General features: G+C 36.5%; 2 protein-coding genes, 1 long non-coding RNA gene and 1 other non-coding gene across 8 annotated transcripts; 3 read left to right on the top strand and 1 right to left on the bottom strand.

Moving 5' to 3' along the window:
* Window positions 1-4,499: 4,499 nt before the first annotated feature.
* LOC132664150 (uncharacterized) lies at window positions 4,500-32,573 on the bottom strand. Its single transcript, XR_009603483.3, has 3 exons — window positions 32,426-32,573; window positions 19,738-22,487; window positions 4,500-5,143 (listed from the first exon to the last, which is right to left on the bottom strand). It is a non-coding gene; the product is annotated as an uncharacterized LOC132664150 (long non-coding RNA).
* LOC132664926 (U6 spliceosomal RNA) lies at window positions 5,114-5,219 on the top strand. The gene has a single exon (XR_009603915.2). It is a non-coding gene; the product is annotated as a U6 spliceosomal RNA (small nuclear RNA).
* A 235-nt stretch (window positions 32,574-32,808) lies between the features above and the next one.
* Window positions 32,809-63,226, top strand: VCPIP1 (valosin containing protein interacting protein 1). The gene is made up of 3 exons (XM_060610649.3): window positions 32,809-35,890; window positions 44,024-44,110; window positions 56,457-63,226. The coding sequence occupies exons 1-3, from the start codon at window positions 33,178-33,180 to the stop codon at window positions 57,326-57,328; spliced, it is 3,672 nt and encodes a 1,223-aa protein (XP_060466632.1). The 5' UTR covers window positions 32,809-33,177; the 3' UTR covers window positions 57,329-63,226.
* Window positions 63,227-73,901: 10,675 nt separating this feature from the next.
* Window positions 73,902-117,444, top strand: MYBL1 (MYB proto-oncogene like 1). Of its 5 annotated transcripts, XM_060610650.3 has the most exons (17): window positions 73,910-74,491; window positions 84,364-84,469; window positions 84,802-84,873; window positions 87,038-87,130; window positions 89,009-89,229; window positions 96,153-96,327; window positions 98,511-98,585; window positions 101,112-101,216; window positions 104,776-105,009; window positions 106,056-106,424; window positions 108,328-108,470; window positions 109,034-109,148; window positions 112,377-112,493; window positions 112,587-112,691; window positions 113,105-113,284; window positions 114,806-114,930; window positions 116,358-117,444. In XM_060610650.3, the coding sequence occupies exons 1-17, from the start codon at window positions 74,472-74,474 to the stop codon at window positions 116,368-116,370; spliced, it is 2,268 nt and encodes a 755-aa protein (XP_060466633.1). In that variant the 5' UTR covers window positions 73,910-74,471; the 3' UTR covers window positions 116,371-117,444. The 5 variants fall into 5 exon arrangements, with proteins under 5 accessions (XP_060466635.1, XP_060466637.1, XP_060466638.1 ...); XM_060610652.3 differs by lacking the exon at window positions 113,105-113,284 and having other exon boundaries at window positions 73,902-74,491; XM_060610655.3 differs by lacking the exon at window positions 104,776-105,009 and having other exon boundaries at window positions 73,909-74,491.
* The last annotated feature ends 4,452 nt before the right edge of the window (window positions 117,445-121,896 follow it).

Here is a 121,896-nt window from a genome sequence, read left to right as displayed (position 1 = left end):
GGCTCGATTCCATGAACTGTGAGATCAGGACCTGAGCAGAAAGCAAGAGTCGGATGCTTAACCGACTGAGCTACCCAGATGCCCCTCATGTAGTTTAAATAAACCACTTCTGACTTCTTTTCTCTTTTAGATATCTGCAAGGTGCTTTTCTGAAATATAAATACCACTGATTCAACAAACATTTCCTCTCAAAGCACTGTGTTAATACAGCGGTTCAAGGTACAACATGCATTGTGCTTTCAAGGGGATTTTATATCCTTGATAGAAAATGAGAAAAGCACATTAATTTTTCCTTATGCTGTTCACTATTGAATATTCCTCAGTACCTTGCCTTTTTAACTATCTCACCACTTCTGCCTGGTGTATTTCTTCAAGCCTGATACCATACTGTTTGAAAGTTTTACAAGCGTGCTATTTGGCTTTAAAAGTTTATCTCGTTACTTATAATTTCCACTTGTGACTGGGATAAATTGCTTTTAATTGCTAGTTATCTCCATTGGAGAACAATCATGAAAAAATGAAAAACAGGTAGAAGAAAAAACTGCTAGAATCTAAGAGCATAGAAATTAAACTCCTACAATGGAATCTCATAACATTTCCCCAAAAAGCAAAATAATAAAAATAAAATAAAAATAACCCAAACCAAACCAAAAAACAGCGCTGTGAGGTACTGAAGGCAAGAAACTGGATCATAGGGGCGCCTGGGTGGCGCAGTCGGTTAAGCGTCCGACTTCAGCCAGGTCACGATCTCGCGGTCCGTGAGTTCGAGCCCCGCGTCAGGCTCTGGGCTGACAGCTCGGAGCCTGGAGCCTCTTTCCGATTCTGTGTCTCCTTCTCTCTCTGCCCCTCCCCCGTTCATGCTCTGTCTCTCTCTGTCCCAAAAATAAATTAAAAAACGTTGAAAAAAAAAAATTAAAAAAAAAAAAAAAGAAACTGGATCATATACCTACTGGGGTCTTATTTACTTTCAAACTCTGCAAAGTCAAAGTTCACAGCCTTGGAGGAACCTGTATCTGTTTGACTTTTTTTTTTTTTTTTAACGTTTATTTATTTTTGAGACAGAGAGAGACAGAGCATGAACGGGGGAGGGGCAGAGAGAGAGGGAGACACAGAACCAGAAGCAGGCTCCAGGCTCTGGGCCATCAGCGCAGAGCCCGACGCGGGGCTCGAACTCACGGACCGCGAGATCGTGACCTGAGCTGAAGTCGGGCGCTTAACTGACTGAGCCACCCAGGCGCCCCTGTTTGACTTTTTAAAAGCAAGTGGAATTAACAATCTGGGGCATAGTGTGGAAAGTCAGACTTAGTTGCAGAAGTCTGTGATAACATAAAATTCAATTTAGAAAAGTATAAGCACATTAAGGTAATAAAGAGACAATCTGTATTTGAATTTTAACTGATACATATGTACTCCTTGGGCTATCCCACTAACCTTCCAAAAATCCAATTTTCACTATAATAATCATTCTCATAGAAAATAGAAAGAAAAACATCATTTGAACAAATTTCAGAATAGTGTAGTGATTAGGCACATGGCTTCAGAGGAAAACAGCTCTGGATTTGAATCTTTTGCTTACTAGCTCTGGAACCAGGCACATTTCCTAACTCCTCAGCCTCAGTTTTCTTACTCGCAAATGTAGTTCCTACTTCACAAGGTGGTTGTGAAGATTAAGTGAGATAAACTTATAGTAATGTACCTACTCATTATGGTAGGCAGAACGATGGCATCCCAAAGACATCACACCCTAGTCCCTGGAACCTGTAAATATGTTACGTGACATGGCAAAGAATTAAGTTTGCATGGACAATATGCATGGACTTTGAGGCAATTATTGCAAGTGAATTAAGTCAGACAGGAAAAGACAAATACTATATGATCTTACTTATATATGGAATCTAAAACAAACAAAAATGAACTCAGATACAGAGAACAGGTTCGTGGTTGACAGCATCAGGGATTGGGGAGAGGGTAGATGAAATGAGTGAAGGTGGTCACAAGCTACGAGCTTCCATTTATAAAATAAGTCATAAGATGTAATGTACAGCATGGTGACTACAACTAATAATGCTGTATTGTATATTTGAAAGTTGCTAAGAGAGTAGATCTTAAAATTTATCATAACAAGAAAAACGTAACTATGTGTGGTGATGGATGTCAACTAGACTTGGAGTGATTATTTAGCAGTCTATCAAATCATGATGCTGTACACTTGAAACTAATGTCATATGTTAATTATATCTCAATTTAAAAAATTAATTTTAAAAAAGGTTATATGAAATAAAGATTGCTAATCAGCTGACCTTAAGATAGGAAGAATATCCTGGATTTTCTGAGTGGGTCCAAGGTGATCACAAGGGTCCTCAAAAGTGGAAGAAGAAGAAGGCAAAAGAAGAGTTAGAGAAAAAGATGTGACTATGGAAGGATGGTTGGAGAGAGACAACATTGCTGGCTTTGAAGGTGGAAAAGGGGGCCTCAAGCCATGGAATCTGGGTGGCCTCTAGAAGCTGGAAAAGGCAAGAAAATGGATTCACTCATAGAGCCTGCAAAAGGGTGCAGCCCTGCTGACACATTAATTTTAGCTCAGTGACACTGATGTCAGACTTCAAACCTAGAGGGCTAAAAATGTGGTTTTAAGTCTCTAAATTTGTGGTAATTTGTTACAGCAGCAGATTAAAAAACAAGTTAGATATATAGATACATCAGCAACTCTACAAAAGTTGCAGTGTGAGGGCAAGTGTGGCATATAGAGAATTGTCTCCCTCCCTCACTCCACGTGGTTTTAGAAAACATGCCAACTCACAGACTTTTCCATTTTTATTTTCTTTATATAACTAATTGCAAGAGTTCAATTTACCATGCCACAGGATTATTCTCCAAGCAATCTAAGTGCTGTTGGCTAACAACTTACTTAACCCATTATGGGTCCTTGATGATGGCAGATGACAGTTACAGAATATAAATTTTACCTAAGTACTATCTGGTTTCATATATTTTATTTATTTATTTTTATTTATTATTTTAAAAATTTATCTTATTTTTTAAACTAAATTCTACCGCAGCATGGGGCTCAAACTCACAACCCCAAGATCAAGAGTCCCATGCTCTACCTACTGAGCCAGCCAGGTACCCCTGATTTCTTATATTTTTGTGTCTAGACACCTGAGAGTATCATACAAATTAGTTGTGAATTAACTATCCCAGAGACTTACAGGAGTAGCCCTGTCATCTCCTGAGAGGTGAGCACAGCAGTTGTCAAAGGAGGCAGGCCACACTCACTGAGTCCTTCCTGCCTCTTCTTGGCTTTATCAGAAACACATTATATACATTATTGCCTTTAATCCACATAACCATGCCATCATCATCCCCTTTTTACAGATAAAGGAATAAATTCAAAGAGGTGAAATAACCTTACCCAGGTCACATGGCAGGAAAGTGGCAGAGCTGAGTCCACTTGATTTGAAGCCCTGGTGTTTCTAGAGCCTTCAATGTCAATAGGTGGTTCTGGGTGAAAGGCAGCAAGGACCAGGTGTAGAAGTTTACAAACTCAAATGCCTAAAGCACCTGGGAAGCACCTCTAATGGTGAGTGTCAGAAGAGGTGAAAGTGAGGTGATAAATGGCAACTGACCATCAGTCTTCATGAGTGGCAAGAGGTGCATGCCCTCTCTAAATGGAATGGCTGATGGCTGCTACCAGCTGATTGTTGCTATGTGAGCACAAAGCCCCAATTGGCCAGATCCACTAATCTTCCAATAAAAACTAGCAATACACATTTTTAATGTGAAATGGCATAATTCCAAAATGCTAGGAACGAATTGAGATTTTCTTAAAATGTTGTGCAGGCCAAATGAGCCACATCTATCAAGCAAATTTTCCCCATCGGCTACCATTTGAGACCAGTAGTATTAATCCCTAGGACACAGGGAGTGGTCCCTAGTCTTGCTAAAAGAGAAGCTATGGAAAGGATTGAATTAGATTCTGATTGAGCTCACTGAGTGAAGAAATACCCTAATCTAAAGAACAAGGGAGGCTTATTCCAAGGCATTGAGGCACATTAAAGAAGGGAATATGACTCAACTTTTTCACAGAATCTTCTTAAGGAGACCAATAATTGGGCGCCTGGGTGGCTCAGTTGGTTGAGCGTCCGGCTCTTGATTTCGGCTCGGGTCATGATCCCAGGGTCCTGAGTATGGAACCTGCTTAAGATTTTCCCTCTCCTTCTGTTCCTCTTCCACTTGCACTCACTCTCTCTCTCAAATAAAAATAAATAAAAGTCATCTTTTCTTAAAAAAAAAAAAAAAAAGGAGACCAATAATTAAAGCAACTCTAAACACATCAACCCATCTGGGTTTGCTGATACATAAGCACTTTTCAGTGAATCATCATTGATAGATATGCTTATCTGCCATATATCTGTACCTGATCATTAGAAGCCAGATTATTTTAATTTTTAAATAGAAAACAGCTTAATAACATGAATCTAATTACATATATATAGGCAAAAAGCCTGACATATATCTGTCGAGTAAGAAGAAATGGCATGACTTTGAAAATATTTATTCAAAATAGTACAATATCAAAAATAAAAACTACACTTAAAATTTGCTGATACATATATTAAGCAGAAAGCTCTGGTTTCAGAAACACAGAAATAGTTGCAGGACACACTGAGGGATGAACTGATGTAGGAGAAATGCAAGTTGTACAATAGATATCATCTTCGCAGAGCTCTGCAGCCATGGTATAGGTATGGAGGAGACAGCCGCATTAAACCTGGGTTAGGAAGGTTGAAGAGAAGGACAATGGAGGAGGGGAAGAGAGCCCAAGTGGGGGCCAAGCCATTTACACTTATTAAGGAAAGGAGGAGGCAACAGACAGAAGGATGAGACCAAGAGCAAGGGGGACTTGAACAGGTATAGAGTGAGATTAACAAAAACTTACTACACGCTTACACTATTAATAATAGTTTACATTTGAGGTGCCTGGATGACTCAGTCAGTTAAGCATCCAACTTCAGCTCAGGTCATGATCTCGTGGTCCATGGGTTCTAGCTCGAAGTTAGGCTCTATGCTGACAGCTCGGAGCCTGGAGCCTGCTTCGGATTCTGCGACTCCTGTGCTCGCTTCGGTAGCACGTGTACTAAAACTGAAACAATACAGAGAAGATTAGCCCGCCCCTGTGCAAGGGTGACGTGCAAATTCGGATCCTGTGACTCCCTCTCTCTCTCTTCCCCTCCCCAGCTCCTGGCCTCTCTCTCTCTCTCTCTCAAAAATAAATAAACATTAAAAAATTTTAAAAAATAAATTTTAAAGTACACTATAATTTTTTGGGGTGCCTGGGTGGCTCAGTCGGTTAAGCATCCGACTTCAGCTCAGGTCATGATCACATGGTTCGTGGGTTCGAGCCCCGCATTGGGCTCTGTGCTGAAAGCTCAGAGCCTGGACCCTGCTTCGGGTTCTGTGTCTCCCTTTCTCTCTGCTCCTCCCCTGCTGGTGTGCCCTCTCTCTCTCTCTCTCAAAAATAAATTTAAAAAAAATTTTTTTTAATTTCAGTACACTGTAATTTTAAAGCATTTTTTAAAAGACTATTTTTTAAAGCAGTTTTAGGTTCATAACAACATTGGGCGGAAAGTGTAGAGGTCTTATATAACCCGTCTCCACACATGCACAACCTGCCCCATCAGAGTGGTACATTCATTATCATGGATGAACCTACATTGACATGTCATTATCATCAAAGTCTATGGTTTACATTAGGGTTCACTCTTGTTGCATATTCTGTGGACTTGGACAAATGTATAATAACATGTTTTCACCATTACAGTATCCTACAAAACAGTTTCATTGCCCTGAAATCCTTTGAGCGCTGCCTATTCATCCCTCCCTTCCTCCCAACCCCTGATCTTTTTACTATCTCCATAGTTTTGCCTTTTCAGATTGTCATATGGCTGGAATCATATGGCTTCTTTTACTTAGTGACATGCATTAAAGTCCCCTCCCCCCAATCTTTTCATGGTTTAATAGGTCATTTGTTTTTAGAATTAAATAATTTTCTATTGAGGGGTGCCTGGGTGGCTCAGTTGGTTGAGCGCCCAACTCTTGATTTTGGCTTAGGTCATGATCCCAGAGTCATTGGATCAAGTCCCACATCGGGCTCTGTGCTGAGCATGGAGCCTGCTTAAGTTTCTCTCTCTCTCTCTCTCTCTCTCTCTCTCTCCCCCGCCCTCTCCCCCTCTGCCCCTCTCCCCTGCTCACACACTCTCTTTATCTAAAATAAAAATTAATTAATTTTTATTGTCTGTATGTACTACAGTTTGTCCATTCACCAACTGAAAAACATCCTGGCTGCTTTCAAGTTTTGGCAGTTATGAACAAAGCTGTTATAAATTCCATGTTCAGATTTGTGTGTGTGAACAATACATTTTAACCTTCATAGTCTGAATATAGAACAAGTGTTCTAAGTCAAATCCTAACCAGTCAAATATAACTGGTAGAGTTTATCCTTTGAATATCCTTTGAAACAACAGACAATATGTTACTATGTTAGGAATGAAAAATTCTAAATTGATTTCAACTCATGTTTTGAGGAATGAACTCTCTGTTTTGTCATTTCCCCCTATCTTGTCTCTGCTTCACCCCTTCCCAACCTGGAACACAGTTAGCATGATACAGTGGATCAATGGATGGTGTAGCCATGACTTTTGTGTTGGTTTCTGTTTGACTATTTGAGGCTCTGACGCTTATGAGCAATGCGACTTGCAGCAAGTTACTCAACATCTTTGGGCCTCTTCTGCCTCATCTGTAAAGCAGGGGTTTTTAATAGTGCCTACCTTATGGATGAAATGAGTTTATGTCTATAAACTCTTAGAATAATTACCTGGCACATAAGTGTTTGTCAAATAAAATGAAATATATGTACGTGGATCTCTTGTATGAATGATGGTCTCCCAGGCTTGTATACAATTCTGAATTGTGCTGTTGAGTCAAACTGTCAGGTCTGCAATTTGTTTTTATCCTACTTACAAGCCAACAAGTTAACCTTTACTGTTTTACAGCTGCTGAAAGAAGACATGGAATATCTGAGGAAGAGGGGGAAAAAAACTTTTATAAAAGTTTATTTATTTTGAGAGAGAAAGGAGAGAGAGAAAGAGAGAGAGAGAGTAGGGTCAGGCAGAGAGAGAGAAAGAGAGAGAGAATCCCCAGGCAGGGCTTGAACTCATGAACTGTAAGATCATGACCTGAGCTGAAACCAAGAGTTGTCGCTCAACAGACTGAGCCACCTAGGCAAAAAAAATTTTTTACCCACAGCACAGCATAAACAGCATGAATTGTTTACATTAACTCCTTTTGCCCCAAGTCCCATGGGTGTGATACTAAGAGCCCCAGATAGATGCCACATGTGCAGTGGGTTTGTGTTCATTGGGGGTAACAGTGAGCTTGGGGAGCCCATTGCTTTTCTAGCAAGCAACAAGCTAAGCCAGCTTCTCTTTCCCAGAGGGAGAGGTTACTTCATTCCTCAAGACTGCTTGATGTAGGCGGTCCTGGCTGGCTCAGTCAGTAGGGCCTGCTACTCTTGATCTCAGGGTTTTAAGTTCAAGCCCCAAGTTGGGAGTAGACATAAGTTTTTTAAAAAGGGCAAGAAACCTGGGTAGCTCAGTTGGTTAAATGTCCAACTCTTGGTTTCAGCTCCGGTCATGATCTCACAGTTGTGAGATCAAGCCCCACATCAGGCACCGGGCTGGGTGTGGAGACTTCTTGGGGTTCTTTTTCTCCCTCTCTCTCTCTCTCTCTGCCCTTCCCCTGTTCTCTTTCTCAAAATAAATAAATAAACTTTAAAAAAAAAGGACTGGAGTGCCGATTTCATCTCAGGTCATGATCTCCTGGTTCATGAGTTCGAGCCCAAATTGGGCTCTGTGCTGACAGCTCGGAGCCTGGAGCCTGCTTTGGAGTCTGTGTCTCCCTCTCTCCTCCCCTCCCCTCTCTGAAAAATAAGTAAACATTTAAAAAAATTAAAAAGAAAAAAAGATTGCTTGCTGTAAACACCACCATGAGAAATGGCTTGCGTAAAGTGATATGGTAGAAGGCCTCTACAATGGCCCATAATGATTCTTACCTTCTGGTATTCACTCCTTGGTGTAATCACCTCCAGTTGACTGTGGGCTAGAGTTACTGACTCACTTCTAACTAATTTAATACAGCACAAATGACAGGATATTGCTTCTGACATGAGGTTATAAAAAGACTGTAGCTTCTGTCTTGGGCACCCTCTCATGTTCTCTCTCACTCACTGCGAGGGTAGACAGCATGTTGTGAGCTGCCTTATGGAGACACCTACATGGCAAGGAAAGGATGTCTTTGGCCACAGTAAGAACCTGAGGCCTACCAACAACTCTGTTGAATGAGCTTGGAAGAAGAATCTCCCTTATTCAAGACTGGGGATGACTGCACCCTGGCCAACACCTTGATCTGGAACCAGGGGCACCTAGCTAAGCTATGCCCAGATTCCTAATCAAAAGAAACTGTCAAAAAAAAAAAAAAAAAAAGTTTGTTTTTTAAGCCTCTACATTTTGGAGTAATCGGTTATGTAGTAATAGATATATAATATAAGCTGTATAAGCTGTTAGGGCCTTACATTCTTGGCATACTGTCTAAGACATGAAGGAGTATGAGACACCCACAGATAACCATTCCCAAACAACAGGGTAAAGCTACGAACCAGAAGCAGACAATGCCATCTTTCTAGAAGAGGGCTGACATGTTAAGTGTCCAGTGTGTAGGGAGAGGCAGGCACTGAAACTGGAAAGTAGAATTTGGAAGGAAGCCCTTAGCTGGAACTAGCCTTACCAATCTCAGAGCCAGTTTTTGAAGAATTTTGTTTGCTTGAGGACATAGTGCAGGATAGAAAAAAAGTTTTCTGCTTTGTGCATGCAGTGGGAAGCAAGGTATTCAGTGTCAAATACTGAAATGCCTACTCTGCATTCAGTGAACCAAATTATCTAGTTGTATATTACTCTCTGTACTCATTTGCCTTCTGTTCATCTGAGCCCCTTGTAAACTTTGTTTAAATATTTTCCTGGTCTTATCTGTGCTTAAGGGAATTAGCAAAGGCTTGAGCCACAGTATTAAAGGGGTAACAGTGCCCCCTGGAGGCCAGAGTGGCAATGCCCAGAGGCCACCAGAGGTAGAAGCTAGGATAGGCAAGGGTAATGACAAAGTTCTTTATAAATGTTAAGAAAATATTTGATTAAATTAAAAATCTCTTTGATTCAAAGCTTGTAAGAAGTTAGTATGAAACATTTATAACTAGATGTGGTGATGGATGTTAACTAGATTAGCGTGGTGATCATTTCACAGTATGTACAAATATTGAATCATTATGTTGTAAACGTGAAACTAATATAATGTTATAAAAACCCATTCATTCAAAATTTTAAAAAGAAATAAATTGGTATGGAAGATTTCTTTACGTTTATAAAGAGATTTTGTTTTCAAAGAGAGTTAACTTTATACTCTACATAATGGGGGGCCAGCAGTACTGTTATTAAGAACATGGACTTCGGCACAGACAGGACTTCCTTTTGTTAACTGTGTGTCCTTGACCAAGCTGATAAATCTGAGCCTATTTCTTTTTTCTTTTTTAAGTTTATTTATTTATTTTGAGAGAGAGAGAGTAGGGAGGGGCAGAGAAAGAGAGAGACAGAATCCCAAGCAGGCTTCATGCTGTCAACACAGAGCCTGATACAGGATTCAAACCCATGAACCTTGAGATCATGACCTGAGCTGAGATCAAGAGTTGGATGCTTACTCACTTAACCCACTGAGCCACCCAGGATCTCCTGGGCCTATTTATTCATCTGTAAAACAAAGATAATATCTCATTGGATTATAGTGATAATTAAATGAGTTCATGTATGTAATATCCTTAGCACTTGGTAAGCACTTAGTTTTTGAAAGCTGCTATCACTACCATTACTACTAATACTTCTACTAAGACTACCATTGTATGAATAAGATAAGAGTGTTAAGTACTACTTAATATACTATTCCCCATGCTGGTAATGGAATTTTCAGATAAGGAGAATTTACAGAAGGGGTGCCTGGGTGAACCCTGCATTGGGCTCTGTGCTGACAGCACAGCACAGAGCCTGCTTGGGATTCTCGCTCTCCCTCTCTGCTGCTCCCCATGCTCATGCTCACTCTCAAAATAAGTAAATAAATTTTTAAAAAAATTACTAAAAAAAAGGAATTTACAGAAGACATAAATTAGAATAGAGGAAAGGAAGAATCAATGGGCACTAAAACCTAAGAATATATGTAAACATATGCGAAAAAAAATACAATCTTTTTTTATAATCTCTATCCAATTTCTATCCAATTTAGAGGGCGTTGTTACAAATATCTAATTAACATCACCAGTCTATTGGATAAGTGGTCAAAGGAGATGAAAAAGAGGTTTAACAAGTATGTTATCTAACAACCTACTTCTTGGTTAAGAAATGCAAAGTAAAACAACTTCAGCTCTTATATACCTTTTAAAGTCTCAAATATAAATGAAATATAAAAAGTATGGGTATTAGATGGGGCGCCTGGGTGGCTCAGTTGGTAAGCATCTGACTCTTGGTTTTGGCTCAGGTCATGATCTCATGGTTTGTGAGTTTGAGCCTTGAGTCGGGCTCAGAGCTACTGGTGTGGAGCCGGTTTGGGATTCTCTCTGCCCCTCCCCTGCTCTCCCTCTCTCTCTCTCTCTCAAAATAAATAAATAAACTTAAAAAATGCTTTTAAAAAAAGTATGGGTATTTGAGAAGGCATTGACCATGGAACACAACACATCTGACTTCGCCTCCTACCAGGTGTGAGTGCAGATGTTAATCTCTCTGTACCTCAGTTTCCTTATCTGTCCATATAAGACAGCAATAGCATATTATAGATTCATTGTATTAGATGAAAAGACATGGGAAGCCCAGAGCATAATATGGCTCTTACCAACAGTCTCATCATCCTCGTCATCATTATCTTCATCATTATTACTTCATTTGCTGATATTATTATAGGCAGAATTGGAAAGGAGTCTAGCCCTTCAGGAGATTACTCAGAGCAATGTGTAATAAGAGCCATAAAGTTCCATATACTCTTTAAATCTGTTTTTCCATTTGTGGGAAGAAATTTAAAGAGAAAAAATTACCTGTTTAGAGATGTTTATAGCAAGGCTAATTATGATCCTCAAAGCTTGGGAACAACCTAATGCCCAGAAATGGGGAAGAGTTAAGTAAACAAAGTACAATAATACAAGATACTAAGTACAAAAGGAATATACAAAAATCATAATTTTACTATGTATTAAGAACCATTTCAAAAATATAATGGAAAAATGACACATAATAATCACAACTCTAAAATACCTACAAATTGGGGCGCCTGGGTGGTTCAGTCAGTTAAGCGTCCGACTTCAACTCAGGTCATGATCTCACAGTTCGTGAGCTCCAGTTCCGTGTCGGGCTCTATGCTGACAGCTCAGAGCCTGGAGCCTGCTTTGGATTCTGTGTCTCCCTCTCAAGATCTCTACCCCTTCCCCACTCATGCTCTTTCTCTCATTCTCTCTCTCAAAAATGAATAACATTGAAAAAAAAATACCTAGAAATAAAATTAATAAAAAATATTCAAAACCCATTAAAATTATGTTTTACTGAAGGACATATCGTTTTTTGCAAATGGAGACTCATATATGGATAAGAAACCTCAGTATTTCTTAAGAGTCAATTCTCTCCATATTGATCTATAAATTAAATGTAATTTTTATCAAAATCCCAATGGAGTTTTTTTAATTTAAAAATTGATTCTCTAGTTTCTCTGGAAGAGTAAATGTTTAAAAATAGCTAAGAAGGTTTTGAAAAACAACTGTAACAAAATAAAAATTGGCTTATAAGACACTAAAAGAACTATAAAACTATATAGTAAATAGGGTAGTATGGTACTGATCAGAAAAAAGACAACTAGATCAATGGAATGGAACAGAGTCCAGAAAGTAATCCAGGTTCATACTTACAGGATTTCACATGTGCTCAAGGTGGCATTTCTTTACTTCTCTTTCCTTTTTTTTTTTTCTTTCTTTCTTTCTTTCTTTCTTTTTCTTTTTGATATCTTATTTTTAAGTAATCTCTACATGCAACATGGGGTTTGAACTCACAACCCCCAAGATCCAGAGTTGCATGCTCAACTGCCTGAGCCAGCCAGGTATTCCTCAGGGTGGCATTTCAAATCAGTGGGGGAAGACTAGATAATTCAACATAAACAGCAGAAGGATAATTGGCTTAATTACCCATAAACCATGGGTGATTTAAAAATCTAAATGTAAAAAAACAAAACAATAAAACTATTTGTAAAAAATATATATAGAAAAATGTCTTTACAAACTTTGGGTAGGAAAGAACTTCCTTAGTCTGACACAAAAACCTGGAAGCCATGATGGATTGATGAGATTGTATGATGATTAAACACTTGTAAAGAGTGATGCCTTTCCTTATGGTCATCCTTCTCTCCTTGGAATCCCCAGGGGAGCAATAGCATGGGGTGAGAGATGGGAGTTGGGAGGCAAGTGGAGGGAGTCCAGGAAGGCCACTCAGGAGTCTTTTACTATGCTTTGCTTTGATCCTGAGCATTGCTCCTTGCTCAGATAAGCACAGTATTTCTTTTTTTTTTTTTTTTTTTTTTTATTTTTTTTTTTCATCGTTTTTTTTTTAATTTATTTTTGGGACAGAGAGACAGAGCATGAACGGGGGAGGGGCAGAGAGAGAGGGAGACACAGAATCGGAAACAGGCTCCAGGCTCCGAGCCATCAGCCCAGAGCCCGACGCGGGGCTCGAACTCACGGACCGCGAGATCGTGACCTGGCTGAAGTCGGACGCTTAACCGACTGCGCCACCCAGGCGCCCAAGCACAGTATTTCTAATTTGAAATGGATTTAAATGAAATGAAAACTCTCTTGTATCTTCTGCCAAACACCAACATAACTTTCAAATAGCAAAATAGCAAAAGAGACTATAAAGTTATGAGTGACGCACAGAAAACATTCACAACCTGGGCAACAAGGGGTTATTATTCATCAAATATCAAGTGTTCTTTTAAAATAAGAAAAAGAAAATAAAAAATAAAACTGACCAAGAAAGTGAATAGGTAATTCAGTGAGAAAGGAATACAAGCTGTCAATAAACAAATAAGCATGTGTTCAACCTCACTGCTAATTAGAGAAATGCAAATAAAGCAAGATGGTTTTTTTACCTAGCAGCAGCAGCATATGGAGGGATGGATAGGTGGTGTGAGCAGTCAGCAGAAAGGAGGGTTCAAAATAATTATGAAACATATCATCATGCTAATTCTAAAATATGTCACTGGCAAAATATTCTTCCCTATGGAGACAGGCCACTCACACTGCCTGTGTGTCAGCAGGCCCGTATCAGAACAGCAAAAATGTATAAGAGTGATAGCATCCCATGTTAGTATATGCCCACACACTGTTGGTAGAAGCATACAGCTGTTTTGGATGGCAAATTGGAAGGACTTAATCAATATTTTATTTTATTTTATTTTATTTTATTTTATTTTATTTTAAATATATGAAATTTATTGTCAAATTGGTTTCCATACAACACCCAGTGCTCATCCCAAAAGATGCCCTCTTCAATACCCATCAACCACCCTCCCCTTTCTCCCACCCCCCATCAGCCCTCAGTTTGTTCTCAGTTTTTAAGAGTCTCTTATGCTTTGGCTCTCTCCCACTCTAACCTCTCTTTTTTTTTTTCCTTCCCCTCCCCCATGGGTTCCTGTTAAGTTTCTCAGGATCAATATTTTAAATGTGTATTTCCTTTGACCCAATAATTCCACTTTTTGAATCTAGAGTACTGAAATATCCCTAATATGTCTAAAGATATAAGTACAAAAATTCACATAAACTTTGTAAAGGGGACAATTTGGGACACAACCTAAGTACTAATCACTAGGGGGGTGGTAAATAAATTATGGTACATAGCAGAATTCTCCAGAATGGTTGGCAGACTGGACTAGATAACTCCTCAGATCTCTTACAATTTTCCAATTTTATGACCTTTAGGTTTTTGAGGACAGTTCCAAAAGAGGGGCTTCAAAAATAATTAAACCAATGACATCATTAACAGAATAATCATGCACTCCCTTAAGATAATCATTTAGAAGAGGAAATTAGTATTTTAAAATGTCTGACTGTGATATAATTGTATAGTTAGAGGAGTTGTAAAGATAGTACAGAGTTCCCACATACCCTTTATCCAGTTTTTCCTAATGTCAACATTTTACATAACAATGGTATTGTTGTCAATAACGTTCATGCACTCACAACCTGTTGAATCAACAAAGCCAAAAGAACTAGTGATCTAATTCTATTTACTGCAAGTAATAAGACTCTGCTCCATTGGCAACAGAGGCTAATTATAGCAAAGAAACCAAAGTCATCCTTCTCAGAGAGACTGACATTGAGGTGAAGAAAACATGTAGTTTGGTCACTGCTGCTTCTGTGCATCCTCAGAGTGGAACCAAACTTGGCTTTTATTAATGCTACCTCCAGTTCAACTATTTTTAATTTTCTAATTTCTGAAGTGAAAAAGGCTGAGGTTAGCAAACTGAAGCATTATCTTAATTGCTTTTAAAAACATCTGAGAAACTGCTATTTTCAGATTCTGTTAATTTAATAACATTAGGCAAATCACAGTGAGTAAGCAGGTCAAGAACCTGAGAAGACTGAATGATAAAATTAAAACCTTAAGCACAAGCACTCTTATTTAACAGCTTGGATTATGCGTGCCAAGTGTGGTGAGTGTTGATGGTTCACCAACTGTTTTGTATGCCAGACACTTCAAAGAACATTCCAGAGAGATGGTCTGACTTACTGGAAGTTTGAAGGCTCAAACCCCATATTTTATCCTGCTTTATAAAAATGGTTTTTATTATGAAATATTAGGCATTTTACAGGATTAACTAATCCAGTTTCTACAACAGGTCAATAATAGAAATTTTAAAAAAGGAAAAAAAGAAAAAGAAAAAAAAGAACAAAGCAGTGCCGTGGATGAAGAGACTTAAAAGATTTAACAACCAAATGCATTGTGCAGATCTTATTTAGATTCTGATTTGAACAAACCAACTATAAACAGACATTTTTTGAGACATCAGAGAAATTTTCTAATGGAATTGGCATTAGATGTTAGCAATAAATTGTTAATTTTGTGAATATGGCTTTGTGGTATGTAAGAAAATGTTCATATTTTGGAGGTGGTTCCTTAATATATGAAGGGACAAAATTATATATTTAGAATCTGCTTTTAAATAGTTCAGCAAAGGGGGGCACCTGGGTGTCTCAGTTGGTTAAGTGTCCGACTCTTGATTTCAGCTCAGGTCATGATCTCACGGTTCATGAGTTTGAGCCCCACGTGCGGCTCTGTGCTGACAGCACAGAGCCTGCCTGGGATTCTCTCTCTCCCTTTCTCTCTGCCCCTCCACCCCTACTCGCACACACTCATTTTTCTCTCAAAATAAACAAACAAACAAATAAACTTAAAAAAAAAAGTTCAGCAAAGGAAGAAAAAAAGTAACAGATGAAGTGAATGTCAGCAAACTTAACAATCATTAAGTAATTCCCAAGGTAATGGGATGGGAATTAATTGTATTTATTTATTTATTTATTTATTTATTTATTTATTTATTTTGAGAGAGAAAGAGAGAGAGAGAGCGTATGCACAAGTGGGGTAGGGGCAGAGAGAAAGGGAGAGAGAGAAAATTCCAAGCAGACTCCACACTGTCAGTGCAGAGTCCAGTGCGGGACTCGAACTCACAAATTGTGAGATCATGACCTGAGCAGAAATCAAGAGCCAGATGCTTAATAGACGGAGCCACCCAGGCACCCCTGTACTTTTTTAAATGAAAGTTTAAAATTTTCAAATCAAAAGTTCTCACAAGATACCCACAAAATTTAAATTGGGGGTGGAGTTACAGTTATAACTCTAGACCTTCCAGACCTGTGCAAAGTCTATGATGGTCATCACAAACTGCACAAATGATCTTTTACAAATGAAGTTAAAGTCTGTTTCATTTGCCATTGTGGTTTTAGCAAACTCTCTGACAAGAATGAAACACCCTTTGAGCTCCCCAAAAACCCCCATTTGCTAAAGTTGCTGTGAATGGGATCCCTCCTTCCTCTCTTGATCTCCTGTAGTCATTTCTACCTTCTGGCTAGAGTTACATTTAAAATCATAAATCTAGTCACCTCATTCTCTGCTTAAAACCCTTCAATGGATCCCAGTTTCTGGAATAAAATCAAAAGCTCTAACGTGGCTCATACAGCCTTATGTGAGCTAGCCTGTGTCTCTCCTAAGACCTCTGGGCTACTCACTGATCCCTCCTCACTGGCTTCTTTCAGCTCTTCACTACCAAGTTCTGTTCTGCCCCACGACCTTCCCAGACCCAGTCACCCCTCTTGGAACATCCTCCCCCAACACATCTTCACAGGACACGCCCCCACCATTTTCTCTCTTCTAGAAACAGTTCTTTTCTCCTTTAGCATTTTTCACAATTTATTTGGTTTTATTTATTTCATGTCTGTTTTCCCACTCTTCATGTGTATTCTGTTTATCATAATACAGCCAACAATATTCAATTTTTAGTGAATCAGTTAACAAACATTTCTTCCCAAGCTTCTAGTCCCAGAACTACAGGAATATGGAAATTTAGTTTTGAAATATTAGCGAGAGGGAATTTGGTGAATATTATCCAAAAAAATTGGCTTAAACTTCAGAGGAATTATGGTTGAGGGACTGGGGGAGGGGGTGGGGTAAGGTGAGAATGGTGGTGGGCATTAGAAAGGAGAAATATCAGAGTGTAGCAAGTATCAGAGTGTAGCAAATGATGATCAGGCTGCAGAGCAGCCTTACAAAAGGGAAATGTCAAGGTCACTGTGATTTTTGATGGGTTTGGATTCATAAACTTCCATTTCCCTGTGATGCTTTTTCTGTTCAGTCAGGGCCCTGATTTCCATCCCAGTTCTCTGCGATGAAACACTAACAAGGGTGGGATTAGAGGTGGGATGAAGACAACTGACCAGGGTCTCACTCCTATGCCAGGGAGCGAAAGTTGGTGGAATACACACAAACATGTACAGATCCACAATCACAAGATTTTAGCAAATTTCTTTAAAAATTGAGAGCTCAAGGGGGTACCTGGGTGGCTCAGTTAAACATCTTGATTTTGATTTTGACTCTTGATTTCGGCTGAGGTCATGACCTCATGATTTGTGAGTTCCAGCCCCATATCAGGCTCCGTGCTGACATTGAGGAGCCTGCTTGGGATTCTCTCTCTCTCCCTCTCTCTGTGCCCCTCCCCCACTCATGCTCACTCTCTCTCTCAAAATAAGTAAGTAAAAACAAAATTTTTAAACAAAAATTGAGAGTTCAAGCATACAAAATTTGAATAAGACAGTTAACAAATTTGAGCCAGTGGACTTCTATGTGACTGTACAGCATATGATTATTTAAAAAATGTTAACACTATTTAGTGCTGATAATGTGTCAGGCACGATTGCAAGGGGTTTACAGCTATTGGCTCATTTAAAAAGTACATATTCTTTCTCAGGTTCTATGGAAAAGTTGTAAAAGTGATCATGTACTGATCACAAAGCAAGCCTCAACAAATAATGAAAATTCAAGATCTTTACATCTAATCATATGTAGTAAAAGCACAGAAACATGTAAGACAGCAGGTTCCCTGACAAGGGTAAGGAGAGGCAGAGAGGGAGAGAAGGGGATGGGTGAAGCAGGGAAATATTAGCTCTAATGTTTTATTTGAGACGAAGAAAGGAAAGAAGGAAGGAGGGAAAGAAGAAATGATTGAAGGAAGAAGAAGGGAAATTTCTCTTAAGTGGTCCAAAAATAATCTGCATATGTAATACAGAGAGACAAGGATATGCAAGTGTGGCAAAATATTGACATCTGATAAACGGTGAAAGGTGTGTGGGAACACTTTGTAGTATTTTTTCTATTTTTCTAAAAGTCTGAAATTAAGTTATAATTTCAAAGATTTTATAACAATTATAGTAATGTCAATTTATGGGTAAAGGAGTATCACATTATCTTTTTTTAAGTTTATTTATTCATTTTGAGAGTGAGAGAGAGCGAGAGAGCAAGTGGGGAGGGGCAGAGAGAGAAAGAGAATCCTAAGCAGGCTCCGCACTGTCAGCACAGAGCCCTACATGGGGCTCAAGCCCACGAAACCACGAGATCATGACCTGAGCCAAAACCAAGAGTTGGACATTTAACCAACTGAGCCACCCAGGCATCCCCATGGAAAGACATTTTGATTAAATGTGATAGATGTTAGAAAATATTAGGCAGAGGGATGAAGTGGTAAATTGTACTTTTATAGAATCACTCCACTTTGGTTATTCTATGGAGAATAGAAACTAGTGGGGTGCCTGGGTGGCTCAGTTGCTTGGGCGTCTGACTTCGGCTCAGGTCATGATCTCATGGTTCATAGGTTCAGGCCCCACATCAGGCTCTCTGCTACCAGCACAGAGCCTGCTTGGGATCCTGTCACCCTCTCTCTCTCTCTCTCTCAAAATAAATAAATAAACTTGAAAAAAAATAGAAAATAGAGAACTAAATAAAAGCAGGAAAACCAATTAGGAGGCTATTGCAGTATTCCAGATAACAAATAATAATAATGGTAATGTGGTGAGAGCATTTGGGATTTTTTTGTTTTTGTTTTTGTTTTTTTTAGAGAGAGAGTGAGTGGGGAGGGACAGAGAGAGGGAGAGACAGAATCCCAAGAAGACTGTGCACTGTCAGCGCAGAGCCTGACTCAGGGCTTGAACTCACGAACCGTGAGTGACCTGAGCTGAAATCAAGAGTTGGAGGCGTAACCGACTGAGCCACCCAGGTGCTCTACATTATCTTTTTTACCTTTTAAGTATTTAATAATTAAAAGAGAAAAAGAAAACAATTAAAATCAAGCATAGCAAATTGTCTGTAAGAGGAACCCCTGATGTCAGAAGAGACAAGTCTGTTGTTCCCCCACAGAACACTGCCTTTGAGTGACCTGAAATAAGGAGTTGTCAGGGGGCTCTGCGAGCAGAAGGGGCTGAGGGCTTGGTCCCCACTCTCCTCTGCAGCTGCTGGCCCTATGCAGGGAACGACCTGCCTGACTCTTCAGCCCTGGCTCCACATCCTGTTTATCTACATCTGGCAGTTTTTTTCTATGACAGGATAAATAGATTAATAAACATTAAGACACACCTAAACTTGTTGACCCATCATTCAATTTCTGTGCATGTATGCCAATGATGTTGTTACTATTTATAGGATGCTCACTGTAAACAAAGCACGGCCCTGGATATAGTAGAAAAGTATAAAAATAAATACAAGATGTAGCCAAATGCTCACTCCAAACCCACAACGTGACAGAGAAAGGAAAGGCATGGGTGCCTACATGTGCCAGAGGTTATACCTTCATTTTTGCTGCCTCATTTAATTTCCATACCAATTCCGTGAAATAGATTTTATTATTCCTATTTTATGCATAAGAAAGTTGAGAGAAGTCATTAAATAGCCCAAATTACACAAGCACTAAGTAACAAAGTTTAGGCCTGTCCGATTCCAAAGTCCATGCTCTTTCCACATCACCATGTTTATAAAAGTCACAGAAACATACATACTGTAAAATTTCACTTACTCAACAGTCTTGGGGATGAGTCATGCTGGACGGATGAGTAAGTAAAAGGCCATTCTCTAGGCAACACTGTTCAAAGCCTTCTAAGGTTAGAGCAGAGAACACTGTAGAAGCCTCTGGGGAAGAGGATTTTCTTCCTTGCATTTCTTTTCTGTCTTGGGCTTCTGGCATTTGAAGCCCAGGACACCTGGTGTCTGACATGTAGCTCCTGCAGAAGATGCCCGAAAATTCTTTTTTCCTTTTTGCTCTCTCAAAGTACAAATGAGACAGACTGGCAATTCAGAAATAATTTTAGTACGTACAACAGGAGAACAAAACAAGAAATATTTACAGAAAATACAACTAGTGTAAAAACAGTTGAATTTCCAAAGCACAGTTTTCTGATACAGATTGGGTTGGGCACCCACCCAGTCCTGAAAATTACAACACTGTCCCTTGGTCCCGAAGGGTGGTGTGGCTCTACAGGTCTGTTTCTCATCTCCTTTCTCAGCGTTTTGCTATCTCCTGGTCAGGCACCTTTCAGTATTTATCTTGTCCTTAGTCCTAGAAATGGGTCTAATAATTCATTCTATTCCTTCCATATATAACCACCCTGAATTTTAAGTTCCTCACCTTTATAATAAAAGGGAATACAAATAAATATCTGAGATCAAATAGAGAGATCATGTAGGTATGTGGTACATAATGAACACTCCTAAGTTATTTTTCTTCTCTTCCCCATCTCTGCACATGTGCATCATCATCATCATCCTGACAATAATAGCTGATGGTTGAGCATTTACTATGTCACAGGCACTGTTCTAAGCATTTTTCATGTCAATTAGTTTAATCCTCACCACAATCTTATGAGGTAGCTACAATGACCACTTCATTTTAATGAAAACACTTTCATTGAAAAGCTGGGACTCAGTCTAACCAGTTGAGTTCCAGAACTAGTGCTTCTAACTACTGCACTACACCACACACACAAGGGACTCCTGTGTTGAAAGTTAGCCATATGGACCTTCAGATCCCTCCCCTCACTTTGCCTACAAGTTGACGCCAGAGCAAGAAGAAATAGAATACAGGGAACATAAAAAAGAGCCTACAAGTGTATCCACTCATATATAGTGATATAATTTACGATTAAAGGTGCAGCAACTTTATAATAAATATATAAATATAATGTTTGAATTCTTAGACCAGGCATTTAGGACTTCCAAAATCAACTTAAAAAACATGTGTAAAGGTAGATTCATTTGGGGAGAAACATTACCAAGCATAAGTAACTTTGGAAAGGAAGGAATTTCATGTTGGAGGAAGTTGTGGTTTTTTTTTTACGTTTTTATTTATTTATTTTGAGAGAGACAGAGAAAGAGTGAGTGGAGGAGGGGCAGAGAGAAAAGGAGAGAGAATCCCAAGCAGGCTCTGCCCTGTTCCTGTTTGGCCCAGAGCCCAACACAGGGTTTGAATTCACAAACCATGAGATCATGACCCTACCCGAAATCAAGAGTCAGGCGTCCAACCGACTGAGTCATCCAGGCACGCCAGGCGGAAGTTTTCTGCTTGTTGTTTATTTTAATGTCAGTTAAACTACATTAAAACAATTGCTTATCAGTAAATAGTGAATATTTTCCCGTATCATTAGGATAGTGATTAAGAATAAGGGTTAAGAGCAGACATGGGTTGAATTCCAACAATACTTCACTAGCTGTTTGAGCTGTTTTCTCTTCTATGAATGGGAGTGATACCTATCACCTAGGGATATTGTGAGACTTAAGACAATACAATTAAGGTGACTGGTACAGTGCCAGATTTGTAACAAGTACTCAATAAGGTAGTTTTCTTTTTATAACATCACTATAATGGCTAATGAGTATTCCATCTGATGGCTGTGCCAGGGTCCATTTAACCAGTCCCACACTGTTAAAAATCTGGAACATCTTCAATACTATTAATAAACAACAGCAAAACTTTCCCATACATTTCTGGTTATTTCTTTAGGGTTAAATCTTACAAGTGATTTAGTCAATCAAAGAATATCCACATTGTAAACTTGTGACACACATTATCATATTATCAACCAGTATATAGTTTTACTAAGTTATTCAGAAATAATTTTAGTTCAGGGGCGCCTGGGTGGCTCAGTCGGTTGAGCGACCGACTTCAGCTCAGGTCACGATCTCGCGGTCCGTGAGTTCGAGCCCCGCGTCGGGCTCTGGGCTGATGGCTCAGAGCCTGGAGCCTGCTTCCGATTCTGTGTCTCCCTCTCTCTCTGCCCCTCCCTCGTTCATGCTCTGTCTCTCTCTCTCTCAAAAATAAATAAACGTTAAAAAAAAATTTTAAAGAAATAATTTTAGTTCAAATATATATTGAAGGGACTTAATCAACTCTTGCCAACAACAGACATTTAAAAGAAATATCCTAATTTTATGGGTCTCCCCAAATCTCATGTTGTTATTTATTAGATGTTTCAATTTCTTTTGTTAAATTATAAAGGTCCTAGGCTCCATAAATTAAAGTATGAGACTGGCAGAAAAATAACTGAGATAGGCAAACGTTTTAATGTAGCATGTTACAGATGGGGTATTTCAAGCCATTCATGAGGGGGTGAGTTTTTCCAATGGTTTTCAAAGTACACCCTTTGGGGAGGGTGGAAAAGGGGGTAAGTACTGCTGGCAAGTTGGAATAATTCTCATTCATTCCCATTTCAATCACATTGGTCTGTTTTACATATTGAACTTATTGGTAAATTGATCTGGAGGATTCTGGACCTGAAAACAAAACCAAAAACATATTTAATGCAAGGTTTTGGGACAACCGGTATTTTGCAATATAAAATAAGTAAATAAAATCATTTGAATCTTTCCCTCACATCCTATGCAAAAATACATGTCAGCTGGATTAAAACACTAAATGGAAAACACCTCCATAATTACCAGAGAATATGGGAGAGCATTAACTCCTTTTTAAGCATACCGATGAAAGTGGAGGCCATAATGAGAGGCACTATTTCTCTGTGTTGGTTTTTCCTAAAAATATGTGCCTCTGACAGATTCAAATGTTTTTGTGGCTAACAAAGTGCAGAAATGCTACATATCGATAATACTGCCAGGGTGGCTTAGGGTATTAACATCCCTGTTATCTCTATCAGCACACCCAGATTACCCCAAAATGTACACTGTAAACAAAATAATGTTCAAAATGAAAAATGTAATACATTCTAGTATCTTAAGCTGCTAGCAGACTCTTGCCATTAAACCCTTCCTCTCCCTAGACATTTTGGAGGCATCACTGCTTTTTCTCTGGAGTCACAGTGTCATTAGCATAGAAAGGCTCTGAAAGTCCTCAGTAGAAAAACTAACTTTATTTACTCATTGTTTACTAAACTTACTTCACTGTAGAACCCTCCCCTCAACATGATACCCATTAATATCCATAGAATTTGTGGACACACTTAGCAAATGCCAGGCTGAAAATTAATATATGAATGGGAAAATGCTAGGCAAGAGGGGTCATGAAAGACACTCTGTCCATTTATTGCTATTTTACCAATGTCCAAATTGAGGCACTCTCCAATGTTGTGATCTGCTGACACCTAGTGCTGATGCTTTAATTTAGTACATGCATACATAATTTTCAATACTTTCCTGTCCACCTAAATAAAAACCCCTGCTTGCAGACTGCCTTGGATTTATATTCTTGTACATCATAACTTATAACACACTTATATATTGGAATATTATGCAAGGATTTATGTAAATAATCTAAAGGACTAAGAAAGTATGTCACCTTGTATTTTTGCTCTTCTCTTACCCATTCACATGTCTTATGAGACTATACATATAAAAAAATGTAATGCTTATTCTGACTCTTTATGTCATACCCACGAAAGGAACTGAATTAGACTGTGTTTAGGAGATAGAGCCAGAAGGTTCAGACAGAGAGATCAGGCCATTCTACAAAAACTCAAGATTGTTACCGGGATGAGGATAAAGTGTTTCTTTCAGTAAACCCTTGAACTTCACTTTCTTTTACCCCCAAAGTACCCTTTGAGTTCTAAGTAAAGGGAAAATAAAAGGAAGAAGGAAAAGTAATAAAACTGCAGTGATAAGTATTCTCCTGCTCCACAGACATTGGTTATTTGGTCCAGCCATTTAAAATTAATGTTAGTTTGAATTGCAAGCTGTTAGGCTTACGAAGATTAAGATGCAACTTCTGATCTATATTAAATGCGTCTCTATATGTTTACTTTAATAATGTCAATGCAAATGACACTTGTTTGTACAAATACACTGTATTAATATCTTCCAGGTTTCCTGATGCTAGTTTGAGAAGATTAGATCACATATTTCAATAAAAATTCTAGTGCTACAAAATCCTGGAATGCCAATTTTGAGGCTCACCTGATAACTGTAAAGTGGTCATTCATAAGATAGGGTTAGTATTTTTGAGTATTTGACATTCTTTTTTTTAAGTAAGCTCTATACCCAACACGGGGTGTGAACTCAGGACCTCAAGATCAAGAGTCACATGCTCTACCAGCTGAGCCAATCAGGCATCCCCCCTTTAAGTATGACATCTTAGTTAAGTAGTATCAAATCTGAGTATTGCTGGAAACCATAAAGCAATTCCTTACTGTGAGAGGGGCGCCTGGGTGGCTCAATTGGTTGGGTGTCCAACTTTGGCTTAGGTCAAGATCTCGCAGTCCATGGGGTTGAGCTCCATGTCATGGAGCTGTTAGCTCAGAGCCTGGAGAGCTGTTAGTCTGAGCTGTTAGCTCAGAGCCTGGAGCCTGCTTCAGATTGTCTCCCTCTCTCTCTGCCCCTCCCCCACTCTCACTCTGTCTCTCTCTCAAAAATAAAATAAAAACATAAAAAAAATTCCTTACAGTGTATTTACTAGTTCACTTATAACTACTAAGTTCAGAATATATGAGAGTGTGTGTGTTTGTGTGTGCACACATGCATGCATGCTTTGTGCAATTTCTGTTTCTAACTGAATGTAGCACTGGCAGTTAAAGGCCTAGTTCTTTTGAGTTTGGCAAGTCTAGGCTACTGTGTGACATGTGATGACCTAACTCTATCAAAATTACCGTGAAGTCTTTATCTATACATTTTGTCATGATGTTCTTTGGTTTTTACCTGATACAAACAAAATCCTAAACTCTACGTGAATTCAGGCATTCAAAACTTCATGTTTTAAGGTGCTCATTTAGGAAATCATAAATATTGTTTTAGATTAGTATCAAAATTACAACACAAAAATTTTAAAAAGTTTTTAGAGAATTTGTGGATTTTCAATGAATGCATGCTTCGATCTCAGGCTGAGAAACACTACCATAGATGACAGCCATTCATTCATTCAACAATATTTATTGAGGCTACTGTGTGCCTGGCACAGGGAATCTAACAATCAACAAACTGCCTGCCCTTATGAACAGCCTTACAGTCTAATGGGGAAGAAGGACAATAGACAAGTATTTATATAATTTCAGATAGTGATTAGTGCTATAAAGTGAGCAGGATAAGGAAATGGAGAGTGAAAAGGACAGAGGTTGGCAGGAATGGCATCTTGCTGGAGCTGACATTTGAGCAGACACCTAAAATGATTACCTGGGAAAAATTTTCCAATCAGAAGAAGAGCAAGTGCAAAGGCCCTGAGACAGGAATGTATTGGAGTGTTTGAGGACTAACAAGGTGGTCAGTGCGCCAAAGCATCCAGCCAAGGAAATGTCTGAAGTAGCCAGGCGCCAGATCACAAAGGGTCCTATGATGTTGTAGTAATGACTTTGGTGGTTCCTAAGGAAAAAATGGGATTGCAGAAGGCATGCTTTAGATAGACTAGAGGTGGAACTTCTGTCCCTGGAACTCAGCCCTTTTTTTTTCTTTTACTTTTTAAAATCAACTTTATTGAGGTATAATTTACACACACAAATGCACCCTTTTTAAGAATTCAGTTGGATGAGTTTTGGCAAATGTATATATCCATATCCTCATCACCATAATCAAAATAAAGAATATTTCCATCATCCTAAAAAAGCTCCCTTGTTCCCTTTTTCAGTCTGCATCCCTTGACCCAGCACCAGAACCAGGAACTCCCTGGAATCTGGGGAATCATTATTTTTAATGAAGACTTAGAGCTTTAAGGACCTAGATCTGTGCTGACAATTGAGAGCCACTAGCCACATGTGGCTACTTAAATTTAATTAAAATTAAATAAAGTTAACAATTCAGTTTCTGGGCGCCTGGGTGGCTCAGTCATTAAGCATCTGACTTCAGCTCAGGTCATGATCTCATGGTTCGTGAGCACAAGCCCCACATCTGGTGAGCATGTGCCCACGCTGCAGGTGAGCTTGAGCCCTACTTTGGGTGAGCCCAAGTTTTCTCTCTCTCTCTCTCTCTCTCTCTCTCTCTCTCTCTCTCTCTCCCTCTCCCTCTCCCTCTCCCTCTCTCCCCCCTCTCCTGGGATTTTCTCTTTCTCTGCCCCTTGCTCACTTGTGCATGCTCTCTCAAAAACAAAACAAAACAACAACAACAAAAACCCAATTCAGTTCCCAAGTTGTACTAGCCACATTTCAAGGGCTACGCTAGTGGCTGCCATATTGGACAGGACAGGCATAGGACTTTTCCATCACTGCAGATAGTTCTATTAGGCAACGCACAGTTGTTACCCAGATGGAATTTGACCTTTGCCACATGAAAGTAGGCTAAGCAGCCTGAAAACTGAGTAAACCATACAAGTCACATTACCTAGTTTTATGTTACTATCTGTGTTTAATACCTTTATCACCAAATAATTTTAAAAGCCCATGTATGGGCCAGAGTGTTGAAGGAGGAGGAGTGTTCACTGGGATGGCATGATAACAACAGTAATTACGGGGTTGTTTACTACATAGAAATTCTTCCTCCTTTATAAGTTTAAAGGATGTCCTATTTTTTTTTTTTTTACATTTATTTATTTATTTTGAGAGAGAGAGCAAGCGAGGTAGGGCAGAGAGAGGGGAGAGAAAGAATCTAAACCAGGCTCTGAGCCATCAGCACAGATCCATGGGCTCAGATCATGGCCCGAGCTGAAACCAAGCGTCAGACACTTAACCGACTGAGCTACCCAGGCACCCCAGGATCCTATTTTTATTAAGGGAAAGGGTGATTTCTTTTATAACTCATAAGGCACCATTTTAAGTAAAATTAAATCTTAAAATCATGGTCTTACTAAATTACATATTTTTTTTTTCTTTTTTGAAAGGGGGGGTTCAAAGCAAATATGCTGAAATATTAACATATGTTCAACCTGGTAGTCGGTGCATGAGTATTTTTATATAATGTTTCTGTACACTTAAAATGTTTGAAATATTTTAAAAGAAAAAAATGTAGGCTTTCATTTTAAATGTTGGACAAGAATATTTAATGTTATCAAAATTGTTCATGATTTGATTAAACAATTCAGGTTAAAAGTAGTTTAGCACACTAGTACAACATAATGGTCAGTATGACAGAAGACTCATTATAGTAAACATAATGATTAAGCATACAGGCTCTGGAGCCAGACTGCTTGGGTTTTAATCCTAAGTATGCCACTTACTAGCAATTAAACACTGAACAAATTAAATAACCTCTCTGTGCCTCAGTCCTCATCTGTAAAATAAAAATAATAATAATAGTACCTGGCTCAAAAAATATTATAAGGATTAAATAAATATATGTAAAGACCATGGCACATAATAGATTCCTAATTAGTGTTAATTTAATAGCTACTATTATGGTGATGATAATGATGATACAATTTTGGTTTCCTAATACTTTTAGAAAAAAGGAAATTGAACAGTCCATTAAAAATGGTAATTGTAACCTTCTAATTGATAAGACTAATTTTAATTTTTTTTCTTATTTTCTAAACATTCTATGTAAATTCCTGTTGTACTTAAAACAACAGAAACCAAAGTCTGGGTTTTAAGTCCTTCCCCAGATATGACCCACAGTCTGATAAACACTAATTTCCCATGTGTGATCCTTGGACCAGCAGTATCAGCAATACCAAAGAACTTGGTAGAAATGCAAATTCTCAGGCTCCATCCCAAATGCACACATTCTGGGGTGGAGCCCAGCAACCCACTGTTACATTCGATTCTGATGATCACTAAAGTTTGAAAACTATGGTGCTAAGGCATAACCTATAACTCTACTTGACCTCTTTCACCTTTATATAATAAGAAATACTGCCAATCATTCTTCTTCAAATACTCTCTGCAACTCTTGTTCACAAAGTCCTTCTTCCACCCTTTGAAATACCTTTCATGAGCCTTTTGAGAATATCTCCTCTCTGTCGCCAGTTACTGCCTGACACAGAAAACGCAAATGCTTTCTGGAGCCAAGCAGGTAATATGTCTCAAGGGACCTGGTATATGACCTTAGAGAGAGAACTGCTGGCCACTGCACAAAGATGTTCACATTAAAAAAAAAAAAAAAAAAAAAAAAAAAAAAAAGTTAAACTGCTGCTGGCCAAACAAAAACACATGTAAGCCAAGTTTGGCCACTGGCCACCAGTTTGCACTCACTTCTTGGCTAATTCTCTCTCAAATCACTAAGCAGCTGTGATGTAGTGGAAAGAGTGAGTACTAAACATGGAAGAAAACCTTGATTTGAAGCCCAGCTCTGCTACTTGCTAGCTGGGTGGTAATAATGATGATGATAATGTTAACCTTCCAGAGTTAAACCTATCTCACAGGACTGTTTTAAAGACTAAGATAATATTCTGAAAAACACTCCTCCTACAACAAGCCCTCAATTTTTCATAGCATTTGTGATATTTATTTTCTTTTTTTTTCAACGTTTTTTATTTATTTTTGGGACAGAGAGAGACAGAGCATGAACGGGGGAGGGGCAGAGAGAGAGAGACACACAGAATCGGAAGCAGGCTCCAGGCTCCGAGCCATCAGCCCAGAGCCCGACGCGGGGCTCGAACTCACGGACCGCGAGATCGTGACCTGGCTGAAGTCGGACGCTTAACCGACTGCGCCACCCAGGCGCCCCGTGTGATATTTATTTTCTTATACTGTTTTGATTGATTACATGCTTTATTCTACCTATATTTATGAACAATTTAGTTTAGCCTATTTCTACTATTAGACTTGGAGTTCCTCGGCATCAGGGATGGCATTCTGCATCCTTTCAAGTTCTCACGATACCTACTTCAGTAATTAAGTCCCTCACATATCCACCCTCAGCTTCAACAAAAGCTGATGACTCAAAGTCTGATTATCTGGTGTAGAGATCTGGAGGAACACAGTCAACTCTTAGTACAGGTGTATATTTTTCATATAAGAAAGCATGTGGCTGACTTATAACAATCCCCAAAGATATGATTCCCTTCCTTTTCCGATATAAAAGAAAAACAATAATGGTTATGCTCTTGTTAAGTGGATGCCTCTTGCTTTTACATTTACTAGGTTTATTAAAAGCAATATAGGAATTTTAGGGGCGCCTGGGTGGCTCAGTTGGTTAAGTGTCCAACGTTGGCTCAGGTCACGATCTCACGGTTTGTGAGTTCAAGCCCCGCATCAGGCTCTCTGTTGTCAGTGCAGGGCCCACTTTGAATCCTGTCTTCCTCTCTCTCCACCTCTCCTTCTCAAAAATAAATACACATTGAAAAAAAAAAAAAAGCAATACAGGAATTTTAGAAGTGCCATACTAGAAATTTATGGGGAAAAAGAGGGTTTCAGTTTTAACTGCATTTTGTCAATTCAGATAGAGGTGATGCTGGGGTAATGGTGATAGAAGAGGTATATATCAGAGCAGCTAACATTAGGGGCTCAGCTCATTTTCCCATAGGGAATACTGAGATGAGAATAAGAACTGTTAGTGGGGCTCCTGGGTGGCTCAGTCGGTTAAGCATCTGACTTTGGCTCAGGTCATGATCTCACGGTGTATGAATTTGAGCCCTGCATCAGGCTCTCTGCTGTCTGCTTCAGATTTTGTCTCCCTCTCCCTCTGCCCCTCCCCTGCCACATTCTCTCTCTCTCTATCAAAAATAAATAAACTTTAAAAAAAGAAAAACTATTAGAAATCTCATCAAGATCTTTTAAAAGTTATTAGGCAATTAAGATCATGGATTTGGGGAAGAAGAGGAAGGAAGCATGTATATCTCACATAAGCAAGTTAGAAGCTTTCTGCACTCCTATGGCCTTATAAGAAACAGCATGTCATATTTTGTCCTAACAAAACGTTCTTACTTTACAGGTACCCATGCCTTCTAAATGCCTGTAAAAAAATAATTCACATATTGAACGTGGCATGGTTAATGCCCCTTTGTTAGCCTTCTTACTTTCTGAACTTTGCATCTACAGACTCATTAAGTGACTTGAAGGTTAAATGACCCAATTTAATTCTAGAATTGATCGAAAACTTAACTCCTTTCCCTCCTCCTATGAACTGTGCTTTATATCAGGGTATTTTATTTTTTTTCCTTTCAAAAGTATCATTCTTAAAATTAGAACTATAGTAACAAATGGGTTTAAATGTCAGATTTAGTTTTGGAAGAGTATTTCTAACTAATCAAACTTCCACATGGGGAAATGAACATTGGATGAGTCAAATGGATTGTGCTTGACAAACCAGCAAAAGGCTACCCATTTTTTCAGTTAAGGTGGGAAGTGGTTATTTTGTCAAGTGTGATTTAGAATGACATATTCAAATGAGATTTAAAAAATCTATTTCACTATTCATATGTATTATCAGTAAAGAAAATTTAGCTTGGTGATGTCAAAACATAAAAGTGCATGCCCATGTGCACACTGCTGTCATTTTTCATGTGTTTTGAGGCTTTCATAATTCAATTCTTTGGATTCTGTATGATGAAAATAAAATTTCACTGAAGGTGTAACTTCTCAGTAACAGTAGACAACAATTTCCATCTACTAGGCATATTCAATTTCTCAACTTAAAAACACTCAATTAAAAACCAGTTCCAAGACCATGTATGTAGTTACCACCAAATTATTGTCAGAATAGAAATAAACAACTTTTCCTGCATGAATTAAGAAAAACTTTATTTAAAAAAATTATTTTTTCAATGTTTATTTAATTTTGAGAGACAGAGAGTGACAGAGTGTGAGTAGGGAAAGGGCAGAGAGAGAGGGAGACACAGAATTCAAAGCAGGCTCCAGGCTCTGAGCTGTCAGCACAGAGTCAGACGCAGGGCTTGAACCCAAGAACCATGAGATCATTACCAGAGACAAGGTCGGACACCCAACCGATTGAGCCACCCAGGCGCCCCAAAAAACTTTATTGAAAATTATCCCTTTCAAGATAAGTAACATTACCTATCTTGTATTACGGTAACATCATTTGTGCCGTGGGCCAGGAGAATTGGATAAGAGAATAACGTTTAAATAATTTCTCTTTCAAACATGTCACTTCTTTTGAAGAAAACTGTAGACAATAATTAAGGTGGAAGTCAGTACTAATACCTTTTAGGAGTGTCTCACAGATGGTTCATTTCAAAGCATCAAATTCTATTTACCCAAAAAACCTAGTAAGGTAAACAATTCCCTTGGCAGCTACAGAAGACTCAAATGGCCTCATGGACTGCACTGATGTATCTATTTTGTCCCAAACGTTTCAGAAATTTTGAGATAGTTCACTTATCTAAGGTTTCAGAAAGCAAGAATTTCCAGAATAAGTGAAAGGGGCTCACTGTACAATAATAATTAAAACAATACTAGCTTTCAATTAACATATCAATGTGTTGTGCATGAAGAGGCAATTTCCAAGCACACAATAAAATAAAGCTCTGTTGCCTCCTTAAGGGTAAACATCCTTATCACTCCTCCCCCTAAGAGATCCAGAGACCTAACAAAAGGTGTGAACTTAACAGCTCTTTTCTTTTGTAGAAAATAGTATTAAAAAACACTCTCTGGGTCTGAGATACACTGGTGGTTTGACCTTGGACAAGTCACTTAATTCCTAGTCTGTTTCCATAACTGTAAATGGAGTCGACAATACCTGGTATCGTATTACAGGATTGGTGCCAGAATGAAATGATGTATGTGAACGTATTATGTAAACTATAAAGCAACAGTAACCGGAAGTTAGTTATTATTTTATATAATACTGGCCTAAACTTTCCTGCTATGTCCCGTCTGCAATATGGGTACATATCTAGATCTGAATGCCTAACCATCGCTTGCTGGCTGTGTGAACCTAAGGAAGTCACTTCCTTTTGGGCATGTTTTCTAACAAGGTTTTTATGAAGAGCAAATGATAATGTGTACGTAAAGATTGAGGCAGAAATATATTAAGAACTTAATAAATAATAGCTATTATTAGTTTTGAAGAGAGGACCGTAAGTAAATTATATCTAGTTAAAAGCCTTTGCATGTATATACAACTCTACACGCATCCAAAGTACTGTTATTTGTACTGCAAACTGCAAAGACGTACAGGGAACTAGGAAACAAATGGCGCCTCAGTGACCCTCAATACAGAAGGGGAATAAGGCAGAGAAGGGGACTTAGGCGCCTCAGTAGCTTGGAATAGCGGCAGGAATGAGAGGAGAAGTATGGCAGAAAAAAAGACCTTAAGAAATACTCCGAGAATCAATTCATTGTTTACCCCCCGCCCCCCTCCCTTCTCTCTTACGACCTCCGGCCTAGATTAGGCCATTTCATTCAACTTCCCAGCCCGCTATGCCGCTGGACATTTATTTACTGTACCTTCTTCACTGAGAGCCTTTCAATTCCCCTCCCCTTCTATGAGTCGTGAACTTCAGACCCTCGGCTTCCGACACCCATTCCCTTTAATTCTGTTTTTTACCAAGCTTCCCTGTATCCTTCTCTCCGCCTAAGGGGGAAGTGAGGCTGAACGCACCGCAGGGCATCCTAGGAAATGTGGTCTCTCATTCTCTTTTGCTTGAGCCCCAGAGTGAGGAAGACGACAAAGAAGATCCAGTTAAAACTACAACTCCCGGCAAGCAACACGAATGACGATCTCCTTTCTGCCCCCCCTTCCTATTGCCTTCCTCTTCCTCCTCTCCGCGGGTGCTGAACCGCATGGCCTCACGGTATTGTAGTTCTTTGCGGATCCAAAATCCTAGCATTCAATGGCCCGGAGAGGGGCTGCAAGACTCTAATTCCCAGAGGGCAGAGCGGTAGCTGCGCCTGCGCACTCCCAGTGAGGGCGTGTATGTCTGTGTGTCTGAGGGAGAGAGAGAGCGAGAGCGAGTGAGTGTGAGTGTTGGGTAGGGTGGTGGCCGTTACGTTCCGGGCAACGGCTACGGCAGTGGAGAAGTAAGAAGAGAAACAACGTCCGGCGCTTCCGCCTTCGCTTAGGAGGAGGAGGAGCTGGTAGGGAAAGGAAAGTGATTCGTCCTGGGCCTGGACTAGACAGAGTCGGGCCGGTGGGTGTCTGGGCTATGAGCCTTTGAGGGTCGCTTGGGACGCGGAGCGAGACACGAGAGCCGAGAGGTATGTCTCAGCCGCCGCCGCCGCCTCCGCTGCCGCCGCCACCTCCTCCCCCTGAGGCTCCGCAGACTCCGCCGTCCCTGGCGGCGGCGGCGGCGGCGGCTCCTCCGGGGGGGCTCTCGAAACGGAGAGACCGGAGAATCCTCTCTGGGAGCTGCCCGGATCCGAAGTGCCAGGCGCGTCTGTTCTTCCCGGCCTCCGGTTCTGTCAGCATCGAGTGTACCGAGTGCGGACAGCGGCACGAGCAGCAACAGCTGCTGGGGGTGGAGGAGGTGACCGACCCGGACGTAGTGCTACACAACCTGCTGCGGAACGCGCTGCTCGGGGTGACAGGGGCACCCAAGAAGAACACGGAACTGGTAAAGGTGATGGGCCTTTCTAACTACCACTGCAAATTGTTGTCGCCCATATTAGCTCGCTATGGAATGGATAAACAGACAGGCAGGGCTAAGCTTCTCCGGGACATGAACCAGGGCGAACTGTTCGATTGCGCTTTGCTAGGTGACCGCGCCTTCCTCATCGAACCAGAGCATGTTAACACAGTGGGCTATGGCAAGGACCGCTCCGGAAGCCTCCTGTATTTGCATGACACACTTGAGGACATCAAGCGGGCCAATAAAAGCCAGGAATGCCTCATTCCCGTTCATGTGGACGGGGATGGACACTGCTTGGTGCATGCTGTGTCCCGTGCCCTAGTAGGCCGGGAGCTCTTCTGGCATGCCTTGAGAGAGAATCTTAAACAGCACTTTCAGCAGCACCTGGCCCAGTATCAAGCCCTGTTCCATGACTTCATTGATGCCGCTGAATGGGAGGATATTATCAATGAGTGTGACCCTCTGTTTGTACCACCTGAGGGTGTTCCCTTGGGCCTGAGGAACATCCACATATTTGGCCTTGCCAACGTATTACATCGCCCTATTATTCTGCTAGATTCTCTCAGTGGCATGAGAAGCTCTGGTGATTATTCAGCCACCTTTCTGCCTGGGCTCATCCCTGCAGAGAAGTGCACAGGGAGAGATGGTCATTTGAACAAACCAATCTGTATTGCATGGAGTAGCTCTGGTAGAAACCATTATATCCCCTTGGTAGGCATAAAAGGGGCTGCTTTGCCCAAATTGCCTATGAATTTGTTGCCTAAAGCATGGGGTGTGCCTCAGGACCTTATTAAAAAGTACATTAAACTTGAGGAGGATGGTGGTTGTGTTATTGGAGGAGACAGAAGTTTGCAGGATAAATACTTACTGAGGCTTGTGGCTGCTATGGAAGAAGTCTTTATGGACAAACACGGTATCCATCCAAGTTTGGTTGCTGATGTCCATCAGTATTTCTACAGGAGGACTGGGGTGATAGGAGTTCAGCCTGAAGAAGTTACAGCAGCTGCTAAAAAAGCAGTAATGGATAATCGCCTTCACAAATGTTTGCTCTGTGGTGCCCTTTCTGAACTTCATGTTCCTCCAGAGTGGTTGGCTCCAGGAGGGAAACTGTATAACCTGGCAAAAAGTACTCATGGACAGCTGAGGCCTGACAAAAATTATAGCTTTCCCTTGAACAATTTAGTTTGCTCATATGATTCAGTGAAAGATGTTCTGGTACCAGACTATGGATTGAGTAACCTGACAGCCTGTAATTGGTGCCATGGCACATCTGTGCGAAGGGTCAGAGGAGATGGGTCTATTGTGTATTTGGATGGGGACAGAACTAATTCTAGGTCCACTGGTGGCAAATGTGGTTGTGGATTCAAACATTTTTGGGATGGTAAAGAGTATGACAATCTACCAGAAGCTTTTCCTATTACTTTGGAATGGGGTGGAAGAGTGGTCAGAGAAACAGTATATTGGTTCCAGTATGAAAGTGATTCATCTTTGAATAGTAATGTTTATGATGTTGCAATGAAACTTGTTACCAAGCACTTTCCAGGTGAATTTGGGAGTGAAATCCTAGTTCAGAAAGTTGTCCATACTATACTGCATCAGACTGCCAAAAAGAATCCCGATGATTATACTCCTGTAAATATAGATGGTGCTCATGCCCAAAGAGTTGGAGATGTACAAGGACAAGAGTCAGAGTCTCAGCTCCCAACTAAAATTATTCTTACTGGACAGAAAACAAAAACTTTGCACAAGGAGGAGTTAAACATGAGTAAAACTGAAAGAACTATTCAACAGAATATTACGGAACAGGCTGCTGTAATGCAGAAACGGAAAACAGAGAAGTTAAAACAAGAACAAAAAGGGCAACCCAGGACTGTTTCTCCTAGTACCATTCGTGATGGTCCGTCCTCTGCACCTGCTACCCCTACCAAGGCTCCATATTCACCAACAACTTCAAAGGAAAAGAAGATCCGAATAACAACTAATGATGGACGACAGTCCATGGTTACACTTAAATCTTCAACAACCTTTTTTGAACTTCAGGAAAGCATAGCCAGAGAATTTAACATTCCTCCATATTTACAGTGTATTCGATATGGCTTTCCTCCTAAAGAGTTAATGCCACCCCAGGCAGGAATGGAAAAGGAGCCGGTTCCTTTACAGCATGGTGACAGAATTACAATAGAGATTCTAAAAAGTAAAGCGGAAGGTGGTCAGTCTGCTGCAGCACACTCTGCCCACACTGTGAAACAAGAAGAGATTGCTGTTACTGGTAAACTATCCAAGGAACTTCAGGAGCAAGCTGACAAAGAAATGTACTCCTTGTGTCTTTTAGCAACATTAATGGGTAAGATCATTTTAACTCAGATGGTATTTCTTAATTGTGAATATTTTTCTGTTGTCTTCATGAAAAACAATCTGTGATCATTATAAAAACGATTTGATTATATAAATATTTTAGGAAGAGATTATTTTCTTCCTCCTAAATAGATGGATGTTAGCATGATTCTCCATTGAGTAAACATTAGGACAACTAAGAAAGTGAAAGTAGTCCATTAACTGTAACCAGATTATTTAAATATAATTTATTCTCATATTTTTTTAATAGCTTATAATGTATCTATTTAAAGTCTTTTAAAATATTTTCCCCCTAGGGCTGTATTGAGCCTGGTCACTTTGTCCCTTTTCATTTATTTTAAAATTTTCTTTTCCTGCATGTCATGTGATTTCAGGACTTCCTGTTTGATGAATTGCAGTTTCTGGTGTTTATATTCTCACTGCACTCCCACCTAATAGTCTCTGTCCTCCATTTCCTGTTCTTCCTTTCCTAGTTCATCACATTTTTATTTGTACATTAGGATTTGTGTTTAAGTAATTTCCTTGCTCAGTGACTCTTTGCTTTCAAACATATTGTACTATTATCACTCATGAGAAATACAAGAAACAGAGGTGGATGTTAATGTGTTTCTTAAGAAGCATTTCTTTTTAATAATTCAGCATAAATTAAAAATATCAACCAAATATGTAAACTAAAGCTTTAGATGATTTGGGATATGATCCAATGGTGCACTTTTTACATTATTTTTATTTGCTTACTCTTTGTTTTTAAATCACTGTTAATATGCTTTACTAAGGCTGAAAGTAGAGTTAAAATTTATATTACATATTAGAAGAGCCTTATTTTTGCTGAGATTAGAGTTTTTAACTAGAAAAGTGATCTGGGTTTTGATTCTGTTTTCTAAGAGTACTAAGTATCAGTGAGTTGGGCCTTGACCTACCAAAATAAAGATTATTCCTGGCTTGTTAAATTTGGGGGCCTAGAAGTTAATAGGAGATCTAAAAGCCCTGTACACATTAATAACTTGATATTGATATTGTAGATTTTATTTTGGCAGACATAGCCATCAAATCGGGGATATGTCAAGAAATGTACTAGGCACTTTGTGTATTTCTATCTCTTAGAGTTTTTAGTTTCTTAGAGACTGCATGAAATATAGGAAAGATTGTGTGATCTTTGGAGTCAGAAAGACCTAGAATTTGAATCTTGGCTCCACTACTTATTAGTGATTCAGGCAAGCTGCTTAACTCCCCGATACTTCAGTTGCCTCTTTACAAAATGCCTTTTGTGGTTGATACACAGGGCAACAGTAAAATCCTCCTAGAACTGTGAAAATCAAGTAACATCAGCAAAGAATGGATAAAATTAGATACATGCAGAAGGTAGTTTAAAAACTGGCAATCTCCCAGGTCAAAAACAGGAAAAGAAAAGGTCTTCCTCAGTAGAAGATGAACTCTTGAGGATGTGGCTCATTTCTTATCTAACCTTGGATGCTCAGTACCTAGTATAGTGCCCAGCAGGTTGTAGGCACTCTGAATGTTTTTGATTGGATTAAATAGATGACATTAACATGTCTAAAGAAAGGCTATGTCAGCAGAAATGGAATGGATGGTCAGCATTGAACATTGAAAAAGAGTTGAAAAGCAGAATTTGGCACTGTTTATACACTACTGTACAAAGGGAAAAGATACATCATCTGGGGTTCATGAAAATTCTGGTAACTAGAAAGATAATCTCTAGGGGCTGGAATATTTGATCAGTCCTCACCATGACCTGGCTGAAAGAACTGTATCCGTTTAGGGATTCTGTATTCATCAAGTATTCTGATCATTCATTTAACTTCCTAAGTAGTGATGTACAGGTGAGAGCATACCTGTAGTCTTCACTTAGAAGACTGTGTTCTCCATTGTAGATAAATAAATTGGCAAGGGTGAGATTATGATCAGTACTGTAAAAGTCTGATTAGCATAATAATATATTTTATAATGCAAATTAGTAAAATGTAGTTCTGGTTTATAATTGGTCACTTTTTGAGTTTAGTTTGAGGTTTCTCAACCTGAATATCTGAGTACTACTAGACTGTTGACTGCAATGAGTTCAGTAAGGTAGTGTCTTCTTGTTATGATCCCTTTCCTCTTTACCTCCAACATTTATGTTGCTTCCCTTCTCAATACACAAATCTCTTTAAATCTTCTATTCCCAACACAAAATTTGAGCATAAAAAGAGTGTTTTGCTAATTTCATAGTGTAGCACTTGAGAGACTTTCTGCTGTAGTGTACTAAGACACTGCGTGGCCTGTATTAGTCCCTGTATTAAACATTAGTTTTTTTACCTCTAATTTTCTTATAATTGTATTTGAATTATGCAGAAGACATTCTTAATAAAAACTGATGTGTTGGTAAAAATGTCAGTTTGGGGATAGTTATATATACACACAACCTTATGTAAAGAGTGCTGGAGAACTATTGATGTTTAGTTTGGAGAGGACTGGAAAATGGAAAATGACAGGGCTTATTTATAAAATTGCAAATTTCAAAATGCAGAAATTACTTTGTGAATTACCAGATGTGAACTGAGCTGTTATGAAAATAGTTCATCAAGCATTATGCTGTTTGAATTGTTGGCTCCTTCTCATTTAGGTGTAGGCTTAAATACCACCTTAGAGAGGCTTTCTCCTGACTACCTTTTCTAAGGGTTTGAGAGACCTTTGCTAACCACTCTAAGTAGGCCCCCTCTCTCATGGTACCCAGTTCATTTCTCTTATAGCACCTATTACAGGTTTCCATTATCTTATTTGTTGGTTTACTTATTCATTTGCTTACCCCACCGTATTTATTATAAACTACTCAAAGGCAGAGATAGTAGTCTATACATGAATTTATACTGTCATACTTTGAAGATTAAGTTAAACATTGATTCTGTTCCTTTCTGTGCTTAGCTACTTTGATATTTTTTATTTTCCTTCATATTTTTCAGTTATAAGATAATATTTTTAAAAATTCAAAGAATTTAAGTGTGTATAAAGTAAAATATGATAGTTGCCTGTAACATTTTTACTCCCCAGAGACTGTGTGTGTGTGTGATAAATACATTATTTAATGCTAATGATGCTGCTAAAAGTTGTATGGGCAGGATATACTTTAGGGATTCAGTATAAGGAGAAAAACAGGCATGCCTTTCTTAGAAATGGTTTTGACTACTGATAAAGTAGATACATTTTTAGATGGGAGGATCTGCAAGAAGGGTGGAGTGATGGCAATGGTTCTTTCAGCTAATGAATACCTGTAGGAGTATTTCTAGTAGAAACAGTCCCATGTTCCTAGTTTAAATTTACATTTTGGCCAGTTTATTTTATGGTCATAGATACTGGAGTTCAGAGTTAATGTTTAGTACCTTTGGGCATCTTTAAAAATATAAAGGGGGGGGGCATTTAAAAATATATTTCATTTCATTACTCAGCCATAAAAAAAGAATGAGATCTTGCCATTTGCAACAATATGGATGGACCTAGAGGGTATTATGCTAAGTAAAATAAGACAGAGTAAGACAAATACCATATGATTTTACATGTATGCGGAATCTAAAAAACAAAACAAAAAAGCAAAAACAGACCCATAAATACAGAAAACAAACTGATGGTCGTGGGGATGGGAGGTGGGCCAAATGGGTGAAGGGGCATGGGAGGTACAGTCTTCTAGTTGCAGAATGAAAAAGTCATGGGGATGAAAGTTAAAGCCTAGGGACTATAGTCAGCGGTATTGTAATAGTGTATGGTGGTAGCTACACTTATGGTGAGTGTAGCATAACCTATAGAGTTGTCAAATCACCGTGTTATACACCTGAAACTAATGTAACATTGTGCGTCAATTATGCCTCAATAAAAACACATAAATAAATTTAATATAGGTGTTAGATTTTAAAATTTGCTCACTTTATAAATTGCAAAGTAGAAACTTCAAATTGCCTTTTTAAAAATCTAGTTAGAAAATTAGAATGACGAGGGTGCCTGTGTGGCTCAGTCTGTTGAGCGTCTGATTCTTTATTTCAACTCAGGTCATGATCCTGGGGTTGTAGGATTGAACCCCACATTGTTTAGTGTGGAGCCTGCTTGGGGTTCTCTCTGTCTGTCCCTCTGCCCCTCCTCCCCAAATAAAAAAAAGATTGGAATGATGAGCTTAAAGCCCACTTTTAACCCCATGATTTTATTAGTAGTAAAAGTTAGAAAAATGAAAATTTTAAAAATGTTTCATTTTAACATGCTTTTTAAAATTTAAATATTGCTTCTTAAAGAGGAAAAAAATCAGATAAACCAAAAGAAAAACCATCTGTAATATCACTGCCATATATAACTTAGATAGGAGAACTGAAGATTTTTAGGAGGAAGGATTTGAGGAAGACAAAGTTTGGACAGAGATTATTGATGGTGATACAGACTTTTTTCTACATTTATACATACACACAATATGTTGAATATAAATATTTTACTGTTCACTCTGGAGAAACAAATGAATTATAAAGTAAAATTGGGACACCTGGGTGGCTCAGTTGGTTAAGCATCCGGCTCTTCGGACTTCAGCTAAGGTCATGATCTCACGGTTTGTGAGTTCGAGCCCCACATTGGGCTCTGCACTGACAGCATGGAGCCTGCTTGGGATTCTCTCTCTGTCCCTCTTTCTCTGCCCCTCCCTTGCTTGTGTGCTCTGCTTCTCTTTCTCTCAAAATAAATACATTTAAAAAATTTTTTTAATAAAATAAAAGTAAAATTAATTGAGGACTAACAAGAATATGAATTAATACAATATTTGTTCAATGTTTTACCAAGCTTTTCCTATTCTCCAAAAGTTTGCTTTCTAATGAAATGGTAGAAAAATAATTCTTTCCCTTTTTTGTAAGATAACTCTTAGTAACTTTCAAATAGACAATACAGTATTAACTATAGTCACCATGCTGTACTTTAAATTCCCATGACTTATTTATTTGATAACTGGAAGTTTGTACCTAAAAGTCTTTTCCTTTGTTTTTGCTGTGATTTTTTTTTTATTAGATTCATGAAGAGGTATAGATGGTTCCATTAGTTATATTTTATCAGTATTGACACTGAAGAACAGTTATCATGGTGCTGCTTCAGTTAAGTTTTTCTGAACTTATTTGAGGCACTGTTAAAAGGAAAAACGTCATTTATACTATTCATTCATGTACATTCATTCAATGAATGTTAAGAATGATACTGTCTACCTACCACTGTGCCAGGCCCTGGAAATAGAAAGTCAGATAGACCAGTGACCTTTTCCTGACTTTGAAAGGCTAGTTTAGAAGGGGAAACAGAAAAATACACTAAATTACCATGTAGTGTGATGAGGGCTGTGGTACTCATATGCATAGGAGTAGCAAGGAAGGTACCTACCTATCCACCACTCTGAAGAATGCTAGAGAAAGTGACACCTAAATTGAGTTTTAAAGAATATATAGCAATTATTGGCCATTGGGAACCAGAGAGCATTTTGGTGGTGTTGCTTTGTAAAACTCAAGTTAGGGTATGATGTGAGATGTGGGATAGGAGAGAATGCAAGGATTAGTCTATCTGCCATGAAAAAGGAGCTTGGACTTCACCTTATGTTTTTTGGGGAACCATTAAAGGTGCAACTCTGAAGGTATTATGGAGGAGGGATTTGAGAACAAGATTGGAGGGAAAACCAGTTAAGGAGATGGTGGCAGTAATTCGAATAGGAGACAGGCCTGAACCAGGGCAACTGTAGAATTGATGGAGACAAATGCAGTGGAGAGCCATATGATGCTAATGGGGCTCTTGTGCAGAATGTCACAATCCATTTTTCCTGACCTCTAATTTTTTTTTTTGGTTCTATTGCCAACAAATGGAAGTATCTGTATACCAAAGGAAATAATTTGCCTACTTTTTCCTCCTAACCAGTTGTTGATGCCATGGATTTCTGTAAGAAAAGACTGCGGATAGTTCTGTCAAATTTGTAGTAACGCAATTTGACCTCTGGTAGAGGTTTAATATCAATGGAAAGGGTAGGTCTAAGCTTTGGAATGATACACAGGATTCAAATCCTGGGTCTGCCACTTACTAGCTGTTTGATCTTGGGAGAATTGCTTAAACTCTGAGCTTGTTTCTTTTTCTGTAAAATAGGACTTAGTTGTGATGAGAAAATGAAACTAAAGTTCCAGCTCAAAGCTGGGTAGATAATAGAGGTTTTGATTTATTTATCCTTCCCTTAAGCAACAGAGCATGCATACTCAGTGGGACCACATATTGCTCTCAAAGGGGGTGAATTTGGTTCTTGGGAGATGGAGAGAGTAAAAAAAAACTTTAATGAATAAAATTCTGATGTAGTACATAGACAAACAGTATATCTGTATATCTGTAGTATTCAAATGTAATGAAGGAGGCAGCATAGGAATATAGTGTCTTAAAAGGGTCCTTAGGAACAATTAAAAAAAAGAAAGATCCTTAGAGGGACAGAATGAAAACAAGATTAATAACCACGACAACAGAGTTCTAATTGGTTAGAGTTCTGGAATAGTTAAGGAATAGGAATAGTTAAGTTATGTAAAGCACTAAGAAATGTCATTTTTTTTTTTTTACTAGTATTTAATGGTGGTCAATTCTGAAGATTTCCCTAATTTGAGACCTGTTCAGACTTTTACCAAAAAAACTTAAGTGCTACCATTATAATTTTTTATGTTTTCCAAATAAATTGTATTCTGATATTTTATAAAATAGTACAAAGTAATATTGATAAGTAAATGAAAGGTTATCATAGAAATAATTCATCCAAATGAAGTCTAATGATAAATTCAGCAACCAGAACTTCTACTAGAAGTTATTAACATTCTGTATTTGGGGATTTTATTAATATTAAAATTTTAAATTTGTATGCCCACCCTTAAATTTAGCCATTTTCTGGTAATACTGTATCATTAATGAATGAAGTGTTTGTGTGTAAGTAAATGTTCTATTCAACTGAAACTTTAAGTGCCTGGCCTTTTAAAATTTGCATACTTTAAACTGATGTACTGAATAACTTTTGCCAACTGCCATGCAAATTCCTATTCTTGTTTATAAATGTGGGAAGGGGTTAGAGCTCTGAGAGATTACATGTACATAGTGATTAAGCCTCATCATCAGTAACCTCCATTCAAAACTCAGACACAGTATAATCTTCTAGTAGGAAAAATAAAAACCTTTCTTTGTTAAGATTAACTTAAAAAATTCTGATCGTACATGTACATTATCAGATGAGAAAATAGTGAAAGTATAAGGAAACAAAAACAACCATTCCTGTAGTTACCAGAAGTAACTATTACGTTCTTTCCATTCTTTATTACCTTTTTGAACAGTGATTATCATTCTTAACTTTTTATTTGAAACTTCTTATTGAATAGTCACTGTCAAAGGATGTTCTTGAAAAAATATTTTTGTGAAATGGTGATTTGCTTGGGGACATTTTGTGGACTTCTAAAGGTTATTCTAAATCTCTTCAACAAGTCATTTCCCCTCTAAATTTCTATTTAAAAAAGTCAACTTTGGAACAACACAATACAACATCAATTACTTATCTTCAGTCTACCTATAGACTTTTCTCCCTAGCCTCTTCCATCTATTTTTGTTTAGTTTTAACATAAATATAGAATGTTCTGTATTCTACTTGTTAAAAATAAATATCTTCCTATCACTCTCTCTGTTGGTTTAGTTCAGTGTTGAGAAATACTTTCCTTTGAGTTGGATTGAGTCTTCAGGTATATTTTGTTTCATATGCCCAGTATTGACTCATGCAATTTTAAAGACATTTTTGAATTAGTTTCTACATTTAAAAATAGGGAGAATTCACATGAAAAACCTAGCTTTCTGGCTTCTAAAAAGCCAGATGGTCTTAAAACATTGGGCTTACACTCTGCTATGATAGCACTTGGCAGTCAGTGGCTGCCACCTTTAGATAGGTCATGGGTTTTCTAGTTTACCGCAGTCCCATCACTCCATATCATCTCCTTATGTTATACCAAGCTGCATCACTTATTTAGGAGATCTACCTTGCAATCTCTGTTCAAGGTTAATCATTAAGCAACCCTGGGTGGAATTCTTTTGTTTGTTGCTAATACTGTTTGTTTTTATTTTACAGGAGAAGATGTATGGTCTTATGCAAAGGGGCTTCCTCACATGTTCCAGCAGGGTGGAGTGTTCTACAATATTATGAAGAAAACCATGGGTATAGTTAATATATGATTTTATTCTTAGATAATATCTCCATTTAAGCTATTATAAGATTAAGAAAGATCAGATAGTATTCTTCTAAAAGCTATTTCCAGGGCACCTGGGTGGCTCAGTTGGTTGAGCATCCGACTCTTGATTTTGGCTCAGGTCATGATCCCAGGGTCATGGGATCAAGCCTTTTGTTGAGCTATGTGACAGATGCTGAGCCTACTTAAGATTCTCTCTCTTTCTCTCTTCTCTGCCCCTCTCCCCTGCTCATGCTTGCTTTCTCTCTGAAACAAAAAAATTAAATAAAAATAAGGCTATTTCCAACATTTATTTTAGGTATATATTCTTCAGCAGTCTGCCTAATTAAAGTGGATTATTCTCTTGATATGGTCAGCTGTATTTTCTGCTATAATATTACAAAAAGTCTCCTATCACTTTCTTGCTCCTATTTTCTCATTAAATTATGTATATGATTCTAAGGACAAATTGTGAAATTAGAAGCAGAATTGATTGTAATGCTAGTGACTTCGAGAACCAGATAATAATACAGTATTTTTGTTGTTGTTGTTGTTGTTGTTGTTGTTGTTGTTGTTGTGTTTTGGCTATTCTTATATACCTCAGTGTTTTCTGGATTTTAAGAAATAGTTCATTTTATATATTTAACTTCTCATATTGTGTATGCATTGTTTGTAAAGATATATGCAAGTATGCAACTTCAGAGTTTTAAGGTCTTAAGAGAAATGTTGGCAATGTGTGTGTGTGTGTGTTTGGATCTCACATGTTTTTTCAAAGATTTGATGTGAATAATTTTGGCCCCAGACTTTATCACTCTGGCTTTTCTCATTTTTTCACCTACCGGACCTCTGTAGACATTAAGTGCACAGTCACTATTTATGGATTTTATCTCTTACATACTTTTTTTCCTTCTTACAAAAACATCCCAACTTGGCTGTTGTAGAAATGTTCAAACATATGTAAAAGTAGCAAGAATAATACAATGAACCCCTGTTAACCCACCACTTGTCTTCAGCAATTCTCAGTACATTTCTATTTACATCAACTGGACTATTTTAAAATAAATCCAGACATAATATAATTTCATCTGTAAGAACTTTAGTATGTATCTCTAAAAGTAAGAACTTTCCTTAAAAAAATACAATACCATTATCACATATTAAAAATATGAAAAATAATTTTTAAAACATCACCAAATATCCAGTGAGTGTTTAAATTTCCTTGATTTTTGATTGTCTCCATTTTTTTTTTTCTTTTATTTTATTTGAATCAGGGACCAAAGAATGGCTGGCTTCCTTCCTTTCTCCCTTGATCTTACTTCTTTCATTCCTTTCTTTCTAAGACAGGATTGTTGAAGCATATTTGCATATAGTAAAATTCACCCTTTGTAGGTATTCAGTGTAATATGAATTTTGACAAACATATACAGTCCAGTAGCCACCACCACAGTCAAGATACAGAACATTTCCATCATTCCAAAAAGTTGCCTTGTGCTCCGTTCTAATGAATCCCTTACCCCTACCCCTAGGCCCTGACAACCACTGATTTTATTTCTGTCTCTTTATGTTTGCTTTTTTCATTATTGCCATATAAATGGATTAATATAATACAACCCTTTGTGTCTGGCTTCTTTGATTTAGCACAGGGGTTGGCAAACTACTGCTTGTGGGCCATATCAGGCCTGCTGCCCGTTGTGTATAAAGTTTTATCAGAACACAGCCAAAAAGAACACAGCCATACTCACATTGTCTAAGGCTGCTTTCACACTACAATGGCAGAGTTGAATAGTTGTAACAGAGACTATATAGTCTGAAAACATAAAGTATTTACTGTGTTGTTCCATTACAGGAAAAATTTGCCAATTTCTGTTTTAGCTTAATGCTTTTGAGATTCATCTATCTGGTTGCATATATTAGTAGTTCATTGTTTTTTATGCTGAGTAATACTCCATTGGACATGGATATGTCACATTTTTAAAAATCCATAACCAATTGAAGGACATTTGGATTATTTTCAGTTTTGGTCTACTATGGATAAGGCCACCATAAACATTTGTGAACAGGTCTTTGTGTGTGGACATATGTTTCACTTCCCTTTTGTAAATACCTATGAATGGGATTGCTGAGTCATATGGTAAGTGTATGTTTATCTTCATAAGAAGCTTCCAAACCATTTTCCAAAGTAGCGGGATCATTTTTTATTCTTACTAGCACTGCATTGGAGTTCCAGTTGCTCTGTATCTTTCTTTACCAACACTTGGTAGTATCAGTTTTTGTTTTTAAAACGATTTTAATAGGTTTATAGTACTATCTCATAGTGGTTTTATTTTTTTAATTTTTTTTTTTTAACGTTTATTTATTTTTGAGACAGAGAGACACAGAGCATGAACAGGGGGAGGGGCAGAGAGAGAGGGAGACACAGAATCTGAAACGGGCTCCAGGCTCTGAGCGGTCAGCACAGAGCCCCAAGCGGGGCTCGAACTCACGGACCGCGAGATCATGACCTGAGCCTAAGTCGGACGCTCAACCGACTGAGCCACCCAGGCGCCCCTCTCATAGCGGTTTTAATTTGCATTTCCCTAATACCCAATGATGTTGACCATCTTCTCATATGCTTATTTGCTTCCTACTTCTTCCTTTGCTCATTTGTTTAAAATGTTTTATTTATTTTTGAGAGATTGTGATTAGGGTAGGGGCAGAGAGAGTGGGACAGAGGATCGGAAGTGAGCTCTGCGCTGACACCAGTGGGCCCTATGTGGGGCTCAAACTCATGAAATGTGAGATCATGACCTGAACCAAAGCCGGACGCTCAACTGACAGCCATCCAGGCACCCCATCCTTTGCTCATCTTTAAATTGGCTTGAATCTTTTTTTTAAGTTGAGTTTTGAGAGTTCTTTATATATTCTGGGCACACATCATTTATCAGGTAAGTGTTCTGCAAATATTTTCTCCCAGTTTGTAATTGGTGTTTTCATTCTGTTAACAGTATCTTTTGAAGATCAGAGATTTCAATTTTGATAACCAATTTAACAATTTTTTTTCTTTCATGATTTATACTTTTTGTGCCCTATCCAAACAATCCTTACCTAATCAAAGGTCACAAAATTTTTCTTCTATGTTTTCTTCTAGGGGTTTTTATAGTTTTAGGTTTTATATTTAGGTTTATGATCTATTTCAAGTTGATTTTTTTATATGTCACAAGGTATGAGTTGAGGTTCATTTTTTTATGTATGGACATCCAATTGTGCCAGCACTTGTTTGTTGAAAACAGTATGCCTTGTCCATTGAATTACTTTGGTAGCTTCATCAAAAATCAACTGACCATGGGTTATACACTTGAAAAGTGTATATGCAAAATATAGCATCAGTAAAATTATTTTTAAAAATCAATTGACCATGTATATGTGGGTCTGTTTTTAGATACTATTTTCTGATTTGTTGATCTATATGTCTCTCCTTTAACAAATACTGTAGTCTTGATTACAGTATCATTATAGTAATTCTTGAAATCAGTTGGTATGAGTCTTCCATTTTTATTCTTTTTTTTTCTATTTTCTAAAAGTTTTAATTTAAATTCCAGTTGACATACAGTGTAATAATTAGTTTCAGGTATACAATATAGTGATTCAACACTTCCATACAACACTTAGTGCTCATCACAACAAGTGCACTCCTTAATGCCCAAACCTATTTAACTCATCCCCCACCCACCTCCCCTCTGGTAACCATTAGTTTGTTCTCTGTAGTTAAGAGTCTGTTTCTTGATTTGCCTCTCCCTCACCCCCCTTTTTTTCCCTTTGCTCATTTGTTTCTTAAATTCCACATGAGTGAAATCACATGGTATTTGTCTTTCTCTGACTTATTTTACTTAGCATAATACTTTTTAGCTCTGTGTATGTCATTGCAAACATCTTTATTCTTTACCAAAAAAATTTTTTGGATATTTTAGGTGCTTTGCTTATCCATATAAATTTTAGAATCAACCTCTCAGTTTCTATAAAAAAAATCTGGGATTTTTACTGTGATTTGTTGACTATATAGATCAAATTGAAGATAATTGATATTTTTACATCGATTCTTCTGATTTCATGAAAACTTTGTATTTCTCCATTTATTTAAGCGTTCTTTAATTTCTGTCATCAAAATTTTGTAATTTTCAGTATACAATTCTTGGAAATCCTAAATATTTCGTGTTTTGGGAATGCTTGTAAAAGATGCTTTTTAAAAATTCCAATTTCCTTTTGTTCTTTGCTAGTGCATAGAAAATTGATTTTTATGCATTGACCTTGTATCCTGTGACTTGCTAAATTCACATATTCTGGTAGCTTTTGATCAGATTCTATGGGATTGTCTATGTAGGTTATCATATCTTTTGCAAGTAAAAAAGTTATTTTTTTCCTTTTCAGTTAGTATGCCTTGTATTTCTTTCTCTTGCCTTATTGCACTGGCTATAAGTTCATTGTGGAATAGGAGTGGTGACAGCAGACATCCTTGCCTTGTTCCTGATCTTTGGGGGCAGGCATTAGCATTCAGCCTCTAGGTTTTTCAGCTTGAAGACATTCCTTTCAATTGGTAGTTTACTGAGAATTTATATTTTGAATGGATGTTGAATTTTATTAGGTGCTCTCTTCCTGCATCTATTGAGATGATCTTATGGTTTTTCTCTTTAGTTTATCGATAGGGTGAATTATATTGATTTTTGGATGTTGAGTCAACTTTGCGGCTGGATTCAAATCACTTATTTTGTTGAGTGTTTTGTGACTTATGTGGGTATGATGGCATGTAATTTTTTTTTAATGTTTATTTATTTTGAGAGAGAGAGAGAAAGAGACAGAGAGAGCATAAGTTGGGGAGAGGCAGAGAGAATGGGAGAGAGATTCCCAAGCAGGCTCCACACTATCAGAGCAGAGCCCAACACAGGGCTCGATCCCATAAACCGAGAGATCGTGACCTGAGCCAAAATCAAGAGAGACATTTGACCAACTGAGCCACCCAGATACCCCAGAATGTAGTTGTCTTGTAATGACTGTTTAATAAGGGTAATATTGGCTTCATAAAGTAGAGTTGAGAAGTGTTTGTTTCTCTTTTGTTTTCAGGTAGATTTTGTAATAACTGATATTATTTCTTTTTTTTTCCCCTTCAAATTTTTATTTAAATTCTAGTCAGTTTACGTACAGTGCAGTATTGCTTTCAGGAGTAGAATTCAGTGACTTATCACTTATGTACAACACCCAGTGCTTATCATAACAAGTGCCCTCCTTAATACCCATCACCCATCTCTTTCATTCCTCCCCCACCTTCCTCCATCAGCCCTCAGTTCTTTATCATTAGGAGTCTCTTACAGTTTGTTTCCCTCTCTCTTTTTTTCTCTCCCTCCCATCCTTTCATCTCTTTTGTTCCTTAAATTCCATGTATGAGTTAAATCATAATGGTATTTGTCTTTCTCTCCCTGACTTACTTCACACTCTGGCTCCATCCATGTCATTGCAAATGGCAAGATTTCATTCTTTTTTATGACGGATAATATTCCAGTGTGTGTGTGTGTGTGTGTGTGTGTGTGTGTGTGTGTGTGTGTTCACCACATTTTCTTCATCCATTCATCAGTTGATGGACATTTGGGCTCTTTCCATAGTTTGGCTGTTGTTGATAATGCTGGTATAAACATTGGGGTGCCTGTACCCCTTTGAGTCTGTTTTTTTGTATCCTATAGATAAATACCTAGTAGTGCAATTACTGGATTGTAGGGTAGTTCTGTTTTTAACTTTTTGAGGAATCTCCATACTATTTTCTAGAGGATATTATTTCTTTCTTAACTATTTGGTAGAATCCATCCAATGAAGCCATCTGTGCTTGGAGTTTTCTTTGCTGGACATTTTAAACTATGAATTTAATTTCTTTAATAGAGTCCTCTTAAGGTTATGTCTTTTTTCTTGAGTAAGCTTTGTTAGTTTTATTTTTCAATAAATCTATCCATTTTATCCAAGTTATCAATTTTATTGGCATAAAATTATTTATAATCTTCCCTTACTATCTATTTAATATCTGTAAAGTCTCTAGCTCTTTCATTTTGATAAAGGTAAATCTGTGCCTCTCTTGTTTTGCTGGCCAATCCAGCTAATGGTTTATCGGTTTTATTGATCTTTTCAAAGAAACAGGTTTTGGTTTCACAGGTTTTCTCTATTTTTATTTTCTAATAAAGGTAGAATTATTTAAATTTAAAGCTATAAATTTCTCTCTTAACATCCTCCCCTCTTTTTTTAATCCTTTTCTTTTTAACTTTCCATTTTCACTTTATTCTACATCCTGAACTATATTGATACCAGCTAATAGTTTTTTTTAAAGTTAGTATTTAATTAGGATTGATTATGATGTTTTCAGTAATTAGGGTAAGTATGCAGTGTCTTTCATGCAACTGAAAGTAACTTCCCTCAGTTTTTTGTGTGTGGGAGGGAGGAGGTGGGTGATTGTGGGGATGACTCTTGATTATTTTCTGAATACTTATATGTTTCTGGTTTGAAATTATTTTTAAACTGTTAGCTGTAATGCTAAGACAATTTAATAAAGAAAGAATAATTTTTTCAACAAATGGTGCTGGGATAACTGGATAGTTACACACAAAAGAATGAAATTTGACCTCTACCTCACACCAAATGTATCCACCACCAGAGTATAGGAAGTAAAACTAGAAAACTCTTAGAAAAAAACATAGGCCTAAAACTTTCTGACTTTGGATTTGGCAAAACCTTAGATATGACACCAAAAGTACAAGCAACGAAAGAAAAAAGTAGGAAAATAAAAAGCAAACTTTTGTGCTACAAAGGACACCATCAAGAAAGTGAAAAGACAGCCCACAGAATGGGAGAAAATTTTTGCAAATTATGTACCTGATAATAGATTTGCATCTAGAATATACAGAACTCATCAGTAAAAAAGCAAATAACTCAATTAAAAGATGGGCAAAATCTGAATAGATGTTTCTCCAAAGAAAATATATAAACAGCCAGTAAGTACATGAACTGATGTTCGGGTGCTCAGCATCATTAACCAGAGAAATGCAAATCAAAACCACAACGAGGTAGTACTTCACACTCACTAGTATGGCTATAATTAAAGAGGCAGATAATAAGAACTATTGGCAAGGAGATGTAGAGAAACTGGAACCCTCGTACTGCTGGTAGGAATGTAAAATGGTACAGTGAGTTGGGAAAACAGTCTGACAGTTCCTCAAAAGATTTAACATGGTTACAACCCAGCAATCCTACTCTTAGGTGTATAACCAAGAGAAATGAAACTTGTCCACACAAAACTTGTACACAGATGGTCATAATAGCACTATTCATAACTGTCAAAAGTGGAAACAACCCAGTATTTCCATCAACTGATGAATGGATAAGTGAGATTTAGTATATTCATACAATGGAATATTATTTAGAAAGAAAAAGGAATGAAGTACTGGTATGTACTATCTCATGGATGAACCTTGAGAATATTATGTTACATGAAACAAGCCAGTCACAGTAGACCACACATTCTGTTATTCCATTTATATGAAATGTCAAGAATAGGCACACCTAGAGAGACAGAAATCAGTGTTGCCTAGGGCTGGGAGTTAGGGAAAGGGGAGAAAATGAGAATGATTGCTAATGGGTTTGGGTTTCTTTTTAGTGTGATGAAAATGTTCTAAAAGTGATTGTGGTAACAGTTGCACAACTCTGTGAATATACAAAAAACCAATTGTACACTTAAAACGGGTGAATTGTATGTGAATTATTTCTCAATAGAGCCATTATAGTTTTTTAAATGTTACCGGTGTTACTTATCCTTATTAGGAAGTAGTTGAGAGCTCTGAAGTAAGAACATCTGATATCAAATTTTGGTTCTACCATTTACTCCCATTACTACTATTTTAAAAACGTTTTTTTAAACTTTTTTTCTTAACTTTATTTATTAAGAGAGACAGGGAGGGAGGGAGGGAGGGAGGGAGAGAGAGAGAGAGAGAGAGAGAGAGAGAGAGAGAGAAAGAGAGAAAGAGAGAGAGAGAGAGAAAGAGAAAGAAAATCAATCCCAAGCAGGCTTCGCGCTGTCAGTGCATAGGGCTGGAACTCACAAACCGTGAGATCATGATCGGAGCTGAAATCAAGAGTCTGAAACTTAATCTGCCGAGCCACCCAGGTTCCCCTACCTGTGTGACTTCTAAGTCTCAGTTTCTTCATTTGTAAGTGGATATTATAATCTAGAGATTGTTAGGATCAAATGAGATCCTGCACATGAAACAGTTAACAAAGGGCCTGGCACCTAATAAATAATTAGCTAATGTTTGTTATTGTTATTAGAATTTCAGCTGGCATTTGCAGAATAATTAAAATTCTTTTGACTACAACAGCCATTTGAAATGGGTCATTGTCAGAAAATTATTTTACTGTTCAAAATACAATTCTAATATTTGTGGCAAAGTTTTACCTCTTTTTTTTTTAAATTAATTTATTTAAGTTATCTCTACACCCCACATGGGGTTTGAACTCACGATCCTGAGATCAAGAGTCGCATGCTCCTCCAACCAAGCCAGCTAGGTGCCCCTGATCTCTCCTTTTTTTAGGACAGATTTATGTGGCAAATCATTGTTATTATCTGGTGGTCAAAGAATCAAAGTATATCAAGCCCTCCTCACCCCAAAATTTACAACCATATCCTCCAAAAATTGGAACATACTTCTCTTACTTTTTTCAAATTCACTCTAACAAATAGATGGTTATATCTACATTTGAACAGGAATATTTCCCAATTTAATTAACCAGACTGTTAATGTTCCTAGTCTTTATATTTGGATAGATATTTTAAAATTCATTTGTTTAAGGGGTGCCTGGATGGCTCAGTCGGTTGAACATCTGACTCTTGGTTTAAGTTCAGGTCATGATCTCACGGTTCGTGGGTTTGAACTCTCCATTGGGCTCCATGCTGACAGTGAGGAGACTACTTGGGATTCTTCTCTGCCTCTCTCAGCCCCTCCCTCTCTTTCTTTCTCCCTCTCTCAAAATAAATGAATTAAAAACAAATTAAAGTTAATTTGCTTAAAGTATAGTAATTTTCCATGCAGGTCTTTATATAGAGATAAATGCAGACATGAACGAAAAATTTAGTTTTAAAACTTGTACAGGTATCTTTATAATGTGTTTGAACTTTGTGAAAATGGACATTGAAAATTGTGCTGTATACATTCTCTGTGATTTGCTTCTTTTATGCAACACTTTTTCAGATTCATTCATGTTGATGGGTTCAACTACATTCATTTTCACTGCCACATAGTATTCTATTGTATCATTTTAATATTATTCATCTACTGTTCTGATGCATTTTGGGTTTTTTGATATAAGGTTTATGTAGCTATAAACATTAGTATACACATTTTTTGGTGTATCCAGTGTGATGGAATTGTTGATATGTGATATAGGAACTTTAATACACTTTGATTCTTAAAATTCAAAGGACTATATAAGTTATATAAAATGTAAATGATTATGCTTAAAGGAGTCACAACCCTTAACATATTTGCAGTGATTTTTTAATACACTTTAAATTTTTTTAATAATATAAAGGTTTAGAAAATATAGAAATGGGAAACATCACCTATAATTTTTAAATATTTATCTTATACATATATGTTTTGGCCAGATTGTAATTATAGTACTTAGATGTGTTTCCTGCTATTCATGCACATTTAACTATATATATGAAACGTCATAGGTTTCTTATTTATGTCAGTTATTAATAGCTGGATATTACTTCCATTAGGGAGATAGACCATAATTTTCTTAGCCATTCTCTTCTTGTTGAAAGCTTATTTAGATTGTTTCTGGTATTTTGTTATAAAAATACTGTGATGAACATGTGTGGGACTATGATTCTTTCCAGGGAGGGTCAAGGAAAAGCATCACAATAGCAGCCTGGAAACAATTACAAAACCTTTTTCGATCTAACAGAGGAATTAAAACTATTGACTGACTGATTATTAGGCAGTCTGTGGTATATGCTTTACATGTTTTTTCATTTAATCCTCAAATCAGTGAAATGAGTAGTATGCCCATCATATATTTACCTGATTGTATTATAATGATCTGTTTGTATCTGTCTCCTAAGAATTACATTTTATTTGTTTTTTTTTTTTTTTTAATTTTTTTTTTCAACGTTTATTTATTTTTGGGACAGAGAGAGACAGAGCATGAACGGGGGAGGGACAGAGAGAGAGGGAGACACAGAATCGGAAACAGGCTCCAGGCTCTGAGCCATCAGCCCAGAGCCCGACGCGGGGCTCGAACTCACGGACCGTGAGATGGTGACCTGGCTGAAGTCGGACGCTTAACCGACTGCGCCACCCAGGCGCCCCCATTTTATTTGAATCTTCAGGGTCTGTTTTAGTTCCTGGCACATAGTGAGACTCAATAGATATCATCTACTGAAATGAATGTTTGAAAAGTTTTGCCTAGGGTCATCCCTGGACTTAACCATTCAAAATTCTCTTCTCTGCTACCTTTGTTTCTTGTGCCAAGTTTTACAGATCTTTGAGGGAGGGGATTGGTAATAAACTGACTCCAGGATTGTGGCCTGAAAGGCACTTTTTAGACCACATCTCTGATTTTAAACTTTGTCTCTTTTTGTCAGTTATCTCTGCCAAAAATGTTCTGTCAAGAGGAAATTCTTGTTGGATTTGTATTAATGGATACTTTACTTCTGCTGAAATGAGTGTTTAAAATTACTATATGTTATTTATTCATTTGCAGTTTCGTTCTTTTCTCTGGTTATTTGGAATATTCAGTGAGATACATTAGAACCACTCTGTAGCTTTTTTTCAGTGGAGGGAGGAAGAACTATATATTTTTTTTAAACAACTTTTTTTTTTTTTTTTTTAATGTTTATTGATTTTTGACAGAGAGAGAGAGAGAGAGAGCATGAGCTGGGGAGGGGCAGAGAGAGAGGGAGACACAGAATCCGAAGCAGCTCTAGGCTCCGAGCTGTCAGCACACAGAGCCTGACGCTGGGCTCAAACTCACGGACTGTGAGATCATGACCTGAGCCGAAGTCGGATGCTCAACCGACTGAGCCACCCAGGCGCCCCAGGAAGAACTATTCTTAACAACCTACAAAACTGGAGACTACCTAAATGCCCACTAAGCATTCTTGAATTCATTTACCCTACACCTCTGTGTTTCTACAGCACTTACTAATAGTTTCATTCATTTTAAACTAGTTTGCTTTTGCCTTTATATTTTGCCATAAACATACCATTTTCATCACATGTTGTTGAGAGTTCTGTACTTCATCTTTCTTTTGTTGTTGCTAACATGGAAAATCTTTGGTTTTATACCCCTATTTTTGTATATTTGGAGTATACTCTGAGTAACAAATTTAAAATGTAGGAATATTGGATAGTTTAAAACACACACATATTTCTTACACGTACGCTGGAAAGAATATACAGTTTTGGAATGCCATATAGTGAGGTCAAGATCCTCAACTAGAAAAGAAAGAGAAGCTGCTTTCAAGTTCTTCTGTTGCTGTATTAGTTGACGATCAGAAGTAAATTGCAGGAGCATCTATCTATAAGTCAGGCTTATTTTGGTGATTGTGACTTACCAGAGAAGAATAAGAGAAGTAACATGAAATTTAATTCCTTTTTTAAAGGAATTGAATTAAGATCTTTTAGCTCTTTTTTAGCTTTCCTGAATGTGCTCTCATAATTAGTACTTTAACTAGGGGATATCTTATTTTGAAAGTACATATTTTTTTATATTTGTGAAAAGTATGTACCTTAGGTACCATACTCTCTTAGCTGAGAAAACCACTTTTATTCTGGTATTCTGTAATTCAGTAGAATTACTTACGATTTTTTAATTGTAATTCACAATGTGCAGCTTATTTGTGCAACACTTTGCCCTTGTAAGTATTTTTGCTAAGTTTTAAATTTGAGTTTTAGTAAATAAAAATATATTTTCTAACTGCTTTACTGTAAGCAGTTGTTTTACTAATTTTGCTAGTATTTTCCCATAACTCAGTTGTTTGTTGAAGCCCTTTTCCTAACTTTGTAATAGGTTAATGATGGTCTTTAAAAAAAAGAAAAAAAAAAGTCCCCTGGGGAACTACAGTAAGGTCTGTTATATTTCTTTTTGTTTAGTAGTATTAAATTCTATTAATAAATATAATGAGTTATTTTTAAATTAGTTTTGTTTTTCAAAACTGATCTGGCTATTATTGTTGCAGATTCACTATTTCAACTATAATGGTCTTTACTACACTTTTTAAGTAAGATTTTAATACGTTAAACACTTTTTCCCCCCCTTCTTTAGGTATGGCTGATGGCAAGCATTGTACTTTTCCACATCTGCCTGGCAAAACCTTTGTCTATAATGCTTCTGAAGATAGACTGGAGTTGTGTGTGGATGCTGCAGGACATTTCCCCATCGGTCCTGATGTTGAAGATTTAGTTAAAGAGGCTGTAAGTCAGGTTCGAGCAGAGGCTACTACAAGAAGTAGAGAATCCAGTCCCTCACATGGGCTATTAAAACTAGGTAGTGGTGGAGTAGTGAAAAAGAAATCTGAGCAGCTTCATAACGTAACTGCCTTTCAGGGAAAAGGGCATTCTCTAGGAACTGCACCCAGTAACCCACACCTTGATTCAAGAGCTAGGGAAGCCCCAGTTGTACGGAAGCATAACACAGGGACAGACTTTAGTACTAGTTCCATTAAAATAGAGCCTTCTGTATTCACAGCTGCTCCTAGTAATAGTGAGCTTATTCGAATAGCTCCTGGAGTAGTTACAATGAGAGACAGCAGGCAGCTTGATCCTGATTTGGTTGAGGCCCAGCGAAAAAAATTGCAGGAAATGGTTTCTTCTATCCAGGCTTCAATGGACAAGCACTTGCGGGATCAAAGTACAGAGCAGCCACCATCTGATCTTCCTCAAAGGAAAGCAGAAGTTGTGAGTTCTTCTGTGAAGTCTGGGAGTCTTCAGACTGGCTTACCTGAATCTTTTTCCTTAACTGGTGGCACTGAAAATTTGAATATAGAAACAACTGATAGCTGTGTGGCAGAGGCACTGGGAGCAGCATTTGCCACAAGGTCAAAAGCACAAAAGGGAAATTCAGTGGAGGAGCCTGAAGAGATGGATAGCCAAGATGCTGAAATGACAAACACAACTGAGCCAATGGATCACTCTTGATTTATTTAGAGGCTAATAATAAAGGCAGAATGTTTATTGTGAATATGTAACATTTGTTGGCTGGGCCACATAACTCAATTAGTCATAAAAAATCTTGTACGTATATAATTCAAAGATTATATCTTGTTATTCAGTGCATGACAGCAAGTGTGTGATTGGCAATAGCTTTTAATATACTGCTGCCCAGGCTGGCTCTGAATTCCTATAAATTAGTTATTAGATCTGCTGAGATGAGTTTCTTCCATACATGTGGTTCATTGGAAGTTTTTGTAACTTTAATTCCATGAAAGTCTTAATGTTTCAAACATGAAAATTCTCTTGCTAATGTTTGATTTCTGAAAAGGATAGAACTAGGGGAAAATGAGATTTTGCTAATGTTGATGTCATCAAGGTAACCATTCCACATATTTATTAGAGTGTCAAAAGATTTATGTAAACTTGAAGGTTATCTGAACTAAATTGTATCTTAAAATTCATAGAAGGATTTATTAGATACTGGGATCCTGACATTTCCGTGAACGTAAACACATTCATAGAGATATGTATTCTTGGTGAAAAATATCTTGAGAATAGAGTGTAATGATAAAACATTTTGCTGATTTAAGCAAGGCTAGGGGGAAAATATCTATTCTAGAATGATAAAGTCTATGTGATTCAGTAATGTTGCTGTCTGAGCCAACACAGCCAATTGTGTGCTCTGTTGTTGATAATATGTTACCATTATTTTTTTAATCCTGGCCTGGTCAAGTACCACTGAATTTTTTTCTTTAATCTTGCAGAAAAGTTGATTGCAAAGTGTGGTAGAAAATATGAAAATAATGGTAGCAGTAGTTAATCTCTAATTTTCAGAGTTTGTCAGATTCACAGAGAATTTATATATAAGAATTTATCTTTATGAATGAGTTACATTGTTCTACAATTTTGATCAATGGTATTTAAGCTTGTATATGCTAAATGTCTTTGAGCCCCTTTGAACCAAAAATGTTTCCTTTTTTCCCTTAGCATCCATAAAATTTTCTTTATTTGTTGGCTTCACTTGGATTTGGATGCAAATTTTACTGCATCATACCCTGATCAACTGGGCATTTGCTTAAATAGTGTATTCATCAAATCTTTAGTGCCAGTTTCCTCAAGAAGCAGCTTTCATGCTTATTATACCTTAAAGACAAAGAATGTTTATCCTGAGATTGGTATTGCACTATTTTATCCTATTCTGCAAAGCTGTATTCTGAAATGTACATTTCAATCCATCTTTTTCCTTTGTTCACTGAAATTAAGTTGAATTTGAATGGATGAAAGACAAAATGTATGTTAATACAATCTCTTATCTAGAGCATTCAAAGCCTGGCTGTCTCTGTTTGCACATGTAACAGATACAGAACTGTGTTTTCAGTCTAAGAAAATGTTCATCAGAAAGTATATTATCAGGTGTTTCAAAATTTCAACCTGTTGATTCATTAAGGAATATATATACAGTACTTTGACTTGTGTTTCCAAAGAAGGGAGGTTTTAGATTTCTTTCTATGAAAGTACTTCTGACTTAATCCACTTACTAAATGAACTACTCCATTTTGAATCAGGAAAGAATGGAGAATCTAGACATTTTGCAAGTGATATCTGAGCAAGATATATATTTGGGTTTTATCACATCACATTTTAAACCATATTTTACCTCTTTTCTTCTAAATTTAGTTTCAATTATCTTAATACCTAAAGAGCAGGAAAATTTAGGACTTTTATATTGTGCACTCGTTTTGCATAAAGAACTGCAGCTACCAAATAATTATTTAGTTAGTATAGGTGGCTTCTGGGTATAAAACTAAAAATTAGAACTACCACTAACCACTATAATTTTTTTGGGCTCTTTCACCCACTGAAACTGGCTTTTTCTTATTAGTTTAAATACAGGAAAACTGTTTAGCAAGCAGATGCACTGCTTCCAGGTAAATGATATAATCACCTTTTCTTTAACAAATATTTTCTTCACCTGTGGCTTGGCATGTTTATTAATAACTGAGAAGTACACTCTCATAGCATAAAGTAAAAGTGTCAGGAATAAATTTTATCTTCCTATTATATTAAGTATTTGCATTTAGTCAAATTAGAATGTACCTGTGAACATTAGAAGAAGGGCTTTAAACTCTGATAACACTATTAATTTCTCTTGCCACAGCAATGCTATTTAGAAGCCAGTTAAGTATGAATATTATAATAGTTTGGGTTCTCCCTTGATAAAGAATAAAAGGCTTGATTTTGAGAGTGGTCAGATTTTCTGAAATTATTTTAAATTTGCTGAAATTTGGGTGGAGTAACTAGTAGGTTTTGAGAAGTGGGCCAGGTATCATCTTCACAAGTTTTAGAAAGAATTTAAGTGCTGAATTTTCATCCTTTGTCCTTCCATATGGTTATCATAATCAAATACATGACCACAGACTTCTTATTTTTTAGTACTGCCATTTGTGGTCACCACAACTTTGAGTTCAAGCTAGAGATCATAAATCGTTAAAATATTTTTTTTAGCCCTAGATGTAACATAACCATAACTCAATCTTAAATTCTATTTGCGATGTTTCACTGAAACTTAAAGTAAAATTGTAAATTTTTCTCTTCAGTAATACATTTTATAAGTAGTCATACCAAGTTTGAATTGATGACCAAAAGTCCAAGTAGAGTTGAAGATGGTGTATGTTTAGAATAGTGGTAATGACAAACTGGTTGAAATTGAAGAAAACAAGACACTGCCATATATTATAAGCTAGAATATAATGAACTCCAAGAGAATGTTTACTCAGGAACTGGTTAAAAAGTAAGCCTAAGTTTCCCCTTTCACTATGTTTCAAGTATTTTATTGGAAAATGTTAGAATGAAGACCTGAGAGAAATTTAGCAAATGCTATTGACTGTGAAATTTGCTTTATATCTTCTGATGATTTTTAGTTTGGTTTTCACAATCAAGCCTACTGCTTGCAATTAAGACATCAATCTGAAATGCATCTGTGAATCCCAGCCACAGGTCCCTATTGCCATTCTTTTTAAGTATCTAACTTGATTTGAAATGAACAGACTTTTGTGTATGGTCTCTTACCTCAGGGAAGATCACTTGCTAGCAATTCATATATTACTAAAGACAGGTTTTTGAGAATTGTACTGACATCACATGTTAGCTACTAAATGCACAATTTATAACTATTACTTTATGGAGCTGCCTACTAATACTGACTGCTAGTGAACATTTTCTTAAAAATTTAGAACTCGCTAATTACTAATCTTTAGCTATGAAGTAAACTCGTAACTTCTGTCATTAATTATGCTTTGATCAATATAGTGACAATATCTAATACTGTGTTTATTTCAGAATATCAGTACAATTTTGTCTTCATTTTTCAATAGGAATTTCAGTTGGCCCACACTTAAAATACTGCAGAGTAGATATTGAGAGTTTCATGGTTCCCAAAACAAGATCTCCATATTAAGATTTTCCTAGAAGCCTTTGCAAAATTGAATTAAGCTGCATTTGATACGAATTTAAAATGACCTTTATCATAGCAGTAGTGAGATACATACTCTACATAAGTTGGGTAGATATATCCTACAGTTCAAGATTATATAATTTAACAAAATTGTACATTCTCAAGGCTCTTCACAATATAAGAAATTAATTTGCAAAAGAGAACTATTCACTTGAAAACATACCACAGTAGAATGTTTACTTAAGAAATAAAATAACAAAGAGGAGCTATTGTAAGATTTATAGTTAACTGTAAGTTCTGCCATTCTTAATAATTCTTTGAGATACTGTGTTTCAATTCATATTTAATGATAATTAAATTGTGGGAATTTTAACGTTTGTTCCAAAAGAGCAGAAATTGTAAAAAATTGTGAATTATTGGAGAAAATGCCATTACTTGTATATCTGACATTTAATTTTTTAAATTATGGAGTCTACATGCTTTTGTAGTATAATATTAATACAATGATTATTCTCTTGTAAAAGAAAAGGAAAATTAGTAAAAAAAAAAAGTTTTAGTTGATATTATCTGCTTGTGAGTATCAATTACTTAGTATTTAAAATTTGAAGGTATTGCATATTTTTCTTTAGAATGCACAAGTCCCTGAGCCTTTTATGCCTATGATAGGGCAATAAAAGAGTGAAAAGGTTATCAATATTTCAGGTTTATTTGACTTTAAGAATTAGTGCCAAGAGCTGGAGAGTCTACTTTTTGGAGAGAAATACTGTTTAGAATATGTAAAAATAAGTGGTAATGTAAATATTTAGAAAAATCACATAGCTAGTGCTTTAATTGCTCAATTAAATAGTATAAATGTTCTATCATCCCTAAGGCACTGGCTGTTACCCATTATTTTCTGATTTTGTGGTTGCTGTATATATTACATTTGAGTAATAAATAATGGTAATAGTGTATTATAACTATATAGTGTTCTACAGCACACCTCACACTGTACAGTATTTGAAGTTTTCTTTTATATTAATAAAACTATAAGTTAATACATACTGATTTTCCCCTCGACTTCTCCACAGTAGCTTTTTAAAATAATTTTTTATTCTTTAGTTTCCTGGAATTATACTTTAATAATATAATGCATGAAAATATAGTTCAGTTTTATAAAGGAATTCTTACTATAATAAAGTCTTTTCTAAACTTTTAGTGGGACATCATATAGGGACAGAAGTTTCCCCCTTAATGTGATCTCAATGGAAATGAAGTGGACTCAATTAGAAAAGAATGAGCAAAATTTCTTTAGGCATTTTACATAATTGGGTTATGGAACGCTTACTGAATATTTAAAGACAAAACAGACATGTTCCAATAAAGACAGAACTTAGTTTTGTGCTGTTTTTTTAAAAAATACTTGTTAGACATAATGAAATGAAGGGAAATAAAGAAAATAGTAACATTTGTATAGCTTAGCAATCAACATGACATATTTACTTTGAAGTTTTAATATGTATGTTTAATATCCAATTTGTTAGACCTGTTTAACTTAGAGCAGAGTCTCAGACACTAGACTTCTAGAACTGAGTCTGGGCACGCTGCTTATGGTATGATCGCTCTATGCTTCATTTTCCTCTCTAGGAGGATGATGAGGATATCTACTCCTGGGGTGGTTGTGAGGATTAAAAGAGTTAATACTTATCAGATGATTGGAATAGTGCCTGACATAAAGTAAACACTCAAATGTTTACTATTACTGTTATTTACATATCACAGTAATTCAGTAGAGTTCAGTTGCCATTTAAAAGGGATAAATCCTCATATACAGGACACATTATTTAAATAGTTCGTTTTGTTAGGTTAAAACCTGCTTTATTTGTGATATATGGTTAATGGGCTAAAAACTGAATGGTTTGTATGTTCAAATATTTATGCAAGAGCTTTATGACCACATGCAATACTGAAAATCTGGAGAACTGACAGTCTTGTGCTTCTCACTAACTTGTTCTGTGACCTAAGGCAAGTCATGGAGCCTCTCAAGGCCTCCATTTCTACTATAATCTTTTGGTTCTACAGTTGTTACCTTCTTGTTCTGCTGACCATGTCATCATGGGCTCACTTGCTGATGATCTAGTGCTTATGGGACAAGTGACATTGGTGTGGGCTCCAAGTAAACTAAACAATTAGCTTTGCTTTATGCTTTGGCTGGCTACACTTGTCCCAAACTTGGACTTGAGGTCTTATACATGCATCCCACTGGTCACATACTGTATAGTTTGAAGCTCTCAAAAACTTCAGTGAATAAAATGAGATAAACATCCTACTCATGACAGTTCAATATGGATTTTATTTTTATTGACTGGCTTTTTCAGACCCCAGTAACTGCAATTATGACTGCATAGTTGATTGTTTCTAATCATTAAAAATGTATACAGAAAAATGAAGTAAGTCTTTAATTGATTTCCTAAACTGTATATGGTATATTGAGATGAAAAACTTACAGGTTCTTTAAACCTGTACTGTTTCCTGGGGCACATGGGTGGCTGAGTCGGTTAAGCATCTGACTTCAGCTAAGGTCATGATCTCGTGTTCTGGGAGTTTGAGCCCTGCATCCAGCTCTGTGCTGACAGCTCAGAGCCTGGAGCCTGCTTCAGATTGTGTCTTCTCTCTGTCCCTCCCCTGTTCGTTCTCTCTCTCTCTCTCTCTCTCTCTCAAAATAATAAACATTAAATTTTTTTTTAAACCTGTACTCTTCCCTTGTTGGAACTAAACCTGTCTTTGGTCCATTTGTCAGACCACATAAATCTTCCATCTAAAAACAAACTGTGTGGGAATCTGGGGGGATTATTCCTGTTTGTCAGTTCCATGTATAGAAAGAAACACGTATAGTATGAGGTCTCCCTGTAAAATAATGACTTATTTTTATATTTGATTTATGGAATCAACATTATACTTGAAGCATTCATTCATTTAATCTGTTTAATAAGCACTGATCAAAAGCCAAGCTTCTGTTCTAGGAACTGGGGAAACAATTCTAAATGAGACAAAGCCCATGTAGAAACTTACATCCCAATGATGGAGACAAGCAATAAACACATTCATAACTATCATTTAGTGACCATTTCCCTATATCCAGACAATAGGTGAACCACAACATGTAAAATTAGTTAAACCCTCAAAACAACTCTTTGTGGTTGGGTAACGCCATTGTCTTCATCTTTCAGGACACAGACTCAAGTAGGTTAAGTAGTTAACCCAAGGTCCTGGACTTAATAGGTGGCCAAGTAAAATTTGGTGGTCACATAGGTCTATAAAAACGTCTATTGTTAAATCTAGCTCGTTTTCAGGCACGCCAACCTGGTTTGAAATTATTTCAATGTGTGTACCACCTGGCTTTAATTTCACTTCCTACAATTTCCCTTCCTGAACCTCAATCCTCTACCCCAAGTTCTTGGATTTTCCTTCTCCAAATTGGGAGGTGCTTTAGAGAAGGATTTCCACATTTCTTAGATAATTGATCTGGGTAAATTTGAGAATCATTGGTTAGATGAAAGTCCAGTTCCCTCATTGTTACTTGCATTTCCCCTAGAAAACATTTCTATGAAATCTATTATGTGCCAGGTACTTTGCTACACATAAGAAATAATAAAATGGTAAGAAAGACCTACTTCCTGCCATCATAATCTTTAGTGAAGGAGTCATTTAAACAAGCTCACTTGTCATCATGGGCATCCCTTGGTGGTGAGGGTTACACTACAGGAGGAACTAACCTGACCTACTAGTGGTTTAGAGAAGGCTTCCTTAGAAGTGATGTCATTCGAGATCAAAAGAATTTTAATATGATGTTTAAAAATCAAATTGGCAAGATTCAGTACTACCAAAAATATTTTTTAGGGCAGTGAATCAAGCAAAATTAAGTGTGATGTTTATGTTTGCCACCTTTTAGACCCCAAATCCTTCCTGTAAGAGGGTGGTGATCCAGTTGAATGGATAGGGACGAAAAAGTTTGAGAAAGCTCGTGCAAATAGGGTTGCTAAGGAAAAGGAAACACACTGTAACAGAATGAGATTCTAAATTCAGTGCATAAAACCAACTTGAGAATATGAGCCTATCCTTTGAGACTAAAAGGTATCTTTGCTACTGAATATGACCAGTATAAATAAGATGCATGGATGTATAACAAAAATTTTAGCAAAATAGTAAAGAAAGAATCAAATTAGGAGCTAGAAACCCTCAATTATTTGCTTTTTTCTCCAGCATTACCAGGATTATAGGAAGATTAGTTCCATTTCTTCCTCTAGCTTCTCATGGCCCTGTCAATGGTATTTGTCATTTCCTCTGTTTCCATGTAGCAGTAGGACTGCCTAAGTGACTAGTAACCAATGTAAAAGTTGCACTTGGAATATTTTTTTTTTTTAAGATTTTTAAAAGTGTTTTTTATTTATTTTGAGGGAGAGAGAGAGAGTTGGGGGAAGGGGCAGATAGGGAAGAGCCTGACGCAGGGCTCGAACTCACAAACTGTGAAATCATGACCTGGGCCAAAATCAAGAGTCTGATGCTTAACCAACTTAGCCACCAGGTGCCCCCAAGCTTGCTTTTCAAATTAAGACTATTTCATTTTGTGATCTTATGGCAAGTGATTTGGCTATGTCTTTAGTATAATAAATTTTACAATGTTATTAAATTTATTTTTTGGTACAGTGAAGTAATTAGAGAAATTAAATCAATAGCTGAAAAAGTATTCTGTAAAAGTTTTCATTGAAATGGGCCTTAATTGTATTCCTTTTTAAAAAGTTATTCTCAAAGCAATGAATGTATTTGGCTAAAAAAAAAAATTCAAAACTAGATAGAAAGACACCCAGTTCCTTCATCTCAATTGCTAAATCAACTATTTCTATTTTGGTGGTTACCTCCATAACAGGTCTAATCTCTTGATTTATCAACATTAGACAGTATTTGATTCCTCCATTATGAAAGATGAATTCCCTTGCCATTTTTAGGTCATCTTCTAACTTCATATAATATACTTAAGTCTTATTGAGCCATCAGTTTTATTTTCATTTTTATTTTATTTTTTTAAAGTTTATTTTGAGAGGAGAAAGAAAGTGGGGGAGGGGCAGAGAGAGAGAAAGAGAGAGAGAGAGAGAGAGAGAGAATCTCAGCAGGCTCCACACCATCAGCACAGAACCCCATGCAGAACTCGAACTCATAACTCGTGAGTTCCTCCCATGCTACTTCCTAACTTTTATGAGCTATACTATTACTGTTATGTTGCCAACTCCTAATGTTATTCAAAATATGTTTTGTAGCCATAATTGCTTTAAAAGTAAATATAGTTCGAAAATAGGCAAGGTGATCCCAAATATCAAAATGAGAAGGGTTTTTTGAGACTCCAGCTAGAAGTTGAAACTTTCCCAAGGCAGATATTAGAAGTTAAATAGATTTGTGTTTTAGGGGCACCTGGGTGGCTCAGTTGGTTAAGTATCTGACTTTGGCTCAGGTCATGATCTCATGGTTCGTGGGTTCTGGCCCTGAGTCTGGCTCTGTGCTGACAGCTCAGAGCCTGGAGCCTGCTTGGATTCTGTGTCTCCCTCTCCCTCCGCCCCTCCCCTGCTCGTGCTCATGCTCTGTCTTTCCCAAAAATAAATAAACATTAGAAAAAAATTTTTTAACAGATTTGTGTTTTAAAAAATCCCTCAGGTGGCCAAGTAGAGAGGATACAGTGAATTGGACAAGCCTAGAGGATGAGAGATCAGTTAAAAGACTTGCTGTAATTGGGGTGCCTGGGTTAGTTAAGTGTCCAACTTCAACTCAGGTCATGATCTCGGGACTCATGAATGTGAGCCCTGAACTGGGCTCTGAGGTCTTAAAGTGCAGAGCTGGCTTCAGATCCTCTGTCTCCCTCTCTCTCTGCCCCTTCCCAGCTCACATTCTCTCCCTCAAAAATAAATAAACATTAAAAAAAAAAAAAAAGTCTTGCTATAATTGGTGAGAGATGGAAGCCTGAACTGACCCACTGGAAGTGGGCATGTAAAGGAGAGGATATTGCAGAGACAGTAAAAAGTGAGTCCAGACTCTCAGGTTATGAGTTGAGAGGCTGGATGGTAGTCCTACTAATTTGGAATAGGATACTGGAGTAATTCCAGATTGGTAGAAAGGGAGTGAATTCCATTTGGGGCAGTGTGAATTTGGGGTGTTTAGTGCTTCCAGAGGGAGAGAGATGGAGTTCAGGAGAAGGGTTGGGATTGGAAGTGAAGACCTGTAAATCATAGGATATGACTGAAGTCATAGAAGTGGATGAGATAGTCTAGGAAGAGAGTGTACAGTGAGAAGACAGCTAAATGCAATTTGGGAGAATGCCAACATTTAAGGAGCTGGCAGAAGAGAGACTTCCAAAACAGTCTGAGGTAAGGAAATCATGGAGGTGAGGTCACGGAAAACAAGGGTGAAAGTTTCAAATAAAAGGAAGTAATAAAGTCAAATGCTATAGTAAGTTCAAGTAAAATGAAATTGAATTTCTTTCTCCAAGTGTCCATTGGATTTAACAGGGTTTGGTGACTTTTACAGACACAATTCCACTGCATGGTGGTAAAGGTTAGATTACACTAGGACTGAAGACTGATGGGATAGCCACATCAAGACACCTTTGAAGTTTGCCTGAAAGGGAAGAAGGGAAGATAGCAGACACCGGGGTATGGGAGGGAGGGACAGATGGATGGATGAATCGATTTAGATCAATATTTTCAAAACTACCAGAGCCTGTGTCCCCTTTTTATAACCATATACTCTACTCCTTATACCCTACAAAAGTGATATTCATAGATAACTTACAAATTTTTAAAAAATCAATTTAATGTTCTCCCTATAATACGGAGGAGAAACAGAAGAGATTTATAATAAAATCCAGCTGATATATACGTAGAATCGCTATGAAAATAGCTAGAAACATAGATATTCGTGGGCTCCATTTCTGTCTTAAACCCTTAAGCTGAGTTACTCTCAGTGATGTGATTTTCTAAAATGGAGAAACAACTCTTTTAAGTCTGAACAAAATAAAACACAACCTTCCTCTGGCTTACATAGTAGTTGTACTTCTGAAAATATTCAGTGTATTTTAAAACTGCAAAAAGACCCAAACACGTGTGCACTTGTGTTTATAAGTAAAAACAGTTGATTCTGGGCTTAAATATAATCAGGTTTATCATTTAGTGTGGGTTGAATGTTGAATGGAAGTCAGGATAATTCTTCCTTGTGCAGAACTGTTTCAAACATGACAAGAGTTTTCTGTTAGTAGAACTGGCACACTAAATGCCAGTAATGATCTTCAATAACCACAAATTCCCTCCAAATCTTCCAAATTCATTGTTCCATTTGGGAGTTCCTGGATGTCCTAAGCCAGGAGAGTAGGGGAAGCTGAAAACAAAAACAAAAACAAAAACAAAAGAAAAACAAGATATTGTCCCTGATAAAGTGGAAGTTAATAAAATTAAAAAGGTAGAAAGCTTAGAATTAAAGAGGAGAAGCACATAACCTTCGTATCTTGGCACATGTCATGTTTCCTATAGATAAGCAATAGTCCTGCTTTAAGGATTTTGGGGTATCTGGTAAATTATTTCTCTTGTTTAATGCTCTGAGTACTCTCTTAATTTGGAGTTCCTATTCTTCATTTTGAACCCTCAGTTATTAGGCTCACTTGTAAATAAGTGCTAAATTTTGAATGCCATGAAAGATTACCTTTTGAAAAGAAAGCACTACTTTTATTACCACAGGCTAAAAATGTTGAAAATTTCAGAGGTGTAGTTTCCTATTGTTGCTATAACTAATTACCACAAACTCAGTGGCTTAAAACAGTAAAAACTTAATATCCTAAAATTCTGGAAGTCAGAAGTTCCAAAAGAATCTGCCTGGGCTAAAATCAAGGTGTCAGCATGGTTGTGTTCCTTTCTGGAGGCTCTAGAGGAGAATCCATTTCCTTGATTTATTTAATAGCTCCTACAGGCTGCTTACATTCCTTGGTTCATGACCCTGTTCTCCATTTTCAAAGCTAACACATAACATCTCCAAATCTCTTTCTCCTGCTTCTTTCTTCCTTTTTTTTTTTTTTTTTTGTTTGTTTGTTTGTTTATTTTTGAGAGAGAGCAAGCAGGGGAGGGGCAGAGAGAGAGGGAGACAAAGAATCTGAAGCAGGCTCCATGCTGTCAGCACAAAGCTGGACATGGCACTGGGCCACGAATTGTGAGGTCATCACCTGAGCTGAAGTCAGATGCTCAACTGACTGAGCCACCCAGGTGTCCCTCCTTCTTCTACTCTTAAGGACCCTTGTGATTACACTGGATCCACCTGGATAATCCAAACTGAATTCCCCAGGTCAAGACTCTTATTTTAATCACACCTGCAAAGTCCCTTTTGCCATGAAGGTATTATATTCACAGGTTCTAGGAATTAGGACATGGATACTTTGGGTGGCCATTTACCACAAAAGAGTAGAGCAAAGGATATTGGTTTGAAATAGGGACACTTATTTTTTGTTTAATTTTTGTTTAAATTCCAGTTAGTTAACATACAGTGTAATATTAGTTTCAGGAATACAATATGGTGATTCAACACTTCATACAACACCCGGTGCTCATCACAAATGCACTCCTTAATCTCCATCACCTATTTAATCCATCCCCCCTACCCATCTCCTGAAATAAGGACACTTTAAAACATTTTTTCTCTTAGTTTTTTTTTCTTGCAGATCAACGACTTTTATTTTTACCTTTAAAAGCCAAACTAAGAATTCTATAGCTGGTTATAACAGTATGATTTCTACTTATAATTTCCATCAAACTTAAAATAGCATCCTAAATGTAAAGTACAGATTACCAAAATATATTGGTAGTGGGGAGAGAGAGGTTGGAGCAAACAATTATATATTCAAGATGTAGGGTTTTTTTGTTTTGTTTTGTTTTGTTTTTTAGAGAGAGAGCATGTGAACAGGAGAGAGGGGCAAAGGGAGAGAGAGAGAATCTCAAGCAGGCTCCATGTTCAGTGCACAGCCCAACGCAAGGCTCAATCCCACAACCCTGGGATCATGACCTGAGCAGAAATCAAGAGTCCAACACTTAACTGACTGAACCACACAGGTGTCCCTACAAGATATCTGAATCTGAGTTTTGTTTTCAGATGGAGCACATAATATTTTGTTTCATCATTTCTGCCAAAGCATACTTATTTAGCATTATCAATATTGTTTTATATACCATAGTTACACTATTTCCTTCTATTGGCAGCTCATTTTTTAAAATTAAAAAATAAACAAGAATTTATGCTTTAAAAAGTCAGATAATATAAAAGTACATTTACTTTACATATAAAATGAAAAAGTTAAAGCCCATCCTGCTCCTATCTCATCCTTTTCTCTAAAGTGATACACTGTTAAACAGTTTGTGGTGTGTAGTCCATAGACCATTTTCTATAATGTTAGACACATACCCACATACACACATACCCTGAGTTCTTATGTATACGAATAAGATATTAATCATACAGTTCTGCTACTAGCTCTTTGCTCTACAGCATACTATGTCTATAGTATATACTATACTGATAGTTGGAATTCTCATGGATAGTAGGGTAGTAGAGTGACTGGAAGCTTGGTTTCTAATTCCAATCTTGGTTCTGCCATTAAATGCCCTTGGACAAGTTAATCTTTTGGTGCACTATTTTTCCCATTTATAAAGTGGATGAAAATAATAGTACCTACCTCAGAGGATTGTTACAATTATACAAGTTGTGAATATTGCCTAAGATGAATGTATGCTCAACACCTAGAAGGGCCCAGTAATGTAATAGTCATTTAATTGCATTGCCTTAATATTATACTATTTCTACTAGCTGTATAATTGTTCTTCTCTGATGATGAACCATTTAAACTAGTCTTAAAATCTGGGGCACTTGGGTGGCTCAGTCAGTTAAGTGTCTGACTTCAGCTCAGGTCATGATCTCACAGTTTGCGGGTTCAAGCCCCGTGTAGGGCTCTGTGCTGACAGCTCAGAGCCTGGAGCAAGCTTTGGATTCTGTGTCTCCCTCTCTCTTTACTCCTCCCTTGCTCATGCTCTCAAAAATAAATAAACATTAGACAAATGTCCCTTGCTGTCTCTCTCAAAAATAAACATTAGACAAATTTTTTAAAATTAGTCTCAAAATATGAAGACTTCCAAAGTGGGGTTTTAATGTAATATAATACTATAAGCACTAAATGACAACTTTTTTGCTTACATTGAATTACAGTATATTAAGATAAAATGTCTGTCATAGGCTATGCACATCTTTATGGCTTTTGCTCAGTATTGCTTTCCAAAAGGATTATACCAGCTTCAGTACTAATATCAAGGAATTATTCAAATTTAGTTGGCAGGATTTAGAAATATTTTGCAACCTTAGCACTCATGAAATGGTATTTCAAACTTAATTTGTACTTTTTATATTTATCCATGTGCTTATTATTTGCCTTTGTTTTGTTCATTGTATAGTGATTGTATTTGAGCATATTAACATATTACTACTATTCTAGGGACTGGGACTCTAGCAATAAATAAAACAGACAAAACTCTATGAGAATCACAGATACAACTCTATTAAAAGTATAGCCTCTCAGTATATTAAGCTAGCAAAAACTTTTCAAACTAACATAAGCAAAGCTTGGGAGTATTTGGCCTTTGTGGGAGGATAAGAAGTTGGTATAACCATGGGAAGGATGTGTATGGTGCATCATACTGCTGATTTAATATTAATGAAGCAATTTAGCAATGTATTTAAAGACTTGGAGTAAGAAAGTAAATTAGTACATGCTTGAAAAATCATTTTTATAATTGAAAACAGGAATATATTTGTCATGGAGTAGAAAGAAAACTTCATGTGAGGTTTTTTTTTTTTTTTTTTGAGAGAAAGAGGGAGGCAGAGGGAGAGGGAGAATCTTAAGCAGGCTCCAGGCCCAGCATGGAGCAGATGTGGGGCTCAATCTCATCACCATGAGATCATGACCTGAGGGGAAATCAAGAGTTGGACGCTTAACCGACTGAGCCACCCAGGCACCCTTATATGAGTTTTAAAAGATAAAATAGTTTTCAAAGAAATTTCCAACACTTGTTCCCAATCTATCTTCCCTTGGTATACAATTCCCTATATCTTAGTGGAACAACTTGAGAAGCTTTAACAGACTATTCAAAACCAACTCTTGGTATTGAGAAGTGTGACAATGAGAAGATCCCTTTGAGTGTTTGCAGTTTTTGGTGATTACAAATAAAGCCACTGTAAACATTTGTTTTCCAAAGTGGCTTTTCCATTTGCATTTCTACCAGCAATGCATGAAAGCTGTATTTGCTCAGCATCTTCACCTTCACCAACACTTGCACAGTCCTTTCCCTCCCTCATTCTAACTATGTGGTAGTATCTCACTGAGGTTTTAATTTGCATTTCTCTAATGATTAATGATGTGAAGCATCTTTTCAAGTGGTGTATTTCCCTTTCGTATATCTTTTTTGGTGAAGGGTCTGTTCTACTATTTTGCCCATTTTTCATTGCTTTTTCCCCTCCTAATTGTTTTGAAAACTCCTTATATACTCTGAATAAGAACACTTTTAAAATGTTTCGCTAAAAAACAAAACCAAACCAATTCTCAATTACATTTGAGTATATGTATTCAAATGACTGTGAACCACTTTAACTGTACACTTTGTCCTTCTCTAAGTGATTTAAATGAATTTGCAATGTGATCTTTCTGAGGAATTACCTTTTTCTCTATCTCTAAAATGAGGGGTATTTAGTTTATTGTCAAAATCTAAAATACCTGCCATCAAACTCTAAAAATGTATTCTGTATAAAAAACCTAAAATATAACAGAAATTCTGCTTCCTGTTAGAATATAAATAAACCGAGTAATGTATGACTCAGGAGTAAATCAGAAAACACTGTTTTCAAATGACATTACTTTCTAAATTAAGTTTTTAAAAAAGTGAAAGAACAACACAATAAGGAATGATTTAAAAGGTGTTTTACCTTCCCCAAATCCGTACCTTGAGAAAAAGGAGCTAATACATAAAAAGACGTTTTAAGTTTTGAAAGTAGTGCATGCAGGCTCTTCTTCAATTCACATTTGCACCTGCATCTCTGATTTGCAAAAATTGATGCGTAAAATTTCAAAATAGCAAAATGTAAGTTTGTTATAATATTAACATGTGGTTTAGTGCTCTATGCAGTAGAGCATGGTACCTTGCAAATCTGGATCTTTTACCATTTGTAGTGGTTACTGTAATCTACTTTAATGTTATTTGAACTATTTGAACCGAGCAGCTCCTAGTTTTCATACTTGAATCCTTTAGAATAGCTACAACTGCTGAAGCTCCTTCGGTGCAGTTCTTCCCTCTTCCGTCTCTCCTGGAAAGACCGTCACTTTCCACAGTTGACTACCATACTCATTTATCCGGGCAAAACTCCCAGTCCGCTCCTGTCTTCCTGCATTATTCTCCTGGATCAGGGCTTCTTCATCGCGCATCAATTACTTCCCGGAGAGCGAGCTAAGGGCAGGCACTGCCAAGACCAGACGCAGACCTGGATTATTTCCTTTTCTGTGCCAAGCATCTTTCCAGCTAAAACCTTTTTTCACCTGTCACTCCTGCTTATTCTTGATATTCAGTTTTCTGCCACAGCCTTCGCTACTCTAGTAGCTATGATGTCTGGGCAAAAATAGCTCACATTTTTGCTTAAGCAATAACGGCCGCGCAAATTTTATGGTTAGATTTGTCTCAAGTCCGAAGACCGCGCCTCCAAACTAATGAGGCGGGATACACCCGGAGGAGTTCGGAGTGGAGGAGCTGTGGCTGAGAGAAGGCTGTGGGGACTTGCCTAGGCGGGGCCACCCAACCCCCAGAGACACTGACAGCACACTCCGGGAAGTTTGGACTCTTACCGCAGCTTCCGGACCCGCCTCTCTGCGAGCACCGGAACTCGCTTTCCCAGAAGGCCCCGCGCGGTGCGGCGCTGGGCGCGCTCCGGGTCCTGTCAAAGCAGGACCGGAGAGCCCGGCCTGCGGCCCCACCCCCTGATCCCCAGCTCCTTCCCCGACTCCCGCGAGTTCCAGTCCCGACTTCCAGCTCCCCAGCCCCGCCCTCAGCCGCGCGCGCTCTCCCCACCACGCCCTCGTCCCCCCGCGTGCGGCCGCTACAGCCAATGAGGTTCGGGGCCGCGTGCGCAGATTCAAACGGCGGCTCTTGAGGGAGGCTGGGCGCGAGATTCGGCGGTGCGGACAAAACCCTGCAGGAGGCTGCGAGCCCTGCAGAGCTGCTCGCTGCGGGGTGAGGGTGGGGGTCGGCGCCAGCCGCGGAGCTGAGCTCGGACCGCAGCTAGGAGGCTGAGAGGCGGCGGGAGGGGTCGAGGGAGGGCGAGAGCGCGCCTGCTGACATGTTGGGGGCATCCCTGACCGGGCCGGGCCGGGGCTAGGAGTGGCGCTGCGGGCCGGGGGCGGGTCGCGGTCCGCCCCTCCGTCCCTCCGTCTTGCCCTGCCGGGGACGTGCGTTCCACTCTCGGTCGCCTCGGAGAGGGAGCGAGGGAAGCGGCTGGAGGGTCGGGGACAAGGAACATTCGCTTGAGGCTGGAGGAGGCTGAACTGCGTCCCCGCCCAGCCCGCGCCTATGCGGTACTTGAAGGATGGCGAAGAGGTCGCGCAGGTGGGTGACATCCCTTTTACGCAGGCCTGTTGGCACAGTCTCGGCTCAGATTCTCTTCCTTTACCCAGTGCGTCCCCATCAGGCCCTCCCCAGCTGGGGCAGAGGTTTTGCTTCCCGCTGCTCCGCAGCCGCTTCGGCCCGGCTGGCTGGATCCCAGCCGTGACTTGTGGAGAGTTGGGGACCACTATGTTTAAGGCGCAGAAAGTGAGTAACACATGGTCAGGTTGCTCTTTTGAGTTGATTCTCCCCACAGCGCACGTCCAGACTCCAATCTCGCACAGCCGCATCTTGGTCGGAGTTTCTTGCCAGGTAAGTCTGTGCGCTTTTAGGGAGTACCCTGCGCACGTAGAAGTGCTAGTGTACAGCCCGGACTTGAAAATGGTATTCGGAGAGACTTTTTTCTGAACTACTGTACCAATTAAAATAGGAACTATGTGATAAGCCTGTGCTGGGACGACTCTGCCATCTTTGCTGCCTTGACAGGTATGGAAAATCCCCTTAGGAATAGCTGATGAGAGAGGACCGTTTTGACGTGTTCTGTAGTTACCATTACCGTGTCTCAACTTTATGTTTATCTTTTTAATATCTTCTGTTGGGAAGATGCCACACTGTTACCACCAGTAGCTTCATCTTAAAACAATGTTTGATTCACTGAATATTTTTAGTGCCCGTGTTTGGCTCTGACTGTAACTAAGTGTTGCCCAGAGGTAGGGCATATTTTTTTGTTGGAAACTTGCTAGGAGGAGTTTACTCATCTAATTTTTATTTATATGTTGCTATAGTAGCTACACCTAAACTGTGTGTAGTAACCACTTAGGTGGCACAAAACTAGGGTGTCTTTTGTCACTATTATTAAATAAACCTTAAAAGATGTTTGGTAGGGTTTACAAATGGCTTTGTTTATCTAGGTCCACAACCTTAAAGTCTTAACGAGAGATGTATTTCCAAACTTGGAATTTAGTACTAGGATTCACTCATTGCAGATTTCTGTTAAAAACTGGCAATAGCGACACAATATTTGCTGCCTTGTTCATTTATTAAGTATCTGCTTATGTAGGGTATTTTCGCAGAAATCAGCATGAAATATATGATTAAGTCCTTGTTAGACTGTTATTTTGTGGCAAGTACAGTATAGGTCAAACTCTTGAGGTGGAACAAATATACACATACACATGCATAAACCCACCTCTAGAATAGGATTTTCAGCCTTGTCACTATTGATATATTGGATTAGATGATTCTTTGGGGGCGGGGGGGCTGTCCTGTGCTTTGTAGTATGTTTAACAGCATCCCTGGCCTCTACCCAGTAGATGCCAATAACACCCTGTTTCCCCCAGTTGTGACAATCATATGTCTCCAGAGATTATCAAATGCGTTTTGAAGGCTGGGGGGCGAAATCACCCAGGTGAGAATTGCTGCTCTAATTAACTTCCTAATCTTCAAAAACAATCAATATTAAAAGCTCCTATAATTATAATTACTGAGGAACTCGTTTAGGCCTTTTCTTTTGGATTTTTAAATATACAGAATTTTAAAAATAAAGTAACTTCATTAAGCAAGGTGACACTTGACTATGTCAACTCAGTAATGGAAGTTTGTTTATATTTATTGTGTGGCATTATCTACCTATCACTATTGATGTTAATCTTATTTGAAAGAATGTCTTAGCTAATGCTATCATCAGCATTTAGTTATGGTTAGACAGGGATGCTTGAATGTCAGAACCCTGCCCTCTCTGGTTGATTTTGTCTGTTCTTTTCATAGTTTTTGTATGCTTAATAATAATAGACTAAGAAAGGAGAAGTGATTTAATGACTAATTTGCCTGTGTAGGTTATTTTCTTTTATTGGCGGTACTGTGAGCCCTGAAATCTAAACATTAATTGTACTGTTGACTTTTGTTCCTTGTCAGCTGTATGAATTGAAAAGTATTGTAGAATGAGTTAAAAAGTCAAAAGGCTGGAGTAACTAAATGTGGTGGGGTGAAGCTGTGTTCCCTATGGGAGTGTAGAGGTAGAGGATGTGGTGAGAAATTATCATCTCTGTGTGGTGTATTTCTTAGGATCTTCATACTTGAATGTTTCATGCTCTAAATTATATTGCTTATTTATGAAAATATGTCTTATTTATCTTAGAAGAGAATAGAATGTGAAATGTTTTGAAGGAGAAATTATTTGTTGAGCAAAGTGTAGTCTCATGTCTCTTGGCTAAATATCTCAATAATAAATATGAACTTAATTTATAGTTGAATGAGAAAGGAAATAATTTAGTCAATTTAAGATCTCCACTATACAACTATTTAAGTATTTGAGCAAAAACTGTACTTTGCTGTATAAATGATTTACATAAGACTATGGGCATAAATTCTGTAGTATACTTTTTCTGTATGATATGGGGAAAAAAAGAGTAAAAAAACTGTTACCTCAGGTTGAAACAACTGAAGGATGTTGGCTCTTTTGCTTTTTGTTTAAGATTGCTGTAGTGTCTCTGAACTAGATTTACATAAAGGAAAAGGCTCATTTAATGTGACTTTAAATAGTTTTAGATCCCACTGGGGGGTTTAATGATATATTTTACAGGCAATACCAATTGGCATATCTGTTACTAACATGTATTTGATTAAAAAAATTGTTTTTAATGTTTATTTATTTTTGAGAGACAGAGACAGAGTGTGAGTGGGGTAGGGGAGAGAAAGAGAGAGACACAGAATCCGAAGCAGGCTCCAGGATCTGAGCTGTCCACACAGAGCCCTACGGGGGCTCAAACCCACTAACTGTGAGATCATGACCCGAACCGAAGTCGGAAGCTCAACAAACTGAGCCCCCACGCGCCTCAACACGTGTTTGATTTTTAAGCATCATTATGTATTAAGTAATTAATTTTAGTTTTTAAAAGCCAGGGCTACCCTTAAATAAGCTTTAAAAAATGTCATTTAGAACCTAGAAGACCTATTTAAGTAGTAACAGATTCAGATATATACACTTGATAAAGGTAAAAGCCAGATTTTGCATTGGAAAATGTTTTTCAGTGGTTATGTATGTGTGTGAGGGGAAGCAATTTTACTATGTTGTTTCCAGCAAAATGAGTATTATGGGTGAAAAGAATACTGAAGTATGAGAACTGATTTTTTAATCAGCTTTGTCATTAACTAGCAAATTGTTTTAGGAAAGCAAGTAAACTCTATATCCAGGTTTTTAAATCTGTTTTGTAGGGGGTTGGATTTTATGGTCTGTATGGTAATTTCTAGATTTAATATATATCCTGTTTTGAACCCTTTTGTAATCATCCTTGCTCATTTAAAAATATATACACTAATGGAATAAAATAGAAAAATTCTCTCATTATTTTCATTTATGAATAGCTAGGTAAAATTCCCTTCAGTATTTATTTCAGTATTGCTATTAGTAATGGTCAAATGAAGTCAATTTTGTCTTACTATAATGATGCTAGCTTGCAGCCTATGTTTGGAAATAAAATATTCATGTATGCAGTACATAATATTAACCACTGGGTGGCCTGATTTCACTTTATTAAATCAACCTGGTAAATTTTCATACCTTGAATTCAATTGGACTTTAAAAAATACAGAATTACCTTGTTAAGACAGTATAATAAAGATATAATTTTGGATTTTGATAAAAATTTCATATTTGATGCAGTTTATGACTTAAAATATGATCAAGTTGAAGTGATTTTATTAGAGCCAATTTTAAAGAACTTGATATATCTCTAATTTCAAACCAGTAGTTTCTTTTCATATAAAAGTAAATTTTAAAAAATTCTCAAGTTCTTCCTTTCAATACCTTATATTACTCTTTTTAGGTGAGATAATTAATGTCCTTTAAAATTGAACTTCTCCCTAATGTTTTATCTTAATATTGTCAAGTATTTTGTGTTAATATTGTCAAGAATAGTTTGTGTATTATTTCACAGGGTAAGTTATGACTGTAATATCCTATTAGCTCATGCCTAGTGTAGAGTTATTCTTAGCCATTTTCCTGGCCTAATGAGTCATAGTATTTATGTGTGTATGTGTGCATGCATTTCATTTTGCTGTTTAATACTCATCCTAATCACTGTTCATTCATAATTAAAAAAAAAAACCTTTTCATTTTAATGTAGTGCTTAGCTTATGTATTAGACAGTTATAGAATAAATATTTTCTTTGACTTAAAAAATAGAACTGGAAGAGTAATTTTGGAAACCCAAGTCCTGGATGAAGATTCAGAAACCAAATTCCTCTTCTATTTTTGCTTTGTGATGGGACCAATAATTTCACCCATTTTGCTGTCTTCTAGATCAGTCACTCTAGATTAAAAATGGCTTATTTGTTTATAAGGTAGGGAGTTGATTTTATTTAGTTATTATCATTATCGATTGCTATAATATAGAAATGCTAAAGGAAGACACTGAAAAGCAGAAAAATAGAACGGATTTGTTTTGATGGTATCTAACCATTATTAAGCAATGGAACCATTTTTACTGTTAAATGGTGAAAGTGGGATGTTGGTGAGATTATTTGTGGAGTTTTTCTTTTTTCTTGGCAAATTGTAGGCATTCTCAGGCATCATTCTGTTGTAGCTAGTGATATTGATAATTTTCTAGGATCTTATTCTGTCACACTTATTTAAAAGTTACATCATCCTTTAACAATTACTTAACTAATATAGAAATAACTTTATGCTAAAACTAAGAAGTAGCTGGGTGGATAGACTCTAGGAAAGTCCCAGTGGTAGAGAGATGATTCTAAGAATTCTACTTTAATCCTCCCTCACACTAACCCACTCAAAAAACCCAGCTTCCTGAACATTGGGCTGTATAACTCTGTCTGAAACTGATGACCATGCTGATGCAAAACAGAGAATGAAACCGCATGTAGAAATAGAAATTTCTCACAAATCAAGTATATGGTTAAAAAATAAGGCAGAATCTTAAAGTTGAACAAGTTTTTAGGAAAACTGCTGCTTGCACACTAGTCTTTTGACCCAAGTAACATCTTTAGACTCATATCCTTAACTTAAAATATTTTGATAAGAACCCATGGTGAATTTTGTACAGATGTGATGTAGATATTTTTTTGAATACTCAAGATTTATATAGGCAGGTCCCCAAATTAAATATTGTTTTGATCCAGAAATAACCCAATTAAAAAAAATTTTTTTTTAACGTTTATTTATTTTTGAGACAGGGAGAGACAGAGCATGAACAGGGGAGGGTCAGAGAGAGGGAGACACAGAATATGAAGCAGGCTGCAGGCTCTGAGCTGTCAGCACAGAGCCCGACGCGGGGCTAGAACTCACGGACTGCAAGATCATGACCTGAGCCGAAGTCGGACGCTTAACTGACTGAGCCACCCAGGCGCCTCCAGAAATAACCCAATTTTAAAAAGCAGTCTCAAATATGCTATTGTGGAAGTTGTTGGGATCTGAGGGGAGGGAAGAAAGAGGGGAAGCTGTGAAAAGCATGACTGAGGGCTCTTTGGGATGGCAGGAAGTGTCAGTGTTGGTAGGGACAGTTTTAGGAAAGGTTAGGCAATATTAGTAGATACCCTAAAGAACCCATTGTGTACTGAATATTTTGTTTCAGCAAACAAACAATTAAAATTCTACCACTTGGAGGTGCATTTGGATTTTGAAAGTCCTTTTTAATAAATGGGAATGCCTTTCACCTTCTCCTAAAGATATTTTCATTTGTTAAAAAAAGAAAAAAGTTCTTTCTCATATCCACTTGAGGTCAGTTGTACTGAGAGAGGTGGAAATTTTGATTGGATTGGAAGGGAGTGAGCTAATTTTGGGATACAGAGTACTTGGAGGAGGTAAAAGTAAGGAAGATCATTCAATAGTCATTAATTTTACAAATATTATAGGTACTGTGTTTGTGCAGAGAGGTCAATGTATTAGATACGGTCTTTGCACTCCTGAACTTATTATTTGGTTGGGAAGGTTGGCATATGTGATGAGCATTAAAAAGGAAGGGTAGATGCCATGAATATATACAAATGGGACAGAAAGCCTCAATATGGTGTTTATCTGATTTGGTAGCCTTAGAAATTTATGAAGTCATTGGATCCTGAACCATCTCCATTGTAACAATTTCATCTTGGCTAATCAGGTGATATTTCTGATAGCTTTAGATGGCAGCAAATAACAGGTATTTATTTTTTTAAACTTTTATTTTCAGATTAGTTAACAAAACAAGCATATATGAAAGTGGGACTGGCAGATTAATGTTACAAATAGACACTGGCCTTAGTGAGAGAGCATTGGAATGTTGAAAAGTATTGAACTGAAGCAGAGATAGATAGCTATATAGGTAGGGGACTTGGGGTTCTTGGAGTCTTGCTTGGTCAGATATGAAGAATTTTGGTCCTATAGAAGTGACAAATCAAGGGAAATCAAGTTCCTGCAAAGGATCTGTAGACAGTATATGTTAAATCTAGGCCTCCATTTTTCAGTTTTGTAAGAACTAAACTATGTGTAGATATTAGGAACTGCCCACATGTTCTTAAATATATTACATTGAGATTAAACAAATCATCAAACATTAACTGTTTGAAATCTGAGTGAATTTTTGGAAAAGAGTTGAAATAGCAGAAATAATCATGGATATTGCTGGTCATTCAGCCTATGCACATAATACTAATGTTGAACTACCTCTCTGTGCCACAATCCTATATGAGGTATTTTATGTGTTTTTTCATTTAATTTTATCCTTAAAGAAGCACTATCAGGTAGGTGCTCATTTCACAAACAGGTAAACTAAAGCCCTAAGAGGTTAGTATGTCCAAGGATGCAAAATAAGTAAAGTTGTAACTAGAACCTGGTTCTTCTGGTGTCTTTGGTGTCTTCCAGCTTCTTCCCTGTTTTTCTAGTATGTGGTAGTATAGTGGTTAAGTAGTGGATTTTGGAGTTCAGTCATGCTGTGTTTGGCATAACTATGGGCAAGAAGTTAATTTTCTAAGTCAAGGCTCCCTATTATGTAAAATGGGAATAATAATATTTTCTTCTTGGGGTTGTTGTGGGGTTTTAAGAGAGAAATTTCATAGACGACCGAATGTCTGGTACTTAGAAAGTTTAAACAAATATTAGCTCTTGTTATTATCAGATGCTCATGACTGTATTCAGTCCTCTAGCTACTCAAAGTCTTCTGATTCAGTTTATCATAAAGACCTGCCCTCTCTTCTGGGGATTTGTGCTCTCATGGCTTTAATTGTTCTCTGTATGCTGGTGACTGTCAAAACTATGTGTCTACCCTAGGCCTCCTACCTGAGCTGAAGATATTGGGCCTAGTTGCCTTCTAGATTTGCTCTGCCCATAGGATAGCCACTTCCCACATGTGGCTATTGAGCTGTTGACATGTGGTTAGTCTGAATTGCAATGTACTCTAAGTATAAAATACACACTAGATTTTCTTTAGTAAGAGAAAAGGAATGTAAAGTAGCGCATGATTATGTTGATTATGTGATAATTTTTAATGTATTAAATAACATAATTAACATTATTTTGACATGTTTTTATTTTTAAAATGTGGCTACTAGGAAATTACATATATGGCTGCATTATATTTCTATTGGACTGTGCTATTCTAGATATCTCCTCTTATATATTTCTCAAGTGCCTTGAAATTAGCTAGTCCAAAACTGCCTGAGACTCTCCCCATTCTCTTCTCCCTCCCAAAGTTCTGTTTTTCCTTCTATTCTTTATCTTGGTGGATAGCTCTGTTTATGCTCCCAAAGCCAGAAATTTTGGAGTCATTGATTCCTTGCAAAATCTTTTTCTACTTTTTTCATATTTGTCATTTTCATGCACTTCTTATTGTTGCCACTATTACTACCTTCATTGGTTTATTCTTTTATGGTTTCTTGATTTTGTTATATTTAGATCCGTTCTACTCAAGGATATAAAAAGATGGAATTCTACCCTATTTTTTTTTTAAGTTTATTTATTTATTTTGGGAGAGAGAATGTGTGTGTGTGCATTAGTGTACGTGTTCACACAGGGGAGGGAGAGGGGCAGAAAGCAAGGGAGAAAGAATCCCAAGCAGGCTCTGTGGTGTCAGCACAGAGCCCTGTGTGGAGCTCAATCCCACAAAATGAAATGAGATCATGACCTGAGCTGAAATCGAGTCCAATGCTTAACCAACGGAGTCACCCAGCCTCCCCTACGCTATTTTTTTTTTTTTAAATTTTATTTATTGAGGTAATCTTTACACTCAACATGGGACTAAAACTCATGACCCTGAGGTCAAGAGTCACACTCTTCTCTGACTGAGCCAGCCAGGTGCCCAGGCCTACCCTATTTTTTTTTTAAATAGTATTGTTACAGTTTCATTTTTTTTTTAAATATATTTGCTTCATCTAAAGTTTTTTATTTTAAAGTAGGACTCAAAGTTTGTTTATAAATTTTTTTTATTTTTAAATTTTATTTATTTATTTATTTATTTATTTATTTATTTATTTATTTATTTTTTGAGAGAGAGACAGAGCATGAGCTGGGAAGGGTCAGAGAGAGGGAGACACAGAATCCGAAGCAGGCTCCAGGCTCCAAGCTGTCAGCAAAGAGCCTGATGCAGGGCTTGAACTCATGAACCATGAGATCATGACCTGAGCCGAAGTCGGATGCTCAACCAACTGAGCCACCCAGGCGCCCCTCAAAGTTTGTTTTTAAAATTTGTTACCCTCTGTCTTACCATTTATTGAAAAATCCATCTTCACACCACTGATTTGATATGTTACTGTTAAAATTTACCGAATTCCCATTTGGATTTTGTTTTTTTCTGAATGTTCTAGTCTCTTCCATTGATCTGTGTATCTGTGTGCCGGTAGTATTCTGTTTTATTTATTGTTTCTCTGCAGTATGTCTTCATTGGGTAGTGCTATTTGTTTACTTTTCCATATGAACTATAGAATCAGCATGTTTAAATTCCTCTGAAAATATAATGGTATTTTAATTTAATTTAAATTTATGAATTATTTTAGGGAGAATGAACATCTGTAATTCTGTTCCTATCCAGGAATGTGGTCTGAATGTTTTTCCATTTGTTCAGATCCAATGTGTATTACAATAGTGTTTTGTTGTTTACTATATTTTGATCTTGTATATTCATATTATTTCTACATGTTTTAATGTTTTTGTTGTTTTTGTAACGTTAATGGATCATTTCTTCCATTGTTTCTTTTAACTGGATGTGACTGTGTTTTGTATTTTACCTTTACCAGTGTCAGGCCCTAATGATTTTTTACTTGGATTATTATAAAAAATTACTAATTGGTCTTTCTCCATTTCTCTACATCCTGCCAGTGATTTTTCTGAAACATGAGATATTTGTGTTTTACTTCCTTACTTAAAGTCCTTTGACCCTTTAGGATAAAGGTCAAATAAAGAATGAAAGTCAAACTCCTTAGCATGACATAAACTCTTTCCTTGTCTACAATTGACCCCTGATGGCATATCAACTCCTGGTGTCAGTAAGAACTATACCTACTCTACATTGTATAACTCTTACTTTTTTATATCTTGAATAATCTGTTGGGACGTATGTTTTTAGTCTGGGTGGCTTCTTCAGTCATACCTGTATACACAGATTCAATGATTGAATTTACAAAGTTGCATAAAATTCTTGATTTCACAATTTTTAAGTTTATATATTTATTTGGAGAGAGAGACACACATACACAGTGGAGAGAGAGGGAGAAAGAGAATCCCAAGCAGGCTCTATGCTGTCAGTGTGGATCCCAACAAGGGGCTTTATTTCATGAACCATGAGATCATGACCTGAGCCGAAATCAAGAGTCAAATGCTCAACCGACTGAGCCACCCAGGCGCCCCAACAATTGTGTGTGTTTTTTTGTTTTTGTTTTTGTTTTTGTTTTAGTGAGGATGAGGATGATGACCTCCAGTATGCTGATCATGATTATGAAGTACCACAACAAAAAGGATTGAAGAAACTCTGGAACAGAGTAAAATGGACAAGAGATGAGGTAATTACATGATAAGGTTTAGTAATTTCATACTTGTACTTATTGGTTAATAATATTTAATAAAGGAATTAAAGATCTTGAAAAGCAAAACATGAGAAAAGCTATTCATCAACTGATATGCACATATTTTTCTTCCACCAGAGGTGTGAATAGTGGTATGATGTTAAGACTGACAGAAACACTGTAGTAAATGGGAGAGCTTGTATTACAGTGGCTTATCCTTCTACAAATGGTCATCAGATATGACATGAAAGAATTAGTTATCTATATTTAGCGATAGAGGAATAGGCAAAAGAAAGAAAGCTTTCTAATTTTCACACCTGTTTTAATAGGATGATAAGTTAAAGAAGTTGGTTGAACAACACGGAACTGATGATTGGACTCTAATTGCTAGTCATCTTCAAGTGAGTGAAATATTTTCTTCTATTTATAACATGGATAACATAAGCTATTGGGTTAAATTTGCTGTTTTTCAAAAATGTGTCTTCATTACTTTAGACTTAGGTTTCCTTTCTAAAAACATCTCTGTTTTTCTGATCTTCCTATAGTGGCCAAAGGCTTAAAAAGTCTGATTTTTCTAGTAATTAGTTTATATAGGGGCCTAAAAAGATTACTAATCTAAAATGAAAATACTAGGTTTGGGTAGGGCTTTATAAATATTTGCTGATAAATGTTAAGACATTCTGACAGAAGTTAAATGTATGGAAATCTTTTGGCAGCTAATCAATAAAATCAGAAAAAGCTCTGTTGAAAGTTTGTCAACCTTTATTTGGATTTTAAGGGGTTATTGATCTTTAAAAGAATTCTACTTATTGTTCGTTCATCATACTATTCACAGGCTATTCATTAGTATGTATGTATGTAATTTTATATTACATACATACATATGTATGTAATTTTATAATTTACATACTATTCACATGCTATCCATTAGTATGTAAGTTTATAATTTACAAAATTTATAATTTACATATATTCCTTTTGTTCCTTACTACATTAAAGGTAGGGAGGCAAAATAGTCACATTTGAATTTGTTTTGACTACTGTGGATATCAGAAATCAGATTACCTATGTTCTTTCTAAATTGTTATGATGCTTTCCAACATAACCTGAAAATTGAGACCAGATAATGGAAAGTGCGTAAGTTTTGGAGTCAGTCTGATCTATATTCAAGTGCCAGCTCTACTAGCTGTTTGCTCTTAGAAAAATTACTAACTTCTTTGATGTTCAGCTTCCTTGTCTATAATATGTAAATAATAGTACTCGTTTTTGTAGTATTGTTGTGAGAATTAGAAATGACATATAGGATGTTGGGCATATTTCCTGACATTTAGCAGGTGTTAGATAAATGGAAACTAAATTAGAAAAGTTATTTATATTAGGTTTACCAGTTTAACTTGAGGGTATAGCAGCAAATGAAGTGAACAAAGAAATGCTACAAGCACATACAGGAGCAGTCTGATTATTTTGAAGAAAATGATAGCCTTAAAAATGGATCAGCATTGATGTTTTGAAGCCATAAATGAAGAAACTCAGTTTAAATAAAAATAACTTGAGACCCACTAGACACAAAGGCAGTGACTGGTAAACAAAGTATTTGTATTTATCCCTTTATATACTTCTAATATTTTTGTCATTCATGAAGTTAACTGTTTTATTATTATTATTATTATCATTATTTATTATACATAGGAGTTAATGTTTATTTTTGAGAGAGAGAGACACACACACACACACAGTGTGAGCAGGGAGGGGCAGAGAAAGGGAGACATAGAATCCAAAGCAGGCTCTAGGCTCTGAGCTGTCAGCACAGAACTCGATGTGGGGCTTGAACTCATGGACTGCGAGATCATGACCTGAGCCGAAGTCAGATGCCCCACCGACTGAATAACCCAGGTGCCTCTAGTTTTTTCTTGATAACTTGGAGGTCATCATGTATAAAAATCCTTTAAATACCATGCAGTGGCCTAGTAATGCCTTTGGGGGTTTTTAAATTGTATAGAGTTAAGTACTGCTGTACTGTATGAATCCAGACTGCTGTGCTATTTGAGTTCATTTGTGTATTTTGTATAGTTTTCTGTTTACTCTCTTTTATTTCTCAATCTTAGATACATTTTTTTTAATGTTTATTTATTTTTGAGAGAGAGAGACAGAATGCAGATGGGGAAGGGGCAGAGAGAGGGAGACACAGAATCCAAAGCAAGCTCCAGGCTCTGAGCTGTCAGCACAGAGCCCTACATGGGGCTCAAACCCACAAACTGTGATATCATGACCTGAGCTGAAGTCAGACACTTAACCGACTGAGCCACCCAAGTGCTCAGATACATTTCTTCATGGCAGTATCTGTGTTATAAGGCACAGTGTAGAGATATATACTTAAAAATATATAGTCTAAGCCCTTCCAGAGACTTTAATTTAAAAATGAATTGAGACACAGGCATATAAGATAAATATTACAGTTTAAAGAATGTTATTGAATGCATTATTCTTGAAGACTTTCTTCTTGAGTTTAGGTTGACTTGCTTTCTGGAAGACATTGTTCAATAACAAAATTATCAATTCTTTCAGAATCGTTCAGATTTTCAGTGCCAGCATCGATGGCAGAAAGTTTTAAATCCAGAATTGATAAAGGGTCCCTGGACTAAAGAAGAAGATCAGAGGGTAACATGTTCATATATTTTATTCTCACTGTGTAGGTGGATTGGTTTTTTTTTTCTTCCTAATATATTGTTTTGTCACAAAGGTTATGTTTAAATCACTTTGATTTGGTTGCTGCTTGTAGAAGAATTGAAAGTTGAATGTCTTGAAATATAGTTTTTCTGAATTGAGTCAAACCAAGTATAATATATATAGCTTTTCTTTGTGAGTTTAGTTTACAGAAGGAAAAGTGTTATTAGCTTATTTATCTTATTTAGAGCTTAGGTTAGTAACATTTAGGGTATAGCTTGTTGAAAATTGAGTTAACATTTTAAAAAACAGAATTTAATTTAATTTTAATTTTAATTTTATCTGATAACATGATATGTGAGGAAGTCATTCTTAACTTTCCCTCTTGACCTATAATGTGCCCCAAAATAAGATAGATACCAGAGCACTGTATTTCTAAAAGGTTTGGTGATTTCGATATTAAGGTAATTGTTTGTTTTATAAAAGACTGAGAAGAATGGGAAAGTTGCTGCCCTCCGCTAGGAATTGGCTTTAGTTCATGCTCTTTATGGCAGAAATGTTGTTAATAGGGTTGAGGAATTAGAGCATTTTTTCCTGCCACTCAAGGGGAAAAAAAAAGTTCACTAGGCTCAGAACTGGTAAGATTTACTTGATGGTCAGTGATAGGTTTTATAATGTGTGTTCTGTATCCTTTTAGTATGAGAAAGGAAGAAATGAGAAGACAATAACTTTGTAGATCCTTCTTGCTTCCAAACTGATTTATTTGGCCTCCAACTGAAGCTTTTTTTTTTTTTTTAATTTTTTTTTTCAACGTTTTTTATTTATTTTTGGGACAGAAAGAGACAGAGCATGAACGGGGGAGGGGCAGAGAGAGAGGGAGACACAGAATCGGAAACAGGCTCCAGGCTCTGAGCCATCAGCCCAGAGCCTGACGCGGGGCTCGAACTCACGGACCGGGAGATCGTGACCTGGCTGAAGTCGGACGCTTAACCGACTGCGCCACCCAGGCGCCCCCAACTGAAGCTTTTTTTAAAGAAAGAGTAGAAAATCTATAAGTCTCAACATTTTTACCGTTAAATTGATTTTCAGTAATAACATTTTAACTTACAAGTCACTTTAATTAGCACATTGTATTTTAGATAAGTTTGAGGTAAACTTTTGTACTTGGCCAATGCTGAATTAGTATTTATTAGTATTTATTAGTTAACTTATTAGTAACTTAAATAAACTTAACAATTAGTAGTTGTGGTTTGGATTTAATGCATTTAAAAGAAATAGTATTCTTGAGTTATGTTTTGAAATTCTATCAAGGTAATGCTTTTTCAAATTGAGATGTATTCTCACTGTGTCATGTTAAATTGACATGTAACACTATAGTAGTTTCAAGTGTACCACATAACGATTTGCTCTTGGTTTGTATTGCTAAATAATCACAATAAGGATTCTAGTTAACATCTGTCATCATATATAGTTAAAAATTTTTTTTTCTTGTGATGAGAGTTTTTAAGATCTAACAACTTTCAGATGTGCATTACAGTATAGTTTTTATTTATTTTTAATTTTTTTTTAATGTTTATTTATTTTTGAGAGAGACACATAGCATGAGCAGGGGAGGGACAGAGGGAGAGGGAGACACAGAATCTGAAGCAGGCTCCAGGCTCTGAGCTGTCAGTGAAGAGCCTGATGTGGGGCTTGAACTCACGAACTGTGAGATCATGACCTAAGCTGAAGTCAGATGCTTAACCCCCTGAGCCACCCAGGCGCCCCTGCATTACGGTATTAACTATAGTCACTGTGCTGTACATTGCATCCCCATGAATAAACTTTTAAAAAGGTATTTCTTTTTTAAACTTTGTTTTTTCTGTTTCTTAGGTTATTGAATTAGTTCAGAAATATGGGCCAAAAAGATGGTCTTTAATTGCAAAACATTTGAAAGGAAGAATAGGCAAGCAGTGTAGAGAAAGATGGCATAATCATCTGAATCCTGAGGTAAAGAAATCTTCCTGGACAGAAGAGGAGGACAGGATCATCTATGAAGCACATAAGCGGCTGGGAAATCGTTGGGCAGAAATTGCCAAACTGCTTCCTGGAAGGTGCTTATATAAATGTATATACATTTTCCTGTACTTAAACTTGATCTTTATTATGTTACTATTAAATATATTTGCAAGTACCCCATGACTTTTATTGTTTTTTTAGACAAGCAATTTTCGGGGGCCTATTTGTAATAAATTCTGTGTAAGGGATAGAATTACTTTTATAATTGAAATTTAGACAAGCATCCTTTTGGGCCTATATGTAATAAATTTAGACAAGCAACTTTTTGGGCCTATTTGTAATAAATTCTGTATGAGGGATAGAATTACTTTTATAATTGAAATTTAGACAAGCAACGTTTTGGGCCTATTTGTAATAAATTCTGTGTAAGCAATAGAATTACTTTCTTAATGAAATATTTTATAGCAGTAATTTGTGCAGTAAAATGATAGACCTTCAGATTATGTGAACATTTAATAACTTCCTAGATTGTTTACTTATCAGTGCGAGTCAGACAGACCTTCTGTGTACAAACCTGGTTGGAATAGAATGTAAATTGAAGAGATTTCTTTCATACTAGATTCTATGCACAAGACCAGGGAATAGCAAATACATTGCCTAAAATAAACTATGAAAGTTCATTAGACAAAATTTAATTCTTAATTAATTATGGTATGATTCAAATCATGAGAGTAGTGTATATATCCCTGTGGCTAAAATACAGAATTTCCTTCTGGGAGAGTGATATACCGCTGTATACTATACATTGTAAGTATTACTATACATTGCACTGGTTGAAATTTTTCCCTATTGTAGTACAGTAGACCATCAACCTTGGGAAAATCCATACCTCACTCAGAAGGTATGCATGTTTTGTTTTGTTTTTTAATTGCTGTATGTAGTCTCTATATTATACTTCATAGTTTATAAAATGCTTTTACCTATATTTTTAATTAATCTTTATATGTAAGTGAAATATGCAGAGCAAACAATGCTGTCCTTTTTTTTTTTAATAGATAAGGAAATTAAAGCATAGTGTTAAGTGTTTTATTCAGGTTACTCAACTTGGTTTAGAAAATTCTGATGTTTTCAGTCTTACATATATTTTTACTCAGCTAGCTTAGTGCTTTAACATAAAGTAGGTTCTCAGTAAATGTATATTTTATGAAGGATAGAATTATTAAGTGATCACCATCTAAATCTAGCTACTATCTGCCACCATCACAAAATTGTTACCTATTATTAACTGTATTCCCTATGCTATACATTGTATCCCCATGTCCTGTTTATTTTATAAGTGGAAGTTTGTACTTTTAATCTCCTTCCCCTATTTTGCCCACCCCCTCTGGCAACCGTCACATAGTTCTTTGTTTCAATGAGTCTGTTTCTGTTCTGTTTTGTCTGTTTGTTTTGTTTTTTAGATTCCATAGATAAGTGAAATTGTATGGTATTTATCTTTACCTGACTGTTTTCACTTAGCATAATACCCTCTTGCTCCATCTATGTTGTAGCAAATGACAAGATTTCGTTCTTTTTTATGACTGAGTGATATTCCATTGTATGTATATGCCATATCTTTTTCCATTCATCTGTCAGTGGCCACTTGGGTTAATTCCATATCTTGGCTGTATATAATGCTGCAATGATCATGGGGTGTGTATATCTTTTTGAATTAGTGTTTTTGCTTTTTTCAGATAGATTTCCAGAAGTGGAACTACTGGATCTTATGGTAGTTTTGCTTTTAATTTTTTTGAGGAAACTTCATACTATTTTCCATAGTGGCTGCACCTTTTTGCATTCCCAACAGTGCAGGAGGATTCTTTTTTCTCCACATCCCTGCCAACACTTGTTATTTCTTGTCTTTTTTTTTTTTTTTTTTTTTTTTTTTAGTTAGAGAGAGAGAGAGAAAGAAAGAATGTCTTAGGCTCCATGCTTAGCACAGAGCCTGATATGGGAGCTCGATCATATGACCCTGGGATCATGACCTGAGCAACAGTCAGATGCTCAGCCAACTGAGCTACCCAGGTGCCCTGTTGTCTTTTTGATAGTAGCCATTCTGATCTGTGTGAAGTGATATCTCATTGTGGTTTTGACTTGCATTTCCCTGATGATTAGTGATGTTGAGCATCTTTTCATGTGTCTATTAGCCATCTGCATATCTTCTTTTTTTTTTTTCAATTAAAAAAAATTTTTTTTTCTTTTAAGTAGGCTCCACATCCAGCGTGGGGCTCGAACTTAGGACCCTGACTGAGATCAAGAGTCGCATCATCCACTGAGCCAGCCAGGTGCCCCCATCTGCATATCTTCTTTGGAGAAATGTTCATATTCTCTCCTCATTTTTTAATTGGGTTGTTTTTTGATACTGAGTTGTGTGAGTTCTTTATATATTTTGGATATTAATCCTTACTGATTATATCATTTGTAAATATCTCCTCCCATTCAGTAGGCTTTTTGTTTTGTTGATGGTCTCCTTCACTGTGCAAAAGCTTTTTAGTTTGATGTAGTCCCATTTGTTTGTTTTTGTTGTCCTTGCCTGAGGAGACAAATGAAAAAAATACTGCTTAGGCCAATGTCCAAGGGCTAACAGCCTGTTTCCTTCGAGTAGTTTTATGGTTTCTGATCTTACATTTAGGTCTTTGATCTATTTTGAGTTTATTTTTGTATATGGTATAAGAAAGTGGTCCATTTTCATTCTTTTGCATGTACTTGTCCAGTTTTCCCAGCACAATTTATTGATAAGACTGTCTTTTTCCCATTTGGATGTTCTTGCCTCATTTGTTGAAAATTAATTGACTGTGGGTTTATTTCTGGACTATTTGGTTCCTTTGATCTGTGTTTCTGTTTTTTGTCATTACCATACTGTTTTGATTACTGTCACTTTGTAGTATAGTTTGAAACCAGGGAGAATGATACTTCTAGCTTTGTTCTCTCTCAAGATTGCTTTGGCTATTGGGGGTGTTTTGTGGCTCTATACATGTTTTAGGATTATTTGTTCCAGCTCTATGAAAAATGCCATTGGTATTTTGGTAGGGATTGCATTGAATCTGTGGATTGCTTTTTGTAGTATGTGCATTTTAATGATCCTTCCAGTCCATGAGCATAGTATATCTTTCCATTTATCTGTGCCATTTTTGGTTTCTTTTATCAGTGTCTTAACAGTTTTCAGAGTACAGGTCTTTCACCTACTTGGTAAAATTTATTCCTAAGTATTCTGTTTGATGTAGTTGTGAATGGTATTATTTTCTTAATTTCTTTTTGATAGTTTGTTATTACTGCGCTAGAAACAACAGATTTCTATATACTAATTTAGTATATTGCAATTCTACTGAATTCACTTATTAGTGAAAACATTAGTACTAATGTTTTTTTTTTTTTTGGTTGACTCTTTAGGGTTTTCTGTATACAGTCATCCATCTGAAATGGTGACAGTTTTAGTTTTTTTCAAATTTGGATGCCTTTTATTTCTTTTTCTTGCTATGGCTAGGGCTTCCAAAACTACTTTGAATAAAAGTGACAAGAGCGAGCATTCTTGTCTTAGAGGAAGAGCTTTCCTTTTTTTACTATTGACTATGATGTTCGTTGTGGATTTGTCATATAGGGCCTTTATTATGGTGAGCTATGTTTCCTCTGTACCTACTTTGTTGAGAGTTTTTATCATAAATGGATGTTGAATTTTATCAAATACTTTTTCTGCATGCATTAAGATAATCACATGGTTTTTATCCTTTATTTTGTTACTGTGGTGTTGATTGGTTTTGCAGATATTGAATCATCTTTGCATCTTTAGAATAAATCCCACCTGATCATGGTATATGATCTTTTTTTTGTTAAATGTTTATTCATTTTTGAGAGAGTGCGTGAGCAGGGGTGGGTAGGGCTGGGACAGAGGATCCAAAGCAGGCTTTGTGCTGACTGCCGTAAGCCTGAAGTGGTACTTGAATTCACAAACTGTGAGATCATGATCTGAGCTGAAGTTTGACACTTAACTAGCTGAGCCACCCAGGCACCCCTGATCTTTTTATATATAGCTGAATATAGTTTGCATTGATGGTTTCCTTCTTATTTTTTTTGTTTTTCTATTCTTCCCTCCTTCCATGCTGCCACACTTTCAATGAGAATATAAGCCCCATGAAAGCAGGGACTTTCTTTCTTTTTTTTTTTTAAGTGGTTTAAAACAACTAATTTATTTAGTTCATGATTCTTTGGATGGCAGGTGATTGTTCTAGTCTGGGCTGACTGCTGATTTCCACAGAGTTTTTTGTGCATACATGGGCAGCTAGTGAGTTGTCTGATGGCTGTAATTCAGGATGGCCTCATTCCCATGTCCATTGATTTTACACTGTCAGCCAAAGTTTTCCTCCATCATGCTAGCTCAGTCTCATTTAACATGGTGAGCTCAAGGTTCCCACTGCAACAAGAGTGGACAAGCCCTAATGCAAAACCACTTTTCAAGTCTCTGCTTGAGTCATGTTTGCCGTTGTCCCATTGGTCAAGTCTAGTCACAAGACAAACTGGAGAAATAGATGACACATTTTGACTGAAGGAATTACAAATTCACTTTGCAAAGCAGTATTCATGTTAGGATGGGGAAAGTCTATGGCCTCTTTTTCAATATACCACAGTATATATAGCATTTAACAAAGATGTAACTTCAGTGGAGTAGAGTTAATGTTAAAAAGAAGTGAAGAAACATAGTTGTTTCCCCTTGAATGAGCCACTGCAGGGCTATTGCCAGGAGAAAGAAAAGATGACTAAGTTAACATTTTATGAATATTAATCTGAAAGTTGGGTAGAGGATAGTCTGGAAGAGAGAGAATATAAGGAAGGATTCAATGTTTATGAAAGCAGCTAGCAGTATCTGGCACCTATCAGTTGCTTACTACATGATCCCTACATCTTAATTTGAATCCAGATGTGAAGTAATAAGGACATGGACTCTGGTAATGGTATGAATGTAATGAAAGTGCCAGATGTGAGAAGCAATTTTGAATGAATTCTTAGCATGCCTTGATTACTAGTGGATTTGGAGGTTAGGGGAGAGAAGTAGAAGGGAATTAAAAAGAAAAAGATAGCTTCAAAGCTTCAATCCTTGATGAAAGATTGATTATATATTAACAGGTACAGGGAAGGAAAGGAGAACTCACTGGAGTAAATTTTTGTTCAGATACATTATATGTTAGTATAGGGTAGCATCTCCCACTGATCATGTTCAGTGGGGCGTTGGAAATATGAGTGCAAAGCTTGAGGAAGGGTCAGGAATATAGGAATAAATAGATATTATTGTCCATTTTCCACATAGGGATGATTAGAAAATGTAAAAATTGGATGAAGTGCCCGAGACAGAATACAGAGAGAAAAACAGTGTGGAGATGATCACTGGAGGAGAAAAACAGAAAAGAAATCAGAAAAGGATTATTAAAAAAAAAAAAAAGCAAGAGGGAGGAGTGGTCAAAGGTTTAGGGAATAGGGGTGGAGAAAAATGTCATAAAATGTCAGAACTGCCAAAATAGGAAAGAGTTCAAAACAATTTCCTGAGTTCTTATCAGGAGTATTAGAAAAGAAAAATTTTGTTGCTTCAATAGGAACAACAATAACAAGTTGGGATGAGGTTGTCAGCAATACAAAGGAGCAGTCTAGAAAGATAGCTGATGGCAGATTCCCACTTGCAAGATACCTCTTTTGGATCAAGGGGAAGATCAAATCACTAAACTGTGTTTTAGCTCATCAACTTAGATTACAACTGTACCGTTGGAAACAAAGAAGTTTGACAGGATAAGAAAAATTTCTGACCTGGGCAGATGCATGGGCAGAGTGAATATTTTCTTCATTCATTTTGTTCTAATTTCTAACTTTTTAAAATGATTCCAGTGTGTTATTTCCTAGTTTTGCATGCAGGTCCATTGTTTGCTTAGCCACTTTTTTTTTTTTAGTTTTATTTTTTTAAATTTACATCCAAATTAGTTAGCATATAGGGCAACAATGATTTCAGGAGTAGATTCCTTAATGCCCCTTCCCCATTTAGCTCATCCCCCCTCCCACAACCCCTCCAGTAACCCTCTGTTTGTTCTCCATATTTAAAAGTCTCTTACGTTTTGTCCCCCTCCCTGTTTTTGTATTATTTTTGTTTCCCTTCCCTTTACGTTCATCTGTTTTGTCTCTTAAAGTCCTCATATGAGTGAAGTCATATGATATTTGTCTTTCTCTAACTGACTAATTTCACTTAGCATAATACCCTCCAGTTCCATCCATGTAGTTGCAAATGGCAAGATTTCATTGTTTTTTGACTGCCAAGCAATACTCCATTGTATATATATACCACATCTTCTTTATCCATTCATCCACTGATGGACATTTGGGCTCTTTCCATACTTCGGCTCTTGTTGCTAGTGCTGCTATCAACATGGGGGTGCATGTGTCCCTTCAAAACAGCACACCTGTATCCCTTGGATAAATACCTAGTAGTGCAATTGCTGGGTCGTATGGTAGTTCTATTTTTAGTTTTTTGAGGAACCTCCATACTGTTTTCCAGAGTGGCTGCACCAGCTTGCATTCCCAAAAGCAGGGACTTTCTTATTCACTGCTATATCTCCACTATTTAGAACTGTGCCTGATCTATAGATGGACAGTTTATCTTTTGAATTAAAAAAGTATTGGGGCTCCTGGGTGGCTCAGCCAGTTGAGCATCCGACTCTTGATTTCAGCTCAGGTCATGGTTTATGGGATCGAGCCCTGTGGAGAGTCTTGGGATTCTCTTTCTCCCTCTTCAGCTGCCCCTCTCCCTCCCTCCCTCCCTCCCTCCCTCCCTCCCTCTCTCTCTCTCTCTTTCTCTCTCTCTCTCTCAAAATAAATAAGTAAACATGAAAAAATGTATCTAGTTTCATTGTTTGTAAAAAATTTTTTTAAGCACTTACATTTTATACAGTGTTAAAATTTGTGGAATCCCTTTTTTCTTTTTAAATTATACACTTTCATTTCTTAGGACTGATAATTCTATCAAAAATCATTGGAATTCTACCATGCGAAGAAAAGTGGAACAGGAGGGCTACTTACAAGATGGAATAAAATCAGAACGATCTTCATCCAAACTTCAACACAAACCTTGTGCGACTATGGACCATTTGCAAACCCAGAATCAGTTTTACATACCTGTTCAGGCACATATTTTTAATACCTTTATTATTTAAAAAAATTTCTTTAGTTGCTATATGGGAGGATATTTGGTTTCTTAATAAAACAAATACAACATATATTAAGGGGAATAGATATTTAAATTTCCAGACTGAAAAAAAATTGCCTTATCTAGCTGTTAAACCATTAGTGGTGGTTTATCCTACTTGTTTGATTGATAAATATTTTGGAAACAAACTCATTAAAATGTTTCCTTTTATATGTAATTTTTATATTATCTAATTAAGAACCTTAGTATGTACACTTACTAATGCTATCATTCTTTGAATCTTCATTTATGATTCAGTGCTTATAGTCATCTGTGCTTTAACATCCATTGCAGTTTCCTTTTTAAAAATATTTTATGTAATTGTAGTTTTACTTATCTCTAAGAGATAAGTGTGTATAAAATGATCTTAAGAAGAAAATAGTCAAAATTCATTCATCATTTTGGGAGGTGTGGTAAATAATTAATTGGTTCTTTGATGACACTCAACTTTGCCTTTCTCCCTAGTAACCAGTCAACTAAGTGATGTCATTCTTTGTTTAGACAGGTTTATTAGAGTAGAGATTGCCCAAGTTCATAATAGGGCAAGCTCTATTTTCTTTACAGTGCATTTTATTATCTGCAAGACATTAGTTTAGAAGTTTTCATAAGGTTTGTTTTACATTTCTCTGCCTGTCATACAATTTTTTATGTTGAACAATTCTTGGTTTTCGTCACATAAAAGGTAAAGATTAAATCAGGACTTAATAGTGTCTACCAAAAGATAAAATTTTGGTGTTAAAAGTCTGCTTAGTATGCACAGATTTCATTTGAATGTACTTCATTAAATGTGCATGCTTTTGGACATAATTTTAAAAGAATTAATTGAAAAAAGTATCACATCTTAATTTACAAATAGGAAAACATATGAAGACAGTACAGTTATCTGCTGATATTCACAGTACCTTAAGGTTTTTATTGTTTGTTTCTTTACATTTTTCTTTAGAGTCCTAGATTTCAGCAGCATAAACTGAAACATTCTGCTCTGTCTTAGAAAGGTTATCATTTACATTTATTGCTTTAACTCATAGAAACAGTTTTAAAAATTATCTGGGGCCAGGAGAGTATTTAACAGTCTCCATCAAAATATATTGGAAAATAAGAGTATTTCTTGTGCTTTAAGAATGGCTTATTGTACTTTTAATAATTCTTGGAAGATTTATGTATTCATAATTCAACTCAAACACTAAAAAGATGATTCTAATTTGGATTTGAAAGAAAAAAATGGATTGGTTTGAAATGCTGTTACAGATTTAAATGAAAAGTTTGAGAAAGATAAGTTTCTAATTCATTGGAAATTTAGTGATAACTGATACAAACCAGGTATTATGAAAATTAAATTCTTTGTTAGAAGTTATTTTTGTGATTTTGCAGCAGATAGTGATTTAGGTAGGCCATTATAGAAGATGAACAATTTTATGTTTATATTCATTACATATTTAGGTTTTTAAAAATACCTTCTCTTATATTTCATTCCACCATTGCACACTAAATTTGCATGAAACTTCGAAATTCTTATTACAGATGCTTTAGAAAAGAAAAAATAATTCTTAGTCTGTTGTCAGAGTATTAAAAAGCACAGGAGTGATTATGACGTTCTCTGAGACAAGTAGTAGAAGCAGCTTCATATCTTTCACACAGAGATTGGCATGGGGAGTAGGAGTAGGAGATAAGAATATTGAAAAACCTGCTTTAATGTCTGTTCTTGTGAGTGCTTTGTATGGACTAACCCCTTCCTCTGAAAGATAAGAAAGAACGCAATTACTTTGTTTTCTCCAGGAGATAGAGCAATCCTTCTAAGAGGAGATTAAAAAAAATAATAATTTGGAGGATAGTGTAGATAATAGATGGACTGATTGGCTGATAAATACAGGCCAAGTAATTCTCATATTTCATCCAGGAGAAGATACAGCTTTCCTAAGAGTTACGACTTTTCGTTAGTAGATTCTAAGAACAAAAATGTAGCTGTTAGAAACTATTATATGAATGAATATTCAACGTTAACAGAGATACTTCATGAGTTTCTATTGTCGATATTTGTCAAGAGTTTTTATGCTCTGCCTCAGATTTAAAAAATTTATATGGTATTCTATGTATGATACTAATGTTTTAATTCCATTTTAGATCCCAGGCTATCAGTATGTGTCACCTGAAGGCAATTGCGTAGAACATGTTCAGACTTCTTCTGCCTTTATTCAGGTAATTTTTTATTTGTAACAAAAAAAAAAAGAGAGAAAGGAAAAAAAAACCCCACACTTTCAAACATATATTTGAAAGTTCTGGGGCGCCTGGGTGGCTCAGTTGGTTAAGTTTCCAACTTTGGCTCAGGTCATGATCTCACGGTTTGTGGGTTCGAGCCCCGTGTTGGGTTCTGTGCTGACAGCTCAGAGCCTGGAGCCTGCTTTGGATTCTGTGTCTCATCCTCTCTCTGACCCTCCCCCACTTGGGCTCTGTCTCTCTCTGTCTCTCAAAAATAAATAAATGTAAAAAAAAAAAAATTTTGTTTTTAAAGTTCTAATAGTGCCTATTTCCTCATCCATAAAATTAGGATGAAAACAATACTATCTGTTCTATTTACTTTGAGTATTATTACACTAGAGGAGAAACTTTTGTGAGTTTGAAAAATATAAGCTGTACAAATGTAAGGTGGTTGACAGCACCAGTAAGGTATTCCTTTCATTCTTCCAACGTAAAGCATTAGGTTGTGAATGGACATATTTTTTGTTTGTTTCTTTTGTTTTTCAAATTTTGTTGTTTTTTTTTTAATTTACATCCAAATTAGTTAACATATAGTGCAACAATGATTTCAGGAGTAGATTCCTTAATGCCCCTTACCCATTTAGCCAATTCCCCTTCCCACAACCCCTCCAGCAACCCTGTTTGTTCTCCATATTTATGAGTCTCTTCTGTTTTGTCCCCCTCCCTGTTTTTATATTATTTTTGTTTCCCTTCCCTTATGTTCATCTGTTTTGTCTCTTAAAGTCCTCATATAAGTGAAGTCATATGATTTTTGTCTTTCTCCAACTGACTAATTTCACTTAGCATAATACCCTCCAGTTCCATCCACGTAGTGGCAAATAGCAAGATTTCATTCTTTTTGATTGCCGAGTAATACTCCATATACTCCATGGTGTGTGTGTGTGTGTGTGTATACACACACACACACACAGCCCATATCTTCTTTATCCATTCATCCATCAATAGACATTTGGACTCTTTCCATACTTTGGCCATTGTTGATAGTGCTGCTATAAATTTGGGGGTGCATGTGTCCCTTCGAAACAGCACACCTGTATCCTTTGGATAAATGCCTAGTAGTGCAATTGCTGGGTCATAGGGTAGTTCTATTTTTAGTTTTTCGAGGAACCTCCATACTGTTTTCCAGAGTGGCTGCACCAGCTTACATTCCCATGGATATATGTTTTGATAAACTGGGTAGAATATAGATGATATAATATAAGTTTTTTAATGACCTTTTTTTTTTTTAAATTTCCCAATTCTGGGGGCTCCTGGCTGGTTCAGTCAGTAAAGCATGTGACTCATGATCCCAGGGTAGAGATTACTTAAAATAAAATAATAAATTTCCCAAATCATTTCTGTTAAATTGAAAATATTTGCTAGCATTTCTGATTTTTTATTTCTTATTGTATTATTTTTTAATATGAAATTTATTGTCAAATTGGTTTCCATGCAACATCCAGTGCCTATCCCAACAGATTCCCTCCTCAAAACCCCTCACCCACCCTCCCCTCCCTCCCACCCCCATCAACCCTCAGTTTGTTCTCAGTTTTTAAGAGTCTCTTATGTTTTGGCTCCCTCCCTATCGGACAAAGGGCCAGTATCCAAAATCTGTAAAGAACTCACCAAACTCCACACCTGAAAAACAATCCAGTGAAGAAATGGGCAGAAAACATGAATAGACACTGCTCTAAAGAAGACATCCGATGGCCAATAGGCACATGAAAAGATGTTCAATGTCACTCCTCATCAGGGAAATACAAATCAAAACTACACTCAGATATACCTCACGCCAGTCAGAGTGGCCAAAATGAACAAATCAGGAGACTATAGATGCTGGCAAGGATGTGGAGAAACGGGAACCCTCTTGCACTGTTGGTGGGAAGGCAAACTGGTGCAGCCACTCTGGAAAACAGTGTGGAGGTTCCTCAAAAAATTAAAAATAGACCTACCCTATAACCCAGCAATAGCACTGCTAGGAATTTACCCAAGGGATACAGGAGTGCTGATGCATAGGGGCACTTGTACCCCAATGTTTATAGCAGCACTTTCAACAATAGCCAAATTATGGAAAGAGCCTCAGTGTCCATCAACTGATGAATGGATAAAGAAATTGTGGTTTATATACACAATGGAATACTACGTGGCAATGAGAAAGAATGAAATATGGCCTTTTGTAGCAACGTGGGTGAAACTGGAGAGTGTTATGCTAAGTGAAATGAGTCATACAGAGAAAGATACCATATGTTTTCACTCGTGTGGATCTTGCGAAACTTAACAGAAGACCATGGGGGAGGGGAAGGAAAAAAAAAGCATCTCTTTAGATACCAGAGGGATTGTGATATTGAGCATTTGGGATTTACTTGAATTAAGCTTTATTAGAGAAAATAGATTTTATGTTGCATAAAAGAAAATAAAAATTAGAACAACAATAATAATAATAAAGGCATTATTTAAAAAATAGTCTTTCTATTTTACTTATTTTAGCCACCCTTCATTGATGAAGATCCAGATAAGGAAAAAAAAATAAAGGAACTTGAGTTGCTTCTTATGTCAGCTGAGAATGAAGTTAGAAGAAAGCGAGTTTCATCGGTAAGAAATAAGCTTAAGTGTTTAGACCTTGTTAGAAGTCTTTTTGTGCTCTTGTAGTTTTCATCAGCATTGACTTTCATATACTAACACAGAAAGCCTATTCAGTATGACTTCAGATTTTAATACAGACTAAAAGTAGTTTTTCTAATTTGCAACTTTGAGGTTGCCTGATTTTGATATACAGATCTTTGAATGTATTTTACAGTGTTCTGTACTAAGATGCTTTTTGAGTCATAAATGTCAAGTAGACTTAAGGTATGATTATATATCTATACATATGTGTATATGTATATATATAAAAATATATGTCTATATATTTGTAAAATGTGTGGTTTAGATTAGTCTTTGCTTTTATTTTAGACATTCCTTGTAATGATGGCTTTAATAGAAAAAAGTTTAAAAAATAAAGAACTTAATAGACATGTAGAGATTTATGTGCTCAAAATTACTTTTATTCTGTCCTTGAACATTTTTTCCTATTTACTATATTAAGAATACAAATTCGGTAATTTGGAAAAAAAATAATAACTTAAAAAATATAGGGAAAGGGAATATTTAAATTTTATGTTCTTTAAAGAAATTTTTATATGGCTGTTGGGTTTTGGTTACTACATGTGCAAACTCTTGTCTGGGATTTGGTTGGTGAGAACAATTAGGAGTATTAAATTAGGATAAATGGTAATCATCCTAGCTAAACTAGGCTATGCTTGATGGACTAAAAGAAAAAAAAAGTTTATACTTAAATGACAGTTTTAAAAGTTTAATATCCTGAGACTTTTTACATTTAGGAAAAGGTTATTCTTGGTTTGGGGCTTAATGAGGGGACTATCCGTTTAAGGTGACTAGGAACTAATACAAAATTGCTAAATAGAATTACCTGAGATCTTGAAATAGTGTTAGGAGGCACCTGGTGATGTCTTTATACCATTTAAAACAGTATTAATAAAAATGACACTTGTTAACTAATGGACAAGATATATGCCATAGGAAGCATAGTTTTTGTTTTGAAACTGCAAAAACCATGGGCAAATAGGAAGACCTAAAGTGCACTTATTTTAAAGCTAATTTTGTTTTTTTTTTTAAGAGAGTCCACGTTTCTAGATAATTATATCATGTTTAAACCATTTTTGATTTTTTTTGAGTCTACCATTATTACTATTATTATTATTTTTTTATTTTATTTTATTTTTTTGAGAGAGAGAGAAAGAAAGCATGTGGGTGGGAAAGGGGCAAAGGGAGAGGAGAGAGAGAATCTCAAACAAGTTCCACTCTCAGCGTGGAGCTGGACACAGGCTTGATCCCACGACTGTGAGATCATTAACCTGAGCTGAAATCAAAAGTCGGATGTTCAACCAACTAAGCCACCCAGGAACGCCCATTTTTAATTTAACAGGAAGATATAACTAGCTAAAAGAAATGGCATTTAAAATGAAGAAAGATATTAATTTTTTAGAACTTGTTTATTTAAATATCACTCTTATAAAGATCTGGTTGGAGATTCTAGATTCTAGAGGGAAGTTGTTACACCCAGTGAATTAGTCTATACACATAAAGTATGTGTGTAAAAGTATTTATTATTAAAAATTATGTGATAGTAATTATTGTCATTTACTGGGTATCCATTATGTTGGAGCATTGTTAAATATGTTTTATGTATTCTTGGTAATCCTTATTATTAACTCTGAAGTTTGTGGTTTGTTGTTAGAAATTCATTGTTCAGGTATGTCTGAAGGTAGCCCTGTGGTTTTTCCACTGGGCCTAGTCACCTTTGGAATCTTTTTCCCACCTCCAAACTTAATTGAAATGCTTATGGTTTGGAAGCTATCTCCAGAAAGTGACCATAAACTCAGAAGTTGGCTGTGCTAATAAAATAAGATTGCTTTAATTTCTTTTATTTTGGAGAAACTTTAAAACAGGTGGAACTTACTTTGTAACAATGTTGAAAACTTTTTTCACCTTACTTAACTTGAAACTTAACATTTTGTTATTATGAATATCTAGCACAGTCTAGTAATTTTTTTTTTAAAGTAATAGGTACCATTTTTTTAGTACTTCCTATGGACAGGGCAATGTACTCTCTAAAATATGGTAGCTACTAGCCCCATTTAATTTTAAATAAAATTTAATAATTGAGTTCCTCAGTTGCACTAGTCACATTTGATTCCTCATATGGCTAGTGGCTCTCATATTGAGCAGTTTCAGATGCAAAAACATTGTCATCACCTCTGAGAGTTCTGTTGGACAGAGCTATTATTTTACATATTTTTTCCCTAGTTTTGTTAAGATATAATTGACATACAACACTGTATGTCTAAGATGTGCAGCATAATGATTTGATGTATATTGTGGAAGGATTACCACAATAAGTGTAGTTAACATCTGTTATCCGATACAGGTACAAAACTATATTGAAAAAGAAAAAGGGAAAAATATTTTTTTCTTGTAATGAGAACTCTTAGGATCCACTCTTTTTGTTTGTTTGTTTGTTTGTTTATGTATTTTGAGAGAGAAAGACAGCATGCATAGGGGAGAGGCAGAGAGAGGGGGAGATAGAGAATCCCAATGCGGGCCTCGATCCCATGAACCATGGGATCATGACCTGAGCCAAAATCAAGAGTCAGACACTTAACCAACTGAGCCACCAGGTGCCCCTTAGGATCCACTCTTAACAACTTTCAAATTACATATTGTTTCTTAACCATGACTGTTCAAGGTCTCTTTTCATTTTTTATTATGAGATACTAGGAAACTAAGCTCAAAAGATTGCCCAGTGTACCTCTTTAGAGAGATAAATAGGACACAGTCTCTGACTTCAAAAGATTTACCCCGCAATGAGGACACAGACAAGAAATAGGATATAGTGTGATAAGTCACAAAGTTTTATGGGAACACATAAGAGAGGTATCTAAGGATTGGGTAGTCAGAGAAGGGTTCCTAGAAGAAATTCTATTTGAGTGCAGTGTTGAAAGACAATGATTATATTCTAGCAAAGTAGGTGAACTGGAACATTATTATAAGTGAAACAGGTAAAAGTGGATGATCAGATGGAGTGCTTTCCAGTATTTGAGGTGTATCTTAAATGAAGAATACAAGTTTTCCTTGGTCTGTGTTGGAGAGCATTCTAGATAAAGGGAGCAGCAGTATGTGCAAAGACACTCTAGGGTAAAAGACTAACTCATGAGGGAATTGCAACAACTGTAGTTGGGTATTTGATATTTCATAAAAGGAGGACTTGTGAGTGGAAATGTTGGGAGATGAAGTGTGAAAGGTAGAGAGAGGACAGATTCTGGGAGTTTGAACTTTATGTTGTATACACATGCTAATTTTATCCTACCATGACATTATACATTTAAAAAAAATAGAGAAAAGAAATAGAGTCAAGAGGTTTAATGAAAAAAATGTTTACATCCATTTTGAGGAAAGACAGTATATTTGCTGCTATATTTTTAGCTGAAATGTTGTGAAGTGTGTTATTCTAGAAAAAACTCATACTTAAAATCCAAATTTATGCTTAGGTTGAGAATGACAAATAATATTCACATTTCTTTTGTACTTTTAGCAACCTGGAAGCTTTTCTAGCTGGTCTGGTAGTTTCCTCATGGATGATAGCATGTCTAATACTCTAAATAGCCTCGAGGAGCACACTAGTGAGTTTTACAGTATGGATGAAAATCAAACTCTGTCTGCTCAGCAGAATTCACCCACAAAGTTCCTGGCCGTAGAGGCAAATGCTGTGCTGTCCTCTCTACAGACCATCCCAGAATTTGCAGAGACTCTAGAACTTATTGAATCTGTAAGTTTGAAATTGTGAGATTATAAAAAGCTCAATTTTAGCTACATGGTTTCATGTTCAGAAACTTAGTTTAAGGGACACTGACCAGTTTCATTTTAAGCATTCCTTTATATGTCATGCTTAATTTTGTTTTGATTTTTTGCAGTGGCTTTTGGCATAAAAAATTGTATCTATATCTCAAGTATGTAGTTTGTCTAAAATTTTTAGAAGTTTTTTGTTTTTTATTGTACAAGTTGTACAAGTATATTAGAGTTGGAAACTAGAGGAAACTGTAAAGAAGAAAAATCCTCATAAGCCCAGAGTTAATAATTTCAAGTATTTTCTTTCAGGCTGTGTTCTATACATATAAAACATACATATATGCATATATTTTTAAACTGAAATGTACTCTTATGTATTATGTTTGTGGATTTTTTTGACATTATATCATGAGCATGTCTTTGTTTTCTTAACTGTTTTCTAAACTTCAATTTTATCCTTTCAATTGAATGTAACAAAATTTATTTACTCAGTGTACTGTTATTGAACATTTAGGTGGTATCCAATTTTTTAGTATTGAAAATTGCAGAGCATCTTACGTAAATTTTTGTATAAAATCATGATTATTTCCTTAGGTTAGATTGAATTTCTGGATCAAAGTGTATGGCCATTTTGAAGATGTTCTATACACATTTCCAAATGACTTTATAGAATTTGATAGTATTTTTCTGATACAGAGTAGAGTGCACAGTTTTATGAAGAATTGTACTCTTTGATAGTAACTTAAAATAATTTATTCTTTTTATTTAAAATACTTTGGCAGTATTCCTCAGCTACTGAATTGGATGAAATATTATTTTAGGATGTTCCAAACTGGAGTGTAGTGAAACCATAATCTGTTCCTTTCAAATGGTCTTAAAAAAAAAAAAAAAAAAAAAAAAAAAAAAGAACAAGGAAAGCCTGTTTCTCCTAATACAAATGAATAACTTTGTGAAAGTCATCTTTCTGTGTTCAATGTCAGATTTAGCTAGTTTATAACATTAACTTAAGGATTTATTTTATTGCAGGATCCTGTAGCATGGAGTGATGTTACCAGTTTTGATCTTTCTGATGCTGCTGCTTCTCCTGTCAAGTCTACCCCCGTCAAACTAATGCGAATTCAACACAATGAAGGAGCCATGGGATGTCAGTTTAATGTCAGTCTTGTACTTGAAGGGAAAAAAAACAGTTGTAACAGTACAGACAGTGAGGCTGTGCCTGTAACATCCCCAAATGTGGCCAAGTTTAGCACTCCACCAACCATCCTCAGAAAGAAGAGAAGAATGCGAGTGGGTCAGTCCCCAGGCAGCGAACATAGCGATGGCTCCTTCAATGATGGTGGTAATACAGCACTAAAACACACACCGGTGAAAACACTACCATTTTCTCCTTCACAGGTAGTAGTGTTGTGTTTGTTTATGTTTCCAAATGTTGATGAGCTCGATTACATTAGATGTTTAATATTCTTACTAGCAGTTTGTTGCTTTGATAAAAATGGATAAGGTATTTAAATGTATACATGAGAGTGCTGAGCTCTGGTACATCAGAATATATCTCATAAAGTATAGTAGTTACATTACAGTATCTTAAAATTTTTAGAGCTAAAAGGGATGTTTTAGGTAAGTAGTTGCACATCTTTATAGGATTCATCAGGAAATAGGCCCAGAAAGGTAAAATGGTTTGCCCAAAGTTATCTGATGGCAGAGCTGAGACTGAGATTGTTTCCTGATTAACTGTTCAACAGGTATCAAGTGTATATTCATAGATGACTGCTGCCTGGAAGAATTTCATGTGTCTGAAGGTTTTCTAGGCATGTCAGGAACTATCTGCTTTCTCCTGTAGTTATGTCCCTGGGCAGCAGCTATTTATAAGAGATACAGGGCAAACTGTATCTCTTATTTTATAATACTATCTTTCTTAATGAATACTGTGTTCGAGGCTGTGTGCTAAACACTTTTCTTACAGCATCTCAGTTAATCCTCTTGCAAAAAACCTTAGAAGGGAGGTGGAATGAAATTCAGAAGTTAAGCAGTTTGTCCACAGTCAGTTAGTAAGAGGATGGAGCTGATGTTTGCTGAAAGTGTCTTTTTGATAGAGGTTAAAAAGTTTTACAGGAAAAGAAGTAAGTTTAATGGTCAAATAAACTTGGAGGATGCTGAGATATTATTGAAAGTGTATTTTGATGCTGGGAAGATTAGGAGGATCTGGCTGTATACAAGCACTGTGTTCTCTGAAAATTAAACCCCCTGTGCTTCAGGGGATGCAACTGACATGGACTACAGTTTGAAGAGTTGCATTTCCCAACATCACCCCAGCTCTTAGAGTCACAAAGCATCCTGAGGAAGGTGAAATGGGGTTGGGCACACCAGCAATTTTCTATTTTTGGAGTTTTGAACACTAGCAATTTTTGTTGAAGTTTAAATTCTAAGGTGGAAAGTAGCTGAGAAGGTTGAGTAATGATAAGAAAGACCTAGTATCCCATACGAAAGAGCTTGAATTTTATCCCATAACTCATGGGCATCATTGCAGGGTTTTGAGAGGGTGTGACTGCTAATCTCAGGGTTAAGTATTATAAATATTAGGAGCCAGAAGTGATAGAGCTAGAATTCATTTCAGTTATAAGTAGCCTTAATTTCCACTTCTTCCTACCACTGCTTCTATTCTGTTGGCTACAAAAATAGTATTTCATGGTTGTATGTAAGTTAAGATTCAGTGAGTAAATTGTGTCATTTGGAAAATGAATTCTTGATACCGATTCTGGCTACTCCAAAGTTCTGAGAGCTGTATTTTAGGTAAGAAAATTTTTTAGACAGCTGTATTATCAGCAGAGCATGATTATTATTTTCTGAATTCAAAGTATTCTCATGGAAAAGGACACTTAAGATTAATAAAGACACTTATTAATAAAATAATAAAATTTTTCCAGTTACACTGTTGTATGAATCTGTTTTACTTAACAGTTTCTGTAGATTCCTATTTAATAATACACTGTTTTTAAATTGTTGTATGGTGTTTTGTAACTTTTGAATATTTTTTAAACAACTATTTTGAATGCCTATTATGTGCTAAACACTTAAAAGAGCTGAGGAGGCAGTGATGAACAAAATAAAAATTCCTGCCCTCATGGAGCTTAATTTTCATGGAGTGGAATGTAGATGAAATATTATTGATAATTCTATTCTAAAAGGAATGGAGAAATATCTTACATTTGAAAATATCTTTGAAAATCCTATCAGTGTAATATTTGTGTAGGGAAATTAATGTTCTAGAAATTGTCTTTAAACTCTCTTCCTTTTTTAGTTTTTCAACACATGCCCAGGAAATGAACAAATTAATATAGAAAATCCTTCATTTACATCAACCCCTATTTGTGGGCAGAAAGTTCTCATTACTACTCCTCTTCATAAAGAAACAACCCCCAAAGATCAAAAGGAAAATGTAGGGTAAGTAGTATTAAATAATTGTGTTAAAGAAAATGGGAAGCACAATTTTAAGAGTAGATTAGTGGGGTTTCGGGCTGGATCAATTGGTGAAGCATGTGACTCTTGATCTTGGAGTCATCAGTTCAAACCCTATGTTGGGCACAGAGCTTACTTAAAAATGTGTAATAAAAATGATCCTGTTTTTAAAAAAATAGGTTAACTTTTTGTCCACTTATACAAATATCCTAATCCCTATTCATATAGGACTTAGAATTGAAAAAAAAGATCATAACCTCATATTTTATCCCTCGTGAAACAAGGTAAACATAGTGGAAAACTTTGATATGAAGCAAACAACATTTTTAGTACTTTTTTTACATTTGTTCTTTTTCTATTTTAAGATGATTGATTGCAGTAAGAATTAGTTTAGGCAAGCATACTTTAGAATACTCCTGGAATGTTTAAATAAAGCATGTGTATATGCAAGAAAAATTTAGTGTAATGCTTTTATCATGGCTTTGCTTTCCTTAACTCTTCTAAAATCAAATTTTGACTATAATACAAATATCTAAATGATTGGCTAGGTTTAGAACACCTACTATTAGAAGATCTATATTGGGTACCACACCAAGAACTCCTACTCCTTTTAAGAATGCACTTGCTGCTCAAGAGAAAAAATATGGACCTCTTAAAATTGTGGTATGTATACTCTTTTTAATCTTAAGAATTTTCCTAATTTTAATAAAACACAAATTTTAGTATTTATCTTTGAATCTTTACATTTTAAAAAAGATGTGCACAGAAATTGATAAAATGTGATTTATTGATTTATAAGTTAGAATTTGTTACGTTAATCTTTTTCCTTAACTTGTAACTAAACCTTTGCTTGGCTTGTTTTGAATTTATACTTTTTTTTTTTTTTTACTATTATATCATCTAGAGAAAGCAAATCAAGTGTCAGTTGAACCCTTAATATTAAAACCCACATTTTAGTAGTTTCTGTGGTGGTTACCTGCAGTAGAATAAAATAATTTTAATATTTTGATATACATAAGCACTTTGCTGATAATACTTATGACTCTGATAAGGCTCAGTTTTCTATTCAACCCACATCTCAGAGGTTATTTCTGAAGATAAAAAAGATAGTAGAAATAAAGAGGTTGGTGCTAAGTTTCAAGTAGTATTTACTTAGTTGCTATTATTATTTTAATAATAGTGGTAACAATAGTAGTTCATAAATGGAGGTGGGAAGTATAATCTGTGCTTTTGCATATATATTATCAACTGGAAAGTATGTTAGATGAGTTATGGGCATTTTAATTCCAGACAGATAACAGATTTCTGACAAATTAGGTTCATTAGAAATAAACTATTTTTAAAATATTGGTCACTTCTAGGAAACTTTAGTTATGTTTTTCTATTTATTTTTTTTAATTTTTTTTTTAACGTTTATTTATTTTTGAGACAGAGAGAGAGACAGAGCATGAACGGGGGAGGGTCAGAGAGAGAGGGAGACACAGAATCTGAGACAGGCTCCAGGCTCTGAGCTGTCAGCACAGAGCCTGACGTGGGGCTTGAACTCACGAACCGCGAGATCATGACCTGAGCCGAAGTTGGCCGCTTAACTGACTGAGCCACCCAGGCGCCCCTATTCATTTTAAAATTCATCATTAATTCAACAAATAATTGAGTCCCTAATAAATAGGTGCCAGGCACTGGACTAGGCTCTGGGGATGTAATGTTGAACCTGTCAGGTATGGTGTCTGCCTTCATAGGAGTGTGTAGCCTAATTGGAAGTTAGACAAATAAATAATGATCTGAAGGCATAAGAATTCTACAGTGCTTCAGGGCCATTTGGTCAACATATAAATTGAATAAAATTGTTATTTTAGTAATAGTACATGAGAGAGCGCCTGGATGGCCCAGTTGGTTAAATGTCAGGCTCTTGATTTCAGCTCAGATCATGATCTTAGTTTCCCGGGTTTGAGCCCCGCATTGGGCTCTGCGCTGACAGTATGGACCTGCTTGGATTTCTTTCTCTCTCCTCTCTCTCTGCCCCTCTCCCACTTGCGTGTGTGCTGTCTGTCTCTCTCTCTTTCTCAAAATAAATAAATAAACATTAAAAAAAGTAATAGTGCATGAGTAATTAGGTTTTAAGTGACCTAAAGTCCCTGTCAGTTTGTTCTCGTTTGGGAAGAATTTATCCATTGGCAAAACAGATGATTTTTGTCAACAATTTAAGATGAAAAGAAAGTAATGATTTAGTAATTACAATTTCTAAAATATCCATATGCTCATACATTTGTTTACAGCAAGTTGACTTTTCATTCTTCCTCCTCCTTCTCCAGTTGTTATTTACTGAGTACGTACTATATGCTAACCATTTATTTTTCTAATGTATCTTATGAGTCATATGCACTTCTTCGAGATGGCTCTGGAATTTTAATCAGGTACACCTTAAGTATCTGTTGCTTTCTTAATAAACATTGATTCTTCTAGTGTTCATTGAAAATCACTCAAAAGACTAAAAACTCTGGAAGTCCTTTAAATATAAATCTAAATTTTGGTAGTATCAAACCTAGGAAATATTAAATACAGTAATTCTTTTCTTTGTCACATTAGGACAATTAAGAGAATAATTCATGGTAGCGAATGAATTCACCTGTGTCTTAGTCACTTCTCTAGGACATTTGTATTCTTATGAGGGAAAAAGAAATTATAGATTTTTTTTAAGAGCACCTAATCTATATTATTTGTGAAATGTAATCCTTAAAACAAAAACTCGTAGAGCAATGCATAGGAACACTGACATAATTCTTTCATATCTCAGGGTGTAGGTGAGAGCACTTTAAAAATTCTATTTCTGGGGGCGCCTGGGTGGCTCAGCTGGTTAAGCGGTTAAGCATCTGACTTTGGCTCAGGTCATGATCTCTTGGTTTGAGTTTAAGCCCCACCTCAGGCTCTGTGCTGACAGCTCAAAATCTGGAGCGTGCTTCGGATCCTGTGTCTCCCTCTCTCTCTGCCCCTCCTCTGCTCTCGCTGTGTGTGTGTCTCTCTCTCAAAAATAAAATAAACATTAAAAAAAATTCTATTTCCATTTTTAAAGTTTTTGTAAGTGCTTTGAAATATCATTTATATATGAATGTTATTCTCCCTAGCTTTGTTGACTGCTGGTCATTCTGTGCTGTCAGTTTGTTCTTTATTTGGTGGCACTTTGATTACTTATTTTTTTTAAAGCAGATCTTGGTTATGGAAGGTGTTTGATATAATTAAACAAATTTTTGCTTAGCTATTTGATAGAAAGCTAGATAAATAATATTTTGAGACTATTTCACTATTCAGCCCACACTCAGGTTTCTTTCCAAAATACGCATAGACATACATATCCACACTGCTTCTTGAACACTGTCTCAGCTCTAAGCTTAAGGCTAGGGGTACAAAAGTATATACAAAGATGAAAAAGATGTGCTCACTGCTCTTAAGTAGCTTACACATTTAGTGGTAAGAAAAATGTGTTAACTAGTAATTACATGCTATATAATAATTACAACGAAAGTAGAGTAAGAGCTAGTGTGGTCCCTCCCAATTTGTTCTGTATTTCTTATTTTTATATAAAAATATTTGGGAAATTATCTCTCATCGGTTTAATTCTGAGGATCCTGACTGAAGCAGGAGCTACAGTAGATTCCCCAAGAAGATTTTTGTTTAGTAGCCTGGAATAAAGAAAGTGCCACACTTCATTCAGTGCTTGCAATGTGCAGTATTAGTTTTGCCATAAAACTGATTAAATTCATTCAGCTTATGTATCTATAGGCACTGGGTGAAAATAATGCCAATAATTAAAAAGTATAAAAGATTGGTTTCTATATATGGGGAAAAAAGGGAATTGCTATAAAAGACTTTTTAACCCTTTTAAAAACAATTTAGTCACAGCCACTTGCCTTCTTGGAAGAAGATATTCGGGAAGTTTTAAAAGAAGAAACTGGAACAGACATATTCCTCAAAGAGGAAGATGAACCTGCTTACAAAAGCTGCAAACAGGAGGTAATCTTTTAGTATTATTGTTAATAAAAGTCTTGATTTTAAAAACAAAAGTGACTTTACCATAATGTTTCTATTGTAAATTATTCATTCTAGCATACAGCTTCTGTAAAGAAAGTCAGAAAATCACTGGTCTTAGATAATTGGGAAAAAGAAGAACCAGGGACTCAACTATTGACTGAAGACATTTCAGACATGCAGGTTTGTAAAGAATTTTTTTTTGTTAACATGGTGGCTTGAAGTCCTAGTGGTTCTTGTTTCTTAGAGATTCATAGAGAGTTTCTTTTAGTATTTATTATTTTGCTTAATTCAGAGAGAAACTATTAACTATAGAGAATATTTTATTTACTTCCTTGTCTTTTATATTTGTTTTGAGAAGAGTTCACTCACTTGTGTATAATGTCAAAAAATGGTAGTTCTGAAAACTTTAAATTTCAGTATTTTTCTTGGGCTAATTTCTGAAATATTTAATTTTACTACATTACTAGAAATTTTATTGGAGCCAAAAGCTTTCTTGGAGGGAAATGAGCAGGGCTTCCACTACCACTTACTCAGTAGTCCCTCTATTTGTCTCCATTTTTGAATTATTTTCCTTTTTCTTTTTTCTCTCTTAGTCAGAAAATATATTTACAACATCTTTATTAATGATACCATTATTGGAAATACATGACAATAGGTGCAACTTGACTCCTGAAAAACAAGATCTAAATTCAACCAACAAAACATATACACTTAATAAAAAGAAACCAAACCCTAACACTTCTAAAGTTGTCACATTGGAAAAGAATCTTCAGGTATGAATTTATAAGTTTCTCTTAGTGATTTTTGTTGTTGTTTATTCAATTATCACTTTGGACTTATCACAAATTATACTTTTTCTTTTTAAATTCAAAATTTACTATAGTAGTAACTAAACATTCACCATTATTTTGTCACTCAAACTAGATTTGCGTTTTTGAGAGACTCCATCAGGACACATATAAACTAAACAATTGGAGTTGTAGCCAGAGTCTCTTCTGTTGATTTCTTAAGTACTATTTAATTTTAATTTTGATTTTTTTTATTAAAAAAATTTTTTTTAATGTTTATTCATTTTTTGAGAAGGAGAGACAGAGCGTGAGTGGGGGAGGAGCAGAGAGAGAGGGAGACACAGAATCTGAAGTAGGCTCCAGGCTCTGAGCTGTCAGCACAGAGCCCGACGCAGGGCTTGAACTCACGAACCATGAGATCATGACCTGGCCGAAACTGGACGCTTAACCAACTGAGCCACCCACGCACCCCAGCACTATTTAATTTTTAAAATAAAGATATCTAAGTTTCCTTCTGGCATTTCTTCTTCTGTAACAAATATGTATATCCCTAATTGTTATCTTGAAAGGGTAAGTGGTTGGAAGCAGTTTCAGCTTGATTTTGTTGGTATAATTGTTTCCAGTCAACTTTTTGGCTCAGAAGTTGTAAAACAAAATTCTTTTTTCTATTGCTGTGCAGCCATTATGTTGCTGTAAATGAAGCCTGGAAAGTTTTTTTACTACGTTATTGTAAGAATTCAACCCAGATAATTTGAGAGTTCGTTGAGGAGGAAGTTCTCTTCTTTATACCACAGTGACTGCAGCCCTAGCATTCTGACATTTAAGCAGTCCTTGAAAACATATTTGGCAATCAAATGTGGCCACCTCGTCTCAGTCCTTAGCTGCCACTCTTCAAAGAGCCATGAAGCACATTCTCTCAATCCATTTAAAATGATTTGATTTCCCAGTGTGTAACGTAGAACTTTTCAGGAAAAAATATATATAGCAGGCCATACCTATAACGTAGTAATCTTTATAATAGAAGAAAACCAATGAAACAAACACAAACTTGATCTTCTGTTATGAATATATTTCCTAATTTGCAAAACAAAGCGTTCTCAGCTCATTTTTTGACATTGCATCCTCTCTTTGAATCTTTTGCAAAATTTTGAAGCAATAAAGACTGACATTTCTTTCCATGTTAAGACTGATTTGATTTGGGGGGAGTCATGGGTAGAAACCTTTCAAACTGCCTCCACAGGTCTATAAACAATATAGATAGCTAAAAAACATGGACTTAAAAAAATAAAAATATGGACTTAAAAAAATTGGCCATAAATATTTCGGTATGTATTTTTAAAACATTGTTTAATGAAAAGAATCACAATGCCATTGTCAAAACATGTTTACAGTGATTACTTATCATTAAATCCAGTCAGTTGAAATAATTGACTTTTAAAAGTGTAATTGTGAAGTGGAATAGTTATTTTAGTAATTTTCACATCGCTATTAATATTTCCTTCACAGTCAAATTGTGAATGGGAAACAGTGGTTTATGGGAAGACAGAAGACCAACTTATCATGACTGAACAAGCAAGAAGATATTTGAGTACTTATACAGCTGCCAGCAGCACTTCAAGAGCTCTCATACTGTAATTGTTATTAAAATTGATGAAATGCCCCACTCTCTTACTATATTCTTTACTAAATTAGGTTGCAATGAAATTTTTGTCAAGTAATTGTTTTTAAAGTTTTAATACAGCACTAAAACGGTTTACATCATTTTTCATATTGGGCAGTCAGAAAGCCCAGCCACTTAAGTAAGGGGTAGGTAATTTCATAGTTTATTTTTTAAGAGATGAGATTTTTTAAAATTGTTTTTAAAGAACGAGATGGGTAAACCATATTAGAATGTTACAGATATCCTAAAATTCTCACATATTTTCTTCACAAGATACATGTTGTTACTCTCTTGATGCTGCAGTTTTTTACAGATAGGTTTATGAGTATGTATGACTTCTGCATTAGTCTGTGTATGAGAAGCACACATGGTTTTATGAAGTACTTTTGCCTATGTGCCAATTTCCTTAGGCTATCATTTACAAAGAAATACAATGGAAAAAAAAAATTGAAAAGGAGAGAAAGTTGCACTACTAATTTTTGGTATTTTTCAAAAACAATAAAATTAACTACAGTGTTAAATGTATTTATTTGAGCATAGTACTAAAAACAAAAAGCATTGAAAAGGGTTTTTTTCCTTATTAGTAAAGAGTCAGTATTTTCTTCATAAATCTCAGAAGAGTTTTGTTGAATGTATTGTACAGTATGTAGGCGCAAGAAGACTTTGTAAATTGGAAAGAAGTCTTTTTATAATTTATTTTCATTTTTAAAGCTTAAATGTAGATATTTATACCTATACAGGGTGTCCAGAAGCCAATGTTGTTTCCTGTTATTTACAGCTAACATAGTAAAAAACAATTTTGACTTTTAAGTATGAAATAGTAGTAAGTTATAGCTGCAAAGAATACAGTATCTTTACTGTATGTCACATCTACCTAAATATTGCACTATGCCCTTTAAATCATGTTGGTTATAAAATAGTTCTAAAAATTTACTAAATAATAATTTAATATTTTCTTTTTAAATTATATGGGGGGGGGTCATATAAATTAATCTGGTGATTTGTATATGTGTTTGAAAATTTTGCATTTTGTTTAAACAAATAATATGGTACTTTGGTCCCTAAAAACAGTCTGCACTTAGAAGTTTATTACATTTACTCAGTGTTTCAGAAGTAGAGAACATTACCTTTTATTTATAAAAATATTTTGTCCTTTTATAAATGTTTTGTGTTTCTCTACAGGTTACAACAGTTGCTTCAGTTGCCTGTTTTAGGTGTTTGCACTTATTTCTTTTTTGAAAGAATGTCTTTATTTGCTTTTGTGTAGAGATTTTATGTACTTTTTTTGAGACATATAATGGTGTGCTGTCAACTTAAACACTGACGGGCAAATAGAATTGTACACTGTAGTTGTAATTATTTATAATTGACACACTCTCTCCCTCTCCACTCCTGAAGTATGCTGCTATAGAAAATAGCAGAATCGGCTTGCTGCTATGAGAGAAGGAAAGAGCCACCACCACTTGCACTGTGTGAAAAGGTAAAAAGCAAATGATGGCAAGTTCTCAAGTTAACTTAGTGGAATCAACCATTACCAGGCAAATTCTTGCAAATGCCAAAATACTATGCCTTAAAACAAAGACAGCTTAAGATTTTCTGATGTTTTTATGTTAATAGAAATGGTAATACTAAGTATTTGAATTCCTAGCTCTTGAACAGTAGACCTAAAAGGGTTTTAAGCTATTTAAATCCACTTGCTCATTTTTGCATATTATATGTAGTGAGAAGTGAAGAAAATGTATGGTACTAAGATTATGCCTTGTTGATAACAAATAGATGAACCAATTTGAATCTTCTTAGTGTGTTTGTTAAGTATGTTGATTGCTTCCTAATTAGTGAACTTCTCACAGAAATATCACTTTATAAAAACCAATGATTGTAGCAAAATCATACTGGATCATTTCTATTTCAGTTACTTTGAACTAATAGCACATAATGGTTTTTGTTTGTTTGTTTGTTTTAATGTAGCCCATAGCCCTTAGCTGGTTTGGATGTACATAGTCTCCAATCACCAAAGTATAATATCTTGGAAGAGCTATATTTTTTTAAAGCATAATTTTTCTTGAGCATTAAAGTATCCCAAGTGTAATATATTGCAGATAAGCCTGGGCTTATTGGATGGACATAGAACGTATTTGGGTTGGTATTGGTTGAATCCTTTAGTTAACTGCTTTGTTGCTTTTTGCAAGAAGATTTTTAATCTTAAACGTGTCAGGCATCTTACATCACCTTATACTGTTGTGTTCATTTGAATTTCTTTCAGTATTTATAAAAATGCCAGACATACATGTAGCAGCCATACTTGCATGGAAACTGACTACACATATATAATATTGCATTTTGTTGTAAGGTTTTCACATTAATACAGCAATTACCCTGACTAAATTGAGTTTTTTGATGTATGGGAAAACTTTCCATTGTAAGAGAATCTTGCATACAATATTGACTATTAACATCCATAATAAAGCATCTGTGTACAAGCTGACTTGGCATTTCTCATTTCACTTTGGTTTTGTTTTATGATGTTCATTGCATCCTTAAGGAGTTGACCCAACATTCTGTTCTTAGACTTTTTCCCCCTCCTTTAGAACTACCTATACAGGTGATTTTATCTGTTAACACAACTTGACATCTTTACTCAGGAAGTGGAAATACTTACACAGTCTCTTGCAGAGCCATATTTTCATCTGCTTTTAGGTATTTCCATAGGACTCTTCTGTCAGTACCTTAAATGCATCTTCTCGTTTTCCGAACTTGGACCTACCTTTCAATTTTTTTTTTTTCCTTAGTGGAACACCACTTTTCTTCCATCACCCAGTGAAAAATCTCCTGCCTCCCTCACTCCCCGCATTGAAATCTGCAGTAAATTTCTCAGCCTGCATAAGGCTGTTGCTCTAATTCCATTCCTTCATCTCTTACTTGGATTATTTCCATTCTATAGAAATATCAAGAAATTGTGCTAGTGACATCAGGGTGTCACCTGCAAGGCCAAATGGTCACCCAGTCAGGTCTGTGGAGTATTACATTGCTTCAGTGTATTCATCACCATTTAGATTTTACCTTTAGCTTTCTAGGCTTAGAAATCTGATGGATTAACCCACCAAAAATGAGTTTACCCTTCAGTACAATGCTGATCTCAAATGTTCAAGACTGACACATGAAAGTAGAATGCCAATCTATTAATTTACAGTGTGAAATACAACTGCTAAGAGGATGAAGCACATTCTCTTCTTCTGTGTAAGCATAAAGAAACAAATACAAAAATCACAAAGAGGGGCACCTGGGTGGCTCAGTCAGTTAAGCGCCTGAGTCGATTTCAGCTCAGGTCATGATCTCACAGTTTGTGAGTTTTAGCCCGGCATCAGGATTCTTGGGATTTTCTATCTCCCTCTCTCTCTGTCCCTACCCCCCTTCAAATAAACTTAAAAATCACATAGATCTGATCACATATCTTCTGTTCAAAGACCTTCCATGATTGTCTGTTGTCTCCTGCACTTCCTAACATAGACCTGGTGACTTGGATCTTCCAAGAACATGTATGTGCATGCCTCTGCTTCCATGCCTGTGTTTGTAATGTTTTCTCTGTATGATTGCTTTGCTTTGTCTCCTTATCCTGTTAAAATTTTACTCATCCTTGAAGACACAGATCTGTGAATCATTTCCTGATTATCCTAGTGCTTCCATAAAACTTTCCCACTAGACTTTGTTTTCAAGAGTGGGGACTGCTATTTATAGCTCCTTGTCTAGCATGGTGCTTAGAAAAATCTCAGTAAGTGTTAAATTGAAAGAATTTTTAAAAATTAGTCATGACTATCAGGGAATATTAACCATACTTTATACAACAGAATATAAATGGCTTTGGTTTCTTAGTTATCTACATGGAACTAGTTTTACTTTATAGTCAATAAGCTATCATTTTGTTAGAATCTTTTAGCTCATTTTATAACCATGTAATTTCCTACTTAGTTTATGCAGCTATAGAGTGATAGGCTTGCCAGCTAATCAGACTTTTAATTATAATGTAAAACAGATGGTAGTTTTCTCAGAGGTACTTCCCACTCTGCGAAAAGTGAAAATTTATTTTTAATTAAGTAGTGGAGGGTAAAATGAACCAAGTGAAATTCAGTAAAAATTTATTTTTAATTAAGTAGTGGAGGGTAAAGTGAGCCAAGTGAAATTCCATCATAACTTTACATTTTCCCCTTCCCTGGCATTTTTTTTTTTTAATGAATAGATATGGTCAAGAATCTGAAATATATCAGTAGAAAACCAAAATAAAGTATATCAGAAAAAAATTATTCATGGCTGACATGTATCAAAAAGAGAATGTTTTGAAAACTTTTTAGTGTCTTGGCATTAGTACATTAAAAGCTGTTGCATTTGAGCAAACTCAGTATTGAAAACAGTGTACTCTAATGCCCTTATTTCTGCAGGTCTCAGATCTGGTGTGCTTTTTCAAGTTCCAAGTACAGAATGTGCTAGGTTTGAGTGGATTTTCCTGGCCAGCACAGGGAAAGAGGGAAGGAGATTGACTTTGCTGTGATTTTACTACTGTAATTTTGTAACCATAGCTCAAAAGATTGGATCAAATTCTGACACAATTTGCTAAGCCCCAATACAGTTAGCACTTATTTATTCGTTCAATTAGCAACCACTACTTAACCAAGTGCTTGGAGTACCTGGTACTAGGTATTGGGGATACTAAGGTAAACAGGACATGACCCTTCCCTTAAGGAAGCTGATACTCTAGAAGGGGATGTGAATAAGGGTGTAACAGAAATGGCATCTCTTCCTTAGGCTGAAAAATGAGGTGGATCAAGTAGCCAAGTTTCCTCTTATATTTGTAGATGCTCATTTGAGAATTCGGTTACTGCCTAGATAGTGTGGATTTCTTTTCCCCGTATACTGTGGACAATGGGTAGGCTCGCACCACCCAGGGATCTTGCACCACCCAGAAGCTCACAGCCTGAAAATTTGAGTACAGTGTAGCAGATGGGGCCATGTGCCAGTCACACAAGTTATGTCATTTAATCCTCCCAAAAACTCTATTAGGTAAACATTGTTATAATCCACTTTTATGGATATGGAAACAGGCTTAAGAAACTTGTCCAAACACACAGTACAATGTTGAGCTGGTATGCATTCAATCATCTGAGATTTGGGCTGATTCTTTAAAATTAAGCATAGGTTGGGGCGCCTGGATGGCTCAGTCGGTTAAGCATCCGACTTCAGCTCAGGTCATGATCTCACTGTACATGAGTTCGAGCCCTGTGTCAGGCTCGGAGGCTGGAGCCTGCTTCGGATTCTGTGTCTCCCTCTCTCTGTTCCTCCCCTGCTTGAACTGTCTCTCTCTCTCTCTCTCAAAAATAAATAAAGATTTAAAAATTAAAATTAAGCATAGGAAGGGGTGGCCGGGGTGGCTTAGTCGGTTAAGCGTCCGACTTCATGACTTAAGATCTGAGGTCATGATCTCATAGTTTGTGGGTTCAAAGCCTGCATCAGGCTCTGTGCTGACAGCTCAGAGCCTGGAGGCTGCTGCAGATCCTGTGTCTCCATCCCCCGCTCATACTCTGTCTCTCAAAAAATAAACATACAAAAATTTTTTTTTTAATTAAGCATAGTATACAGAAGAGTACATAGTGTATGATTTTCTTTTTCTATGAAAGTACAAAAACAGATGAAACTAATGTATGCTATTAGATGTCAGGGTAGTGGTTATCCTGGGTAGGAGAGTTGTTGAAAGGCTTGAGGAAGGGGGCTTCTGGAGTGCTTCTCACTGCTCTTCTTTAGCATATCTTGAGCCCATTTCTTCTGGTAAAGTAAATTTATGCAAAATGTTTACATGAAATAAGTGAATATTTCCATGGGCTATAAATGCCAAACATACAAATTTTGTTTGTAAGAGCTTACAATCTGATTGGCCCACCATTCCCAAGTTCCCTGTCACCCAGGGCTAGTACACTAGTAGACCTTCACTAATTAATTGAACACTTTTTGCTCAACAAGGAGTACAAATAGTGATAGATGAGAGGGCCTGTACATTTTTTAAAGTTTAACTTACTTTACCCAATTATAACTTTTAATAGACATTTTTAAATAAGGTATTTTACATTCTTTCCACCCCTGCCCCCACATTCTTTGAAATCCAAAATGCATTTTATACTTCACAGTACATCTCAATTCAGACCAGCCACACTTCAAGGGCTCAATAGCCACATATGGCAAATGGCTAGTGCACTGGGCAATGCAGTTTTAAGTCACCAGGAATTCACAGGGAAAATGTTTTGTAATTCAGAAGAAACACTACTCATTTCAGGCCACAACAGAATAACTTAGTAAATTACAGTCATTGGAATCTTTCCTCTCTGCCTTCCTTTCTCCCTGTGTCTTTTGGAGTTGATTACTTTAATCCCAACTCTTCTCCTTGCTGACCTTGGGACCATGCCTTGTCACAAGCTTCAGTTTTTTCATTAGTAAGATGGAGGTCTAATACCTTCTTACCCTCCAAATTGCCATCTCTTCCAGTGGATTGTAAGCTCCCTAAGAGAATGTGTCCAGCATTGAGCATACCACCTAGAACTATGCAAAACACAAAAGATAGAATAGTGAGCAAAAACAAGCAGCCCTGGAAGCATGCTTAAGTTCTGCAGGGGCAGGGGGGCGGAGATAGAGCTCTAAGCACTATGAAGGAGAGAAATATGGCCCCATGAGAAATTATGACAAAGGAAACTGACCTGTTTTCCTCAAGAGAAAGTTATGTGTGAAGTGAGTTCTAGCAGATGGATCATCATGAGGTAACTAGGTAAGGAGAGTAAGGCCTTGTGGAGGGAGCAGGCATTCCATATTCAAAGTCCCCAAAAGACCCCAAAGCCAGAGTATAACAGTGAGGTTGGTGGAGGAGGACAGTGCAAAGAAGGCTCCTGAAGAAGCGGGCAAG

This window comes from Panthera onca, chromosome F2 (assembly GCF_046562875.1).
Source record: "Panthera onca isolate mPanOnc1 chromosome F2, mPanOnc1 haplotype 2, whole genome shotgun sequence".
Taxonomy (NCBI): Eukaryota; Metazoa; Chordata; class Mammalia; order Carnivora; family Felidae; genus Panthera; species Panthera onca.
The sequence above is the reverse complement of the archived record's forward strand: the minus strand, read 5'-3'. Positions and strand labels throughout refer to the sequence as shown.

Coding starts and splice junctions, on each gene's coding strand:
- VCPIP1 (XM_060610649.3), top strand. CDS start 33,178: ATGTCTCAGCCGCCGCCGCCGCCTCCGCTGCCGCCGCCACCTCCTCCC. Junction 35,891..44,023: donor TCTTTTAGCAACATTAATGG/GTAAGATCATTT, acceptor TTTATTTTACAG/GAGAAGATGTATGGTCTTAT. Junction 44,111..56,456: donor TATTATGAAGAAAACCATGG/GTATAGTTAATA, acceptor CCCCTTCTTTAG/GTATGGCTGATGGCAAGCAT.
- MYBL1 (XM_060610650.3), top strand. CDS start 74,472: ATGGCGAAGAGGTCGCGCAG. Junction 74,492..84,363: donor ATGGCGAAGAGGTCGCGCAG/GTGGGTGACATC, acceptor TTTTTGTTTTAG/TGAGGATGAGGATGATGACC. Junction 89,230..96,152: donor GCCAAACTGCTTCCTGGAAG/GTGCTTATATAA, acceptor TTCATTTCTTAG/GACTGATAATTCTATCAAAA.